We start from the raw sequence: 143,071 nt of genomic DNA on the forward strand, positions 1-143,071 counted from the left end.
GTGGCCTTTGAAGACGTTTTTTGTTCTTTAAGCCCTTCTCTCGCGGATGCTGTCTTATGGTTATTGGGCTGCAGTCAGCATCAGTAACGGCCTCAATTTGGGTCGAGGATCGGCCTGTGTCTTCATGGACAGCCCCGTCAGATCCCCCGGCTTAGCGCAGGTGAAATTTTTTTGGGTCTACCACTTGACTTTTTTGTCCCATAACCCTCAGGATCCTTTAAGAAATGTAAAATGAAATGAATGAAAATGACATGAAAGCCAGATTTTTGTGCAGATTTTGACATTTTAAGGCTATGGTCTTAAACTTTTGATCAGCTGAAAACAGCCTGTTTGAGTTTAAATGCAGTTTTCAATAAATTGCCTACTCTCTATTTTATGTCTCTTGCTCCTGTTTCTTCTTTTTGTATTTTGAAGCTCTTCTTGCAACCTGCTTACGATCCAGCAATGCAAAATGCGAATTCCTGTAATTTTTCCCCCGGTCTTAAGATTTTGATCAGGAGTGTATATGATAAATAATAAATCCAAACATTTGAGGGAAATGTTAAGAGTTTAATGCTCTCAAAACCCCTTTTAGTTGAATTTTACTTGCTAAAGGAATTAATGTTCCTCTAATATATCCCACAGAACTCTGAGCTCACAGACAAGGTAACAAATGGCACATCACCAAGAGGTACCATGCAGATCATCTACTTGGATGCATGTGAGTGATTTTCTATTAATTGAGCTCAGCTGCAAATGCTACAGATACTGCGAGGAGTATGCTATCCGGCAAGAACAATGCCAGAGGCTAGTGGCATACACTGCTATCTTATGGATTCTCTGAGGACTTGGCTTTTATCCCTGTTATTTTAAATTGTGTCCACATGCTGGTGCAGTTGTTGAAACTGTTGGCTCCAAAACAAAGTGAATATTACTTTCCCACACTCTCTCAAGTATCTAATAAGGATAGTCTGACTTTCCTTTAGCTCCTAAGTCATAAAAGTACAGCATTATCTTTTGTAATACTTTATTAGTATCTCTGCGTGTTATCAGTTTAAAGATCAGACCAGATCTCAACAGTGCTCATGTCCTTTCTTTGGCTCTCACAAATCACAGTTTTCATAGATCCATAGAAACAAGTGGTGCAAAGAGACATTATTCAAGATTACTGTAACAGAGATCCTGTATGAGATTAAACTTCTTTAGTACACATTAAATCCATTCTGCAGAATAAAAGAATCGTTTTCTGACAACACTGAAAATCTGAAAAGATTATTGGCTTTTTCACACCAGACATTTCAACATTTCATAGCAGGAAAAAGGCATATACATATTGAACATAATTTGCAATGATCTGTGGCAACACGATATCTGGAGGCCATTTTAAATTGTTAACTACCCAAATTATGTTATTGATTACTGTATGTTCAATAAATTGTGATGATGAGAGAAAGCAGGGGGGTCTTTTTATCTTTCAGAGGTATTCTAAATATTAAAAAAAACACATGCACTAGAGAGAAAAAGTTAACCTTAAGCGTGTCATACACATAACCGGCACATTGATGTGAAAAAAGATCGTATTTTAGAGACAGTGTTTGCTTTGGTTGGCAGTGTTCACAAAACCTTGTGTTAGTCACGCTAACATGATTTAGTTCTGCATGTGATTCCTGACCCTTCCACCACCACACACATGCTTCAGGTTAGGAACAAGAGAGTGACTGCTGGTTTATACCTGTGTGAGTGCACAGGAACCACAGGGCAGCTGTACCAACACACGGATTTGTTATCCTTGTATTGCAGTGACCCTCATGTGCTCAGGCATTCCCACAGCAGGATGCCTCCACACTTACATCACCAAGTCAAACGACTGTCACAACACGCCAACTTCATTTTAAAATATACTGATGAACTGATGATGCATAGAAACGCCAAGTTTGCTTGAATCAGTGTCAGACAGAGTTTATGTGTGGTCAGGATTGTAACACCGGATCCATTCTCCATCTACGAACATGCCAGTTTCCATACTGGAGACCCCTCATTCTGACACTCATCTGTTTTATGTCAAGTTATTTGTGTGAAACTAAATATTTTGACCATATATTTGCCTGCTCTATATCATACTGTATTGGTCCTGGTGTGCTATGTGTGAATGTAATTCACTTGTGCTGTTATCAGTGGAGTTACAGTAAAATTACCAGAATGTATGGCAAAGTGACAAAAGCATATCCTACATACATTGTAAGTGCTACAGTATGAGGTGAATGTGGTGTTTGGTCGTATATGTTATTGAAACCAGATAACAGGGTATATATAGACAGACAAAGATTAGGTTGTATATACACAACTTTTGTAATGCAGCTCTGGCAGTTCCTTATAAACACAATAAAGAATGTGTACGTTTTTAGTATGAGAAGCTGCCAAGGCCAAAAATGAAACCTCCCCCCGGAGGCTGGCTGCAGCAGACTAAAGATCATAAAGCCCGCCCCCGCACGTTAGCCGATAGCAGATCATGCTGAGCTATGTTCAAGTGTTCATTTTTCTGATCAGTCTGGTTTTAGTTACATCGTGATTGACAGCCCGCTCTAACCCGTGATTGGGTCAGGAGGTTGGATTTGGAGCCAGAGTCTGCATACATTGCAGACATCCAATCTTAGTCTGGGACGGTCAGAATGTATATGAGTGTTCTTAGTATGTATGTCAACTCGTGAAGGTGCAGAACATCTCACCTCTGCTTCCCCCCTCTGAACAGAAATGAAGCCAAAATATGGCCGCTGCCGTCTTGTGCTTGTGACTTTATTGCAAAATAGTAAAGCAGAGCAGAGCACAAGACGGCAGCTTGTGACTTGTGACTTTATTGCAAAATAGTAAAGCAAAGCAGAGCACAAGACGGCAGCGGCCATATTTGGGCTTCATTTTTGTTCAGAGGGGGGAAGCAGAGGTGAGATGTTCTGCACCTTCACGAGTTGACATCATCACTGTAGCGCTATGGTGCCTTCTAGATACATGTATGCTCAACCACACACACACACACACACACACACACACACACACACACACATATGTACATATTCAAGCACAAACGTATACATTCTGACACACACACACACACACCCATACATTCTCACACTCACATATCCTTAAACTGATACACACATATTCCCCCTGTATGCATTAATGTGTTTCATATAAACATACATATGGGATATATGTACATATATATGATTGTTCATCATTCATGATGGTATCCATTTATGTGCAAGTGATCAGTATCAGTATGTCTGTGCAAGTGAAATATTCAATTTTGGCACATTTTAGGTATTTTGCTGTTGAAACAGCACCCACTATTGTTAACCATTGTGTCATGCAGGGGTCACATGAGATAACATGTTAGTAGATTTCTGGCTAGGGTTTTGACAAAGCAGGTTTGGTTATTTCCAAATAATCAGTGAGTCAAAGTGTATGATGAGAGTTTAGCAGAGCATTATCCTGGCAAGCTAACAGCCAGTAATGGAAGTAATAAAACAAAAAAACGTGCAAAAGTGGATATCCCCAGAAATCCCATGAGTCTCTTCAAGATGTCTTTTTTGTGGGAATATTATGACCTCTGTATGACATGTGAACATGTCTGCTTTTTGGTTCTGTTCTGGCTTGATCTTGATCCTCAAATGGGAAAGAAGTTCTGAGCCACATTCATCCGGTCAATAGTTCTGAAAAAGTTTAAGTTTAAGCTTAATATTAACTTCACAGATACGTTAAAAGGCAGAGTTTATCATTATCAAAATCTAGTGTAATGTCTAAATACACTAAATGTTTGTACATTACAGCACACCAAGGTGTACTTACTTGCATGAGTGTCTGCACTTTCACCTGACCTGATCTTTCCACATAACAAGTGCGCTTAAAACACATTTGAAATATTATAATTTACATTGCAAATCTGTTTGTAACATTCTTCACATTTTTGCAGAGTACATTTAAGTATGTTGATACAGTTTGAAGTCAGTTTTAGGAATATTAATTTACACTTATCGTGTACTGGGAATACTGAAGCAGTACTTAAATATAATAATGTAAATATACTTGTACTCCATTAGTGATGCATCTCACGTGTAAGTGATTTGTAGTGTACACTTTAAAGTCTCCCTATAAAACTTTCAAGTACACTCACAGTATATTGGAAATGCTCAAGCAGTATGTGGAAATACTGCAGATATATATAGCAGATTAATGTACTGTATATGTATTTTTTTTCTATTAATGTAAGATTTTATGTACATTCAAAGCACAATTTACATTATATAATTATAAATGTATTTCAGCTGTACTGTAATTTGAAGAGTGAACACAAAATATTTAGTACGTTTGCTCAATATACTTAAAGTTGTTTCATTTTTGCACAATCATGTTAAATACAATTTAAGTTGGTCTTTTGTGCAACTTTAACACTATGAAAGTGTAATGAGTTCAAAATTGGTTGTTCCCTTTTAGCACACTTAAAGTGCCCTGCACTATTTAATCATCTGAACACAAGCACACTTAAGTGCACTGTTGCAAACATTTAATATACTTAATTGTATTTTTTTCTACGCTGGGGGTGGCAAGGTGTACAAGTTGGATATATTGAAGTATAATTTTAAGAGTACATTTGTAAAGCGTTTTGTGTAAAACACACGTCAGTATGAAATTTGTCCAGTAAATGAATTTTGTATGAGTGCAATTTAACAACACTATCAGGCCGATATCTAGAAAAAACATTGAAAGCAATTATCTTAAAAGTGCACTTTAAACATTGAACTCGTGTTTTACTAAAAATATACATTTGCAGTAGTGTATGTATTGATGTATGTTTCACTTTTTACGGTAGTGTGGTAAAGATATGCTATTGAGTATTTGATGGCAGCATAATATTTATATACTTTCATTCTATTTACAATAACTTCACTTAGTTAGTAAGTAAGTAAAACAAATCACAGGGCGTACAAAAGATTAATTGATACTCAAATTTATGAAGTTTTTGTCATAAAGAACTTGACTTTCAACCTAAATATATCTGCAAAGGTCTATTGTGATTTATTAGATTTTAAGGGCAATTTGATTGTCATGATATATTTGTCTGCAAACTCCTTTAGATGTCAGACAAGCATGGTAGGTTTTATAAATGCACTATGACACTGAAAAATTATGTAAAAAAGCATGTGAAAATTGTTTCAGTCCAATTAGAATTAGCCATTAGTCATTTCACATGAGAATATTAAGGAATACCTCGTCCTTAAATAACCATGTCTGGCAGATCCTTATTATTAGTATTCACCTGTCTCTGTTAACGTTTTAAGATGGATTACCTCCTTTATGAAAATGATTAATTCTCATACACAGATAATAACTGACCAGAGCATTTTGAGGCAGGTTAATTTTCAAGACGTGGCTTCTGATGAATACTAAACCCTAATGTGAGAGGAGCCAGGCCCTGAAACAGAGATGGTACACTGTTGCCCATAAAGTTGGAATAAACTGTTTTTTACCTCTTCTCATGAAATAATTGTGACAATGTGATTTATTCTTGATAAATAAAGTGTATATCTTCTCAACTTTATTGATCACAAAAACTTAAACCACAATTAACCTTTGCAAACTGTGTATTCAGGCTTTAACAAAATTGGGGGTATTGAACAATTATTCCAACTTTATGGGCAACAGTGTATTATTGAGAGTATTCCCCAGATTTTAAGCTGCACTTGATGAAATGTCTCATTAAATTTGATTTTACGAGAATATCCCTTATTGTTTTATAGCCCAAAATATTTTTCAGAAGGTTTTGTTGTGGTTTCATGACCTTCTTTGGAATGAGTTAGTGCAACATGTCGTAACTTGTTTATGACCATACTGTTGAAGGATCTTGTAAATTAGCTGTTGCTTTGTAAATATCACACAGCAGGACAGCAGGAGTGCCAGTGCTTGGGGGTTTGCCCAGCTGCTGACATTTAGTATAGTACCAGAGGTCAATACAACTTTATATGACACAGTATGTGTTGTACATGAAAGCCCCCAGAATGCCCCCATAGTGCATGGTACCATTCATTACCTAATGTCTGACACCTAATATTGTATTGTGCTTAAGCGGATAGTCACGACAAAATCACTGATGTCTTCAGATGCTTTTGAATGAACGATAAACACTGTGTCCAGCGTGTTGGCCGATACATTCAGAGTCAGCCTGAAGCATAAACAAACTAAGTGGCTGCTTTGGGCCTTGCAGTCATTATAGTTTAATATAACCAACCACATTGACTTCATGGAGGATTCAGAAACTGCTTTTGATAGCTCGTAAATGTTCCATGTATGTCGGTGCTTCATGCATTGTGTGAGTGTGTGTGAGAATGTGTGTGAGTGTGTGTGTGAGAATGTGTGTGTGTTATCTGAACTCAGTTAGGAAAAAGTTGATGGCACATATCCATTTATGCGTCAGTCAAGATGTAACACCATTTGAATCAAAATGTGTCACTGTCTGTCAATCAAATCTGATCAAACCACACCTTCACAGTACTGATGAATAAATTAGCCACGTTTTGGGTGGGAACTCATATGCAATACTTAAGATTTAAAAACATGTTTACAGCTGCAGCTCCTTCGTTTACACATTTTCCATGCAACCTCCTCAACTTGTTTTAAGGAAGTGTGGATGATGTCTTGACCATAAATGTCTATTTTATTTACCAGAACTTGAATATGACAGATCTATCAGTTCACACCGTCTTATATTGATTTAGGAATATAATTTATATCAACCATATGACATACGTCCTGGAATGTGTCCCAACATGTCAGAAATTCTCCTTTCGCTCTTTCATTTACTGTAAAAGGGCCGTTTGGGTCACTGCACAGTCAGAACAATGAATTATGAGATGCCATGAGACTATTACATACCCTTCATTCTGCTTTTTGTGCATTTCCCTTGAGCCATTCCTTTCATAAAGATCTCTGGACCTGTGACAGACCTTATCACCTCATCTGCAGCACCCCCTTTTTTCTGTTTTTGGTCTCTTGTTGAATCTCTTGGCCCACAGTGTCCAACCCTGGGACCTTCAAGGCTTCCTCTTTGGTGAACAAGCAATCTCACCTCCTTCTCCCCGGAGAAGAGGTCTGCAATCTTGAATCCAGCAGGTAACCTTGGAAACAACAAGTCACCTTGGAAACCTCCAGTCCTCCACATTTAGGAAATATATTCAGAGCAGCTTCATTATCTACTCAATTAAGACACATTGTAATTCTCCAGACTGCCGTACAGAACACTTTTCAGTGATTACTTTTGTGTAGCCCATCAAAACTGGTTCAATCAGGTGTTTAACATCTTTTACCTGGGGATGAGTGTTACATTAGCGACGTAAAAGTGTTTGAATCGTTTCCAGTTATCGATCATACAGTAAGAAGTTTCATTAAAACCAGAACTGCACATTCAGCCTGTTACATACTTTTACGATCATGTGGTATGAATTACAAAGAGTTGCTGCAGACAGATATATCATCTAACTCAGAGACAGAGATGGCTGATGCCAGCAACCCCAGTAGCAGGTCAGTTATTCACTGTGGATATCAATATGTTTAAAATTCACTTTCATTAATTCAGTCATTTTTTACATGGTCATTTTCCAGTTCACTGCAAACTATGATGAAAAAAGTTAATGATTATTCAAGCAGAACAAAACCTTGACAAATTAAAATGCAAAACTGATTGTATTCAATTGAATTGTCTCTTCTTGGTTTGGTAGTTTGCAGCATTTTATTTTCTAGTAGCACTGTGTTTGAGTGCTTCACATCAGAGTGAGGGTGCACAAAAACATAAACTTGTACAGTATGTTATGGAAAAAAGAGACCCATTTATCTGTCAACATGTCTGGTCAGATTGTACCTAGCACACATACATCTCTTATGGGGGCTATTCATGTGAACAAATGGCTGATAAGACAGCACCTGCAAATGTTCAACTGAGTGTGTCAAATGAATCGACAGGAACCAACGTTTTCCACACTGTACATGTGATGTTCACATGCTGTATTATAACTCAGAACAATACATCTTTTTGTGGCTGAACCAAATAAGAAACACCCACTTTCACCAAAATGACTGATAACAGACTGATAGATCTTTAAAACAGATGATTTAGAATTATTTGTTAATGTAATATATGTATGTCAATTTCAGAAACAGATGCAGGCTAGATAATGTTTTGTTTTCCTGTTCAGAAGACAACTATGATCAGGTTATTTCCAAATGTAATGAAGAAAAACAATCAAATGATTAGATGTGAGTGAATAAATAGAAAGTTTCAGTCAAAAACAAGATATCTGGCATTTAAGCACATTGAAACATGATGGTTGTTTATGGTATTTAAATTAACTTCTGCCTCAGTGTACTGTATAGGCCTGAAAAAAGGGAGATTATTTTGAGTTGGTATTCAGTTTAGTGTAGGACTCCTGTCTTTACGACTTCCCGTGAGCAATTCTGGGAAGCCCTGGGGAGTTATTGGTTATTTTGACAGCAGTTTGATATGATTCTGTTTGGACACAAACAAATACTGCAATCACTCACATTAATCCTCCTTTCACATGTTTGATAACCAGTCAGATTTAGTGACTCACTTTATGCTTTTTGACTTCACCTGTAATCATCCCTGATTGAGCCTGTGCATAAAGTGCCAGTTGACAGCAGCATCACAGTCTTAGATGTCCTTAGATGTCCAAACAAAGCATACTGCTCCAGCTCCAGATAGCATCTTTCTCCATATTTTATGGCTTTCTTTGGAAAACAAGTGACTCTCTTAGACTTTGTGAGGTCAGATTGGACTTTTCCTACTTTTGAGTCTAAAAAGTGTTCACCTCAAATAATGTAGATTGCTAAAATCACTGTACAATACGAGATAGCATCACCGAAATGTTGGTAAGGGGCATTTGATCTTTACAAAGCACAAAGCACAACCCCACAATCTCAAATCTAAAGTCGATGCACAGGGGCAAGGAGAGAGTGAGGAAGAGAGAGAAAGAGTTACAACGTGGAGTCTGCTCAGACTCAACCCAAATAGTTTCCCTCCGAGGACATAAAATGAGGGGAGGGGGTAACTGACATTGGTTGGATTCAGAGCCTCTGCAAAGCAGACATCAAACTTGACTCAGCGCGTGATGAGGACGACGGGGCTCAGAGGTCTCAAGATAACTGTGCGAAGTATCGCAGTAAAGGTAAGCCAAATCTAAACAAAATCACTTGGTATGATTATGTGGTTTTATATGAAGTTTTAATAGTTCAAAGGCTTGAGATGGATGTGTTATGAACAAAAGTACCACGTTTTGTTTCTCTGCAGATTAAAAGAGTTCCAACTTTTGGATTACAGCGATTTAACCAGAGAGCAACTCACAAAACCAGCTGTAACGGGGTGAGCTGGCAGTAAACTGCGCAGGGCAGCTACGCTACCATACAAAAGAATCTGAATCTGTACCTGTTTTGTGATGTGACCGCCGGCTGCGCCAAAGTGGCGCTTTTACGCACGATGGATGCCCTTTTACGCGAGCAGACTAGTTGGGCGCAGAATGTTTCCTGGAGCAACTCAAGTCGTGGGAATGACAGTCATTTAGGAAACACCACGGTGAATCCTTTGAAGAGAAATGAAGAAGTGGCCAAAGTGGAAGTCACCGTCCTGGTCTTGGTGCTGCTGCTCGCTCTGACCGGCAACCTGTGCGTCCTGTTGGCTATCCACGCCACCAAGCACAGCCAGTCTCGGATGTATTACTTCATGAAGCATCTGAGCATCGCAGACCTTGTCGTTGCAATCTTTCAGGTGTTACCACAACTCATTTGGGATATCACATTTCGCTTCTATGGGCCGGATTTTCTGTGCAGGCTGGTCAAATACCTCCAGGTCGTGGGTATGTTTGCATCTACCTACATGCTTGTCCTGATGTCTATTGACAGGTGCTTAGCAATCTGCCAGCCACTTCGCTCCGTGCACAAGAGAAAGGATCGCTTCTGTGTGATCGCCTCCTGGATGCTCAGCCTGATATTCAGCACTCCTCAAGCTTACATATTTTCCTTGCGGGAGGTCGGGAACGGCGTGTATGACTGCTGGGGGGACTTTGTACAGCCATGGGGTGCCAAGGCATACATCACATGGATGAGTCTCAGCATTTACATTTTCCCCGTTGCAATTTTAAGCGTTTGCTATGGCTTGATATGCTTTAAAATATGGCAGAATTTCAATTTAAAAACCCGGAGGGAGCACTTCTTGGCTCTCACTCCAAAGCCCTCCAAAGGCGCTTATCCCCTCTCTCGTGTGAGCAGCGTGAGGCTCATTTCAAAAGCAAAGATCCGTACAGTGAAAATGACTTTTGTTGTGGTCGTTGCCTACATTGTGTGCTGGACTCCCTTCTTCTTTGTCCAGATGTGGTCTGCATGGGATCCTGCTGCACCAAGGGAAGGTAAAGGCACACTCAGTTTGTATTAATTTCTTTATTTATGATGCTGTTTGAATTATAATCCCAACATGAATCTATTTTGCATCATATATTTAATGGTTTGTGAAAATGTTATAGATTGCTCAGTTCATATCATCCTTGAATAATATAGAATATCATTTATATTGGCGAATTTATTGCACATAAACCTGTTGATGTAAAAACAATATTTCAGCACCAATGTCTTATACATACAAAAGTTAGTCCTCCACCTCACAGATATCTCTGGGAACACATAAGCAATCCGCTTCACGTCCAAGGCAACACAATAGTGTTTAACTTCAGACTTCCCTCCAGTGTACACAGATGAATGGGAGTGTCATTTACAGTAGTTATCAGCTCAGAGAAAGTCAGAGGGAGAGTAAATGTACCAGGACATCAAAGAGTTTCTATCTCTGTTCCCAGTGGTAGTTTATGTAATTTCCATTTAACTACACAGTGCGTTCAGATTTACCCCTCCTATCATTTGAGTTTGCCATTAAAGGGGGCAAGAGCAGGGGAGCAGATGTGCTCCATAACCTTTCAAGTGGGGATCTGAGCAAAACAGGAGAAGTGCTCATTTAGATATTTAGATATTTCTTAAATGGGCCCAACTCAGCCAGACTAAGCTAATCTCTCTGTTTTAATCTTCTTCCACAGAGTTTTGTGCAAAATTAGGAAAACAAACACATTAAAGCCAAGAATGCATGCACTGTGCACTACACTACTAAAAGTGTTTGTTGTAATAGGGGCCTCCTTATTGTTTGGTTGGATGGATTCAACCACTTGACTATTTCTTATTACTGTTTAGCATTGTAAACATTATTGGTCACTGGTTATCGTATAACATTAAGCGATTAAAACCCAAATCATTGTTTGATGTACTCTTTAGTACTTTTCAGCCACAAATGCACATTAAACATATAATAAGTCAATTATGAGAACAAAAAAAGAGGAAACAAGTATACAATTAACATATGTGCATGGGAGAGAGAAGAAGAGAGGGAAAGGTCAAAGAAAGCTTTTCAAAAAATAGCTTCTGTCCAAAGCCAAGATGTGAAAGTAAAGATAATTCAAATATTCTCTGACTTATTGCATTCACTTTGAAGTAACGCCATTCAGGTTAAGACTTCATGTAGGTGAGTTTCTTGTTGCCGAGGGCAGAAAACGAACGCACTCCCTCAGGGCCTGAGCATCAGTCATATCACCACGTTTTACAACCTGCAGTAGATCCACTGATAGTGATGGAGAAGCTGACTTCATGCACCCATGTAATGTTTGTTTAACATTTTTATTCTCAGAATTATCTTTGATTGACTTCATATCTTAATCAAATAAGTGATGGCAGTATCATCACAGACCTGCTTTTGATTTCAACATCACGCTCATTTTTCCATCTTCGCTCTCAGAAGAGCTGTACATCACGGTATTGCACAAGACCAGCCAAGATGAATGTTTTTCTTTCATTTCTGGCAGCACAAGAAAGCGGTGAATGTACTAAACTCAAATTGAACAGTATCAGGGTAAAAAGAAAAACATTTGAATGCTGTCATTTTGTGGTATTTACCCTGTGGAGAACTGTACTCCCCGTGGCACTAAATGAGACTGGGTGTTTGACTTATCTGTTGAACACATCTCATAATTCTTTCTAGCCATTTGGTTGACACTGCGTACAGCACACCTCTCACAATAAAGCATAGGACTATAGGGAGTCACTGCACCATGAACAGAGCAGGTCAGCATTTTCACTTTAGGAGAGAAGAAGACAACGCGCACTAAATCTCTCTCACCCCATTAAAGATTAAGAAAAAAAACCTGGAAGTCTTCCACTTTCCACTGTTCAAATGGCGTGCCTCTTCAATGTGCTCTGTGCCTCTAACGATTGGAAATTTAATCACTTGAATGAATGAAAGAATAAGGTATATTTTTCCACCCAGGACAGCCTCTTCTAATTGAAGCCATGCATCACGTTTGTGTCAAACATTTTAAAATCCTATCTGTGTGGCATCAATCAACGTTCCATATTTTTTTTAGCTGTGATCCCAAATGTTTTGGGGGTTCTCTGAAATATTTCAACATGACAGTTCATATATTTCTCTATAAATTATGTGTTATGTAAGTGCAGCTGCCTTGAGCAGGGATGGAGCGTTATAAAGTAGAAATGAAACCTGTCCAGAGGTGATTTGATCGTGACACAATCTGCCACCTGATTGTACGTGTACGCGTGGCTTGTGACCTCTTATCCTGAATTTAACACACTTGAACAAAGGGGCTCTAGTCGCTTCTCAACATCTCTTATAGCCTATTAGCATATTAACCTGTGCTGATTACAAGACAGTGCATCCAAGGCTGATAGGAACGGCATTAGTTGTGCAAGTATTTTGGCCATGAACTGAACTGAACTCAAATGAATTGTTGATGATGATGGTACAAGATGAAAGGTCATGGGATCAAAGTTATTACAATTCAAGCTAGGGACCATAAATGTCTGTTCCATATTTCATGGCAATCAATCCAACAACAACAATAATAATAATAATAATAATAAGAAGAAGAAGAAGAAGAAGAAGAAGAAGAAGAAGAAACTTTATTTACATAGCACATTTCAAAACACAGTAAAAACAAACAGTTGTTACAATTGTAAAGAAAATACACACTGTAAAACACAAAGGGAGTAAAAGGCAGGGTTAAAAGATTCCAAAAATAAGCAAGAAATTGAAACAAATAAATTCAAGTAAAAAGGCAGGCAGTTCAAGTAAAATCAGGAAATGCTTTCTGAGTAATGTTTGTTTTGAACGTGGACACTGACTTTGACAGATGGCAGGTCATTGCAGAGCCTCTGGGCCCTGCTGGCAAACGGTCTGACCCCCTCAGTTTTCAGCCTGGACTCTGGAAGAGACAGGAGACCTCTGCCTGAGGATCTCAAACCACACAAAGGCTCCTAGGGCACTAAAAGGAACTGTAGCCAGGCCACGAATAGCCTTAAAAGTAATCAATAATATCTAAAGATCAATCCGAAATAGTTGCTATACATCGCTGTTCCAACAAAACTTTGGAAACAACTTGATAGTGGTGCTAGAGGGAAAGCTAAAGAGATCTTCAAAGTCAATGGATTAAATCAACTGGGAACCATGAAAATTTCATGGTAACCCATCCCATATTTGTTTAGATATTTAAGTCTTGCCCAATGTGGCAGACAAACAAACAGACCAAAATCGACATTTTCACCCCCTCAGCCATGACGCTTGATGTTAGACAGACTTCAAAGTGCAGCCTGAAAGACCAAACAAAGCACACACACTGAGTTTGGTTTTAGTCTGGTTTCATCTTACTGGAATGGAAAGAAAATTTGCTACTTGAGTGGCTTTTTACGTGTCCATTCCTTTTCAGAACCTCTTATCCTATTCAGGGTAGCTGGAGGCTGGAGTCTATCCCAGCATGCACTAGGTGAGAGGCAAGGTACACAGTGGACAGGTCATAGACAGGGCTGCTTGTTAATCTACATTTTTGTTCTTGCCAACAAATCCCATGAAAAGTCCAAAAGCAACACTTTAGTTCCCATGTTAATACTTTCTGACTTTCGTACGCTGTCTGTGGCACACAGCTCCAAACTCACTGGTTCCTCCTGGGAGTGAAATTAAAGCTGGCTCATGCAAACATATAGTTAGTAGTATAGTAGAAGAACATGTTACTCAAACAGGAGGTAATTGTGTATTTCTTGGGACAATTTTCAGGTACTTTTCTCAGGTAATCTTTAAAAAATACAAATATCCACCAAAAGATAAAGCTCATGTTCTTTTCTGTCTCTCTTCCTAGACATGGCCTTCATCATCGCCATGCTGCTGGCCAGTCTCAACAGCTGCTGTAACCCCTGGATCTACATGTTCTTTGCTGGTCACCTGTTCCGTGACCTGATGCAGTGCTTCTTCTGCTGCTGTGGACGGTACCTGACGGCCTCCTCCTGCAGCTGTGACCGACAGTGCAGGCACAAAAGGAGCTCCTCCACTTACATTTCCAAAAACACCAGCAGCCAGAGGAGCCTATCGCACACATCCAGCACAGGGGGACCGGGACACTGACCAGCCAGCTGAATGCAATTTAGGCTTCCTGTGGCCCAGTAATCATCATCAGTCATCAACTCCCCCATTTCAGGCATTTAATTATCTGCGGCGGCACAGTGATTGCCACTGCAACGTGTTTTAAATTGAGCGGAATAGAGACTGTAAAAATCCAGACAATACCCTGCAGCCTTCAGTAACAAAAAGTGCAGAGCACAATGTCTTGGAGTTAAAAATGTGATGTAAGGTGAAGCTTCTGCACCTGTGAAATCTCTATGAATGTTTGTCCTCGGCTTTCCACCGCTTTCCTTTCGGACTCCCTCTGCACTGCAATCACTCAAATCTTATCTTTCTCTTCTATTGTAGGCTTTAGTATTTTAAGGTCTATCCTCTGTCTCTCTTTATAAACAACCATGAGCATTTACAAAGTTGTCTGTATGCTTCTTCCCCTCAGTCTTCTTGTTCCAATAGATGTTTTCCTGATTTGATCTTAGTTGATGAGCAGTTGTCACTGTTATACTGATGTTGTACAAGGAGATTCTTTCTACAAAGCAAAGCAAAGTTCTTGACTGCATTTTAAGAAAGAATGCCAGAAATGAAAAAGGTCTTTGCCCTGCACAAATGGACACTAATGCAGTTATTGCTGTGATTGTTTGCCCTTTAAAACAGCATTAAAAAGCAATTTGTAGTTCTATTATTATATTTTACGGGTGGTGAAACAAAATGTTGATATGCATGAATGATAATAAGGTTATTAGGATAATATTCACGCTTGAGGTTAGACTTAATCCAAATATCACCATAGTAACAACACAACAAAAATTCATCAACCAGGCAAAATCCATAAGGAATGCATTTTATATCAAGGAAGCTGGTTTAAGTGCTTTCAGTGTTTTTTCCTGCGCTACACATCAAACAATGTTTGTCCTTTGTGATGTAAAATGAAATTCACTTTATAAATAGTCTCCTCTAGCTCCTCTAGTGTATTTACGTGCCATCATTTTTAGCAGCTCCATCTCTTCTTCTTTAAGAAATTGTTGGTGTTTTTGGGTGGTCAGTGCATAACAGTCTTGGCAAATGAAGCACACTGAATCTATCTGGGCTCAAATGAGAATAATGGCTCCCCCTAGTGGCCAGACTGATAAACCAGACCCAAGCCTTACTTTTCTGCTCTGTTTCTGTTTCTGCTCTGTTTACACTCAACACAGGCTACTGTGGTGGGCAATAAACATTAAAATTTCCCAAGGGGAGTTCTTCAAGGGGTCACAAAAGATGTGATAACTATCATCATCATAGTAGTAAAAAGAAAAGCACTTTGTAAGGTTTTTGCCGTTCATTCACCCATTCTGCCACACACCCTCACACACCAGTGCAGTTTGGGGTGGATGGGAAGTTGACCCACTTTATCTCCTGAGCCACAGCCGCTCCTAAACATCATAAAAGTCATCTCAGCTTCACAACAAGACATTTAAACTTAAAACTTAAAAATGCATTGTTTTGCCTCTATACTCCGCACACGCTTTTCAGTGTATATTATTGTGTTATTTAAAATGATATATTAAAGTTTCTCTCACTCATGGCTCTCAACTCTCACTTTCACCACCACATCCAGACTGTGTATGCCAGCAGGCTCTGCGATCACATCTTCAAAACTGACCTTAAGTTCACAGAGAGGGTTCATTTATTAACTGTGTTTGGTTATACTGGCTTAATGGCTCAGTTCACACAAATAAATATGTTTTCCATCTTTCTCCAGGCAGTGTCTAGCCGTGTGTTACAGCGCACATACACAGACCTCTCCGTGAGAACTCAAGGACATAATATCATAATATTATAATAGTTCATGTAATGATGAAAACTGTTTATAGTGTGGACTGTGGAAGATCCTGAGTGAGAGACATTATTTATGGAAACAGATTTTATAAAAGTATCTTTTTTGTTTCAATGCTTTGAGAGTCACTAAAAAAAATCCTATTTATGTCTATTGAATCAGCAGCAGAGATTTTTAACCCTCTGCAAATAAACAATGTCACATAGTGCTCATAGTCAAAGCTTATATACTGTAGGGGGAAATATGTTGCTTTGGCATCTGGGTAAACTGAGCCTGTAAGGATTTACTTAAAGCTTCAGACTTAACCAAAATCAACCCTTTAAAACCTCCAAGTTAACAATCAGGAAGCCGATAATCACTTCTAAAATTTTCCATAAATTTACAGTAAAACTCAACCATGAAATGCATTGCAGATCTTTAAACCAAGGAACGTGCTATAAGTGATAAAGAAACACACCAGGATCTTCAACTTTTCTCGAAGCAAAACATTTAATGTGTTTGACATGAAGTTAAATCTAATTTCAATCATTGCATCACAAATGCATTCCTCAATTCATGCATCTCTGTGACAATACAGTAATTATTTGCATCTTGGCCACTTCCTCTATGATTTGCTTGACGTCCCAGTTGTAGACGTCGATCTCGGTGTGGCTGTTCCTGCTGATCATTGGCTCCTGGTTCTGGTCAGTTTCAGCCATGGTCCTGATCTCTGACTGAAGGAGCAAGCTGAGGCTGAAGCTGAGATAATGAAGCAAGAGAAGCCCAGATGAGAGAGCGGGTGTGTGGCCAGTCAGACACACAGCGGGCCGCGGTGGGGAGTGCCAGTTTATAAACTGAATACCAGCAGGCAACTGCCAGCAATAACTATCTCAAACTGTCACAGACACAGAAGGCACTGCTGACGTACCATATGAAGTGTAGACACACACACACATACACACACACACACACACACACACAATACATTCATTCATTTTTACATACATTTCTCAGAGAGGTAAACAGGATCATGTTGAATATCACAGCGCTCGAAGAAGGTGTCATACTGCACCATGAATTCAGTACATAAGTGATGATCTGAGGTGAGATCATGTAGGATGTTTTATTAACTTCCATCCACGTGTACACAGTGATACTCGAATGTTGCACATATAAACCTATATAAAACCCAAGTTATCAAATACACAACTTAGCAAGAATGTTTGCTCTCAAGCTTAAAACAACTTCATGAATAAAATTATGACTGTTATTATGCTGTAAAACTTACAAATCAGTACATGGTCCTGCTGACCTTCAAACCCATTGCCTCTCACTGGCCCTTCACTTCATTTAATAAAATATTAATTAATTTAATAGAAATCGTGTTAAGAGCTAAAATTATTCCAAACAAAAAAAAAAAACAATTTAATGCATATCTTTTAATGCCATTTCCCCTCTTAAGAATATATCTTTCTTAAGTGGCTCTTCTTCTCTACAGAACTAAATATTCTTATGTTTGAAATCAGTAACTTCAGACTAGATTAGAAGTAGTCTTACATTTCTGTTCCTTGACCTTAAACTCTAAACTGCAGTTTAAAATCTATCATAGTTAAAAGCCAAACCCCTGGATTATAACATAAAGAGGATACATCTTAAAAATTATGCTGAAATTACTAAAAAATTCTAAAAAAAAAAAAAAATTCCAGTTTTAACCCCACTATGATGCTGGTGTGAGAAAAATGCTTAACAAAAGTTTTCATCATTCTTGTTTTCTTCAAATCAATCACTGTAACTGAGGATGACATTAAGAATCACATCACCTTCTTTTTATCACTGTGTCAGCTTCAAATTATTGTTTGAAAATGTGACCAGCCTTGTATATTCATTAAAAAAAAAAGCCAGCTGATACTGTGGGACATTACAGTATCTTAACTGTGGAAAACATGTTTGTTTTTTTAATTTTGAATTAATTATTAAAGAATCAAATATCAATGCCCACAAGAACACTATTGCACATGTGCACGTAACGAATAATCCCGGTCTGGATGTGTGAGTCTCATTCTTTGGCCAGGTGAATACTGAAGCCACAGCATCTCCCGGCACTCGAGAGGAGGGGACGAACAATGATGTCCAGCACGATGCTCCATATGCTCTGCAGCCAGTGTGTGCCGATAAACATACACTGCATACATGGACCAACCATCCTGTCACAGAGAGAAACACAAAAATTACAAGTCACACAAATCACAAAAAGAAAAACATCACAGTGGTACCACATCCTTCTGAAATTAATGCATCTTTAACCTTCTGTCGTACTGATGTGTCCACCTGCTGCTATTGTCTTTCCCTGCACATCTTGGATCCCCCTGTATTAGTTAGATACTCAAGACCAATTAAAGGTGCACTCCAACAAAATTAGTATTGCACTTCCATAAAGTTGGGGGACTAACGAGACACATGGTCAAATAAGAATGATAAAAAAATGAGCACAGCAGGGGCTGAGATATCCTGACTTTTAGTCCCTAGTATTAGTCGAGCTCCTACATTTCCCATGATGTCTTTCATTAGATCCCCCCTGCCTAGTAAGCACCAACATAGCACTGACATCCATCCTCATTCACTGGTACTACCAAAGTAGGTTGCTATTTTTTGCTTTCAGTGACATGTCTAGATAATTATTGGATAGATGCCTGGTTCCCAGAAGATAAATCCTAATTACTTGCTCTCCTGAATTTTCCATTTACCATTTGTGTTTCTCAGTGAAATATTTCTACAGCTTTTGAAGGGAAAACATTAAGTAGTGCAGTGACATTAAAATTCCCCACAGGATGAATTGTAATAACTTTGGCAATCCCTTCATCATTTGGTCAAAATTTTAATTTGTCCAATATTTTGGTTCATAAATAAATACCCACATTCCCATCAGAAATAATATGATGGCAAATATTAGCAAGCTAACATGTTAAACTACAATGTTGAACACGTTGAACATTATTCCTGCTACACATCAGCATGTTGGCCTTCTCAACATGTTAGTATACCGGCGGAGGCAGGCATTCCAGAGATGGATATCTCAAAATGTAGTCAAATCAAATCTAAATCATCTGTGTAGTAGTAAATGAGAAAACATTTTTACATGTTTTCCCTTGATATGTATGTAAGGCCTGATCTAAACCTACCAGATGTGGAAGCAGCTGAGGATGGCGAAGAGGAGACCAGAGATGATTGACATGGGAATGGCGAAAAGCACTGTGACTACCCTGTAGATCCAAACCCTTGACACCTCAAACAGGGCATTACTCCAGATCCACACTCTGTCTCCACTGCGCACTGACACCGGCTCAGCTATGACATCCTCAAACGTCACCTGGAGACACAAAGAGAAAGTGATGCTGAGGCTATAGAGGTGCACTGTTAAGTCATGTTCCTGATGGACTTGATTCACTTTCAAAAAATAGATTATATCCACTGGAGGGCACTGCAGCCAGCTAAGCTGTTTCATAGTTCTACATGCCAATGATTTTGGGTAGTCTTTTTTTAATCAGCTGATTCATGACAAATGCTCAAATGGTCCATAAAAAAGGACAATAGAACCACTGCATAGGAATGCAATACCTTGAGGCAGTCATTGATACCTCGGGGGTCTCTGACATTAATCAGAGGCTTGGTATCACTGATTTCCACTAGTGTAGAAGTATGAATGTTTTCCTCTTCGTCCACAATAGGAGGGGCCCTCCACAGCATCTGAGGTTCGTCCCCATTATCAAATTCTTCAGAGTCACTCGAGTCCCCCAAGTCAATCTCTACTTCCTCTGAATCTTCCCCTTTCATCATGGTGTCCATCCAAACATGTGAAGAAAACACAATCCAGAGAGCAGAGTGGGTGCCTGTCACTTCCCTTTCAGCTCAGACTGAGGCCGCTGACCAAACCCCTCAGCTGGCTGCACAGTCAGGTTATATTGGGAACGTTACGGTGCCCTGGATGGTATTTGCAGATGGTCTTTCAAGTGAAGATCATTTTCCGGTGCTGTGGGAGGATAGGACGGATAGGGGAGGGATATAAATACTCTAAGCATGGAGACGGCTCTGTATACACTGATACACCCAACTGGGAATGTAACCACACAGACACACAGACAGCTTGAGACAGATCTGCAAGTATGCGAGCAAAAGTAAAACAGAGCTTGGAGTGCAAATCATGCAACTTGCAAGAGGGAAATTTAATGATACTGGAATGCTTGCCTCACTGATAGCGGGATTTCATTCAGTACTAAATCTCATTGTAACTCAAGAGAAGAGGCTTTGTGTCAGAAAAGGGGTTGTCTTGAAAAATAATGCTGCCTCCCTCTGGCCTGTAATGGAAAATTAAGTCTCTTTCTCAGAGCAATCAGGTGTGTCTGCGCCCCATTCTTGAGTGAAACACTGACCTAATAGTTAGTGTGTAATTATATATTATTATGAAGCTTTTGAATATTTACATCTGACTTATAACTACAAGTGCACACCCTGTTTATATAATGTCCAAGCTATCCTTCATGTAAAAGCTTTGCTTTTCTGTTAAGATGTATAATGAGCTACCATAGACTAGTTCAAAAAAATGTCTATATTTATATTTTTTTACTTTCAATTACTGACAACAAAAATCCAAGTTTATTTCTCAAAACTGACACTGATCCTATTCTTGTCGTATTCAACTTAATGATCTTGATATGAACACGTTGTCTACAGTATCTAACTGTGGGATAAGAAAATAAATAACTAAATGAATAAATAAATAAATAATGCTTAACCATCCCCATTTTATAATTTTATACCATCCATTACAGAAACATGCTGTGTAGTAGTTCCGCTGTGAAGATGCATTACTGCCTCTTTTTGCTCTTTCTACTTCCCCAGCAGCATCAGTCACAATGTGGAAGCAACAGGAGATGGAGTGCATGTTATCACATTATCCTCCTCGAGGCCCAGTTAGTATGAAGAGCGTTCTCAGGTCACTGCACTCTGTCTGGTGTAAAACATGTTTCACAACATGTTCTTAAGGAAAAATCCTTTCACCTCTGTCCACCTTTGGACCCATTAACCAGTCATCCTCACTTCTATTAATAGGTCAGCTATGAATCCACAGAGTTAGACCTTATCAGACTCTTCTCAGCTACCCACGAGACCTTCATCGCACGCCCTTCTCACACTGCTCTCATCATCATCTTCACCAGATAATGGCCCAGTACAGCAGCTGGCAATGTGATAACTTATTGAAATACATACATATAGAAAACAACTCCTGCAGAAATGTCCTCATATTACCCATCATATCTATCTGTGAAACATGTCCCACAAAATAAGATTTAGATGACTGATTGTATGCTACATTCATTTTAAGAACTATACATCCAAGAGTTTAACTTATGCACTTTTGCAAATCACTGACAAGAGAAGAATATGATGCATATGATGTGCAACAAACTTCTACATTGCACATAACAAACTGTAAATCTGTTCAGAGTTTAACGTCAGTGAGGGACTCTACGATGACCACTGCACAGTCGCCATGGTAATGACAATTTCTGCGTCCTGGATGATGACAGAGAGAACGCAGTGTGTCGATGACAGAGAGTTTCCTGTGTCTTTGCTAGAGACAACGGTATGCTAATGGACTGCATACCTCGCCAGATGGGGTTTGTTTGTGTCCATGGGTGCACAGGTGAGGTCATCGGAGAGTGTGAGTGTGTGAGAGTGCAAGAGATAGAAGGAGGAAAAATAGAGGAAAAGATTTCCGGGGGGTTGCAAGATAAGTTACTGGACAGAGAGCAAAATAGTCTTCACCTGAACTGTGCATTTGAACAAACAACTACTAAAAACACATTTGTTAAAAGAACTTTTTTTGTATATTTTGTATGTGATGTAAAGCAATGAAAACCTTAAATCAAATAGTCAATACAAAATAAGCAACAATTTAGTTCAAGTTAAACAAAAAAAATGTTTAGGCGTTAAAACTGGGCATGATTTGATGAGATTTGATTGACGGTGATCTGCCAAAATGAGTCCCACCAGCTTTAAATGAGCTAGAAATTCAAAAAAACAAAAACAGCTGACGAAAAATCTTTCATGTGACATAACCAAAAGCAAAACAACCAAAACCCCATTGCAAGAGCTGATTTAAAAAGTAGGAAGACAAAATATACATTAAATGTTCATATGAAAAATGCACATTTTATAGCAGATATAATTATAGACAGATTTTTTTTATCTTCTTTTTATATTTAACAGGTGTTGTAACAGGTTTGCAGGCCCAAAGAGAAAAGGTAAGACCTGCTGTCTCAGACGACAGACACACAGACACATATTATTCTTAATCATAATGGAGAAAATATACGTATACTTTTTTATCTTGTGCTTTGATTGAACTCCAACCACGGTTCGTACCCTCTGTTCCCAACAGCAGCAGTTTATTTGGGGCATGAGGGATGATGGACAGTGTTCCTGCTCAACACCTGTCAGTCCAGCTGTTTTCAGCACAATAGGTCAGACTGATTATCAGTCATGTCTAGTTAATAATACAAATCACCAATTCAGTGCCTCCCATCAAACACGACAACCCGAAAAAAGGGGGAAATATATTTATAGCACTGGATTCTCTGTACAAAATCCCCCTCAAATGCCAAACAGCATTATCACAAAATGAGTTGCAGTTTGCTTTCAGTATCACATTATTCATGTGGAGATGAAATTAAGCTTTGAATGAATGATATAAATATAAACAACTTAACTAGTACTCCCATGTGCATGAGATCTACTTGTTTTAAACACCTGTGATAAAAAAAAAAGATATATCATCTAATGTGGATCTTATCTGAGAAGAAGGAATGATTCCTGATATCTAAATAAGAACGCTTTCAAATATATGTAGCTGATTGGTTGAAAGTCATTGGCAAGTTGTTGTGACAGCGTTTATTCCACAGACAATTATTATGTGGCTGTGCCTTTGTGTGTCATGTCAAGTTGAGGACCCGCAGTAGGTGAAGCAGATGATGGGGTGAGGCTTCAAAATATAGAAATATTGTTGCTGCTTCATGGCAGGAATATCTGTGTGAATTTATGTAACTTGCTCTCCTAATTTTGGCCTTTACTTTGACACTAAGGAAGTTGAGCTACCATTATTTCACACGATCCCTTACTTATCTAAAAGTTGTCAATGGTTCAATTCAACAGGAGAGTGATGTTGATTTTCTTATCTAAGTCTCAGCAAGAAAGCAAAGTGTGTTTCCCAAAATGTCAAACTAGTTTTTCAGAGAGCCTGTCATGTGCAAAGTTGTGTCTCATCCTGGCTTTGGGCCCTTTAGTAGTTTGTAGGACCTGAGGGCACCAGACATGAAGTTGTTGTGTGTGAGCTCTGTGTTACACGTGTACATGCAGTTGTCATGCTGTTACAGTTTGGAATAAATTATGAGATAATGTGGTTCACTCTGTCAGACAGCACCATCAATCACCCCATCTCCCTTTGATTCTTCAGGGGTGGCTCTCTTATTATCGCTGTCTGTTCAACAGAGAGTGTCATCAAGTTTAAAGCAAACAGACAGCACACGGTTCAGCACAATGAAGAACATAAGGTCTTCTCAGGTTTACCATTAAGTACGGCGGAATAACAAACTGCACTTGGCTGAGCTCAGGCCACGAATCCTCATTTTCTACAGAGAGTGGGCTTGTGTTTGATCTGCAACGAATATCCTCTGCAAAAGACATGCACAGTTGATGTTATTGTCTTGAAAATAAAAGCCGCGACTGAGGTAGGAGGTCCTTCACTTTAATTAGCAACTTATAAAGACTGCTCAGGCTCAAATATTCATTACACTGAATTACACACTTTGGAGGCCAAATGATGCAACAAGCAGTCATCTCTTTGAACTGTACTGTTATCAGTGATATCGACCCTTTTTCATATCATAGTTTTACATACACTATTTCATGTTGGAAAGAAATGATGAATAGTGTTTGAATATTCAGGTTCATTGTTTTGTTCAGTTGTTATAGAAAAGGTGCCAAAAGCTTGATTAATGTGACTCTGCATGTCTCGGTTTTCTTTTTGGCTTATGGGTCTCTTACGGATCACAAAATGCCCATCATACTTTTTTTTTTATTATCCCTTCACATTCAGTTTCCATAATGTCTCCTTTGAGCAGCTTTAAAGCTGGGAAAATAATCCTACACGTTGTCTCATTGAGGCTACATGACGTTTGCACTGAGTGAAATATTCAAATTCAAGACTTCACGACAAGATTGCTGCACCCCTTCATTAAAAGGACATATTCTAGATGTCTTATGCATTGGCATTGAAATTCAGCAAGACATACAGTATTTGGTACCTTTGGCGACTTTTTGGTCTTGCATACAATTTGAAATAAAACTCTGCTAGTTTGAAATTTTTTTTGACTCAGAGTTTTTAATGACTAACATTGACAGCATTTAAGAGTTTACTAAAGTAGATATGAGTATATTAGTTGAACTAGTATAGAGTTCAACCTGTATGAGAAGATCAGCATAAACATTTTTATATCTGTTTAAAAAAAAATTCCAGTAATAAATATTCTTTCTATGATTGTGTGCGTGTGTGTGTGGATGAGGGAGAGAGAGTGTAAGTTCATTATCTGTTTGTGTACAATAGACCTCCATGTAAGTGTGCCAGGTCATATTTGTCACACTGTGTACACTACTGCTTGCTCTTGGCTGTATTTTATTGTGTTGGCTTTGATAACAATACTTGGCTGTAGTCTTATCAAAGTTGCACTGGTACTCTGCAGCACTTACATGAATGTGTTAACAGCCGGGGACCATAAAATGGCACATTGTTCTCTTGCTTTTAACATATCCAGATGTCTATAAATTGCTTTTCATGTCGGTTTCTATGTGTGTGTGTTGTATATCGTCGTCTCTGCTGCCTGTCAGTACAGTTGTCACTCCTCCTATTGTTATTTCTCGCTTCACTGGTATTACAGTGACAAGCCGTTGTCACTGGAATGCTACCAGACAGCAAAGCAGGGGTTATTTTTACACATTTCTCCATTTAATCTGTCTATTTGTTTACTGATTTATGATTACATCTCTAGATGGTGTTTAGAGGGTTAGTGAAAGCAATGCTGCTCTCTTCATTTGTCACCATTTATCAGCTTATCTATCCGATGGTATCCCATAAGTCTAATCTGTTTGTGTATTCCCTCAGAGATACATTTTACCTTCTAACTGTCTTTACTGATTGATCTGTAAAGGATATTGACGATTAACCTAGCTTAACAAGAACAAACTGTATCTGGCATTATGTACACAGTGTACATTATTTGATAAGTAGGTCATAGCCAGACAGACGTATGGAGGAATAAATTATTTGCTGTTAATCTGCCAGTGTACACATATTAAGAGGGTATTACAGACGACCACCTCAGCTGTTATGAAATGGTATTTTCTCCTTATATAATCATGTGTTAACTGGGCTCAGTCTTAGTCCCGTGCTTTTTCATAAATGGACAGGAGGTCAGGTCCCAGAGAGCCGAAGGCTGCTCATCTGCAGAAACTGTCAAACATCCACAGAAAACGTACACATACAGGTACCGTGATACTGATGTAGAGTTCTCCTTTTTAGTATAGTTTTTCAAGATAGACATAGGAAGTTAACTTCTACATTTGCAAGCATTTAGCTGGCACACGCATTCAAAGCGACTTAAAGAGAGAGGTCAAGGATACTTTGACAGGACACGTGATGGACTTTTAATGGGAGGCTGGCTGTTGATCTCATGGTAACAGGACAGTCTCATCAGCCGGCTGCCCTCTTGTTACAGGCTATCCCCGTAAGAGCAATGATTATAAATGAACAGAGAGTAGTTAATCATTCCCTGCTCTGAAAAAATACAAAATTATTGATGAAGGAAAACATTTACATGATTGACTGTTCAATCGTATGTCACCTTCTTGCCCAGAGACAGCTGTGTACATATGAACTACGTAAATAATCAAAATAACCAGTGTTTATTTGCACATTCAAAGCAATGAGAAGCAATACATTTTTGAACAAAAACCGATGTGTCTCTTGAGTAAAATAAATAAAATGTACATAAAGTCCTGCAACATAAATACACTATGACAACACTGAATTATTTTTACAAAGAATATTGCTGCTATTTTCATATCTCATGTAAAAACAAGTAGTCTTAGCAACTCATCAGAAACATATGACTGTTGACACTCTCATCCTTGTTATAAATCCCTCATTTCTGAGATGGTATTTACCTGGAGATCTGTATACTGATTATATTTTGATGACTTATTGTTCAAGTATAATGTAATATTTGTGTTGAATACTTTTTTTTTAGAAAATAGATAGAATAGACGTTTACTTCAGTAGCCAGTAAAAATACTACAAATACAGTCACAGCAATTTAAGAAACGATGTCCATTAGCTTTTCCAGTGTCTTTAGACAAGAGGAAAAAGATGTGACAAGTTTTATGAACAAAAACTGAGCAATTATTCCTTCATGGTGTATTTTAGCTTTTACTGTAAAATTCAGTTTACAGACATTAAGTACTATAGATCTCTTTTTATCTTGTAAACTATTATAATCCTGCAGGTTACAAATGCTGCCACACAATAGTGAGGTATATCTAACTGAACTCTTCTGGGATCTGTCCTGGTATCCTGAAACCAGTCTGCCCAGTTTGATCCAGAGTGCTTCTAGGACTGGATGTGGCAAAGCTGGCACGTGTCTCTATGGTGCAGCTGGTCCTCTGGAGGAACTGCAGGAAGTTCTCGTGGCCTGAACCCTCATGGCTGGAAACGGCCAGCTCTACAGGCCGGGCTGAGTAACAGCGCCGCAGCTTCCAGAGTTCCTCCCTGATCTGTCGGTTAAGTAGCCCATAAAAAAATGGATTAATAGCAAAGGAGGAATATGCCAGCCAGGTGACTGCTTCCTCCAGGTCATCGGGAATCCTGGGTGTCGCTTCTAGTGTCAGATGAAGGTGAAATGCAAAGTAAGGCAACCAGCAGATCAGAAACTGGCCAACAATAACCACCAGAGTAAGAGCGGCTTTGCCTCCACCAAAAGGCCGGTCACGTATAATCCTACGTGGGATGCTGCGGGTTGTGATGATAGTAGTCTGGCTGTTTATTGAGTCAGAGCGATTTTTCATTTGACTGTTCGTCCACAGGGGCAGAGGTCCGTGCTGGCGGGCAGCCACTCTGGCCACCTTGTACACATTACAGTAGACAGCAAAAATCACAACAGCCGGCAGGCAGAAACAGGTGACACTAAAGAGCACAGAGAAGACCCGTCTGTGGTCACTGTGGCTCCAGTGCAGTGAGCAGTGTGCAGCACTGATGGAGCTCAGGCTGCCGTAGGACGGCCACCCAAACACGGTCGACAACCCCAGCACAGCAGAGGCCACCCACACTATCACTATCACAGCTGCAGTTAGCTTCAGCGTCATCTTGACCTCATAGCGCATGGGGTGGACGATGTAGTAGTAACGCTCAACACTGATGGCTGTGATCGTGAAGATAGAAGCAGCTATGAGGAATACGTTGAGGAAGACATAGACCTGGCACTCCAGTACAGTGAACACAACACCAGCAAAGTACGGAGAGCCAGACACAATCCCAAGGGGCATGAGCAAGATGGCACACAGCAGGTCGACTGTACACAGGTGGCACACAAAGGCAAATTTCCTGAGATGAGGGGCCTTTATGACAACCACCAGAACAGCGGTGTTGGCTAGAAGTGCCAGTACATTCAGGGTCACCATGAAAAATATCCCTGTCAGGTCCTTGAAGCGTGTCTGCGGGTTGGGAAGGATGCCCAGCTGTCTGCTGGGAGCTAAGGGCATCGGTGCCCAAACTGTGGTGCTGTCATTGTACTCGGGGATCACAAATGAACTGTTTTCCTCCATGATTCATAGTGAAGGTTTCAAAGTAAAAGTGCACATGTGTATTCCAGACTCATTGTTCAGAAATGAGGCCGGAGGATCCTTTAAATGAGACGCTCTTCATTCCTGTGTTGGAGAAAATAAAGTCCATTAAAGCAAGATACTTGTTTTTTATGTCAAATCATGTTGAATACAAAGTACGTGAACTCTTTCAACTTTCAATAACTAATTCTTTAGCCGCTTAAGTGAAGGGAAACAAGCTGTGAACACAACACTAACATATTATCACCTCGTAAGTTGATAAAGAGACCAAGTGAGCAAACAGGTTCCTATTTACACATCCAGCGGATACTGAGAAACATCAGAATTTATCTGGAGTCATGCTTGTGTCCAAGTCCAAGGGTTCACTCTCTTTTAGTTCTTTTAAGCAGATAAACGCATTCAGTAATGTTGAAGGATACAAAGGGTTACTTCTTTTAGTCCCCGAACTTCTAGAAAGTGGGGGTACTCATGAGACACAGATTTTAAAAGAAGGGTGAAAAATTGAGGGAGCAATTCTTCAATTTTAATGTCTTGACTTTTAGTCCCTAAATCCCTAAAATGGGCCAAGCTCCAAAAAAGTTAGTTCCTACATTCCCCATAATGTTACTCCTATCATCTTTTTGTAGACCCTCACTGCCTGGTAAATGACTACATATTACAAACTCTGTACCTCCAGTTTGTAATGGAGGCTCTCTCAGGGCTGAGATAACCCTGATGACATCATTATGACATCATCAGGGTTGACAAAGCTCCTCCAGACAACATTATACAACTGTTTTATTTATTCATTTCATCGAGTGTTGTTACCCGTGACAAGTAGGCCTAAACTGTTCTTTCAGTGTGTGATACTTACTATGTAATCAAAACAGGAATTTGAATTGATTACATTAATACTGAATTACATGCAGTACTAAAGGCTGATTTTATGCATTATTATTCACTAGTGACAGATATCAAATGTGTAAATGTAAACACCCAGACACCCTCACTGCAACCTCATAACCTCCATGGGAACAAACACACACACATACCTTAAAGGTATTGGCAAGTTAATCAATATCTTCTTGCATTTGGGGAGAATATTTAAAGAGGGGTGTGCGCTCTCTCTCTCTCTTAGCGAGGGAGAGACGTGATCAATAGGAATAATTCATGGAGGACACCCTCTCCTCCATCCATCCCCAGCCTTTTGAAATGAAAGATAATGAGTGTGCTTGTTTTAGCCCAGCTGCAGGGAACTGGCTGCATTGATTAATATGTGTTCAGTGTCACCCTGCATCGCACCATCAAAGAGGAAACATCCAACCACGTCAGATTTGACCCCCGATCCTGGAGTAATTCCTTATGAAAAATAACCAGACAGCACTGACTAAATATATACCATGTTTTTACTGTACATTTGGGATCAAAATGCCAGCGGTGACATGCAATAATCTTCTTTACGTTTCACAGCCTTTCTTCTCTTTCTTTAATGTGCCTCCCCATGCACACATCTGCCATCTTGTGCTGATAATCATAATCAGGTTTCAAAAGTGGAGGATGCTGTGCCCTAAATACATGTGCTTGCTCTCTGCCAGTGATCCACTGATGCTCTCCCCTGCTGTAATCTTCTCTGGTGGCCAGCTATTGGCATGCCACGTTTGCAGTGAGATTTATCCCCAGGAAAGGACTGGTACATGTACATTCTCATGCACATTATGTAAGGATGTCCTCGTTTTTCATCACGTTCCACTTGCAGTGCGGCATATGCTACATCCTTTAAGTCCACGTTTTACTCCTGAACAAGATGATCAGTCATTGCCAGTTTATTTCGTTCTCTAAAACCTTTTGTAAGTATTCAACAGCTAAACGTGTTGTGGGAAATCTCTCTGCTGCTGTGGTTCTTCTCTGTTAATACTTTTGTAGCAGGAAGAAATCGTCATTTACTTATCATTTTTTTCCTACATTATAATGAGGATGAGGGAATTAAGCAGCTCCTCTAATCTCCATAAAGCTGTGTTACAGAGCATTTTACTCTTTACAGGGAAACCCTGTAATCCCACTCTTTGTGAGGACCTTCTCAATTATGTTAATAACCAATTCAGTTAATATATTCCACATGGTTACCATTCATTTTATATCAAAAGAAATAGTCATATTTAGCATTAAATATCTTACAAATTTCAGAGACAAAATGGGGTGTTGTACTGAAAAAATAAACAGAATTTATGGAGTTTAGTTAAACATAGGATATTGAAAATGACAATGTGAATTGCATTACTTTAGATTATAATTAGCCTCGGTTACACTGAGGGATAAAAGTCATATTGATAAATTGCAGTACATTTTCATTATTGAATATAGTAACACCTAAGACATCAAAGTGAAATGGCAGTTAGCAGTAGGCCCCATCCTAACCTAATGGACTTTAGTCATTTATTTATTCATTATAATTTGTTATCATAGATTCCTTTGTGGTCCAACTTTCTCCAGATTGCAATTTGCCAAGACCATACAGAGGTCTGTAATGCATGATGAAAGCCATCAGTAACTTTTATGTGTCCTTTTCACAATATCTGTGTTGTGTGTGTCTTTCACACATAAACCTTTTATGGTGTTTTATGCAGAACTACTTAACATGTTCTTAGACTCAACTCCCTCTGTCTCTCTGATCGTGTATACCAAAGTATGACTTGTAACTCTGACTATTTGTTGTCTTAAGCATCCTGTCATCCAACATCCTCAAACACATGTACCTCAGTACTGAGCTCGAACCATTTAGCTGGTAATTCTCAGGCCTTCTGTTTATTTCAATGATGATTAATACCTTGATACCTTGATAAGGAAAAACATTTAATCATTAAATGCACCAAATATATTGCCAGCATTTATAATCCTTAATCTCTACTTCACTGATCATCAAAGCAAGGTTAATCTAACTTTCATAACTACTAAAACAAAAATGTACCAAGAAAATCTTACATTTTGAAAATTGTCTGAAGCTCCTCCAAAGAATTTTCTCTGCGTCTTGTAAAGTTGAGTACTTCCGAATCATGGCGGTGACTCCTTTGAAAGCATCAAACTCAGTGCTCAGGTGTTGTTTTCAGGTATATAAGAGTGATGGTCCAGTTTACAGAGATCTATCAAGAACAAAACAAAAACTTGCAATAAACCGTGAAAACAGTAGATTTCCCAAAGAAGCAGATATACAGGTCTTGGAAAAGCACCCCAGGGAGAGCTGATACAAACAGAGGGAGAGGTGATGTGTTGTGCGTCCACTGAGGCAGCACAGCTGGCTTGGGTGAAAGGGAGGAGGAGGAGCCAGCAATTGGTGATTGTTCAAATCACATCTTTTAAGAGAGGATGACTCTATCAAACAGCCACCCACTAACATTAACCATGTCCCACACACACGCTCTTTCATCAGTCAGTATGCGGCCGTGACTGTCACACGCTGTCCACTGTGCTTCTGTCTATACACACACACACACACACACACACACACATTCTCTATTCTCCTCTCAGGAGCTTCAGAGAGAATAAAACAGACCCTGAAGTACTGGTTTGATTTTTTTTTTTTTTAATCAGTCCATTCAGAAATGTACACATAGTATTTCATCCTTTAGATGGAGTATTTCTTTATTCCGGAAACAGAAACCTTAATTTCTCAGTTGTTGCACTGTTTTTAAAGAGTTCATACTTGCAGACAGAGTAGCATGAAACGGGGCTCAGCACTGACATCTGTTGGTTTCTGTGGAAACAAAACTGTATTCCTGTGAGATCACACTGTATTTACTGTGGTGATGTAAGGAAGGGTTTGAGTTACGATAATGGGGGGACATCGGTCCCAAAACTTCATTGGCTCTTATGTAGTTAAGCACAAGAAACAGAGAGGTGATGAAGGGGATGTTGTAGAAGCAGGAAGACTAATCATCACTTACAGCATATTTCGCAACTGTAAAATAACTATTATAGAAACACTGTGTCACTTGGTGTAATGCACACTTTGTTATGAGCAACAAGGATACGAATGACCTGCCACTTACTTTAAACATTCCCGACTCTCAAACACATGAAGGCCTCCTGACTGAAAAACCAGTATAAACAAAGGCCAACTTCAAAGGCCGACTTCGAATTCAATAAGAACACTCGTTTGTTTTTACCACTGATGATTACACATGCAACATTTTCTGGTGCTGCTCAGCGTCTTAGTTTGGTCACCAGGTTAAACATTACGTTTTTTTGAACGCACACTAGACAACGACAGCTGTCACAGTAGAAAAGGAAGAGTTCTAAAAAGTGTTTAAAAAAAATTACTAAGTTCAAGCACTAGATTTCAATACTGAACAAACAAAACGTAGATTAAAAAAGGCAATCTGTCACACATTTCTATCAGACGTGAAATACTGGTGACCAACAGATGAAGGCAGATTTAAAAGGCTATAGCTGAGAATCATTTGTCATTTCTGCTTCATTTTCAGGCAGGAGTGAAGCATCTTGGGAAAAGCTTTGATCAAGGATGCCTTTGTTTTCAGTTTTAATCAAACCCAGTCTCTTCTTTAATAGTTTGTCCTCGTTGTTCAACTTTGTGCGGATTGCAGTTTTTATTTGGCTGCTATCCACGCCAAACTTGAGTGCCACATGATCTGGAAGAAGAAACATGAAAAAAAAAAATCTCCATTTTGCATTCTTCACTAATGAGAATCCACAAAAGAAGGTCTGTGTGCTTAAAATTCAATAATACAAAATGCTCTTTCACGTACCGATTATACCCCTTAAGATCTCAGGTGGGAGTTGAGGTTTGTGGCATTCCTCTCCAGTGAAGGCGTTCCTCCGGCCCTGCAGGGAGTGTGTGGCCAACGTTTCTCTGTCAAAAAGTATCATCAGCAGTGCTGACGTGTACTTCTTGTAGTCCGCGATCTCTGCGATGCGCTCGTAAAGATTTTTTGGTACTTGAAGATTCTCAGAGAGGTACAAGAAGTTGTGATCGTCCTGAGGGCAAAACAGGAGCACTGACATGATCTTCGCTGTCCAATCATACCAAAATGCAACTGAGCTGAACAATCTTTCCAAAACTGTGCCATTATAAAAAGACATGCAGTATATGAGCTCTGACCTCTGGGATATTATGAACCGCTCTCATGTCCGCCTCAGGCTCATTCAGGAAGGAGATACTTTCATCTTGAGAGTTCTGTGGCACCGCTGTATCGCCTCCTTGGAGAACGTGATCCAGAGTGACTCGTAGTTCATGTGCGGTGTGCCTCATCTGCATCATGAGAGTGTTCATCTCTGTAAAAAGTGTCAAATCACTTTAGAAACCCGAAGCGGAGCTCGTTTATTTACCGAATAATTCAAATTATTTGATAATTAGATGATGATTAGACATTTACAGCAGGGCCTTAGCCAGGACTTTATCCGAACCCCTCCCACCTAAAACCCTTTTAGCAAACCAAGAACCAAATGAAAATCACAAAAACATTTTACACTTCATTTATCTCCCTACATTGTGGTCTAAATGTTATATCAAAGCCTTTTTTAGACTTATTTACACATCTGTAAATGCAATTTTCTAATAATTTCCTACAAAATGTCTTGAAAAAAATTATATGCACAACTGAATCTAAAGGAAAATAGGTAAGTCCTTGGAGAAAAAACTCAATTTAAAACACAGATAAATATTATTTCATTTGTTTATGAATTACTGGACACTTGATTCTCAAAAATATTTTATCTGTAGGATGTTAATTTTTTAAATGATCAGCTGACATGCTGTGCACTAACTAAAAGACTCTCTAAGTTACATCAGCGATTAATTATAACTGAATAACTGGACGTGGATCACTTAAATAAACAATTGTTTTTCCTTTATTTAGTACCATTTTTTTTGGGAAACCTCTTGTAAATTATTCAGAAATTATGGACATGCTGTCTAAGTTGTTTTGGTCTAAAAAAAAAAAAACAAATGTATCAGAATCAACATTGACAAGCCCAACATCTGCAATGTGTGTATAATCATAGATTGTAAAATTGGGTAATAAACCCCCCCCCAAGTTTACATAAATAAGACCAATGGCATAACCTGTTCTGACTGTGGTTACAGTGAGTCACATACAGCAATTAGACTGTGTGATTTTAACTTTTTTTTTTTTTTTTTAGCATATTAATTAATAAATTAGTCATCTTTTTCCACCTACCTTTCAGCTCCCTCAGCTCCCTCTCCGCCAGGATTCGACATCTGCGTTCATATTTGAGTTGTGCCTGCAGTTGCTCTATCTTCATGAGCAGAGTGATGGTGTCTGTTCTGATGCCTGGACTTGTAATATTTTCTTCATCAAATTCAGCATTTTCTTGCTGCCAAAATGAGAAGTAAGTGCATGAGCAATTTTCATATCTAGTGAGGTAAAAAAAAAAAAAAAAAAACTACAACAATAAAACAGATGTTTTTTTCCTGCACAGTTCAGCTGCATAAGCCCTCACCTCATTGTTGGGAAAGGGTGAGTAGCTGGACTCCTCAGACTTGTACTTGTCCTCCATTGGATCACAGCCAAACTCTTGTGCCTCAGTGCCGATTTTAATCATCTTGACTGGTGTTTGTGTTGGAGTCTCTCCTGCGCCTCTCTTAGGTGGCATGGGGCTACACTTAAATCTGGGGAGAGTGCGAGAAAGCTGCTCAGTTGACACACCAGACATTGCTTTTCTACACAGGATGGAGTGAAACTTTAAGTCAAACTTTTCAGTCGGTCGACCGTGTTGGTCTTTTCATTTCAAACTCATTCATGCGAGACAATAATGGAAAGTTACTTCACATCGCACCTCTCCACCCCTCCCTCCCTACCTACCTACCTCCCTACCTCCCTTCCTCCCTACCTCTCTCTCTCTCTCTCCCTGCCTCCGGACCCCTCCTACTAGCCTCCAGCTGGACCCACTGACAGATATCAAACTGTCTGCCAATTCATCACTAAAATCATGTGGTGTGTGATGGTTCAGAGGAGGCTCACCTGGGCGTTCAGCTCGACTTCAGGGATGTACTGTAGGCACACTCACTGAGGACAGAGACAGCGCAGTAAATGGAAATACTGCGTAGTAGAGGAAGTAGTAGTACTACTGCAGTAGTGCAGTACATAGATCCTGATACAATTACGGCTGATTTTTAACAGCCGCGCATAACATTTCCGGTTAAATATGTGCGAAATACTGCTCCTATATTTATCTCTCACGGTGTGTGGTCCACGTGTGTATAAGATTACTGTGTTGTGAAATTTATATTTTTACAGTTATGCGCGGAACAAAGCTGCGAAAACTTATTCCCCGAGGGAAGTATTTTGCCCCAGTACAGTTTCCTGCTCATCTAAATCCTCACTTTGGCCAATGGGAAATCAGAATTTTCACAAAAGGCGGGACATTGAGGAGAAACTGTGACTATCAGCCAATCAGCGTCTGCGCTCAAACCTGATTCAGCGTGCAGGTTTGGTTGCAGTGTACCCATGTGGGTTCAATGTTGACTTGCTCAGAAACTTGTGGACTAAACTTACTTACAATTATCGTTTACTTTGAGACGCTGTCTGTCGCGCTTCAACATGTCTTCGTCTTTCTTTATAAAGACAAAAGGAAACCCCAAATTAGCTAAAAAGGGGAAAAATACGGCGGTGCAAAGAAAGGTAAGTGAGACGGACTGTTAGCAAGTATGGCTAAATCTTAGCTAACTGACTCAGACTGCTTACCTGAGCTAACCTGCTCTTTTAACGCGTTTTACACAGTTTCAGGCACTAATGTAACCTTACTGTGTATCACTACAACACCCATGTTTTTGTTTTATTGCAGGGTGATGGGGACTCGGGTGGAAAGAGCAAAGTACGAGAGAAGAAACCCAACTCCAAATACAACGAGGAGATCTCCAGCGACTCCGAGACGGAGAGGTACATTTCTGATGGGCTCACTTGTGCTTGTTTGTTTGAGGATTTGATGCTTTGATGCGCAGAAATAACAGTGTCTTGTTGTACAGTCCTGTAGTGGCCAAGAAAAGGCAGTCCAATGAAGAAAACGAATATGAGGAAACGCCACAGGAGAAGAAGCTGAGATTAGCCAAACGTTACCTCGACCAGCTAAGGCAAGAAGGTAAGCATGCATTATCCATACCTGACAGAGATCCATCATACGGTCTGCGCATGTGTGTGTTTATTGTGTGATCAAATCTCATCAGAGGATAATAAAGCAGAAGAGGACTCCTTTGAGACTGATCTCATTGCTGGAAGACTTCAGGAAGAAGTGGTAAGAGCGTTTTCTGTATTAAGATAAGATAAAATCAACTTTATTCATCCCGAAGGAAATTATTTTGCCAGAATACAAATACAAAAGTTGAAGCGGTATACACAATTACAGAAAGGAATTAATAAAAATCAAAATAAGTATACAAAATGTAAAGTATTAAAGGGTGTAATTACCTCTGGGGACATTGGATGTGACCTCCCTCACTTTTCATAATCCTGTTTCGTCCACCACCACTGCTTTGTGTTGTAATAGTTTAGTGACAGTGTAGATTCAGTTTGATAATTACAACACCCTTTACAATGTTCTCTTACTCAACAGCAAGCACTAGACAAAAAGCAGATGAAAAAAAAAAGTTCATATGCTCATAAATAAGATAAGATATTCAATTATTAGTCCTATGATGGGGAAGTTAACAATGTTACAGCAGACAGGATATAAAAGAATATGTGCAGTTTGGACGGAGGAAGTATAAAGAGAGAAACAATATATACATAGAGGGAATGTATTTTTATTTTTTTTAAAGCACGGGAGATATTAAAAAAGTACTGCACATTGCAAAGTGAAAATTAATAAATGAACAGATAAATAAATGCGACCCATTTAAAAATGCATGAATGTTTTATGTGGACTTCTCAGGCAGCATGTAGGCTGCCTTTCTCTCTGTTTGGAGGACGTTTTTGGAGTTGACAGTACTGCCACTAATGATGGGGGAAAATAAAGCTTTCTGAAGCAACACGTTTAAGGCAGTTGTGTTGGAAATGATTTGCTGTTTTGGAGTATTTGATACAGTCAAATTGCAAAATCTGCCGGCCAGAATGTTACATTTTCAAAACCAGCATGAAATCGGCCTGGTGTGAGTGTGACAAGTGTGACAAGGCATCGTTTGGGATTGTCGTGTGGCATCGAAATGTCTTGCTGCCTTACTCATGGTTTGAAAGGTCGATACTGTGTCAGGTAGTCTGTTTTCTTGTCTGCACATAGTGTTTAATCTTTTTTTTTTTTTTAGGGGGGGTGTTGACTTCTTCTTCTTTACTGTACTCTCTCTCAAACCAGTCCTGCATCCTTGATCTTAAACTCAGTCATTCATTTTGAATTTAATATGTTGGATCAGTTGTGTGTATTATTGATCTTGAAGTGTATTTGATTTTCCCCACAGCTTGAACAAAAAGGAAAGCTTCAGCGACTTATTGCCAAAGATGTAAGTATAGGAATTTTCAGATCTTGAGTCTCCACTGCCACTGGAAAAAGCTGTTTATGAACGGTCTGACTTTTATTAAATTTTTGCCCTGTTTTTCAGCTCATTGCACCAGATCCTTCAGAGATCAGGGTGTTAAGGGGACACAAACTTCCAATTACCTGTCTGGTGATCACATCTGATGACAAGTACATCTTTTCTGCTGCCAAAGACTGCTCCATCATTAAATGTTAGTATGCATTTGAAATTCAGGATATTCTTTTGATATATAAGAGAAGTGTGTGTGTGAAATATGGACATACATGAAAAACTATCTTGTCTTTCTGCAGAAGCTAATGGTCTGATATGAGACAGTCAGTTCAGTGTTGTTCTTATATGTTCAGGGGATGCTGAGAGTGGGAAGAAACTGCACACAATACCAGGTGGAAGGAAAGGCACAGAGGATCGGCACGTTGGACATACCACTCACATCCTGTGTATGGCCATATCGTCAGATGGAAAATACTTGGTGAGCAGTTCTCTCTCAGCATGTCCCTCTTTCGCCATTTTGCAAAACCAGCAGATTCATATTAATGTAACAGACACTTAAGGGTTTGTACAAAGTCCTGAAGGTTTGGAAAAAGCTTAATTTTAACTGTTAGGCTAGGAGTATGCTTAAACTTGAATATACCCAGTGAAAAATTGTCAATATAATTTGGTGTGTCATCTACCCACTCACTCACGTAGAACAAAAATCTTTTTAATGTTTGAAATGAAACAATCCCATCATCATATTTGTTTGTCTCCTTGCGTCTCACACCAGAACTAGAACAGTGAAGTCAATAGTGTGCAGATCTCCATCAGGCAATCTCTGCTTTAGAATGATTTAGATGTGTGTGGAGAAAATTACCTTAATTCTACTTTACAAGCTTCTTTCTCAACTTTCCCTTTTAGGCCACTGGAGACATGAACAAACTGATCATGATCTGGGAGGCGGAAACGTGTAAACATCTGTATAAATTCACAGGACACAAAGGCCCTGTGTCGGTATGTTCTCCCTCTCTCAGTTGCTTGGCTTAACCTAAACCGTTATGTAGAATTTACTGTGGTTCTGATGTCCCCCTGTGATTTATATCAAATGTCTCTTCCTTCTCAGGGCCTATCATTCAGGAAGGGGACTCATGATCTGTACAGCGCCTCTCATGATCGCTCAGTAAAGGTGTGGAATGTGGACGAGAACGCGTATGTGGAAACTCTGTGAGTAAACGGATCAGAAAATAACATGTCTCACTTCCAAACGTTCACATTCAGCTTAAATATGTGATTTTTAACTGTAATTGGGACTTGCTGTAGCTTTGGGCACCAGGACGCCATCACTGGACTGGACAGCCTGAGCCGCGAGTGCTGTGTGACTGCAGGAGGAAGGGACCGCTCGGTGAGGGTGTGGAAGATAGCCGAGGAATCACAGCTGGTGTTCCACGGCCACGAGTGAGTCTCTCTCCGTCTTCCCTCTGGTGTTTCTGTGACTTCAGATGTGCTGGTCTACTGGCAGATCCATGTGAAAACACAGTGGTGCACACCAGCTAATTAATGGAAACATTTTGAACTGGTGAAATAAGAAAGTATTACTTTTCTTTAGAGTTATCAATGAAGGTTAAAACAATGGTGACAATATAAAAGAAAATCTAATGTTGGTGTAGGTTTATTGACTGTAATGTTAGTAGATAATTATGTTCAATAGTTTTCACACACTGCTTTAGTGTATATGTTCCACATAGAGGTTTTTGTTGCCTATATGCTATACAGTATAGTGATTATGCATGCAATTATTGATTAATGCAGACTGCTTAAGTCTTAAGAACTCATTTCTGAATATATTAAACAAATGAGAGAGAGAGAAAATAGTTTTGTCTAAGTTTATTCCTTTTAAAGAGAAAAAGCCTTCAAACACTGATGTAAACAGAAGAAATATTGACACAACAAACAGTAGATGAAAAGTGTCCTTTTGTTGAATTCCTTTGGCTGATTTGTATATTGAACAGCTTTGCAGTGAGTTAAGCACACAGGAGTCGGCCTTTGAAGATCCACTGGGAGCAAATCTGAAAACAGTATTGAACAACAAAGTCAAGCCTCATGATTTCAAATCGGAAAAATATGGCACAAACTTGGTACAAAATTGTTACCATAACAAGAACACTGGATTCACAAAAACATACATCAGTTATCAACAGCTACTTAGAAAGCTGTATTAGCAGTGCATTAGCTCCAGACAGCTATTATAGTGGCTAGCACAGTCAGCAGAGAATTAGCTGCAGAAAAAAACTAATCAACAGACACAAAGCAGATATAATTAAAAAAAAAAGTACCAACAGATAAACTATTGTAGAGTCTATTATATAGAGAGTATTGAATGAGAGGAGAGAGTGAGTTCAAACAAAGCAAATTTTAGTTAAACTGTAACTGCTACAGAGCTGTGACACTGAACTGGTATGGTACAGGAAAGACTTCCAGAATGTTTTAATACCTCATTTGACTTCAATAGTTTCATTTGATTCTCCCAAATTCATAGCAGAATTGACTTCAATAGAGAGCAATTGATTTTTGATCATCCATTAATCTGTGTTTTTCCTGGTTTCTGTACTCTTCTATTACAGTAAACTAAATATCTTTGGGTTGTGGACAAAACAAAACTTCTGAGGAGACCATCTTGGGTCTCTGGAAACCCTGATTGCACTTTGCACCGTTTTCTGGCATAGACCAAACCACTAATTGACTAATCAAGAAAATAATCGCCAGATTGATCGACAGTGAAAATAATTATTAGTTTTGGCCATAGTCAGCGTACAAAAAGACTAACGTCATCGGTTTTATATTTATTTTGTCTTCCAACAGGGGTTCAATCGATTGTGTCCAGCTGATTAATGAGGAGCACATGATAACAGGAGCTGATGATGGGTAAGACGGTTCCAGCTTTTCCAGCCACACTGTCTGAACAGCAGTTTTGTTCCAGGATGTAATCGCGTCAGCAGATACGTTCACTTTTCTCTTCCGTGCCCTCTCTCAATTTTCTGAACGACCCCAGCTCAGTGTCTCTTTGGAGTGTCAACAAGAAGAAGCCTCTCAGCACGGTGAAGCAGGCTCACGGTTGCCATGGTGACGCAGGGCTGGAGCAGCCTCATTGGGTCGTTTCAGTAGCGGCACTTCAGAACTCGGATACCGTCGCCTCAGGTGCCTCTGGCTGTGAGAGTCATCCTTACCAGCTTTCCAGCAACACAAATACACACACTTAATTATGCGCAGGACGCATTTAATTACACCTTTTCACCGTGATTCCAGATTTAATCAATATAATCAAAAGTGATGCTGATCAAGTGTCCTACACACTCGAAAGTAGAAAAGCTGATGACACCGTGTTTAGTAAAGCTGTACTTAAAGATGTTCTGCTGTCTGTAGTGATATGAAGTAACAGTGGTTCTTCTGTGCAGGTTCACACAACTCACAGGTGCAGCTGTGGAAGTGCAGCCAGAATTTCCGCGGACTGGAGCGTCTATTCAGTGTGCCAGTGGTAAGCTCTTACTCCCCCTTCTCTTTTCACAAGGGCCACATTTACATAAGATGTGTCTCTTAGCTAATTATAGATGTGATTTGGAGCTGCCAAAGTGGCCGTCTCAAAACATCTGTTTTTGTCTCTTCGTCTGCTTCCTCTCCCAGTCTGGTTTCATCAACAGTCTGAAGTTTTCAAGCTCCGGGCAGTTCTTGGTGGTAGGAGTTGGACAGGAGCACAGGTAACTAAACTAATGGTCATGTTTCCATAGAAACTGTCTCTAGGCTTCCTATCAATTACTTAGATGTCAGGTGCATGTTTAGTGAATGAAATGTCCACTAGATGGCAGTGTTAATCCATCTCAGTCGCAGGTAAAAACACATTCACTGGTTACCAGTGCCGCCTCACTGGTTTCAAGTTGTCTTGAAATCTTAAAGTGACCACTGGGGAAACATGACATCAGTTGGTTCAAAGAATCTCTGAATAGTCATTGGGGAATATATTGTTTATTATCTATCGTATCAGACATTTCATTTAGGTGAATACCAGAAAAATGATATGTAATGATGAAGTTTGTCATTTAGGGTGTACACTGGACAATTTAAAAACCCTGTCACATACTTGGAAAAAGAATTTAGATTGCAGAGGTTGTTGTTGCTTCTGACAGCCCATCTTAAAGATAGACTTGTGATCTTGAGGCCTCTTGAGTTTGTGTGGCAATTTGTAAAATTATAGATATTTCTCTTATGTGAATTCTGCATAAACAAACCTTATTCTCTAATAATGAAGAGACCGTACAGAGTCAGAGCAGTAAGCTGCAGACCAGATGAAGAGCACAAATCGTCTGTATGTTCATGCCATAGAGTTGTGGTGCAAAGCTCAGCAAATGGGTTGATACACTGTATGAAGCCATATTTAATGCTACATATGTGGCCTAAATGTAACATTAGTGTTATTTTCACATTGTTAGGGACCTTAAGAACAGTTTAGCATTTGATTTTGTGCCCACACTAACACGTCTATAAAAATGTTACCTTTTTAATTTGATTTAAAAAAAACGTATAAATGTGGTTTAAATCTCCAGCTTTCAGTTGTTTGATTTTTTTATTTGATTTTAAAAAAACGTATAAATGTGGTTTAAATCTCCAGCTTTCAGTTGTTATCAGTTTTTTTTTCTGCTGTCTAAAGTTAATAAAAGCACTCTGATAACAATCAGAGCTGACAGTCTGACCATGACCTGGAGGCTGAAGTGACTCATCAGACCAGACTGGCGGCCACATGCAAACTTGACAGTTCAATACGATTTCTGTAATTAGATCAGTTTTACATTTTATGATCCCACGCAAGCGTTTTAAATATCAGCAGGTATTTGCTCTGATTTCAATGTCTGGTTGACATTGATTGACTTTTTCCACAAGACTGGGAGACAAAAAGGTTTGAGGCGCTGCTAGAAAAGGTTCATACGAACAGCCTTACAAATATTGTTTGTTAGTGGATCAGAGTAAAACATAATTGTAATAGCACAATAGTCAAAATCCTGCAAAGGAGAGTGGAATATAAAAGAAGGTTTTATGTTTTTTGGGGTTTTTTTTTTCCTCTTCCATTTTTTTGTGAAGTTATATCAAGATGATGTCTGTTTTTATCGATTACCCTCTTATGCTGGGTTTGTATGTTTTTCTGCAGGTTGGGCCGATGGTGGAGAATAAAAGAGGCCAAGAATGGGATCTATATTATTCCTCTGAAAAGGAAAAACCCTAATCCAGAGGAAGCAAAGATGACTGAATAGTGGACTGTTAAATGTCTTTTTATTTTGTAAATTAAAGGTTTAAAAGCTGCTGTTTTTGTTCGTCCTCCTTTTAAGACAGAAATGAGCATATATCTACATTTTAAAAACCACCCAGAGTGACTTGTTTATACAGGTTTTAACTGTGAGTCTCCTCTGTTTTTGAAGAAGCTTTAGCTTTGGTGAGGGAGCCGGCTGCGTCTGGATTAAGCCACAAATAAGAAGAGGCTGTATTGTAGGAGTCTGCAGTCTGACCAAGACTTGTCTCTTACCATCTTATGAGCCAAACTTTTCTTCTTCTTTTTTTTTTTTTTTAAGAGTCCTGGGAAAAGTTAACATTTTTTAAGATCACTGGGGGCTTCTTAACAAACGGAGTAAAGTTTGGGCTTTACCCTGACCTACATCGTCATGGTAACTGCCTTTGTGTGGGTTATTATCAGCCTGTCGGAGCCAAACATAAAACTCCAATTAGCTCTTCAGGAGAATCAATTATCTCTGCTGGTAGAATACCTGCAGAGTTGTTTAAATCCTGCAAAATGCCACTGACAGAATATTAAGATTTGCATTTAAGGGAATGTGACAAGCAATGAAAGACGGTGTACAGCAGCCCACACCACATATCAGATAGCGTTATTGGACTGTAGCTACCAATAAATGACATTTACAGTAGCATAAGGGTGCTGAAATCCTTTTTTATTACATTCATCAGGGTAACCCTGGGAAACATAAACCATTATGACGGCAATATATGAGACGCAGTGTGATAAGCCTGTTTAGTGTTGTATTTGCACTTTATTCATTTTTCCTGCAGGTGTCCTCTTTGGCTTTGGCAGAAGTATTATGTTCTTTTCACTGAGACATAATCATGTGTTGTTACTTGTCATGATTGTTAGCAGGGAATACCATTTGTGCCATATTCTCCACTTTTATAATCAAACATGTTGACACCGACATTTTATTTTGAAAATAAACTTGCTTCTGGATGGGCTGCAGGTTTATTTAATGTTCATTTAGCCTACAAAAACAGACCAGGCAGACAGTGGGGGGGCGTTGTTTATAGATGGTTGTTAGAATTAAAAATCAGGAAACTCCGAGCAGTACAAAAGATGAAAAAGTCCAACTTGGGTGAATATATTTATAGGCACTGTACATGTATAACTGCACATACTCATCTAGTAGTTACAGTAATAATTATAGCTTAGAGATCAGAGCACCAAATACAAGTATTGGTATTAGAGCAGAATTTAAAAAAATCATGCTGCACCAAATGAAAGAAGTTCACTTGAACCTAACATCCTCAGCTTTTTTTTTTTCATACTGGTGAAATTAGTGGACGCAAGCCAATAAATTGATTCAACTAAGATAACAGACATTTTAAGTAAGTTAATTTGATTTGAGGAGGAATAAAAAAAACAAAACAAATCCAGCATGCAACAAGCCCGTTGTTATTGTCTCTGAATAGCTGCATTTAGTTTAAATAGTGTCAAGAATTGCAAGTGTGAATCCAAACACAGCTGCATTTAATCTTTTAATAATAAAAAAAACATTTTATTTACATAAATTACAAGAAAGCACACACTGTTATACCAATCGACATTAACACACGTCCTTTATATTGTCTAGTTGCCTATTTTTCATCACGTTCACTATGGTTAGTCACACATTTTGTTAAACAGAAGGGCTAAATTCATTTCATAGCATTTTTTTTTGTCAGTGTCTACAACATTTGGATATATTCACAGCACTGTAAGGACAAGATAAGAACAGCCTTTTGTTTTGTATAACACTATTGCTTCACAACCACCCATTTGACAACAAGACTCTTTAGGACAAGGCACGGTGCATTTAATCACATCTATCTGTAAACCAAGGAGATCACAGCATATTAAATCTATACAAAAAGGCTTTACAATTGATACATACTGCTCGCTGTAGGATCATCATTTAGCTTTCACAGTTAAGGGTTAACTTTGCCACGGTCAGTCACTCTGCCCAGACAGAGTTATCTCTCTGCAGCATGTCGGATGGCATGGGGGCTCCGTCACACACAGCCTTGTTTAATGGAGGGATGACTGATGATGGGATGGTCTCTTGTGCTTAGAGAGGAGCGTTTTTCACAAAGAGGACGTGGTAGAGTCCACCACCTCACGGCCGTTACAAACCGCTGGCACGTAGTTGGAGGCTGATCCTGAGAGAATAAATACAGCGATGTTAGCCAGGCGAGAGATTGTTCACTGTTAGGAAAACTGCAAACCAGAGATAAAAGCTGTGAGCAAAATTATGGAAATGAACAGTCATGGGCTCTAAAAGTCTGCAGGTTACAGTCGGTTTCTTCCACAGTTCCAAAATGTCAGATTATATGTTCATGAGTGGCTTTCAGCAGCGGGGGAAATAACTTTTAACTAAAGTCTTCCATTTTATGTTATTTTGTACTTCTAATCCACTTATTACTACACTATAGTATATTTGACGGCTACTACAAGATTTTACAAACAAAATAATCAACTCATAAAATATGACCCATTGTTAAATATTAAACTACTTATCAGTATATAATACAGCTACAATAACAGATGTATTTCGACTTTTACTTAAGTATAAGCCCTGAATACTTCCCCCGCCTCTAGCTCTGAATAGTTACATCAAACATTCATATTAAAAGACTAAAATATCTTAAGTTCAGGTGAGGCAATAATGGTTAAACCGGTGTTAAGCTCTCCTAGCTCTCAGAATATGTATGTGTGTTTATTTATTAAGCCTGGGCTGTGAATTAGTCAGTTTATTAATAAGCCGTAGATAAGACGTGCTCTTATCCAACATGAAAAGAAACATAATGACTGGATTTCAATTGCTAAGCCATTCTGATGCAAAACCGCAGGGAAAAGCTGAAAAAACATACAATATTTTCTGATTGTCATCCTCAGGTTTATGCGCTTATAGTCATGTTTCATTAAATGATATGCAAAAGCCTCGGAAACAAGTGCAACATGTAGCAATACTGTACAACGTTTCACAAAGCGCAAAATTCTCTCTAAGTCAGGATGCAATTGTCTTGTTGATTGCGTTGTTATTACTCACAACCTATATTGGAAACCTAATATGTTGCCAGGTATCAGGTTGCAGATGAAACTGCGAACAGATGTCTTTGTGCAGGTGTTAATAATTTCTTGAGTGTGCACAGTGCTAGAGAGAGCAGTAAGCAGCTGATATAGATGTACCTTTAGAGTAGCTGGAGCTGGGAGCGGAGGCAGAGGCAGACACTGTGGCACTGAAGCGGTTGGCAGTGACTCTGAGAGAGGCCACATTTTTCTGGGGCTGAAACAGGATGATGTGGACTTTGGGGGCGAAGAGGCAGCCGAGAACCACCGAACCACTCAGGCTGACGGAGATGCACATGGTGGTGGTCTGCACCTGTGAGGGGAGAGGGAGAGAGGGGGGGGGGGGGCAGAGAGTGGGCGATGATGAATATATCAGCTGCACTTGGATTTTCTCTATTTTTTTTTTTTTGTCTTCAAAAGGACTAATGAAGTTTGTTCAAAGGCTACCTGCCCCCAGACCCCCTCTCACACACACACCTGTTACTTCACTACAGCCTTTGATCCAATCAGTTCACTCACTTTTTTATTCATTTCCCTCTCTGGTTACCCACAGATCTTGAATCCAATCAGTGGCCTTACCTGTCGCTCCTTTTGTGGTTACACTGTAATCATTTAACCAGTAATTTCCTTCTTTGCTAAAACTCACTCCCAACTTAACCCCCCTGTCACACATACACTGTGCACCCTCTTCATCACATAAGTCCTCCTCCTCCTCCTTCTCTCACCTTGTTGGACTTAACACGGGGTTCAAAAACGATCTATATGTCCTTCACCTCACCTACCTCATCCTAATGACACCATTATAAGACATAATTATCCTGCATTACAAATAAATACATTAACAACCGATATTAGCTTGTTGGTCTCCCCTGCCTTGGTATTAAATGCAACTTTTATTGGTCTTTTTTTGTTTTTATGTGAATTAAATTTGGTCAAAACATATGGCTCACCAAACAAATATTTTTTTGGTTAAACAATTGCTAAATTTAGAGAATTTGTCCTAAATTTAATGTAAAGTCGCTGTATCTCGAAGGGAAAAAAAACGGAAACGAAAACGTCCAATGTCCTTTGTGTTTCCTACAGTTATTATGCTTGAATTATTAGCCACATTTCCATTTTCAATTATGCGTGCGTGTGTGTGTGAAGTTTTCAGTAATGAATTTTAGCAATTCTAATTGTGTATCTGTGCGTGTGTGAATATGAGGGCAAGAAGAAGAATGTGGAATAAGCACAGCTGGCTGTCCTGGAAAGTCAGGGCCTTGTTAGTCATATTTCAGCTGCTAATGTGAGCTGACTGCTGGGGTCATCTTCCTGAGCACCATCTCTCTCCACCCCACTGGTTACCCCTGCAGTCCAGGAACTTCTATTTGAAGAACCACAGCATGAACTGAAATCCCTCCTAAACAAATCGCACAACAACAACACTGCTGAAATATGAGAAGTTCTCACATATTTAAGCCTAAGACCACAAACATAACTGGTGAAAACACCACCAAGACTGTGGGTAATAATAATTCACTTGTCTTTTGTCTGCAGATCATTATCTCTTCCAGCCATAAAGATGTCTTTCCAGCAGCTACTTCCATTTAACACTTATCACTGATTAAGCACCAATAGGACATGCTGCCGCACTGTGTGAACCCTATTATGTTGTTACATTAAAAATGACGGCAAAGAGAATGAGGTTACACTTTTTACTTTATTTAATGCTGAATTCCTTTGATTATATTTATAAAATTGGTTAAAATTGTTTAATAGATATCTTTATAGTTTCTCAAAAGATATTTGCCTCTTAATATCAGTATAAGTGCATATTTTCATTTATTTTTACACTTTCCTTGTTTTTTTCTATTATGCATTATATCAATTTGTTGAAAAATGTATGAAAATGAATTTAAAAATGAAGACTGTATTAATGAATCTATAATCAACCTCTTTCACATACTTCAGGCATTGGCTATTTCTGTGGTGATAATGTTGACTTTTGATGAAGTGAAATGCACGGGGGAAGGAGCCTTGAAATAAAAATGTAAAAGTTTCTGGGCACAAGAGAATATCTGTATCCATCTGTGAAACCTTGAGTTCATCATGATTCACTGGGCAACAAGGCTAGTCTCTCATTAGAATATTTCTGTGCTATCCAACCCTAATTTGAAATGTGGCAACTGAACTCACAGCCATTATTATTGGTGTCACACAGAACCAAAGCATCAAGGTCTCTGTTACACTGCCAAACCAATCATTCTTTCAATTACTCTGTGTGCTGCCTGTCCAGTATGAAGCCTTATATTCTACAATGTTCAGCCGGTCTCATATATCCCACTGAGGATCAGGAAAGGTAAAGGTTTTCGGTTCATATTTTGGGTGCCAGGATGGCTGATCACAACAGACATGAAAAGCCTGGGGTACCTCATGATGATACAAAGCTTGTGTGATCCTAGACTTCCACCCATCTGTTTGCACAACAAAGGCCTTGTTGCACAGCCTGACCAAATGCTGTGGCAGTACCCTTGAGTCTGCCTACGGCACAAGCACTCATAGCTTACATGGTCTGTCAGCTTTATGCCTGTTGTTTTGTCTGTTTGTCTTACTTTACGCTGCATGGAGAAATACATAAGTCCAATTCATAATTCATCCTTGCAGCTTGACATTTTCTACTTCGGATAAATAAATGTATATTTAAATTTTTGGCCCGAAACAGTCCAGTGATAGTTATGCATATTGAGCCTATTTATTCCTCGTCATTTGTGTGATCCAGGGTAAATGCAGCCTTTAGCCTTAATGGCTAAAGGCTGCATTCACTTTATTTACTTTGTACCCTTGTGACAACTCTGCAAGCAGATATGTCATGTTTACTCTGACAATTAGGCAGACAGGGCCTCTAAGTAAGCCAGCATTTCCCTGCTTACAATTATTTTTAATCATCAGTCATAACGCTACATATATAGGGCCAGTTGTGATGCAGTCTGTAGTCTTCGCATCTGAAAACAAAAAAACTGTAAAAACAATTTCCAGAATTCATCTTCACCTTAAATGTGCCATTAAGCATTTAGTAATGTAGTGATACAATGAATCAGTTTGACTGTCATTAATTATTTCTATTCGTATATTCCAGCCTGATCTGTCTCCAGAGTCTTTGTTCTTGTCTTGAAAGATTCTTCAACTCCCATGAAATGAAAGCTCGCTCTTCCATGGGTCTGGGTGACTGTGATCAAATGGAATGTGAAAGTGACACCTTCTTCTTTAGGAATGATAAACACACTAGGGATAGTCATTTATAGACTTTGTTTACATTATTCCACAAGAGTGGGTTTGAGAAGTTTCTAGAAATATGAATAATAAATAATGATTAACCATTTTCATAGATAGTTACCCTGTAGTCGCTGGCAGTGACATAGAAGATGGGCTGGAAAGCCAGCCAAATGATGCAGGTGGTGTACATGGTGAACCCAATGAACTTGGCCTCATTAAAGTTTTCAGGGCACTTTCGCGTCTTGAAGGCGTAGACAGTGCAGAGGATGATGAGGATGCAGTTGTAGGTAAGTGACATAAGCATGCTGGTGTCCCTGCTGTTGCACTTGAGGGTGACCACATCTCTCCTCTCTGGGCCCACCTCCTTCCGAACCCCTGGCACCTCCACCAGCAGCCAGATAAGAGCCACTAGCAGCTGGCAGGAGATAAGAGCGCCGCAGATCGCTACCTGGGAGGCAGGGCTGATGAAGCGCGGCCGCTGGGCGCCGTCCTTCACCCCGCTGAAGATACGAGCTATACGGTTGGTCTTGGTTAGAAGAGCTGAGTAACACACTGCGAACGAGGTGCCCAGGCCTAGTCGGCGTAGTGTGCAAACAGCGGTGGAGGGTTTGGTGATGTAGATGAAGGTCATCAGATAGCACATCAGCACTCCCAACAAGAGGATGTAAGAGAGTTCACGTCCACTTGCTTTAACCACAGGCGTCTCATTGTGCTTGAAGAAGAGGCCCACTACTGACAGAGTACACAGTATACCAAGGCAGGAGATGGTGACAGGCCCAATGGCCCAGGCATCCTCCCACCGGATGTATTCCTCAGGCAGATCATAGCAGCCAGTCAAGTTAGCCAGGGGCCACTGACCAAAGCTGCAGTCAGCACAGGTGAACTCATCCTGGAGGTACTGGTATGGCTGACAGGGGATACAGATCCAGCAGCACACATCTCCAGGCTGCATACTCTTCACCTCGTTCTTCCTGCAGGGGTCGCTGCACTGGGAGGTGGGTGGTACGAGGCCTCGCCAGGGAACCATGGAGGTGTTCAGGGTCAGGGTCTGGTCCCAGTAGCCAACCTTCCTGTAGATGAACTTCCCATCTTCTTTGTGGTAATGGAAGATGTTGTAGCGGCTGATGCTGTCGCCGAAAGAGTCAAAGCGCACCATGTTCTCTGTGTCTGCAGGTCTGAACGGAGCTGGTAGGAGGCAAAAATACAGTAATGTTGACTTAAAGCGACAAGATATAAAACAGACAGACAATAAAGAAGATAAAGATAATAGAAAATAAACAACCTCTATGCGTACAATGTGTTTTGTAACTTAATTGTTCTGTGGATAAAGTCTTATCAGTATATAAATGAGGTGTGTGAATTCATATACTACTATAAACTATATGTACTATATACCATCTTCCACCCTGCTGAAGGATGATATATTGTAGTAGTAACACTAATTGCACAGTACACTCTACTAGTATTTTTACTAATGCTTAAAAACATTAAAATGACAACATCAAAAATGTCAACCACATATAATTACAAAATTGCTGTAAATACCCGAAACCCTGGTTTCCTGCCATTTAGGCTCATCCAAATGCGAGTGTTCATTCACCCAACAACTACCCAATGTTCTCAGAATAGTGTGTTCTAGATAGTTTCCCCTCCCACTGATTCCTTCATGCTAATTTGTGAATTATTTTTGCTAATTGAATAATTACAGAGCCCTTTTCAGTGCTGCAGAGGAAACCATTTGAAGTCTTAATCCAGTGCCACGCTTATTTGTGACCTTCATTTGCTTTACATTAAGACGTTCACAATGAATTTAATCTCATTCTCAGCTATTTACGGAGCAATTTCAAATGAAAAAGGTGCATATAACACAGGCATTCTTGCTGTGTGTCTGCTTTCATTGCTGTGCGTACCTTCAAACTTGGTCTTCAAGATGAACTCCTTGTAGAATCTCTTTCCATTACCTGGTTTCATAGCATCACAGACCTTGGATGTGTTGGAGCATACAGCTTGCCTCATGTTGTGCAGGGCATAGGCCATTGCATAGACTGCATTTACCACAAACATGATCTTGGATTCCTGCTCAAAACTTCCATCTCGTAGGCTGTTTTCGCTGCAGTCAGGTTCCTGGAGGCTGCAGCCAAAGCGATTCTCCCAGTATTCTTTGAACCACGGGTTTCTTGTGTTGGTGTATGGGTTCAGCTTAGTGAAGTAGTCTTCAAATTCTCTAATTGGGTAGGAGGCCAGCTCGATGGTGAACGCCCCATCAGCTGCAGTCTCGCTGCTCCTCACCACACTCTCCTGCGCTCCCCATCCATCACTGGCCACCCAGGTGAACGAGATGTTCATGCGAGCAGCGGCCACCAGCAGCTCGCGGGCGTCTTCACTACGAGTGAAAAGGATGACCACCTTGGCATTGGACTTCTGCTGCAGAGAGCGGATCACATTGTCGTAGCCCTGGCGGTTCATGGAGCGGCTTACTTTGGCTGAAGTGGCGATGCAGATTTGACGAGTGCGGGCCTCCTGCTGGAAGGCATCAATGCCTGTTTCACCATAGTCGCCCTCTGACGCCACTGTTGACACATAGGTCCAGTTGAAGTAACGCAGGATCTCAGCCATAGCCTTGGCTTGGTAAAAGTCAGGGGGCACAGTGCGGGCAAAGTAGTCATAGCGGGTCTTATCGCTGAGCTTTGAACTGGTGGAGGCATAGCTGATCTGAGGGATCTGGAACAATCGCAGGAGGTTAGCCACCTGGAGAAACAGAAGGAAAATATTTCATTGGGTTTATCATATTGTTTTAAAGCGTCATTTCTTACTTAGAAGGCTTTTATTGATATATATTTTCAAAATACTGGGTTTTATATTGGCTTTTACAACAGCCTTTATACACCCAGCAGACATGGACATCATTAGCATTCATTCAGCAGTTGTATTTCTGGCCAAATGTTTGTGACTTGCCAGAACAATGAGTGTGAGCCAAAACAGTAAAGATGCAGGGTGAAAAACAAAAATATTGAGATGAAATACTTTAAAAAGCTCTGTAAAGCTGAGGGGGAGAGTTGGTGGATAATTATCTGTGGGTTTGTCACACTACAAGCAGCCCCTATCACATGGCCACTTGGCCCCTTTTTTCGATTATTATTCTAGAAATATTGATGATAGCCACGTTAGCAGATCTAGAGCGATACAGTTGCAGATGTCTGCTGTATAAAAATTGCTCAATGTTACAACATTCCACTGGTTTAAATGTCACATATGTTAGCTGTCAACAAAATGTTGAAATGCTGCTTTCTTCTCAAGTCTTTTTGATTTTTAACTTGCAGATATCCATCTGGGCTGGTCTGTAGGTGAAGTGGCGCCATTAAAGGGCAGAGCAGCTGTCTGATGTGCTTCAGGTCTGTGGCGGACGCTGGCAGTGGAAACAGCTACAATCCAACGTTCCTCTATCTCAAACTGTTTACTCTGTCAGGGATCCACATCACCAGCAGTTACCGCCACACATCCCTTTACAGATAGTGCCAGATAACAACAGCAACAATGGCACAGAGATAAAAAGTCTATCAGTGCTCTTTGCTGTTTTCTGGAATTAGAGCCATTCAGTCAAGTCATTAAAGTCTCATGACAGATTGTGCCAGGCGTTATGATAGCAACGTAACCCAGATAAATACATTGATTTCCTAGTGGAGATGATAGTTGGTGGTGCTGAGTTTAACAGGGTGGGATGATAATCTCTGACTGAAAACTCAGTCAGGCATCCATGCTGCACACAAGCCTGCTGAAATGATTGTGTCAGAGTCATAACATAAAGTCACAGCAATTATTTTCCCACACGGCGTTACGAAGCTCAACAGAGAGCTGGTGAAACCTGTCATTTTGCAGTATTCCTCAGGGGACGCAGTGGTGATTAGTGAATAGCTTCAATATGACTACCTCCTCCCTAAGGCACCATTGTATGCCCAGAGGCTTCCCAAACAATGGTATCCCCATGGATGTAATTGGAACCTTCCACACTCACACTATGTCCTATTAAAAGTATTGTTAAATATTCAACTCATTCCATCCAACCCACGAGAACTTAAACAGATCTATCAGTCCTTTCTGTGATATTATAAATCTGACATGTTAGATACTGTATGTGCACTAAGATCACAATTCTCTGCATGTGGTGCATACCCTGAACATGTTGCTCAACAATTTCTTTGAGTGGCGCTAGTGGCATGGCTCTAGGGGTGACCGTGTTGGTCTGTCAGTCGGTTGTTCCATCGCTTTGGTCCAAACTGAAATATCTCAAAAACCATTGGGTGGGTTAATGAAATTTGGCACATACATACATTCATGTCCCCCTAATGTTAACTTGTGCAATTATAACTTTGATGATCCCCTGACCTTTCATCTAGCGCCACTATCAAGACAGTTGTTTTATTCGTCTAATATCTTGGATTATGACGGAACTAATGATTCATATTAGCCTTAGCTTGACTGCGTGTTAAGTGCTAAACATTCAGCATAGAATTGCTAGGTTTTTTGTTAGAGCATTATCTAACAAGGTATATATGACAAAGTGATTCAAATAATATAATATTAAAATTTGCATCCAAGAACAGATAATGAAATCATTATAAATAAAAGAAAACAAAATTTCCTTTATCACAATATCTTATCATTGCTAAAATGCTAAATAAGGTAAATACTCTACTTGCTGAATATTACCATGTTAGCACTGTCATTGCGAGCATCTTAGCATACTGATGTTAGCATTGAGCCTGCAGTATGAATACAAAGCCTTATTTGCTTTTACCTCCCTCAAGAGCTTTCTTGCATGACCCTTTTGGATCTCACAGTTCTTTCCTCCAGACACATTCATCTTTTCATTGCTAAGGCCAGCGTTAACATAAAGTGAAACATTTGTAAACATAGATTAGTGGACAAAGAGAGAAGACAACTTGGCATTGTATATGTAATGCAAACACAGCCTATTTTGCCTCAGAAATTACTGACATTAACCCTGATCTGCGAGCCAGTGTGCTTAACCTCCTTTAGCTAAAACACCCCAAAGACAAGAGCCAGCAGAGAGCACAGGCATAAGCTCTTGAGGGGATGAATGGAGTAAATATGATGTATTTAGACAAGCGCGCTGCACCCGGCAGTGGTCCTCTCTACTGTTTGTAGTAGAATATAGGACAGGGGTCTCATCAAATCACCCACTGAGAGAAGTGATTTCTGTTCTTCATGTATGGAGAAGCCTGATTAGATCCCTGCATGTACTGATTCATTTATGTTGCCTGGTATGTATACAGTGTTTTGTGTGCAGCAGGATAACGTATGAGTCTGTCAGTCAGTCACACTTGCATACTAACAAGATACCTTCCTCATGCAGGATTTTCAGACAGGCGGTTGGCCTTCATCAATAGATTCTTGGAGAAGCTTGACAGCGCACCTTTCAGGACAGCACTGGAGTGTGTGACAGTAACCGTCTGTTCGTCCTCATGCGGTATTTCCCTCTCACTCTCTCCATCGACAAGTCAGAAAAGCGGCTCAGGGGCACCATACTGTAAATTTGCTCTCATTGCATGACACTCAACAAACTCCAAACTTGCATTTGATTTCTTAAAGAAGTCTCACCACTGTAGTAGATGGTTTAGTTTGTAAGCAGCTTTGCTGACTATTTGAGCGACACTAATTTGATTAACACTTTTACATTCATCTTAATCATAACCAAACCCTACCTATAATGCTATACTTTACCATAACCTGAACTCATCCCCTACAAAGACACAGAGCACTTTAGCTTGTTTGGATCACAGCTGCAGTAATTTGAGGCACCAATTAGGTGCTCTTCATGGTCCACTGGTTTGAAGTCCAAAACTAGTCCCCAAATGTGACACATATAGCTTGGACCACTGTATCTAATAAATAATGACAGGGGCATCACACCACAGCCTCTATGTAAGAGGTGGTCTGATTATATTTTAAAGCACCCTCTTGTATATATGTTCATACTAACTATATATTATTATTACTATATGATATATATAACTATATTCTCTTTTTAGAATGACTGCTGTTGTCTGATTAGCAAGGATAGTGCCCATTTGTTGAGTGTAGGTGAAGTGTACATACAAAAAAATTGCAGTATTTGCAAATCATTGCATTAATTAGATTAATGACTTCATTAGCGTTACAGGTCATATCTAATACATCTTGGTGATTACAGTAGTACATTAAGTTGTTAAAGTCTTGTTTTGGTTCCTATAGTTAGTAGGCTCATTAGTGAAACAGTGACTGTTTCCTATAATGTTTTCTTTTTGAACAGAAGATGTATACTATGTATAACATCTGACGCTCGCTCATGTGGGAATTCTTGAATCCTTAATTTTGAATTCCTGAATCGTTGGGTCTCTCTCTAAATAAAAAGTTTGGTCTAGACCTGCTCTTTATGTAAAGCGTCTTGAGATAACGCTGTTGTGAATTGGCGCTATATAAATAAAGATTGATTGATTGATGGTATACCTCTTTCTCTTCAGTGTTCCTTTAGACCCACCCTGTCCAGTTAGTCTCTTTGCAGTTTAGCAGGCAGCAACTGAGAACACGCTCCATTATATACATAATAATGTTTTATACAGAGATTAATACAAGAGTACAAATTCAGCATGTCACCATATATCAAGAAAAATGGTTTTGCTGATCACCATTGCTTTCAGTGGCTTGTTTGGCAGACAGGGGCACCAAATTTGGTGCTAGACTAAAACGTAAAAAGTAAGTGGATGCACCCATGGAATTATGACCAAATTGTAGACAAGGACTTTTATTATTATGAGCATTGTCTCAGATTGTTATGTCCCAAATATTCAATTAAGTTTTCAATTAGTATTAAAAATCTGTTTTTGAGAATGTGATTGAACTGCCTTTCATACAACTGAATTAAAGACACTTCATATCTTGCACTGAAACGGCTCTGTTATTCTTAGTCTCTATACTACTATATATCATCCCATTTTCATCCTCAACGGTAATCTTTTATTCTTTGAAATCCTATTTATGTGTCTTTTATGTTCTCTTGCGGTTCTAACTCATGACTCATATGTCATGTGTATATCACTTTGAATTGCCCCGTTGTTGAAAGGTGTTATACAGATAAACGTCCCTTGCCTACAGCTTTAGTTTAACACCCTCTCATTCAAAAAAAGTGTTGTGCTGATTGTTGCTTCATTTGGATATTTGACCTTCACTACCCAGATTTATGTGTTCAGTGTGTAGTATGATTTATGTGTAGAGTTTGATACGAGGCTGCTGACAGTTCTCTGTGCTCAATGAAATCTCAGTTAAAGACATATATGAATAAGCAGGACTTGTGACATACACCGAGCCTAGACTTGTCAGTAACATAGAGGACATCTTGTTTCCAGCAGCTAAACTTTTTAAATTGAGAAATTTGCATATTCATAGATTCTGTATATTTTTAAGAGGGAAAAGAGTAGATGTAGTTGTAAGAATTTTCACCAAGTTTTTTGGGGGAGAAAACATCAGAAACAGATTATGATTCAAAGCAGAGTACTTTTCAGTGTCTTAAAACACTGGCTGGCATGGATTATTCAGCAGAGAAATGCATTTATTTGTGCCAGTAAGAAAACATTTACAGGTCCCTAAGCTTTCTCCTTCATTTTTAGCACCAGTTTTACTGGCTTCCAACAAATGTATTACATGACAAACAGGCCAAGAACAATATATAACGTGCTTAATGTTTACAGCGTGCAGTGTTCACAGCTACATGGGTTTACAATCCGCTCACACTATGTCGTAGCACTCTCCTGTGAATCTTTACAGCAATAATCAGTAACACTACAGCTACTGAAGCAATTAAACATGTCAAAGTAGGCTGATATTTCAAGGACAAATGGAATAGGTCCATTGGAAATGTAATAGTTGTTTATTATTTGTTATTGTAGTACTGATGTCTAGTTTTAGGACAAACCAATAAATATGGTAGATTTGTGTTGATATCTAACCAGTCATAATATAATCAATAGAAAAAGAATGCAGGCAAATAACATGTTCAAGCTCTGCAGACTTTAGTCTTTAGACTTATAAAACCCTGAGCTCTACTGAGATTTGAGTTAATGCTTGATATCACGTGTACAAGATGCATCGTGAGGAGCAGTTTTGTGGGATTCCAGGTCAGTATTCCTTCAAAAGAGCAGAAGCTTTGAGGAAAGAAATGAGACAGCTGGAGCCTGAGCAGTCTCTTACTCATGAGTCTGTCATGCTTTTTTTCAACATGGAAAGTCCATCTGTATGTCCCCGAGGTCCCTGTCAAGCTGAGCCCTACAGTAGATACAGTAGATGGCATGCAGAGTGCAACTTCAGGATGCACAGAGCACCAGCTCAGACACTTACCAAAGGTCCAGAAATACATGTTATGCATAATGGATATAATGCACATCGTTTCTTAGTTTGGTATGTGGTAATGTATTTGAATTGTGTTACTAAAATGTGACAGTTGCAACTAATAGCAAAACCTTGGTTAAAAAATAAACGTCCAGTGTGAATCATAGAGATGTTTGCATAAGTACACACAGCGCAGTGCACATGTGATGGCATACAAACAGGGCTGTTAGGTAACGTGGGTTTATTGATGATATTAATTCATCTGGTTGCTGAGGAAAAATTTATTCGGCACAGTAGTTGAATTTGAGTACAGAGAAACTGCAAGGATTTGTTTGTTACCTAATCATAATGTCTCTTGTCAGTGTAGTACTTTGAAAATGCCATCTAATTCCAAAAAGAAACACAGGTAAACCGTAGCTCAAATTATCCGTGCCAAGCAGTTTCAGGTCCTATTTGGGAATAATCTAGTTTTTTTCTGAAGATGAGAAATTTTTCATGTAGAAAGAAAATTACATAAACATACAGCGAGGAGGGAAATATGAAGAAGGCAAAGGTTAAACTTTCCTGAATGCCAAAATACACCCAAGATGAATAAAAAATCCTTGCCTTTCGTTGTGAGGTGTCCTCAGTTCATATTAGAAAATGACAGTCAAAGATTCACTGAGCATCAAGGCTAAATCACTGTACAGTAAACTGCAGAGAGAGGTGGATAAAACTAGTGTGACTTCTTGGACATGCAACAAAGACAAAAATATGCTTCTAAACTAAAGATGGATTTCCTGTCTTTTCTTCCATTTGGATCTACTTTGTCCTCTGATTTGAGGCACCCTGTATGAGCGTCTTCAGTATGATTGCAGTGCCTCTCTCCATCCAAGGCTGATTCTTCCAAATTGGAAAGTGGATCTTTGCAGTGCTGCATACCTCTGTTGCATTTGCTCATTTGCATTTGTTTTTGCCAAATTATCGCTCAACTCCAAGTTCATCTTGGCATTTCCTTGTTTATATCCACTCACGGTAAAGGAAGATTATAGCAGCAGCAGCAGTGCAGACCCTTTAAAAGCCTGTGTTATTTCATCATTTATCTGCTGGATCAGCAACCCATCTGTCCTACAGCTGATGAGGATCATTTTTAATTGAAGCAGCTTCTTCCATACTAAGTTTTAAACTGGGTGTAAATATGTGTAATTTATGGGAGGAGAAGAAAACAAATGCTCACCTGTTCATTTTATAAAAATAATTTGTCTCATCTAACTCCATTATGTGTCCTCTAGAGCACAGGACCGAGAGCTCTTTGATGTGCTAACTACACTTTGCATGTTAGCATGTAAATATACAAACACACTTAGGCATCATTAGAACATACACATTAATGACCAATGGATGTTTAAAGGAATAGTTCTACATTTTGGAAAAATTCCCTTGTTTGCAGCAGATGCATATGTAAACAGGTATATTTCATTCACAAGGAAGGAGATGGGCAAAAATACTGCAACCATTAAATGTGTAAAAACAAACTACAGTATTTTTGGATTTTAAATATACAAAAATACATTTCCAAGGGAGGCTGAGATCATTTCACAAACTTCCAATCTATACGTCGATTATGAAACATGCATTTCCAACACAATGAGCTACAGTGTTGTTCAAATAAAGTGGTTTGGTATCAATAAAACATATGACAGCACTAATTAAATAGACAACATGAGGCTACCTGTGCAGGTGTTGGACTGGTAGCTTATGGTTGACATAATGTCTGACCTTTAATTTGAACAAATATGTTAAAGTGGTAAATGGGACTAATGCCAACCAAAAAACACTTGAATATGCGTTCACATAACATGAGATACTACTGTGAGTGGAGATTAGCCAAGGATTTTGTGATTCAAATCACTCATTCACTAAGTTTTGAGGGACAAAAGATGTATGACTATTCACTGTCAGTGTGGTAAATAGCAAAATGATGTAGATGACATTTCTGCTGATGGATGGTTAAGCTGAGTAGGAGGCTGCTAGAGTACATTTATAGAGTAGAGCAGCATCAGTAAACATGACGAAAATCCCTGCCTGGCCTAGATCAAACAGTTGGCTATTAACAGGTTGGTTATTTAAGATAACTCCTATACTAACACTTCCTGCTGATTCATATTCATATATGTATCAACATCTGGCCACTGTGTTAGTTCGTTGATCTTCGAGGACGAGGGAAGACTGAATGGGCACAATGCCTCCACTCAATCTTATTTTATCAAGGTATCACGAATGCTCAGGTTCAGATAAGACAGCAAAACAATTGTTAGACACATCTATAAAACAATGGTTTAATCAATATGAAAAGAATGCTTCCAAACTTTTCAAAATTATATTCCGAACACACATCAGATGGCATTGACATCTACAGAATCCCCAGTTTTCTATCCTGTAAAAAGAACTTCGGCAGCGTTTTTTTGTGAAATCATCTTACACATAGTATGAAGGACATATGTGCTGGTCTGGTCTACTGCCAATGAGTCAGTTTGCATATATGTGACGTCATAATGCAGACTGTTTCAGGGAATATATTCAGTATTTTTAAAATTGAAAAGTACAGAACACTGAAATATTCTGAGAATATAAAGCCACTCCATCAAGTCCATCAAATACAATTCACAAATTACTATTTTGTATTTCAACTGTGTATTTTGAATCCCTGCATAAGGCCATACTGCATATATTCATGTCTGTGGGTCAGAGCGGTGAATTAATATTAGCGCTTCTATAGCTGGGAGTGCAGCAGCAGAAAGAAATGTGTGTTGATCTGCTTGCATGTGCTATTTCAGGAGGCATTAAACTTACATCTATTATATCCTCCCACCAGCAAAACAATGCTCACCACAAGAGCGACCTTTGGAGCCACTCTGAAGTACAAGGATGCATCTGTGAGAAACGCTGCTCTCTGTCATCTGCTTGGCTTAAAGATTTGAAATATCACTTCTAGCCTCTAGCACTTACGAAACAAACTTGATAAGTCCAGTAATTTTTTCTCGTTATTGAGACTGGAGTGCGGTGCTACAGTCACACCATCTTAAGCAGCATTCTACATAACAGCCACAGGTTCTGAGCAAAGACTTGTAATTTATTCCTGTGATACCGTGTGAAAAAAAGAACGGTTTTAAGACAGGCAAGATGAAGGGATGTGCGTCGTTAAATCGATAGGCTAGAAATATTATTGACCATGTGGGTCTTGACTCCAGCCGACCTTCCAGTCATTACAATGTTTCCCTTCACTCTCAATGACATTCTGATGTGCTAATTAGGGCGCTGAGCTGTTTTCTCCGAATGTGCTGAAACTTCTATTTCAAAAATAACAATCGGTAAGAGAGAAAGAGGAGGTGCGAGAGTTGTGTGTGTGTGTGTGTGTGTCAGCCACAATATCACATGATAAACAAGACCCTTTTGAAGGTAACACCAAAGCAGGGTTTTTTTTCACCCTACGCAATCTGTGAAGACGGAAACACAATAAAGATAGAGCCCTCTCCAGATTCTCTGCACGACACATCAACAGATTTAATAAACCAAACCAAACCAAAAATATTAAACATCAATATACGGAAGGAGAGGACTTTCCCAGCAGCTTCAGCAGTGGCAAGACACAGTTTGTCTTATGATCTTAAAAGATTTAGTGTTTTTGGAAACTAGTTTCTCAATAACTATCGTCTGATGGGAGAAGGGCTCATACAGGAACGCCATACTATGTGTTTGATTTACAGGAAAAAGGCAACTGAGCGTGCCTGCAAGGACAAGGATTACCACAAAAATACTCCTTTGTGTGCTTGTGTGTTCCATTATGGATGTGCAAGAGTTTCAGTGTGGATTTGTGCTAAAAGTTGATTGCATTAAGTCCACGTTGAAGACAAAAGCTGCGATAATGCCTCTAAGCAGATTTCAGCTTTTTTATTGTGCAACTGTGGGCGTGTAGCGGCTTGTGAATTTGAGGATACAAATCTTTTTTTAATGTTATTTTTGCAGAGAAAGTGTGGGAATAGATCGGAATGATTTCATTGTTCTTTTTTCCCATTATGTTTCTATGTGGGTACTGCTTGGTTAAATTCATAAACTGTAAAAATGTGTTGGCTGATAGCACTGAGTCATCATTCACGGTTGATTCTATACAGCTAACATCCCAGATGGCAATAAAGACTATTTTCAAAAAATGAAACAGTGAGAAGACAGAACAAGGACGATAATATAACAGGATGAATAAGAAGATGGTGAAAGCCTCCTAAATATTCCCGGGCTAATTATGAAAGAGAAGGCTGAGGAGAAGCTGGCTTGTTTCCCATCATCTTTCCCACAACTCATCCTTGGCCCCTGCCACAGACAGCGTCAGTCTCCTCTCCACACGCAGGTGGACATATCGCTGCCAGCCAATGGAGATGCACCCCACAGATGGGAAAAGCAGCTTCTCTCAAACTTCCCTGGGACCGTCTCTGGCACATGTCCTCCTCAGTTTTATAACGCTCTTCATCGCCACAAAGTAGTTCTCTGGGATAAATGGGGACTGTGTAAATCAGTGACCTCTCAAAAAAATCCCACCATGGGTTTCTCGCCGCTCTCACGGCTCAATTCATTATCGTTTCCAGGAACTGTGGGCGCTGACAAAGAGGCTGTTGAGCATAGTGACGGTAGAGGTATGTATTCAAATTCATACAAAAACACTCAAAAGCAGTGGGTTTCTTTTTGAATGTTTGCGACTGTGTGGTCGCTGAACACTCACTCATTCAAAGGGACACACACACACACACACACACACACACACACACACACAGCCCTTTTCAAGCTTCTTAAAAACATGCTGTTCTTTTGTCAAGGCGTCATCTACATTACGGAAGAGGGAAGTCTATATTATCCACTTCTTTCTAATCGAAGAAGCCCTGTGTTTATAGGGGGACTGCTCCAACATGATTAGGTGGACACCCTCAGTCCTGTCTGTCTGACCGTTGTCTATCAATGAGTGTGCTCTCCATTCAGCTTTAACATGCTGACATGGAGCATTCATCACTGCAGACTCCTGGCAGGCGTCTATAGGTTGGCTCGTATTCTGACACTGTTTTAGCAGACATCAACGAGGGAATCACAGTCAAAGAAAAACACTACACGAAAGGGTACCAAGTTGTTAGAAGGGGTTGTTTGACTTTTTGAGGTATGCACTTATTAGTCACACATCTGTCTGTTAATATCTTTGGCTAGTTACAGCCAGGATATAGTTAGCTTAACTAGTCCAGTATTGAACACCACAACTTGTTGTTTTTAACCTTCAGTTTTTGAATGGATTAAACAAAGGGGATGAAACATGCTAATTAGTGACCTTCAGATGAGCATTTTTTTTAAGTTTTGGGGCAGAACCAGACAAGCTGTTTCCATATTTTTAAAGTCTCTATACTAAGCTTAGCTAACCGTCTCCTGGCTGTAGCTTAATTTTTAAAGGACAGACATTTAAGTGGTATCCGTCTTCTCAACTAACTTTTGTCAAGAAGCAAATCAGGATTTCCCACAATGTTGAACTATTCCTTTAAAATCAGAGCAAGTAATAAGATTGTTTAATGAAAACAGGACACGTGTTAAAACAAAAATTAGCGGTTGGTTGTATGTTTCCGCTAACCAGTCAAGTTGTAGTTTACACCCACGTCTGTCCATAAAATATATGAAGGGATGATTTTGAGGGAGTTGTTCCTCATCCCAGTCAAGGGTCTGAGGATAGAAGATGTCTTTTGCTGTACAGATTGTGAAGCCCCAAGAGGCATTTTTCTATTTGTGATATACGGATATATTAACAAAATGTATTTGACTTAACTTTGTCAAGATTTGCTGTTCTTGTTCTGCTGTGTGTCTAGGGTTGGGGTTAGGGTTAGGGTTATTAGTGTCTATTAGTTTGTAAGTTTGTTAAGAGAAACAAAATACAGTCAGGTTATTTGTATGTGTTCATATACTTGGCCAATAATATACAATCAGCACACTTTCAAGGTGGGTACCAAAGTATCTGTCAAAACGTTCTTCCCTTTTGCTGTTTTTTCTTTTGAGTTATGGCGTTGAATAACAGCCAGAAAAAACATTATGATGTCAGAGTGAAGTTGACCAATAACCTTATGGTTGTAAAATGTCATCAATTTATCATTTTATCCCGTTTGACATTTGTCTGAAATTTTGTCATAAATGAATTGCATGTGAATTCTTGAGCTATTGGGGAAAAAAACAGTGACCTTGAACTTTAACCACCAAATTCTAATTAATTCATCCTTGAGTTTCAAGTGGCCGTTTGAGCAAAATTTGAAGAAACCCCCTAAAGGCGTTCCTGAAATGTCATGTTTAGGAGAATGGGATGGATGGACAACCCGAAAACATGTCTCTGGCCACGGGAGTCGTTGACGTACAGACATAAAAAAGTGTATTTAGATTACAGTAAATGAGTGAATTGTTACAGTGATAGTTTTAATCTCTGAGAGGTCAGGCATTGTTAGAAGTGTATAGTTATGATGTGGTTTCAGCCTATGCATATGTGGTGTTTGAATTTAGGTTGTGCAGTTGTTGTTATTTGGTTTATCAGGATCAACTTATCTTTACCTACGAGTATACCTAAATTAGTTGTATATTTGTTTTGTTTGGTCACTTATGGCCTCTTGGTGGACTTAATTAATTCCCAAACTCTTCTCTCTTTTGTCAATCACTGAAATCACCAGCATCATTTACATATTTACAATCTACTACCAATGACATGGTCTTCACCCAACATCTAAAACTGAGTAATCTGAAATGCGCTTATTAATCGGACATTTTCAACAACTATGCTTATGGCGTACAACGTCGTTTTTATACAGAAGCATTTACACTGATCAGACTGCATAAACACTGCTGCATATTCATTAGTGGTGGTTCAGTCATCAGCAGTTTCAGATGTGATATAAAATATTCATGCGTGTATGTCACGTGTGACCATTTTCAACATTAGTCATGCTGTATGTGTAACTGTTGCATGTAGTACATGTTTTTATTAGATTTGACTTTTTTCGATTAACTACAAAACAGGGATGATGTGTCCCATCTCAACATTTATCCAAAATAAACAACTTGATATCCTTACATTTTTTCGTAACGGGGGTTATAGTGGGAGAGAGGAATTGTCTAATTGTGGCATGGATTTTGCTCTTACTGTTAAAGCACAAAGCTGGTGATGCATGTTGTTTCGCCACCTTTTTAATTTGGTTGAATATGAATGTGGAGACAAACCACTCTGAGGTGTCCCTCAGTGTGATGTCAAAACTAGAGAAAATAAGTTAGGGAGCAGGGTCGGTGACATGACCAGCCAATTGCAATAGCAGTTTAATAAGGGCTACTTTAGACATAATAATACTGGTATAATACATAATATACCAAATCATAATATATAATTACACTAAATCACGATAATTGAAAATAAAAAGGTTGAATGATACTTTGCTTTAGCTATAAGAAAAATTAGGAAAAACAATCTACAAAATGTAGTAAATCATCCTCATCGACATCTTTTCTATTAAGCTGTAATAATATGTTTTGTAGATAGTGAATGTCCATTAGCTATAATACTACACTAGCCAACCAATCTCTACAGGTACAAGCATGATTGACATTAGCTAACTAATTGTGTGTGTGTTTGTATGTGTATAATAAATGTGTTGTGAACTGAAGTTAATGGAAAATTATACCAACACACTTTGTCTCTCTAACACCCAGTGCATCATGGTAATTATTGCATGTGAGGGCAATCAGAATTAATTAATTATGCTCAGATGCATTGCCTCTGGCAACCTTTCATACGTGTGTGAAAGGTCAGTTTTCTTCGCAAGACAGCAATGAAGTCGCTGCCAAAGTGATGGATGTCTCTGTGAATGTGGATACATCAAACAGAATCATCCCAGGTGGATTTTTATTCCAGCCGAGGCAGAGTCTCCTCTGCTGAAGGCTCAGTCCTCTGGCCCAGTAAAAGTGGAGATGTAAGGCATTTTCAGTAATCATCTGGATTCGTGGAAGTGAGTGTGAGGTGTGAGTATGTCTGTCTGCACATTCAAGTTCATCCATTCACAGATTTCAGACACATCCTGACACTCTTTAACAGATGGAGTAAATATGCAGTTGAAACATTAGGACCTTGGTTTGGCGAACTGGTTATAAATGAAACAGAAATACAAGAAACTGAAATCAAATCAAAGAAATCACAACCCTACTGCTAGACAAGAATGTGACTATTGATTGAGTACTTGACGATTCTGCAAAACCCTGAATTATGTTGTCTTTTTTTTTTTTAAATGTTTAGATTCAAAGCAATTTTTTTTAAAGTCTCACTTTCTAAATTGTGGTTAAGTTCAAGGCATCCAGGACAACTGGTTAACTAAACAACTCAGGTCAATGTTTAGGAAATATCATGACTAAAATTCTACACACACATCCATCACCACAATTTAAACTGAATAGCACACTTTTTCTTGTGATGGTACTGAATGGTGGCACTGGATGTAAATTGTGAGTTGAAGAATCATCCAATATGGAATGGGCTGGGAAATCCATATGTCATGAGCGTGATTTTCACTTCATTAATCTGTGCTGCTTGCAAAACTGGATCGCTGATATCAGCATTTTCCTTTATTCGCACTTTCCTACCACCGGGATACGTGGAATTTTGCATTATGTGACTGTGGTAGTATTGCAGTGCTGCATGTGTTGCTGTTTTCTGTAAATGCATACAAATGCAACCAAAACACTGAACTTGTGAGAGAAAATAATTTGCTGTTTTACCTGAATGGAAACATCACTGTAGGATCCCCCGATGACCCCAGAGATGGCCAGTGGAACCTCGTTCTGGATGGGCCTGGAGCCATCTGGGCAGATGAAGCCTGGATCATGCACCTTGGTGAGGGAGGCTCTGACGAAATCAAGAGACTGCTCCAGCGCATATGTGTCCTTCGAGCAGGTGTCCAGGATGTGGGCCCCCAGCTGGAGCCCGGGAAGGATGCGATCGCTGGAGTTAATCTCATCAAGTGCCAGCAGCATGGCTTCCAATCTCTGGATGCCCCGCGCCTCATTGATTTTACCACAGTCCTCAGTCCCATCGCCTTTTTGGTGCACCGGGAACAGGCCCCCAATCACCAAGTCGCCGTCCAGGATGATCTCACGTTTGGCTGCGGGTGGTAGTCTGGAGATGTTGGGCAGGACTCCTAGTACCAGCAGCTCCAGCAGGAGCATGTGAAGAAGCCAATAATGGGCAGAAATGGCCAACGACCTCGGGCAGGGGACTACACTCAGCATGGCAGGATCAGGTGGCGGGGTTCAGCTGGTTGAAGTAGAGAGAAGCAGAGGTTCACAGGGTCTGGAGGCAGATCGCTTTCAAGTCTTCTCTCAGTGGGTGCAGCATGGCTGATAAATCCTAAGTGAATGAAAGGAAAACCAAACTACCCAGTTAATCAAGGAAGAAGCCTATTTCACTCTGATCTATCTATCTATCTATCTATCTATCTATCTATCTATCTATCTATCTATTTTTAACAGCATATGTGAGCAGAAAGTACAATCTAACTGCTGAGGAATGAAACACAGCGGAGTAATTACATGGCAGTATGTCTCAAAATGTGCATTACTGACGGCCCCCAGCAGCTTTTATTTGTGCTTTTTCGTCACAAATTTTCATTACTACCGCCATCCTCTTCCAACTTTGTGCCCACAGTGTTATTGAAGATATGAAACAGTCGCAAACAGTAATAAATTCTGCTTTTACGCCTTGGTGGGACTGTTGTTTCATATTCAGTACAAGCCAGTTTATATCTACACTATCTTGCGGTTGTTCATAGTTTTCCTATTGATTTTTGCACAGACTTGTTTTTTTCTTAGTTTAATGCAATCTATAGAAACGTTACAGACAAATAATGCTATTACTGGACCGTTGAACCTAAGATTGTTTTGTCAGGAGGCTGAAATCATCCAACGAATCTTATGAGTTACTTTTTGAAACGAAACATAAGTAGAGATCATTTCAGCCAGACTCTCTGGATTTCCAGTGTGAAATAATATCACTGCAGTTTTATCTGAGAGACAAGCTCAGACTTACCTCTGCCGAGTGGCCACATCAAACATTTATACATATTTAAGGAACCTCTCAAGTAAAGCATAATTTCCAAGCTTACAACAGAGCTATCACATAGATGGTGGTTCTCCTCGATGGCTGGGGTTGCCATGGAAACATGGTGGGTAAAAAATAAGGGTTGGACTGCAGGGAAGTGGGCAGCGAGACACATATGCTAATATAGATTCCTATCATGTCGAGGTTACAGGTTTTGGTCTCACCAGGAGTTGTTATGATGTTTGATTAGGGAGGTGGGGCTGGTTCAATCACAGTGGGCTTAGAGCCCCCCCTCTACCACCAATCCTGTTTCTTTCAAACACAGTAGGCATTCATTACATCCATCAAACAAACAGATTGATTTAAGCAGTAGGTACTCGCATAGAGGCTGTGGACTTTTAATGACTCATAACTCAATAGTCCTCTTTTCAAGACTATTATCAACATATCTTTATCACAGAAAACATCAGCAGTATTAGTCATTATTATTTCAAAATCAAGGGGAGTGCACAAATGAATCAACAGAAATTGCCTGTGTGTCTGTTTTTGATTTTTTTTTTTTTAATCCAAGTTCAGAAGAGTCACGCTGGTAAACCCACAGTGCTTGGCTATAGTTTGGGCTATCCAATGTCCTGCTGCTCCCTCTCCATTAACAAGCAGCGGGGAGCTTATTAGTGACTTTTCCTACTATATCTCACAGTGTTGTTACTGATATAATAACATTACCTAAAAATGTGTCACCTGTAGACCCAAATGCATTATCAGCTCTATTATTAGTAGACCTCTTAACAGTCACATTGTTCGATCTGAGTGCGTCCTGTTTCCTGTGCTCACAGAGGCAGAAACCCTCCCCAGTGCGGTATGCTGGGGCAGGTTACAAAATCACCAGCTCCTGCAGCTACACTGAGATAAGTTCATCTGGTGTGTGTGTGTGTGTGTGTAAGCATATTTTTACAGGGACATTTAAAGAATATCCTGTGACATCCCAGGAGCAGTGCAACCAACAAACAACAGAGAAGCCGAGGGGGGAAAGTGTAATGAATGCTGAAATTCCCCCCAGATAAATATTACATCAGGCTGTGGGTGGAAAACCTTATGGTACATTGATGGATCTACTGCACCCCTCAGCAGGAAAGATTACATGTCGTAACGTGTTAAGTTTTAATGTAAAATCTGTCTCAGACCTGCTGTGTGTCCTGGAAAGTAGGTGCAGGTGTTTAGTAGCGCTACGTCACATTTACCCTATTATTAGAACCAAGGTGAGAAAGTATGCTTGAAGAGTTCAACATTACCAGTCTAATTGCCCCTCTGTGCCGCCTGTCGGGGCAGATGGGGGATTTCTGGTTGCAAAGACTAGGTCACAGTGTGAATTAATGGCGCAATAAGGAACAGCCAATTAGGCAGGCCTATGCAAACTAGGCCAAAGTGAGGCTGGAGGTCCAGAAGAGCCTCTAAAAACCTTCAAGAGGTGCAAAAAAAGTGTGAGGGGTCTGAAGTGGACATGAAATACGGCTATCAAACCCATATTTCCTACCAATATTTGAAACGCTTATTAAACGGGAGCAGCTTGCATGAGCGTTCAATCTAAGCCTCTGATTAGTTGTAAAGTAGCTCCTATCAGGCCTCAATCACATCATTAAAACTATCTTGATGTAGAAACGGCTGTCACACTCACGCCCAGCAGCTAAGAGAGAGTCGCTCGCTCCCCAGATGTCTGAGCACAATATTCCCTCTGAAAGCCAAGTTCAAAAAGAAAAGGCAGTGTGCTTTTCTCAGCTTTGAACCATCAGCTAATGCATTACTGCAACCGCCCAGGACAGAGAGGATTTCGCCAAACATTAGCATAAAGAAGCTTTGAGAACACCATTCCTATTTGTCTTGTCCAAATATAACTAATGTGTATCGTGTGACTCACCGCAGAGTCGCTTTCAGCAATGATGGTGATTGGCACGTATAATCGCTGTATGTGCATGTATCTGTGGAGAAATACAATGCTATTCATATCTGGAAAATGATCTAAAGGATAGTTTGGAGGGTGAGGGACCAACCACCTGTTTGTTATTGTTGACTAAATCCTTTATGATCATGCAAAACACATCTATTTAATGTGTCATTTGATGCTATGATGTGAAATTATGTTATTAACGATCATTTTAACCCCTCGAGCATTTAGACTTTGCTATCAGGCTTGTTTGGCACATAGCCTTTTACAGAGCACTTAAACGTACATGACATGACATTTAATTTAGTGCTTTATCCACTACACATGAATCATTAAGCCCGTTGAGTAATAACAGCCTAAGAACAGCACTTGCCCTATGAGATTTATTTAAAATATTGCTCTCCAGTGTTTATGTGCCCAACACTGATAGGGGTGATAATTTCATTAAAATTTATGGAGTACTTTTTTTGTGCTCATTATAATGACAAAATCCACAAGATGGATTGTGGACAAAATGTCATCCTTTTCTCAAATAAAAACAATTTTTTTCTTCAGGTGATATGACACAAGAGAGCAGTAAAATGAAAGTATCCTGGAAAACTGAGCTATTTAGTCAGAGGACAGAAAACAAATCACCCTTGACATTTAACATTATGACCTCTGATGAAGGGCTGGAACGAGACATTCAAAGCAAAATAAATATATTTAAAAGAAGAAAACAAGAAAGAAAGAAAAAAAGCAGCGCTGCCATAACTCCAGTAATGATTTCCATCATTATACCACCTCCAGTAGGGACACAGTTTATCCCTCCACCTGGACTTGTCAGCTGAAGGAATTAGGATGCCTCTACGGTGGCCAGCAGCCAGCTGAGTGTGAATTTGAACGTAGATCAAGTGCATTATTTTGTCAAAAATTGTGCAGGGAAATCTGTTTTCTCGGCCTGTTTTGCTCTCAAAAACAACAGGTGATTGTTTTGTGTTAATAAGTCACCTGGGTGTTTATTCACAAGGTGACTGAATGTGTCTGAATCCCACACTGAGGCTGAGAGACAGAGTGAAGATATGAGACTGGCAGGCTGTCTTTGTTTACGGGCTATTAACACTGGCATAACATTCACAGAGGCATGCATGGTTGTGTTACAGTAACTCATCTCTCCCTATCTTTCTCTTGCATTTGAGAGAAATCCCTCAGCTACCTCACATCCTGCCTGATCCACAGACGACAATTTAATGCATGTGATCATGCATTTGTCCGATGCCAAATCAAGTTCTTTCTTTTAATGTTTTGCTCCCAGCAAATTCTTGCATGGATCTTGCAAACTGAAAGCAGGCGAATTAGCTGCACAGCAGGGTGTTGTTACATTGTTTAGGGCGCAGCCTGAAAACAAAAGCTCTGATTGGTTTGAGAAGAGCAAGTGAGATATGATTATGCAATTTCTAGTCGAAACAATTGTGACTGAGTCTCTCAGGTCAAGTGTGAAAGAACTTCACATGTTCATCCCAAGGTTTTTCCAGAGTGCAGCCGCTCTCAGGTGTTTTGTGGTTAATGTGATAAAGCAGTATAGACTATAAGGTGCTGTTTCAGTTTACTCTGAGGCATATTCACAGGTGACCATGATCTGCCGGCTGAGATTTCAGTGTGATAAGGAGAAAATGTTAATCAGCTGATCGTGATAATGGATTCGGTGGCTCTTAAGTTGAGGTTGTGGGATACACGATCAAATCTTGTAAGGAGGACAACTAAATATGCAAAGGCACGTCGGACAGGGAAATACAGTCATTTCTATAGCAAAAATATGTTTACATCAAACTTATTAAGTGGTCATTTCTTACCCGGTGGTTGCGCTGGATGTATCTTGTCCGATATATCTGCAAGTGTCCTTTCCACAAGCCGTGCGAGGGTAACGCGAGGAGCTTCATGTGACGATCAGGGTCCAGATGTTGTTCACTTTGAGCATGTTTGCCAGGCAGCGGTTTGGATCTGTCCTTGGTTCTGAAGTGCTGCTCGCATTGGCAAGTGTGGCAAACTCCTCCCGGTGCTCTCCACAACTTGTGCCTGCCGGCCGCCGTGCGCTCGAGCCTGCACAGTAAACCTACCGCCCAGCAGTGTTCACATGTCCACATGCATCGACAGTAGGGGATGCTCGGAGGATCCTCCTGTGTGTGTGTGTGTGTGTGTGTGTGTGTGTGTGCGTGCGCGTGTATGTGTGTGTGTGTCACCGGCAGCCGCACTGACAGACAATCTGGATGAAACTATGATCACACGTTTAGTTTGCTTTACATTTCACTGTGTAGGTTCGTGCCTCGTCGGAAAGTTTCCATAAAATCAACTTCCAAAGCAGAGCTGTGGAGAAATCCCGCTGCGGTGCCGTCGGATCTGAGGCTGGCGGCCGCTCTCTGCTGCTCCACAGCCACAATGAGCGCAACCAGCCGACGCTGCGCTCTCGCCTTTCACAAACCCCACTGCGCTTCGTATGGCGTTTGTTTGCAAGGCAGCGGAGCGAGTTAGAGGATCGACTCAAGAGCGACGCTAAAAAACGACCTTACAATGAGTGGTATGTGCTGTTAAGTGTGCGGGAGAAAAGGCACGATAACAATGGTGAAAGTGCGTAAGTTTAAATCCTGTTCCCAACTTGTCACGGGTCCTTTGCGCTCCTTGTGAAAACTCAGCACGAACGGTGTCGATATCCAACTTTTGATGATCAGCACTCCTCCCCCTCCAAAAAATGTGAAAATATCTGAAAACAGACTACAAGGTGCTGCAGCTTTCCAGCTAAAATTAGAAAGGTGAGCATCAACTTTTTAGTCTTTTGTTTCCCTCCATGAAGGCTGGCTAGCTCCTCAATCACCTCCATCTCATTAAACCTGAATCACACTCCAGATGAGTGGCACAGCACTTTACAAGCTAAAGAGAGACACTGCAGTTTGTTTTTCACTGAAAAGGCTACAACGTCCCCTCCTCACACACACACACACACACACACACACACACACACACACACACACAAATACTTGTGCTTCTATCTTTGTGAGGACACTCACAGACATAACGCACTCCCCAGCCCCTTGTCCTAATCTTAACTATCACTAACTAAATGCCTTACCCCAACCCTTACCCTGCACTTCACCTGAACCTTAACCTTAAAACCAAGTCTTAACCCTCAAATGGCCCTTTGAAGTTGTGAGGACCGACTAAAATGTCCTCACTTTCCAAACATGTCCTCACTCTGCCTGTAAAACACTTTGTAGTCCTCACTATGTAGCAAGTACAAGAACCGACACACACACTAAAGTAAAACAGTTCATATCATTTAAGGCTGAAGGAAGTTGAGCTGAAGGTTGAATCTAGCACAGGAAAATACAGCATTCGTCCTCCTATGTTGTATTGTTAGAAATAACCCTATATTAATACACATATAAAACACATTAATATTGTTTGACATTCTCCAGCCAAAACAAATGACCTTTACTGCACTACTTCAGCCTATTAACTATTTAAAAGCTGTGCAGCCAGCGGTGGAAAAAGTCTCACAGGTAATTAAGGTTAACTCTACTACATGCTGTTTAGTTGTGAAGCACACCACAGAGACACCATTACATGCAACAAAGTGTGCACTTTTTTCTGATTCAAAACAGTATAACATCAGTGACATTCCTGTTGCATAATTAGTGAGGACTGCTGCACCAGTCTGGGTTTTGCATCCTGCTCTGTCCCCTGCCGCACAACCAGTAACAATTAAATCTGCAAATATTCAAGAGGCAATATAAAGTTCAGTCAGTATGAATTCAGGTTCATTACTCAACCACTTCTGTCACCTTCACACTTTTAAGCACCACCATCTCTCTCCACCTCCACCCTTCCTCTCAGCACCACACACACACGCAAAACACATCTCATCATTTTCAAATGCTTCATTTCCGGACTAACAATAGCTACTCTGCAGTTTGGGTTTGGGAAAAGAAGGACTTTTTCTGTGTACAGTGGCAATTAAAATGACGAGCAGGTCCTGCTAGTTGCATAATTCCCTCAGCTAACACAAAGGGACCAATTTTCTCCTGAAATAGAATTGCAGTTTACATTACAATAGTTGAGGGCTTGTGGGTGGAATGCAGAGTTTAGATAGGAACATGCCAATTAATGTCAAGTGAAATTATAGGACAGAAGCAAAGTGTCCCTAGCCAGTGGTCAGTGTGCATCAGTCTGATTGTTGCTGCCTTTGTGGTTTTCTGATAATTCAATGATAATGGATGATGACAAAACAATCAGCCCCAAAATCCACCATTTAGCTTCTCTCAGTGGTGTTTATGTTTTTGTTGCTATTCGCAAGTATGGAAACATGTTGTATTGTTAGAAAAAAAAAAAACTTCACCTAGTGTTCACAGAACAGAGAAAAAGTGGACAAACTCTTCAAACCAGGATACTTTCGCCTCTGAGCTGAGATAGATCGCTTTATATTTCCTCCATAGCATTTACTGTACGTGTGGTGTTCAAAACACTAAAATGTTCTAGACAATTGTTAGTCTGGAAACCTTTTTCACTGTGAAGAGCTGTTATTGGAGCTATGACTGATTTCTACTGAAGAAATAGTCCCTGTTTTTCTTTTCTTTTTTTTTCAAAATGTTCAAATCAACGTCTGTTGTTTTTAGTAATTTGAACACTGATATTTGGAAGACATTTGGTGCGTTTTTTCCAATTTAGTTGTCCACAAACAGTGACACGTTTTGTTGTTTGAATCTAGGTGAAGTCTAGGTCTAGGTCCCTTTAAGCAACACGACTACTAAATGGTTCCAGAGACTATCCTGTAGCTGGAAGGTCACAACTTCAGATAACTCTCATCGCACTTCGGTCCTTATTTTGATACTTCTGGCAAGCATCCAGTGTCCAGTGTATCATGAAACTCAAGCAGTCAGACAATCAAGACACACACGCCAAGCCTGTGAACAAGCCAAGAGTTTAGTCTGTCACTAAAATTACTTTATTTGGGGGTAAAACAAAAAGTGTTTCCAGCAGGGGTGGCTGTGGCTCAGAGGTAGAGCGGGTGGTCCATCAATCGGTAGATGGGTGGTTTGATCCCCACGTGTCAAAGTGTCCCGAAGCATAGATTCAATGTGTGAATGTGTTTGAAAGAATAGAAAAAAATAAAGACACTACAAGTACAGACCACTTACTTGTTAAAGCAACAATATTCACAGTAGGTTAGTTAAACCAGGAGTTTCAGGAACATTTTAACATTTGGCCATGTGTTTTTTTGTTTTGTTTTGTTTTGTTTTTTTCCTCTAAATAACCTGAGGCTTTTGATCATCCAACTGTTATGTTTCTTTTTAGCAATGCCACTGCATCCCCAGATCACAGCAATTATGTTTGGGAGCACAGAGGTATTATTGTGGACAGGAACAGCACTCCTAAACTATGCAAATAAGATACAAGTTGTAATAAACTGGAATTACCCTTTAAATTCCCACAGTATCCCCAGAGTGTTTACCTCTGAGCCTTTGAGATCATTACTTTGTCACACCCGTGATGAGTTTAGATTCCCCATGCCCAGCCTGTGTGCACAATAAGCATCCAAGCCTACAAATAATTTGCATATCAGCATGGACTCAGCGAGTTACTATCACATGTGTATACGTGAGAAAGAGAGGAGCACACCCACTGCTCCCAGAGACGTGTTATAATTATACACACAGAAAGCATCTCGGGGCTTCACTCTTGGTCTTAAAGCTCATCCATCTTATTTAAATTTATCCTTTGGGAATTTAACCCCATCTTTAGCGTAATCAGCATTTAGATTAAAAATATAAACACCCACTATAGATCATCTTATTTGTAGAACATTTGTCAGGTAAAAGCTCAGCACTCAAACAATTAAGTCTCCAATTTAGAGTAAATTAATGAATCAGTGATTCTGTAATGGGCTCGGTTTGTTTGTTTGTTGTTCATGTTCCCATGTTCCCGTGGAGTAAAAACATACAGGAGCTTAACAAGCAGTTGTCAAGCAAAATTACTCTGGTAAACAGTTAAAGCTAAAGATCTCCATGAGGGAAACGTCTTTCTCTTCTGAGACCACGCTGACAGATTATGTACAAAAATGCAGTTCAGACAAAAAACAATTGTGGCTGGCAGCCTCTAACAATATGCTACTGAGGCATTGCCCAAGAAATAGGTTTACAGGATTATCAGGATGATTTAAAGAAAACCCCAAATCAGTCAATGTCCAAGATTTGTTCTAGGTTTCACTCAGTTATCCAGATAACTCTGCAAATCCTCTCCGTGATTGAATGAACGCCCCAGTCAGGGAAAGCAGTATTGTGAAGCTGATTGAATGCATCTACTTGAATGCCTTAATTCTGTATAGTCTATTCATGTACCATGATTATGTATTTATAATGGCTGTAAAGATAGGTCCACATTTTTTTTCAATCCAGGCTAGATTAAAACGTTAATTGCTATTTAAGACTGTGGATGGCACAACTTCACAACAGCTTTGGTTGAGATAAAATACCCTCTCTTCCGCAGGGTCAATTGTGGAGCCTTTGCAGGATAGCTTATACTTTCAAAAAGTGTCAGTTTATCTGAGTAGCTCAGTGTATGCAAATGTTATTGACTTGAAACCGGCATACATGACTTTTCTCTCACTTGATTACACACATGCACATCCCTTTGAGCTGCCTGCACCCTCCAAGTGAGCTGTGAAAATTTCGGTGTGATCTCCCAGTTGTTGGAGGATAAAGGATATGGATATGACTGGACATACATTATAGGCTGTGGGTCATCAGGTGGTCTTTTAGGCTGCAGCTGCCATGTTTATTTCAGAAGGAAAGTAACTAAAGGAGAGAAAAACAAAGCAGAAATCAGCCTGTACAAAGAGACAGCAGATGGGAAAGGGCTTGAAAAAGTAAAATAACAGAATATGATGGCTAAGCAGAAAATGAAGGAGCCAGGCAATGAGTGTGTGAAAATAATTTGAGGATGCAAGAAGCCACATGTAGAGTGACTGTAAATACAAGGTAGAGTCACAGAGCTTTGCTTTCAGTAATAGTGAAATGAATATTAATGCTCAGCTCACTTGTCTTGTCATCTTTCTCCTTGACTGATCATGGCAGCAGGCTGCACACTCGCCATAATCATGTCCTCGATCTTAGAGGTGGTCAGGACGACTACAGGAAGAAGGTAATTATGCACTCATTCACACCTTTCCCTTTGGAAATGGAGTCAATTTTATATTAAAACATGCGCATCATGAGCAGAGCTGTGACAACACAGCCTAAAAATACACAGTCGCTCTACACAAGGCACACAAATATTCAAATGCAAGAAGAAGAAAAAAACAGTACAGATCATGTTGTGAGGTCTTTGTACTTACAGCAGTTTCAATGACTTATGTCTGTCATTTCTAACTGAAATGAACGACTGTGAACAGGTCAATAAGAATTGCATGTATGTTTGAGAATCAATCAACTCAACAAACAAAAATCGGTTCAATCTTAAAAATGAAGGAAACTCAATCATTCTGAAAACGACAGAATGATTATTTGAACTGGAGATGTAAAATATTGATAGACATTCAAGTAAAATGCTTTCAGTCATCTCGTATCATTTTGACAAATAACATCACTTCTGTAAAAAACATTTCAAGAAACTCAGGTTACCTGAATAAGTTATGCAGATTTCAACTGGATGGTTTTCTGTCCGCAAAATCTAGCAGATTTGTATAGTTTCACTTTAAAACTGTGCTTTTAAAAGAGTAAAAAGTCTTCTTATAATCAACAAATCCACTGAAAAGGCCAAAATTGACAATGAATTGATCCTACCAACAGTTATTGGCTGTGCAGCACAAGTCTGATAGAGCATATTCCTTTTCACCATAGTCATCCTTTATTGTCCAATAACTATTAAAGACACGTCAGTGAGACGCGCTGTTGCTCTGGGCGACACGTTCCTTTATTCCGATGAACATGTTGACTGTTTACTCTGATTTGATCGTGCATACATCGTCCTTCTGCCATAAACACTCACTTGAGCATCAAATGTGGGTTAAGAAAGAAAAACTACAGTGCCCAGCTGTTTTGAGAAATTAGTTTTTAAATGGCATTATATATTAATGACCTGCTACGGTTAATGTCTGCTGTAGGGAAGAACAGGCAAATGCATTGTTGTTGGTGGTCTTTTCAATGGATTTGTTTACAATAACAAAAATATTGAATATCGCCTTCTTTATCCTTTGATATTCCCTATTTGGACATGAACACATTGTGAGGCATGCTTTTCACTTCACAACCTCTTGAATTTCAGTCCTTTATTCTCTCATCTTCAACTAATATGTCTCACTGAACTTTTACTCTTCTCCTCCGATGACACCCCACCACTCCTGAGTGGGAGCCTCCAGGCTCTTCTGGTTGGAGTCTCCGTGAAGCCGCTCCTCTCTCGCTGCCTGCTGTCCACCAGTCTGCTCCCAGTCGAGCTCTTTCAACGTGGTTTCCCCAGAGCTTTTCCCTCTGTCGTCCCTGTCACCTTGATCCTGCATGGGCATGGAGTGGACTGAGGACATCGCCGGGGACGTCTCTCTGCTGTCTGACAGGAGAACCCCACTCCCTGAGCTGTATTCACTGTTCGAGTCTGCACCGAGAGCAGTGATAAAACAAAAGGAGGGAAAGGACAGATGGTGAGAGGACATCTATAAACAAACACCACATGAGAAAAAGCTAGGCTGCCCAAAAATCCAGTGCTGGGATTCAACCAAATTCTGCATGATGGTATTTGAGCAGCACTGTGACTTCAGTCCAGAATAACTGTTATTCCTCCCATGAATATTGTGCTTCATTTCACACCAAACACTCATCTGTTATTTTATATATGCGTATTGATATGAAATGTTGTCAGTATGTCGTGGTTCATGCGATCTAAACAAATATGCTTTAGAAAGATTGTTAAAATACTAACATGCTCACAAATTTACCTGGTATGTTTATCATGTCTGTGTTCAGTTTAACATGCTGGCTTACAAACATTTGCTAATTAGCTCTAAACATAAAGTACAGCCGAGGCTGCCTAGAGATTCCATTAGTTATACAGGTATTAGAATATTGATTGGGTTGAATTTCTACCTGGGTTTACCGGTTCACCAATTCATCCTGAGGCTGACATGAACAACCAATAGTGGTCAAATATTTCACTCAAAACCACAAATGTCAATCTCAAGGTGGAGTTAATCGTTCTCTATCGCTATTCTTGTGATGCTGGTGATCTTTTTTACCTTTCATAAATGTATCTCAGACAAAAAAAAACCCTACAAATTGTGTAGAAATGAAGTGCTTGTAGTATATTTTGCTTGTCACACATTTTCCTTGTTAATGAACTATGGGGAGAGCAGCAACACCCTGTGCTGTGATCTGAAGTTGGATCTCAAAATAGGCGCTGAAATGTTGTTAATTAGAAACTCCTGTAAAGGTCTGCTGCTCTTTAATTGGACTGGTTCATATAAGCAGTCCAACCACTTGACTCCTCAGTGCTTTTTACTTTGTTTCTTGCAGGTTCATAGGATCAATTTCATACCTGTGTGTGTCAGTCTGTTGACCTTTTGTCTTTGTGTTGCTGTGAGTGTTTCCACACTCTTCTCAAATCAATATCTCCTTACACTAAACCAGTCCGTCAGTGACTGCAGACCTGATTTATTGATACACACATATGACAAGAACTAACCTTCGCTAATTAACGCTAATCGTCATGCTACAGTTAAACAGATTATACCATGAGCCAAATCATCTGAGGTCACTGGGGTTTCTGCAGTTAACATCATGACAGGTTAACAGACTGTGTCCTCTCACCACAATGCATTTAAATGGTGTTCAAAATCACCAATCATCCATCACTAAATGTATTTTCCCATAAAATCTATACAACATTTCATTCCAGACATTCAGATGAATGCTGTCTGTAACCTACACAAAGTCAAGAAGAAGACAACAAACATAACGGGAGTAGCTGCCGACTTTGTCAGTAACTCTGTAACAGGCTCTTGAGACAACAAACAGTAAAGCAAATCTTTTTTTCTATTCCTCATTAAACTTCAAAGACAGAAAACAGAACTATACACTTCAAGGGCATGTGGAAAGTCACACTTTTGAGCTCATGTTTGGAAACTTCCAACACTACAAGCAAACCATGAGAAGGGAAAAAGGAGTTACATAGCAAGATGCACACAATATAGACCATCAATTAGCCAGAAAATACTTAAGAATATTGAAAATTGAATGAGGAGCAACTCTGACGATGTTGCACTACGTCAAAACATGTTGTTGTGACCCCAGAATATGATATTAGAAAAGATGAGAGAGGCAGAGAGACATATTGCAGTTGAAATCAGCCCATGTTGACAGAGAATATGAGACTGGGGCCGCAATCGAGCACACACAGGTGTTTAAACAAGAGGTGAACTATGACGGTGTAAACTAATTGCATGTAAACTGCATAACCGGTTGAATGATAAATTATTTATTCAACATTGCATTCAGGTGACTATGACGATTTTCAGCTGTGGGAAAAGTAGTTGTATATATGAGAATAAATGGAAGATAGACAAATCAGCACTAAACACAATGTGCAGTATTGCATGAACTCATATTTATCTTTACAAAGAAGCATTCAAAATTCAAATAAAAAACAACCAATTTTGAATCTAGCCACAAGCTCTCCCTGATTAATTTACACCCACCTCATGTGCATGTGATTGATGGAGCCAAGCGGAAAACGAAATAAAACATTAAAAATATGCATACAGAGCTCTGAAAGAGGAACGAGTTCTGTCTCATGTTGGTTTTTCCACTGCTGGTTGAACGCCTAAAGCAAGTTGCAAAATGTAATCAGTCAATGGGGAAGAAAAATCCCATTTGGATTGGAAGATACACATTAGGCATGATATCTTCTTTTTTCTATGTGAAAATTGTCTCAGCATTTGATTGGAGGGGTTTAGCGCTGCCCTCAGGCACAAGTCTCTACACGCATCTGAGTGACAGTTGATCGTTTACTGGAGTGGCATGGAGAAAGATGCTGCGCCATGCTAACAGTTAATGTGCTATTTCAGTCCTAGTTTGTAGAAGGGTAAGTATTATATTTAGGCTTAAATCCTGTTGAGTAATAATGAGTGCAGACCAGCATATCGACTATTGGGTGATAATCAGAGCTGAAGACTTGAGAGTCGACTTGGAGTTTAGTTAGCCCCGAGTCACAAAAATGAGGACTCAAAGGTCCCGAGTTCATACACATATTCAGAGCTAGACAGACTTAGCTGCTGCAGCCGTTTTCCAGATACAACTAAAAAGCCAAAAAATTTCACCTGACAATAAAAATTGAATAAGATATTGACAGGCAGGTCTTTTGTTGTGGCAAGCTGTAAATGTCTATTTTTAGGCCTATGCATTAAAAAGACTTGTAATCAGCTATGTGAAATTTTGGTTTATATGCTTTCTTGCCAAGAAATCGATGACAAGATCGATGCTACTCTGGTATTTGTCTACAGCTCACATGTTATGTCCATGTGAGCTGTAGAGGTGCTGGTAGGCAGAGTTTTAGAAACTTTTTTTCTAACAGTCATTCGAGCTGTTTCTCCCTGCACAAGTCTTCATGCTAAGCTAAACTGATCCCCACTGGCTCTAGCATTGTACATACTGGACAGACATGAGATTGGTGTTGATATTCTCATCTAAGAGGCTTGAGACTTGCTTTGACAAGACTTGAATTTTGACGTTGAATTGCCCCAAAAGACTTTAAAATACCTCTGGTGGCAAAGCCACATGCGTAGTTCCACAGACTGAACTATGTCAGAGAATGACAGGGTGATTTCTAGACTGCTGTCTGACAGAGTGAGGAGCCATGTGTGAGGAGGCTGGGGTTTGATCCGGTCACTGAGACGGGGTCGGTATGGGTGAAAAGGGGGGAGCAGATGGGTGGGTTGGGGTTCAATGGACCAAAGAAGCCTTCAGTGTCCCGAATGCTTCACTGACCTGGCTGGGCTGATCCCAGTGTGACAGGAGCATGGCTACCTGTCACATTATCATTCACAGTCATGGGCCCAAATGTCATTCCCACTCTGCGCTGCACCCACGTCACATGAAAAGCTCTGGATTTGTCAACGCTACTCAGTTTCAATTTTGTAACAAGGAGTGGAAATCCAGATGGACGCAGGAGATGTGGTTTTTTTGTGGTGTAGTAAAATTTGACCTTGTGGTTTGAAGGGATGGACAAAAAAAACAAACCAGTTATTCTTATAACACCTGTTGAATATTTCAGTGCAAAATCAGTGATTTTATTTTCAATTTAAAGGGAGATCACCGATCACGACTTACTGATGAAGAATCACATTCAACTACCATAAGTGATTGATTACTTATTACTATTGCATTAGACATCTAAGACTGTTGTATTTTCTGACAGCACCTTCGACAGTTCAGTTACTTTAGAGATATGAAATCAGCATTAGAAGTAATTAAAAAAAAAACTTAATTAGTATCAAAATAAGTATATGCAAATATTCTATGTGCAAAATAGCACAGACTGGTTATATCAGATCTAGGATTCCACAGATTAGTTAAATAAATAATCGCTTATTCAAATTGTTGCTGATTAATTCTCTTTCAGTCACCTAATCTAGTAACTGCTTTAGCTCCAATAATATCCCATACTATCCCTACTTAATATTCAAAATGAAATGTATACTGTAACATGCAAGCCCTTGTGTATTCTGTTTTGTTTTTTGTGGTTATTTTTATGTTTTTTGTATCCGTTTCAACCGGGCTATATTTGGATTATTTATCAGGTTTGCTTGCATTGAATTGAACTGAACTGAACACTGTGGCCTCTGCCTCAAAGCTGTAGCAATTAGGCGCCATAAAGCTGTTATCATCAAAAAGGCTTATTCTTACACTCCACGTGAACTCACGAGTAGACTTACTTCATCTTGCTTCATCCATTGCTGACTCTTGAAAACACTCATTCATCAGCTTTTATGTCTCATGAGAAACATTTGCATCAAGTGGAATTGTGTGCATTTATTTTTTTTTACCTCGAAAGCAAGTTAGAGTCAGTATATTAGTGGACAGCCCCTTGGTGAGAGGCAGCACACTTCCACCAGGGGCTGTTGCGTCTGGGCTTTTCATTAACACCTAAGAAGGTGTCAATCACAGTTTGCTTGCTGCTCATAAACAAAACAGCAGTAGAGACAAGGTCCAAATCCCCTGGGTCCCACCAAAGTGGCAACTACGGCTTGAGCCAAAACAGAGGTGCCTTAAGATACGTTTTTGTAATGGCCATCAAAAAGTAGCGGACTGCATTGAACTGACTCTCTAGGTGGTTGTGCACTGTTCAATATGTTCATATAAACAATGGGTCAAACAAGATGCTTGTATTTATAATTCAGTTGTGCGATTTCCCTCAGCTTTACTGAGTGTTTTTGTCTCTTTCAGCACATTGTTTTGGTTTCACAGCCAGCAGGTGCTTTTCTTTTGTGCTTCAGTCTCACTGGTCTCATCAAACATGTTTCTGGACCAGTAGAAAATTTATTTATTTATTTAACAGGGACAGTACACATTAATGAACATTTCTGTAAATGTGCCAGTATTAGACTGACTCTAAAAACATTTTATACTACCTGCTTTGCACCAGACAAAGTTAATGACGAGCTGGAGAAGGTCGTGGTGGCTTTAGCAGCTAAAGAGCCATATATTTCACTCAGGAGTTGGTAGAGACCAAAAACAAAGCTAAAAAGAGAGTGAATATTGAACTTGAATTTGTCAGGTGGCCAAACACGTGACGCAAAATCAATGCTAATGTTGCTCTGAATGTGCTGCATGCGTAAATACTGTTTGCTAACACACTCACCATATCAACTTTATAAGGCGTTAATATGTTAATGTTTTGTTCACAGGTGCTTTTGGTGACTCAAAGTTCCAAAAAGATCATTTGCAGGTGTGGCAGGCATTGGGGTATAAGTTTCAAAACAGACAAAAAAGAATAACAACACAATTATGTATAATCCCAGCACATACAGTAGCTAAATATTATATATACATAATAATTCTGAAACCTGCTGTAAGACAGTTTCTGCAAATATATCAATTCAACTTTTTACTTTTATGCTTCTGAATATTACTCTGCAGTTTCTGGCCATTATCAATTTTTAGATAATTTGTTAAAGAAATGAAAATCATGAACATGGATGAAGAAATCTGTAAATATCTTTCAAAAGGATATCTACAGTGCAACATTAATGGTTACTGAATTCTGGGCAAATTTCTTAGTAAAACTGCCCATGCACTATATTTGAATGAAGGGTTCCATTTCAGTTACATGTTGACGAGCGCTTCAATTGCGATACTCATCAAATTACAATAATGGTTATATGGAGATATTATAGGACTTCAATTTTCCAGCAGTCCGAATGGCAAGCTTGTGATACAGTGGGCTTTGAATCCCACTAGGTTTACCTGTACCATGTAGTGCAGCATGAAGCACACATACCTGAGACTTCTGTGTCACTGTGCAATTCTTCTTGTTCCGACAGCCTCCTTTCTACCCTCCGGACTTCAGGCACATAGAAATCTCCCTGCCGAGCCAGTGGGGCCATGAACTGGATCTGACCCCCTGTGTAGATCTCAAGGAACGGGTGAGCACACAGCCTCCTTTCCTGTGAGAGATGTGTAAGTCATGAGACGTTCATCCTTTACAACAAATGTAATGCATACATTAGGATATGTGTTTCCTTTAAAGATTGTGTGTTTAGTAGTAATTAGTAGTAATGTTAAGTGCACAATTCGGTCAAATTTAAAAAATCTATGTGTATATGAGCACGTCTTGGAATTGTCAGTGCTAATTTAACTCTGAAGGTGCAAAGCCCATTAACACTTAGCATCACTGGAAAATTTGCTGTGTTTGAATGCACGCATGCATTTACATGGAGGGTAGTAGGATACAAGCACGGACATGCTAATAACCCCACAAGTCTGATTCAAATAAATGATGAGTGAAAACGATTTGTGGGAACCTCACTGCTCCACCCCTGACCTAACATAAACGTCTCACCTGTCCTCACAACCCACAATGCGACACATCTTAGATCCCTATAGTCAGTCTTTATGAATGTTCAGCCTCCACACTTCACACTGCCTCTGCTAAATCTGCCATTGTTCTTCTGTAACTTGCCTCACTCCTATAGAAGTGGGAAGTCTCACATGACAGAGACCACTCCACTTCTCCGGGCTCATTAACCTTTCATACACCATGTTTTGTTATTCTGCTCATGCACAGCCAATGTCTGTTACTTTCACCTTTCTTTTGGCACATGCTAAATGCCGAGCAATACTAGAGACACATTGCAGCTACAGTGCAGTATCTCAATATGACAAATTATCTTTGGATAAAATTCATCTTCATTATTATTTGACTATTTCACTGGTTTGTTACTGTTTGTTGCAATTTAATGCAACCAATATTAACTTGTTATGGTAAAAAGGGTTGAAGATTCAGAGCGAGTCGTGACAACAGCATTTAGTATAGTTTAAGATTAGTTTAAATTTAATTAAAAGAGGGTGTGGCACGGATTAAATAGAGAAGGATTCACATCTTGCACTCTTCCTCCAGCTCCATACCCTGTGTTTCATCACTGACTTGAACTATATTACCCTAAGTACTTTAGACCATAAATCATTTCTTACACTATGGTAAATTCATGATATCTCTCCTGGAGTTCAAACTGTTCATATTATTATCATTTCTTGACAGATCCTGGGAGTACGGAGTCCCTGTGCATCTTTGTGATGTCCCAGTTTCATGCAAAGTGGAAGTGGTGACAGGCAGGTTACTGTTTAGTGGAACATTACAGGAACGCTGCACATATAGGATCAGGCTTGTAGACTGAACAGACGCACATAAGACAGATTCTTTATGGGAGACAGCTAACTTGAGCTTGACTCGAGCCTATCATCTCTCTCACCATCTGTCTCTCAGCCCAATTATGACAGCAGAGACGTTCCTCTCACTGCTGTCTGCAGGAACCATGTTGTCAGTTTCCGTGATTTCAGCGACATCAATTATTGGTGCATTGGTGCAAACATCTGAGCAGCCTCATTGGCTCATCAGCTGGAGTGTACGCGCATGCATGCAGACATACACGCACGTTTTATTTTGCAGTTTGCAGTAAATAAATGATCAAATGTGAAACTGAAATAAAGCACAGTCACACTGTTCAGCGTTAATATTTCACTGGTATATTTAGAATGATCAGAATGAGCTTCCCTTTAATTTACAGAGTACAATGGATGGCAAAGCAATTTGGTTTGGTTAGTTGGTGCTCAGTGTTACTGCAGACAAGATGTACCAAATAAGAGTAGACTCAACAGTCTAATGGCACACTTAAAAGGTCCAACCACAAAAGCATAATATACCAAGGATGAGTTTTAAAAGCACTGCATTTACCCCAAGAGGAGCCACTCTTTCTCTTTCTGAACAGCCTCTGCACTTTTTTCACTTCTTTTATAGAAATTCTGGACTCTTTGCAGAGACACACGACCTGCAGTTCATAAAGATATGAAGAAAGTAGACATCTGTTGCTTAAAAACACCCTGTAAAGAATTAGTAGCATACAGGTCTAGTAATTCAGGGGGCCGCATAAGATGTCAAATAACAACATTTTTGGATTCACTTTGCAGTCCTTATGGCCTGGTCTAGGTCAAATGCCAGTGGAACGTTATTATTTGAAATGGAAACATCATGAAGAAATTGTGTTAACAATAGAAATTTCACCGCAACCAATCGAGCAGCTCTCTCTCACTGAGAGGACCTAGAATTGGTGAAAGTCTCCCTTGACTGGCTAGATTTTCTAAAGCCTGAAAACACAGCCATGAGGAGGTGCACAAGTCTAATATTCTCAAAGGCTACTTGAATTACAATATGCTGAAATCTTATTATGGATTATTTGCCAAATTACACCAAAAATGCACTAGCTACCTCAGCTTTAAATTGTTTTTGAGTTTATGACTTATCTGTAACCTGTCTTGACAACCTGATGGACCTTAGTTTACTAATTTACTTTTAAATGTATATATTCTTGTATCAGGTTTCTGCCTCAAGCAGAATGAATCATCACTGAATCTTTTGTAACCGATTATTTCAAGGTTTTTCACGTGTCCATTCCATTATTTTTTTTTTTTTTTTGCGTAACCTCTGAGCACCTACTAAAAATGACTCTCATCTCAAATGCATTCCTTGTAAAAACAGACGGCAGAAGCTGCATTAGTGCATTAAAGTTTCAAATGGTCTTTTCATTAATAAAAAGCGAAACAGCTCTTCAACACATGGTAGAGGGGTGAGTGCTTCTAGGTTTTTCAGAACCAACGATGATCGCCAGACAAGTGAGTGAAGACTAAAGGAATGCTAAATGCTAATTCACTCTGAATGGATTCATATTCAGGGAGAGGGTCCACTCTCCTTGTGTGTGCTCTAAACAGAACTTGCTGTTTTTATTACTTCATGAATTGGATCCCCTCCTGGCAATTAATAACCTGGAAAGTCTTTTAAAATAAGAGACTTTCATTTAGCTTACACTGTGAATAAAAATTAATAACCACAACTTGACAGCTACAGTTGTTTAATGCCTAAAACTGTTGTTATTTTATAAATTTGCTTATTTTTATTTGCATGCACAGTAGACAATACATTAACTAAGAATATAACCAGAATATGGCCTCAGTATCATACGTCAGCTTTACAGAAGGGCAGAGGAAATAATATGTGCATGCAAATATGTCAGAGGCAGGGCAGGACTTGGCCTGTCTTTTGTGATTCAAAGGGCCCAATGTGCGCTTGCACATAATGTGCATGAACAGTGTTTAGAGCTGAAACAATTGCTTGATAAGAAAACTGACAGAATGTTAATTAGCAACTATTTTGATAACTGACTATTAAAGATATCTCTTGGTTTTAGGCGGCCAAAACAAGCAATTTAGATCACGTAGTCATGTAAGACTTCAGGAAAGTGTGATTCCTAGTGACTCACTATTTTCTGACATTTTACACCAAATAAGTTATTTATTAATAAAGCAAATAATCAGCAGATTGAAAGATAATCAGTGAGAAAATAATCAGTTGGTGCTGCCCTTTAATGTTTTAACTGCTTACACTGGTTAATAGAGCTTATGAATGGATCAGTTTATGTTGTTGTACAAACATTTTAAGAACATGTTAAGATATTCTGTACTGTATTTAAGACCTTTCAAAGACCTTGATTTTATTTTTTACTGCAACCTGAGGACACACATGTGTGGGTGCACCCACCGCCTATACCCATTTCTTACAATGACTGCTAGGTGAGTAAAACAACAACCTACCCCAGTGAACCTAGCTATGCGGTGAGGTCAGTTTCTCTGTGTCTTATAAACAGAGGACCTGGGACAGAGGGCAGGCAAATAACGAGACCAGCAGCTGAATCACTGAGACAAACTGTGCACAGTAGGCTTTTGTAATTGGGTAGGGGGTTATGGCTAGTGTACTTATTGATTTTCGTTTGATTTTCTCCATACTCTTCTCTGCAGTATCAGGACCTCAGGAGCCCAGGAGAGCACTTGAGGTGGGCCAGAGTGAGAGGGTCATAGTAAGGTCATTTTTTTCTTTTTATCCTGCACAGCACAAAAATGGCAATATTTCTGGACAAAAATATGTTGGTTATTTGTTTCTCTGGCATGAAAACATTATTACCTTGTAGCATTATTAGGGCAATAGACATGGGAAATTATAAGGGCCAACAGAACCTGACCTCACTTTACTTTGATTTCATTGTTTCAAAATTTGAAAACAGCACTGAAGCAGAACTGGATAAAACCATCTTTGCTGCATGTTATGCTGTTTTCAAATGTTGATGATTCTGACGATCACCACTAATATGTTTCAAAATTGAAATTTGAGACTTTTTATACTTCCATACTTTGATTCCATGCTAATAAGCCTAATTTTTTTCTCAGAAGTATCTTCAGTAGATGCTGCTCTTCAACAGCACCCACCACACCCACCAAAGCTCAGTTAATGGGTTATAAAAAGCTTAATTATTGAGCTAATTCACATGTCACAATTAAATAAACTTTGTTGTGATGGTGCTTTGTTATACTGAAACATTGTGAAGGAAAACCTGCATTAACAAAGGATTAAAAATGAATGAAATTAGTTTTGAGAGTAGGGGATTGCATACATAAAATGTACATAGGTCCGTACACACAGCTGTTTGATCACCTCGCAAGCACTTTCTCATGCTAGCTGTGTATTTGTAGCCACTCTGCAGTGGGTCCTGAGGGAACTGGTGAAGGATAGTCCACATGAAGAAGAGGATGTGCTAGTGCCCTCTCTTTCCAGGTTCCTATTCCAGAGAACAACATCTGCAAGGGACCCCTGTGCAAATACATCACATGTGTCCTTGGATAAATAAATGAAACTGTACCGGGTATTTTTAGAGCTCTAAAACAAGATTTCCGGTCCCCCGGTACAACACAGCTATCCACTTATGCTTGATAAGTTACCTTCTCCTAGAAAGCTATGGAGGCTCTACACCAGTTCATCATATAGTGCAACACCACACATAAATGTATAATCCAACAAAAACACATTCATTTTATTTGCTGTTGCAGCTGGAAAATGCACTGGTCACATTGTGGGCCAGCTATTTCCATGAACACTGTACCCCGATTCCTGATAAAACCAGACAACGACAGTATTGTAGTTCAATAAGACTTTACATGACTTGAAGTTTAGCTAACATGAGTTTTTTGACAGCATAAGATGTGCGGTACCATTGGAAACAATTTGTCAGTGCAAGAAAAAAGTAAAAAACAAGTGCAAGGACTACATTGTTGTGTAGTGCCATTTGCATCTATGGTTCTAGTCAAATTAATCAAATAAAATTTTAAATCAGACTAAGTTGTGTGAAGTGGTTTCAAAGACTGACAAGTAATCTTGGTCTGTTATTCGTGATGTGCTTACTGTGGTTTTGACTGTAATGAGAGTAAAATAAACAGTTAAGGTGTTAGAAGATTTATAAGTGGAACTCCCAACACACAAAGGAATAAGACATGCTTTTCCCAGGTGGCTCTTGATGAATCACATCCACTTTGAATATTCATGAATTCCTTCCTTTACACAGGGATTTGGTTTAGGAACGCCCATAAATGGACGCAGTATCAGCTTTAAGACCAAATAACTGGGAGATCCTGATGAACCTTAAGCACAATTCTCCCTAAATTCCCCTTAGATGAGAACAGAAATCGTCAACAATGGGACAAATAGACTAGAATAATAATCTGGTCTAAAACCCAAATAAATGCAATTTACAAAGGTATGAAAAAGAGAAAAGCAAAACTGCAAGTTTCCCGGTAAGAATTGCTTTTCCATAGCAGCAGACAGGCAGCATGTCAAACAGAAAACAAGCTCTTTTACAGTAATAGTGGTAGCACCTTAACTGCCATGCTGACCACGCTACTGACATGGTGTGCAGCAACAACAGGGACAGAAATTAATGAATCAGGCTGAGTTGGTGAAGAAAATGCTGCCTATGTTGAACCACAAAATAAATGCAATGAAGAAGAAGTCGTAACATAATCTCACTGGAATTTCAGTTGGACTATTATCAAACTTTCATCATTTTTTAAATATCTTTTAGGTTTAAGAGCCAAATCTGTAGCAAGACTGTACTCACAATGCATTTTTTTTTTTTTTTTTTACTAATAATCAATTCTCCAGTGGGCTTCAGTTGTACTGACCAATACAGATTTCATGCATGTGGTGAGAATGAAAAATAGAGATTTCTAAGGGAGTAAAATAAAAACTATTTAATATTTTTCAGCATTTTACTGTCTAAAAGAAGCAAAGTTCAGAGTGGCAGTTGATAACCCAGGGGGCATTGCACCACCTACCTTAGAGTGAAAGAGTCAGCCTCGATGAATCAAAGACAGTGAAAAATAGATGGAGAAAAGTGAAGATCTGTTGCCCACAGGGAGAGAGAGGGGGAAAACAGATTTTCTTTTCAGAAGAAAACAGCCGACAAATGATCAGTCAGAGTACTGAGACAACAAAACAACAACCTCTGCCTCAGCAATGGCCCCCTTGTCTCCTGAGGAGAAATGCAAAAGGAACTAAACACCACTGTCAGCAGTGAAGAGGACAGCTGATGGAACAAAGTGGCACATAAGTGCTCCCAACCATTTTACTGGTTCAAGTGATCTGCAAACAGGGTTTCTTTTTAGATATACTAAGTATAAATTAGCATTTTCTGTGAGCAAGAATTAGCAGCCCTAAACCCACCACTCCAGCCATTTCTAGTCAACTATCAGCTGTTGATGTGAGTATTAAGACACATTAATCCAGGGTGTTAACGCAAAATACAAAATGAGCTAAATTAATTCCATGAAAACCACAGCCAATGCAAGTTTGTATATTATTCCTCTAATCATTACAAAGCAGATTATAGTAAATATATAATGACTTTTGCATTTGGAAAATGGTAGAATTCTTTGGGAGTTTTTCTTTAGTTACAAAACTCATGTAATGAGTAATTCCACCAGCCTAGTCGTGTAGTAAAAGAAACTTGAACTTTATCGGAATTGCCGCTGGAGGTTAAGCAATGTAGTTCTACTTAAAAGGCAGGAAAAACTTAGCCAGAAGTAGCCAGAGACAAGTATACTATATATAAGATGACCTTAGCAGGCTACCAGTATTAAAATGCATAATAGTTTTTCCTTCAAGGTAACTGCTGTGTGAACTCTCAAAAGTGATCAGAACTCAATTCAAGGATTTTCCCCTCACTCCAGTGTTGGTGTGGTCTCAAGAGATGAGTGGTTTCACAGATGAGCAACATCTTTGAAATATACATCTACAATCTATTAACTTTAAAAGGCTTGAGGCTTTAAAATAGCAATTGCAACATTGTATACAAAACAAGTTTTACTGTCCTTGCCTGTGTAGCTACATATTTGTCTAGTATATACAATACAGGGTATTCAGTAATGGTATTGATTAGCGCCAATAAAAATACAAGAGTATTTCAGTTCAGATTGCACTTCACAAGGGTCAATGAATGTGAAGGACAATTGTGTAGCAGATTTCTCTCCCATAATACTTGCAGCAAACAAAGAAGTGTGGCAAATAGAACGGAAAAATAACATCCATCGAATCAAACCCAGACATATTGTGGTGCTAAACGCTGCAGGGACACTACCACTTAGACTGCAGTAAGTAAAAATGACTTCAAAGGCATCACCTGATGGTTGATAGTGACAGCAGTCTTTCAGTGGCTGTAGGACACAGAGGCAGCTTCTCTTACAGATAACAAAACCATAAGGCCAAGCCGTCTATCTTATCCCAAAGGACATTGAAGTTTTTCTGGTTTTTCTGAGGAAAAACAGAAACTGCAAAATGAAATTGAAATATCACCAAAACTTCCACACTGGACTAAAACTGCTCTCTGGTAATATCAGACTTGTTGAACAGTTAAAAGAATAATTAAAATCAGCGGAACAAGAGATATCGTCTTTTTAATTCCACAAAGTCTTGTCTAAACAAGGCACCTATATCCCCACAATACAACTCAACCACTGACCACTCGGTTGGAGATGTTGGTGTGTTATGCTGGTAGTAATGCTAATAATAACCTCTCACCTCAAGCAGAAATAAGGGGCAGGCTACAGAAGTCTGGGAAGCGCACTTTGTTACTAACTTTGTAACTTGACGCCCCCACAATTTTTTTAAAGTGTTGAACTCCAACTGCAACTAACAAACTCACAGTAATTTGTCAGATTCAGTGCACTTCTTCAGGAGCCACATGCTTTGTACAACTTTTTTCATATATGTCTATGTATAAGACCTGTAAACAGACAGATATGTAAAAGTAGTGGAATTTTCACTTCAGGTATTCTAGAAGTCATAAAAACTGAAGCAGTGATCTTTGAATCAAAATTGCCATTTGCTGATGCTTTTCTTCTGTTAAAGCACTTAAATATGTGACTCAAGGGGCACTACAAAGCCAATAGTAGCACTCAGTTGCAAAACAGAACGTGTAATTCAGGGGATAACGACATTTGACCGCTTCCTGTAGCCCGTGCGTTAATGACAGTGATCTGTAAGATCATGGAGCATACCACTCCATCAGAGACATACGATCCTCCTCTGCCTAGCAATTTACATTCACTCCATTACTTTTCCTCCACTGGAGTTGAACAGGAAACTGAGAGAGGCCAGGAACAAGTACAGGGAGAAGATTGAGGCCAAAATGAGACAGAACAGTTCGAAGGAGGTGTGGAATGGATTAACGGATGACAGGCTGCAGCAAGCCTGCTCCTATCCTTCAAGGGGACTCAGAATTTTCTACTGAGCTGAAACACAGACTGTATATAAGGATGGATGACGCTTCCTTCCAAGGTACAAAAATGAAGCCAAAATTCCCCAGATACAGCCGTTGCCATCTTAGTGCTGGTGACTTTATTTAGAACCAGAGTCTGCAAAGTAGTGATCGCAGCTCCAGAGCGCATGACCCAACCATGAGTTGGCTGTCAATCACAACGTTTCACCAACTTTTTATGGCATCACATTACTTATTGAAAACAAACTGATAAGAAAAATAAAGACGTAAACCTACATCAGAGTAGTAAGAACTATCTCAAATCAAAGACGCCACCTTTGGGAACAAATTATTTGACATGTACTTTGACTTTTTAAGTTTAGACACTTCAGAACCCTTCATTGCTTAGGTTCAGGTAAGGGGGCCTTTGATTGGTTAGGTTTAGGCATGGGGAAGTGGCACCCTCAGTGCCACTCTTATCCCCTGTTGGGAGTGGTCATGATTTTCCAATATTCTAATAGTCATTAAATTATAAAAATTGAAAACTTTATGTGACTATTGTCTAATGTTAAAAATACATTTTCCTTAGTTTTTACTGGTGTCTGGTACTACGCCTATTGGCAACAGTAGCTTGATACTAGGCTTTAAAATGAGAGGGTGGATTCATACACGTTCCTTGAGGTCAAAATCAACAAAAAACTGGACCGATCACACAAGGCTGACACCCTCTTCAGGAAGGGACAGAGCACACTGTTACACCTGAGGAGATTAATATTCTTCACTGTGTGCAACAGGCTCCTTCTAACAGTATGTGGGAGCCCGCACACCGTTCATTGCTGTGGTGTGCTGAGGTGGTAGGATCAAGGCTGCTGAGGCCAGCAGAGCAAATAAGCTGGTTAAGAAAGCCAGCTTTGTGGTCTAACTGGAGCTGGACAATCTGAAGTCTGTGGCAGAGAAATGGATGAAGGACAAGATCAAAGCCATCCCAGAAAACCACTCTGACCCCCTTTAAGACGAGCTGTGGGAGATGGGCAGCTCATTCAGCCACCAGATCATCCCACCCTGGTGCAAAACGGAGCACTTCAGGCACTCATCTGTACCTGCTGCTATGAAAGTGTATAACTGCAGTGGAGATCACAGACTATAACATCATACAACACACACAGACCCATTTCTCCACAGTGTTTGATACACTTGAGACACTCATGCCACTCTCCCCTCTGCTGATATTTGTTATACTATACAACACTTGACTTTGTAGTCTATTCTGTTATATTTCTGTGGTATACTACATATTGTGTTATTCTATAGTATTAAAATTTGGCTTATAATGTCTTATATCCCATATTATATTATTATAATGTATTATGTTAATGTTTCTTTGACTTTGCACTCTATTCTATTATTATTGCACAATAAACCTATATTACATGTCCAAAGCAATGCAGACAAACCAGGTTCTGGTGTTCACTGTTCACATCGACTTGTTGACTCCACTCTCACATAAACTGCACCACTGTGTCTTTACCTGCACTTCTGTACTTTTGTCTCTTCTTTTACTTTCTACGTATCTGTACTAATTCCTGATCTTGAGCTGTTGCAACAAACAAATGTCTTCTCTGGGGATCAATCCAGGCTTGTCTTATCTTATATTACTGCTCTAACCACATTCAATAAAGCCTCCATAATAATGCGGCAATTCTTCTTTCTTCTGTTTTGCTTTGTCACATGGTTATTTTGAATGTCAGAATGGTAGAACTACAATAGTGTTTCCTAAATAGTACAACAGTCTTTTCAGACATTTTTCTAAAAGTCCTATTGCTTCACTTAGAGGGGCGGATGATGGAACATAGTATCTCAACTGCTCTTTTATAGTCTACATTTCATTTCAAAGGCTCGAGGGGAAAAAACAGTTCAAAGGGGCTGAGGGCATAATGACTGACAGTAGTCACTGCCAGTACGAACAATCCAGGTGTCACTCAAGCAACAACACTCTTTACACAGATTTATTCAGGCCTGACAAATGAACAAGGACTGTTTGAAAGTCACTGGGCTGAATAAAGCAGTTAAGTCCTAAGCCTCTTTTTTTATCTTTCCCATTTTCTTTAGTTTGCTAACTGAGGTCCCAAACCTCTGCACCTTGGTTAGGTGCCCCCACCCTGTTGTCAGACTCATACTTGAATGGTTCAAAATTGCCTCTTGGATTGCTTTTCAGAAAATCCCTCAAGAGGACACTGGAGCAAATTCATTTAATTTGCATGTCTATCTCAACAAAAGACACGACTAAATTGTTGGAATATGGTAGCCGACGTATGAGAATGAATGTGCGTGTTCTTTTCTTCTGTATAGCAGAAACACAACACAGCTACACAAACCAAGCAGTTGTTGGAAAGAGTTATATGAACGCAATATAAAGCCCTAATAGAGCTAAAACCTCTACGATTTGTGAAAGACCTTTGGATTTTGCTTTGGTAAATCATCCAATCACAAATATGTCAGCAGCAGGTTTAACACTGCAGAGTGGTTTCAAAGTATTTCCAGGTTGCTTTTGAATGAAAGAAATACCTTTCTATTTTTCATCCCAACCAGTTTTCCACATATTTCTAAAGATCTGAAGGTTTTACTGGTGTGATTTTTGAGAGATTTGGGCTAGACTTACTTCAGTCTGCAGCTAATAAGAAACGTGAGCTTCAAGTATTCTGTATCTCACTTTAAGGGAGTTGAGTCCTAAGACAGAAGGCACAATGGCTGTTATTTACAGGGCTACTGGAGTTGTAAAACATATTGTCACTGTATCAGCATTACAAAAAACAACACAAACAACGGAGTAAACTAAAAAAACACACAATCACAGATTAGTAAAGTAGACATCATACATCTTCCCATCTTAAGTGATTGATAAGATGGCCACTGGCATAAAACAATTTGTCCCATATCTAAAAATAACTATATTGTAATCACACTCTACTTCCTGATCTTGATTCAGAGCGACAGTGCAACAGAAGATAAAGTTTAAATCAGATCAATCATATGTAGATGTGACATTTAACACCAGCAGTAGATTCCCAGCTGCGGGAGGATGAAAGTCATGTTTGAACATTTGACGGGCAAACTCCACAGAGCGTCCTGTGGGAAGAGTGAGCTCGCAGGATCATGATGCAACACACTTGACACAAATGACTTATGAATGCCCAATGACTTCGTAACAACACAATATATTGTACAATACAGTTAACTGGTCTAAAATAAAATAAAAAACTAGAGATATTGAGTTCATTACATTTAATTAAAACTAAATTTTTCTCATTATGAGAAGAAATAACACCATGCTTGGCAAATCAATTTAAATGTTAAGGGCCCATTTTTATTGCATAAATAGTAATTAAGCTCATTTTTATTTTTAACTCCTCAATTTGTTCACATAATTTTAACTTTAATAAAATGGTGCCTGTTGTTGGTGACAGGTATCGGGAGGCACCACAACAAAGGATTCGGATTAGGTTAATTAGCAGTGAGATACACATGATTATACACAAATTATAAATATAATGAGGAAATAAAACCAGCACACATATATTTGAGGTTGTTGGAGATGGAGCTTTCAGCAATAACACAGACACAGGCATGGTGCCTGACCAGGTAGCAGCTTACTAGTGACTACAGCAATTACTCTTGAGAGATTAATCTTATATGTTTTTATGACATTTTGGATATGTCAAAGATGACGGACAATGAACTAAAAATTCTGCTGCTACATGTGGAGTCTTAAATATATTGAAAATATATCATAATAAGTATGTTTTTCATTAATATGAATTGTTACTTACTGACATGAATTCAGTGTTTGATGCATTTTGAATTGTGCATGCAACTGTATCTTTTATGCCATAGTTCATGTGCCATTATTGCAATTAGGATTTGGAAAAGTTGGACTTGAACTGAAGAAACTTTTGTCAGTCACAGAAAGCTGCCACAGCAGGTGGTCTCTGACTAAATGTAACTGAGACAAACATGTACAGGTTGGACAATTTTAAGTTCCTCTCTGACAGAAACTTGTGGAAGTAATTTTGTAGGTGGAAATGTAACATTTCATAAAAGCTGACAGTTTGCTAATGACTCATCGTGGCTTGATCCTTGCATGTAATTAGTGTCATAAATTACAACTGAAACAGACAAAAGAAATATGTCCGACTTCTGAAAACTTGAATACAAGTCAAACAGTTCTGCATGAAAAGCACCCTGAGGAGCTTTGAATTTAACTTCACTACTTACTTTCTACAGTGTACTAATTTCAGCGTAAACCTCCAGAATTATACTTACAATTAAAGTTTCCCCTCTCAATCTTTCAGCATATGACACTGCCTCCATTACTTTGTCCAGCATATAAACCCCATAACCTTTTCTGACCTTTCTCAGTGTACGTCACCATTAGCTAAAAGCCTGCATGTTTAACAGGCCCTGCGGACTAGCATCTGTGCACTGCTTTGCATCACTCTCATGTAGGCGACACTAATAAGAATTGTGAGAGGCAGCACCTTATTACCACCCCAAAAATGAAGCTTCCTTCTCTACCATGCTAAGGAAGACTTTATGATCACTTTACCGAGTGTGTCAGTAGCTAAAAAAGGCCATTTCTAAGGAACAAAGGGAAACTCGCTTTATATTCAGCTCAGAACCTCTGTGCTGGCAAGAAATTTCAGTGCCCTCAAGCGAACAAATGTTCCATCGTCTGCCTTTCGCAAACCTTTAGATCTCTGTGAATGTCAGCAATATTATCCTCCCACCCCAGTCCCCAATCCAGTCTGAAGGCCTAGCCACCGTGCTCGAGTCTCAAGATGCCAAGGCATCTGCGATGTAGCCCACCACTAAAAAGCCAAGGCACTGAAGAAAAACACTGGGGCCGATCGATGGTCTGACTAGGCAAATATCATGGCCGACCATGGGGCAGCAACTCAAAAGTGTCTCAGAGACAGAAATCATTCTGCCATGACAAGCCAGGCATGCTAAATGCTGATGGGCTTGTTTGAAAAGGTCTCACCACTTGGGACATGCTGCAAAGTGTCAGCCATCAACAGCATGCTTTATTCACTGAAAGGAACCTATTGAGAGCTATTTCTGCTATTATGCTGCCTCTGTTAAATGTGAGCCATATTTTAGTTTACATACTGCTGTTGAATTGTCTACACTAATAAACTATTTATAGTGAACTCAAATGTTGTAGTGTTTCATAATTTGTTCATAAAGTACACAGGGCATTTGAATTAGAAATAGATTTCAGTGGTTGGTTAAAATCATTTAAGGCCATTCACTTCAACTGATGCTTGATGATTAAATCATTCATGCTGAACTGATATTGAAGATAACACAGCTGTATTTAAATAACTGTAGAATGAGAACAACAACAACAAAACAACGGTCTAACCCTCTGGCAAATTCGTCCTCCATGAAGGTTGGAAAGTTTTGGCTTGTTGAAACTGTTTCAGAGAGAACTTTGTGTGACGCTGAATCAACACCTCTCTAAAACAGTTGCAACAAAACATGATCATTATGATCTTCATGAAAGGCTGAGTTAATTCAGGGCTGTTGTATTATGCTGAGTATATTTGGAGGAATCCCATATATTGTAAAATTCCAATCTATGTATCAAAAGTAGAGAAAGTCACCAGTGTGTCAAAGATCATCAAACTTTAGTGGATATTATCATTTATTAATGAGTAAATTATATGTGGACAACAAGTGGAGAAACAAAGATCAGAAGAAGATTTTATATTGCTGGTGAAGGAGACTGATGTCCAGTTTGATGACTGTGTAAGCTGACCTTTCAGACAGGCTAAGTGCCACTGGAGCAGAGCCAGATTTAAACAGTGTCCAAGCAGATGGTCGAGCGAGCCAGACAGGACACACAAACACATTCCTCCAGCAGAAGCAGAGTGATTGAGACAACCTGTGGTGTTGCCACCTGTTTTTAGCACGCCGCATAATTAAACCGTATCCACAAAACTCTCTGCTCATCACAATGACTCACTTTCCCAGCATCCCTCGAGCAGCACTGCAATATCATTCATCATAACGTGTAAAAAGGAGCTCAAATTGTTCTCTTTCTTTTTCCTCCTTTGTCTTCCAAGTTCACATCTCCTTTCGAACCATAAATCTCTTCCTGCTGCACCACCTAACACACACCTCCCAACGCTCCAGGGGTTGCTGCAAAGAAGGCTTCCAGGAAGTGTAAAGAAAAGATTTGACTTGCTCAGCTTTTAACAAAAAACATTTTAACTTTGTGCTGCCTGAAAACACACAGCATGACTCAGGTGTGCATGTGACCATCATGAGGTTAGATATTGATCATTTAATTGCTTGATGTAAACACACTTTAGAGTTAGTGATGATTCATTGTATCATCCATATATTTCACATCGAACATTTCCTTTTCTGTTTTCCTATCACTAAAATAAGCACACAGGCGGTGGCTCATACTGGTTATTTAGATATTTTGTGGATGGAAACGCTGAAATCGTCCTATCTTTTATCTGTAAGCTGTGTTCTATGAGCGTTTTAATGGTGCTATGTGTGTTGTGTAGCAAAGACACTTGTGAGAAAGGGAGGCCCATGGGATAATGTGATGGGCTTGAGGCTGATGCTGATGAAGCTGGTTGTGTGAAGATACCGTACGCTTAACTGTGATGCACAAAGATGACGTCTGTTTTTCTTTAGCCATACATTTAGATCACAAAAGACACCTTTCATATACAAACCAGGCTTTGTACACACAAATACATAGAAAATATTTGGATTATTATAATTATCTTGTGCTTGAAATCTTGCAGGTAAAAGATAAATTCAAAAACTTCAAATGATTGGTTTTAGAAAAAAAGTCCAAATAGTACCTTGATGTAGTGCTCCAGCCGTGGATAAACTCTTCTTACTCCCAGAAGGACAGAGAAAAACGTCCTGTGGGGAAACGAGGTAGTCACCACATGTGTGACTTCGGGAAAGGAAAAGACATTAAAGCCTGATGTCTCATAGCTCTTCACAAGCTCCTCATCTGCCTTGTTTTCTCCCTCGCTCAGAATACTGCCAACAGCATAGCGGCATTGTGGTCCCGGCACCTAGAAACGAGGATCAAATAAAGAAATCGATTAAAATTGGTAAGAGAGAACGTATAAACTAGATAGACTGATGAGTAGTTTAAAGGAGATAGATAGATAGATAGATAGATAGATAGATAGATAGATAGATAGATAGATAGATAGATAGATAGATAGATAGATAGATAGATTTCCTCATTATACTGATTCCAAATGTCATAATTATACAGAGCCACTAATATGACAGCAGCAGCACTGACAGACAGATAAATGCTCTCAACCAAAAAACTCCTATCTGGCTATTTCAGAATAATTCCTAATGTTTGCTGGGAGCTGATTGCACAAAAACACTCCATTGTACGTCACCTTTCCTCGTGCCAGTCAATCTCAATGAAATCTCAAAGAAAAGCCTGAAATGCCACCTACCATCAACATTTCCAAAGTACCTGTATCTGCGGGCTGAGTCATAAACACTAGGGTGCAATATAAGGCAGAAAATAATGCACAAAACAGTGGGACGTTAGCCAAAGAATGATATCTTCTCTGATGTCAGCCAGGAGCCAAATTTATGGAATAAATATACTCATCAATTGGAGTTCTGATTGGAGCGTTTGGCAGTGCAGCAATTACTGCTCCTTCCCCCATTCTGAGCACCCTGGTGCCCATTAAAAAAGAAGAAAAGGAAGACACTCTTTACAAATGAATACTCTTGGGACATCCAAGACTCTCTCCCCACTGTGCTGAGCTGAGCACCACTGAAAACTCATGTAATAAATAAGAAGGAATGGTCCTAAACCTATCAATGCTACGCTTCAAGCACAGCCCGTGTGTCTGAGAATGTCTATTTTCTCCTCTGTTCCTCAACATGCAAGGCCAGTCATGGGTAGAAGTGTGGTGCAGACTAAGCTTTTCACACAACTGCACATTCAAAGTTTCAAACACACACTGACACGGAGAAAGTGAGTGATCTGCATCTATTTCTGACCCAAGATCTATTTCACACCAGCAGATGAACAACAGATGATCCTATTTTGAGTTTTACTGTGAATCATGTACTAGTCAACTTAAATCTCAGCTCGAGGACTGATTATAACTGGCTGTAATTTTGTGCAACTTTGCGATTAATTCTGAAGTTTTTATTCTGATTCTATAGTGAAACCAACAGCTTCACCGTGCCCTGTGACCATGTTACAGATTAATCTGTAGACCAGCAAAAATTAATCAATTGATCAATTAGTCGATTAACTGCATATTTTTTGGTTGTTAACTGTTTGGTCATTCTTTACGCAACTAATGCCAAATACTCTCTGGTTGCAGCTTCTCCAATCATTGTAAACTAAATATCTGACTGTTGGTCGGACAAAACAAGACACCTGATGACTTCAACAATGATTCTTGCCATTTTATTCAAATGATTTATTAATTAATTGAGAAAATGGTCTGCAGATTAATTAATAATAATTATTATTATTATAAAAATTATTATTATTATGAAGTTACCCGCAGCCTGAGGGTTGTGTCTTTGTAACTAGGGAAACAATAGTCCACAGGCTATAATTAGCAAATTTGGTCAATCAGTTTCCAAGTAGAGAATCTTAGTTTCAATCACATTATGGAGGAGTTAATACTGCATTCAGTCTGACATCAGAACAGTTTCCAAACCTATATTACGTGCACTGAAATAATCCAATCACTTTGTCACGTACAACAGATACAGATTTTGTCCAGTTAATTGCTTGGCCGGCCTTACTGTAAGATCCACATCTACTGTACATTTGAGAAACTTTACACATGAGGATGTTTTTGACACTTTGGATGTTTTGGGGGCTCACAGTGGGAAGTCCGAGCCAAGCGGATTTATTAATCATCACAGGGATCCATGTAGGGAGTCCAGAACAAAGAACCACCGCCCAAAAGCACAAGCCTCTGTCCACAATCTTTGTTTTGCCCCTCCACACTCATCAAGACACGAGTATGCTGTATTTTCATGTTTCTTCAACACACGGACTGTTCATCTAGTGCAGAAAGTTCAAGTGAAGGAACCACATCACTGTGTCGCAACTGCACACTGGCTGAATTGACTTTGGTAAGGCAAACCGTCTTCACCGGCATACAAAGTGTTTTCCACTCACACAGTAAGGCTTGCATTTTAAAGGTTTTACTATGACTTTCTCAAAGGGCAAGTGTTAGAAAGATTTTCTACTATTTCATCATTCACCACAAAGACTAACAATCACACTGATATACACATTTCCTGACCGCCCCCTCCTGCAGCTGCCATGCAGCTTTCATCACGTTGTGACCCAAACATGGATCCCTGGGGATGGGCCGACACTTGTGTCATCTCACCACCAATCCACTTGTCACTGAGCTTTTTATTTAGACAATCTGTGTCTCAGGGACCGCAGACCCTGACCCCGATTTCTTACATGGAATTTTAAGTGTGACAGAGAAATATATGATCCATCCCCCCGTTACCGCCCTCTAATGTTTGTCAGAGTTGGATGCAGGGGGAGAACGGGGCGAGAAGAGAGCTGCGGGGTAGAGGTGAAGTGGGCACAGAGGGTCAGAAACCCCCCGGCTTTAAAACTGTGAAGAGGTTGGTAGAGGAGAAGGGTTTAGTGAGCGGGGGCCCAGAAAATGTGTTAGCCGCTTAAAGGAACAGACAGAGCTGCTCCAGCACTGTATCCATGGCAACCATCTCAGGACCAACTGAAGTCCTTGTTGAAGTCTTTTGTTTCTCCAGAGGAAGTGATTAAAGGAGGTAAAAGTGAGAAAACCGAGAACAGAGGATGAGACTAGGCACGCTGACACTTCTCCTCTTTCAGCTGCACTTTTGAAAATCTTTCTCACTGCAAACATCAATGGACAGTGTCTCACTATTTAGACACCGAATACCAGTGCTCCCATCTGAGAGCGCACTCTGGGGCTCCTGACACTGGGGCTGAATGGCATCCTGGGGCTCGGACGCTAATGAGCTGAGATCATTACACCAATTATTTTAGCTTAGATCAGGACTTGGCTGTGTCTGCGCAGAGGAACTAGGACCCACTGCTAGCCTAATTGCCGGCTTGGGAAAAAGAGGATGCGCATAACAAAAGGGTTTTGAAGCGGGGCTGGGACGGGTCCATCACTGAACTCTGGTTACATTCCATCAGGTTATTGTGCATCAGGCTAGGGCAGCGTTAAGAAGTGCCACTTAAGTCAATACTGTTGAAAGCCGATTCGAATCATTGCAGATATCAGCACATCTCAGAGACAGAGAATTATCGCTAAATACAAGAGTCGAGTGATACTGACTTGAGGTAATATCACAGTATACTTGCCCGGATACTTCAGTATTAATGGTTTGACAATGTTTGTGCTTCAATATACAATATTTCTTCTAAAATACGGGTATGTAGCATGGAAGAAAAAAAAATCACTACTAAGCAAGACACTGACTGTTTATTTCACTTGGCTAGACCCACTAATTTGCACGTTTTCTTTCTACATATATGTATAATAGTGTTCAGCATTTGTTGAAACTGTTTTAGAGTGGTGTTGATTCAACTTTATGATTATTTTAGAGTCTGCAGTTTGTGGTGTTGTTGAGTTTGTGTTGCATTACACTGTCTGATGTTTCAGTTATTTTGCTGACCCCATTTAATATCAATGAGGTCAGGTTAAAAAGCAGAAACGCCTCTTTGTATAGTCATAGTTTTATATCCAGCCAACAGCTCAACACTCACAGCCTACTATGAGATAAAACCGATTTTCAGTCAATCACATGCTTAAATGTTTCTGAACAGTCCTTTGTCACCATGATATTACAATACTCATCATATCTAGATGATATCTAATCTCATGTATGTCCCAGCTTTACACTGCATTCAATCATTGTGTATCAAAGTGTTTATTTGCCATGTAGCTAGAGGTCAGCACCTGTGGGTGTGACAGCCAGCTACATACAGAGTTCTGCATTCATTGTTAACTTATACTGTAGAAGATACTAAAGATCAAATGTGTCAGGTCTCTGCTTTCCACCATTGTAACTGAACCTCCAGACCCTCCACAGTGCATCAAACTGTACTGCTTAACCATTTCAAGGTGCTACTTCTTGTTTAATTCTCCCTTGTTCTGTTTGGGCAGAGCCCATTCAAAAACAACTCATGCTGGATTCACTTTAAAGTGTGGGAATCAGTGCCACGTGATTGTGGGGACCCCAGAGAGTGTGCAGGATTAGGTGTCAGGAAAACAGATCCAGCAGATATTATTTCCTGCAGCTTATAGACACTGAGACTTTGGGATGGATGAGTTCACACAGGGAACAGTTGAGAATGTGGGAAAACATCTCACAGGGAGATCCAACTTACTAATTGTGTTTTTGTGTTTTAAAGGAGATCACAAGGGCTTCGGAAACATTTGCATAACATAAAAATGCACATTTCATTCATTAAGGGTGTTACTAAAACAGTGCTACTAGAATTTATATTCCATAACTTATATTTTGTATTTAAGTGCCCTATTTGATTTCATTACAGCATTTTCCTATTGCTATATTCAGCCCTTCTTCGCTAGAACAATGTCACTGTAATTCTCACACAATTAGATGCTGCTGTAAAATAAAAACATGAACTAATGAGAGAACTTGATCATCTGATTGTCAGAGGGTGATTCATTGACTGATAGAATATGTCTCATGATTAAAAATACACTATAACTCTGCACAGCTGTAATTACACCCACTAATGGCTAATTTGAATTGTGACCCTCAAACACGCAACACATTATAAATCTAAGACACTAAACACACATTCGAATCACATCAGCGGCTGAGGAATCTGACCAAGATTGTCTAGAAAAGGCGACTGCTGATTAGCATACAAGGATGGTATTGTAAACCCTTGACAGAACCAGACAGTTTGATTCAACAGATCTCACTGAAAGTGTGAATTTTGCTAAAACAGACTCTAAAAGAAATACATTAAATTCTTTATTTCGTCATGTTAAATATTGATCATTTCCGGAGACCCATAGGTTTTAAGCAACGCTCTGCTTTGAAAATACATCTCAGGACCTTAAATGAGCAACCCCAAAATGCACTTATACTTACACTTACACAATATTTCATGACATCATCATCTCTTAGCCCACCCTGCCCAGATGTGCTATGATAATGCTCAAGGGAAAACATAAAGAATTAGTCAGTGCAAAAAGTCCTCTGCAAAATACTGAGACTGATGACAGATTGCGAAGACTGCATGAAATGTCAGTAAACTGAATGCTTATCACATGAGGAGGTCTTAACTGGATAAATGGAAATATTTAAACCATCAAGTGGTGACTGTGTTGAGAATAAAGAATTCATCTGAGACCCCCTTCACTCGTTTTTACGAGAATGACATTATCGCCATCTAGCGTTCAACTAAATAACCTACTTTACACAGTGAACTCAGACTGATTTTTAAAGCGAAAACATTGAGTAAAGTGCGGCAAAACACGGGTAAAATACACTGCTATTCTACTAAGAGTGTTGTGTGATGTACTGTGGATGGTTGTGTGATGATTTACCTTTTTGGGGTCATCGTAAAATACCCCGATACATGAAAGCTTTGGTCCAATGCTGAGAGACTCCTTAAAAAGTTGTCCGCAGTTTTTGTACGGTCCTTCTTTGAATTTGTAGGCGAATGTTAACTTCTTTACGGGAGGAGAGCCAGTTAGTATGGTAATGTCTGACAGCAGTCCCGAGTGCAAAATGAACCCTGCCGCTGCTATAAGACTTAACAACAGGCTAATGACCACACACACACAGAGCCAGTCCGGCATGGTAGCTTACTAACAGGCGGGGTAGGTACCGTTATTTAGTCAGCCTCTTCTCAGCATTAAACACAGCAGTATTCCCTGTAACAGCCTAATATTTTAAACATAATGTTTTGTTGTTTTGAGTTGGTAGCTGTCCTTGACTGCCGTTAATACATCCATGAGTTGAACTACCAGAGTTCGCACATTACAGGAACTTCCTGGAAAGTACCATTCGTGCCGACCGAAGGGGTGAATGTATTTACAAGAAATCTTAAAAACTCTTATTAATAAAACATGTCTACGTCAAACACTTTTTTATAATTCAGATGTACTCTTACCGGACGTGTGTGCAGTCAATATTCGCATGGCGATTTGATAAATGATCGATAGGTGCCATCTTTTATATCCGGTCGCCTACATTATTGTATTGCCCATTATTACCACTTCTTCACGTTTGTAACGTGGTTTGTTGCTTATTCTGGATGAAAGTTAACGTCAGTAAAATGGGCCAACAACCAAGACTTGGATATGTACAGTGACCAGAAACAAGGCCAGTAGGCCATTCAGAACCAATGGTTTACTTTATATACCACATCTAGTTTATGATTAACATACAACTGAGAGGTGATGGTTGCAATCTACTTCCTTTATTGCAAAATGTCAGACTTCAAGAATTGCAACATAGTGATTGAATGTTAATTCAAGAAAGGAGAACGTGATTATTTAATTTGAAATTGTAAAGTCTTGAGGGGTGTCTCATATCTATGGCCCGCCCCGTGAATAAAGTGAGGGCTGGACTTGAAGTAAACCAGCTGACACTGGACCTGGACAAAGATAAGGCAATTTCTTCCCCCTTGAGTCTACTACATGTTCGTGTAGTTCCTGCGCAGGTCGTGAGAATGTCTGGAAACGTGAAAAGGTTTTATGACCTGACAGCTAAACTGCTGTCTGGAGAAATCTTCAGTTTCTCTGCACTGAAGGGGAAAGTTGTCCTCTTTGAGAATGTGGCGTCTCTCTGAGGGACAACAACCAGGGACTACACTCAGATGAACGAGCTTCACTGTCGTTATGCCGCCAAAGGACTCGTTATTCTGGGTGTACCCTGCAATCAGTTTGGACATCAGGTAGGCCATGTGTGCTCCTATGCAATATGCCTTGTGTAGATCTGCTGTGTTTCTTGATCATCAGACTATACAAAATCCAATATGAAAAATAATTATTATAAATTATAAGAACTGTTATCAAGACCTTTTTAAATTTGAAGGATGCCTGTGTTAAATTACATGTGCCTTTTAAGTGTGCCCTTTGAGACTTTAGACGGTGAATCAAAAAATTGCAATATGTTATTTAAATGCTCCCTTACAAGTAACGGTCCTGGGTTTTAAATGTTACTTATGTAGAGTAAGTAATATCAGCAAAATTACCTCTTTCAAGGTCTTGAAAGGGACCTCTACCAACAACTTTTGTAATTGGTAGAGGCAGAGTTAACTTTAACTACTCTTAGGTAGTTGTGTATGTCATAATTTGACCAGAGGTTTTGTACAAAAAAATCTAAATCTGTAAATAACCAGTATCTTCATCTGTCGGATAAATAAGGTAAAAACAAAAGACACACACGAGAAGTATCATACAGTAAGAAATGGTCTTATTTTGTGAGTTTGAATGAAAACCCCAGGTGACTTTTAACTTGATCAACTTAATGGTTCACTGTTAGTTTGTAATGTGTTTAAAGTTTCTGTCTTTTTCATAACAGGAAAACTGCAAGAATGATGAAATCCTAAAGTCTCTGAAGTACGTCCGTCCAGGAAATGGCTTTGAACCAAAGTTCCAGCTCCTCGAGAAGGTGGATGTGAATGGAAAGGATGCCCACCCCTTGTTTGTTTATCTGAAGGAGCAGCTTCCATTCCCCTCTGATAACGCCATGGCTCTCATGACTGACCCGAAGCTCATCATTTGGAGTCCCGTCAGCAGGAACGACATCTCCTGGAACTTCGAGAAGTTCCTGGTTGGCCCCGATGGAGAGCCCTACAAACGCTACAGCAGAAATTTCCTCACCTCTGACATTGAGGCAGACATTAAAGAGCTTCTTAAGGAGATCAAGTAAAATTTGCTACGACACGCTCTGATTGGCTGTTAAAGGATATCAGTTATGACCAGCCTGGCCAAAACAGATTAATCAGTACACATCAGTTTGGGGTATTTTATCATGTTTTCCCACCTTTTTACACTTAACGTCAATAGCAACATGCCTCATCTGTGATATGTCCAGTGCCACTATGGTAGCTCAGCCTGTTTAATTAATGAAGACACTCCTTGAAACCTTTTTGTGAGGGGAGAGTCTGATGAAGGTGTAAAAGACTGACTCTGCCACTGTGTATAACTCATATCACAAACATCTACACCGGGTAGACTTAAAGAAAGGAAATAAACAATTAATGTCACATAAAGTTCTTCTGTCATTTCTGTGCAACACATACAAACACATAGAATTCCTTCAAAATATTCTCATCTGGAAAAAGTATAGGCCCACACCTTGAGGTATTACAGTACCAGGCTATATTATATGTAAAAGTACCTCTTGGCATATAAATAGTGCTTGTTAATTTTTCAGCCAATAAATTTAGACTACACATGGTGGGTGTTTAATTATCACGTCCTTTAGGTGCAAAATGATCATTTAATCTGCCACCTTTTAAGTTTACGGGTCTGGCTACTTACCAACTCACATTAAGGAAGTCCTACAAGTTTTATCTGTCGAGAAAATAAACTTTGGTGGAAGCTATAAATTACATCCGCACAAAATGCATTCAAGTGATACCTCGATAGTAATCTAATGCTAGCTGACTTGTGAATGTGAGGCAGTCTTATTGTGCATAGCAGTGACGTATTTATTAAATGTTTGTGTCTTTTCTATTATCATAAACCACATAAAACACAACAGCAGTGCTCTGTCCGCGCTTCCTGGATGAACACAGGGGGGCTATCCTTCTCTGAGCGCTACGCCAGGCTGCAACCGATCCAACATGGCTGGCCAGGAAGACCCAGTGCAAAGAGAGATTCACCAAGACTGGGCGAATCGAGAGTACATAGAAGTAATTACGAGCAGCATCAAAAAAATCGCCGACTTTCTTAACTCATTTGGTAAGCATTTAACGATCAAATACACGGATGAGATGTGTATGTTCGGTAGGTAGCTGGCTAGATCAAGTTAGCTAGTTCAGCTAGCCTGCTGTCGCTAGCATGGATGTTGATGTTTTCAATGGCCACTCCCAGTTAGCAGTTAGCTTTCCCGTTAGCTGTGAGCTACTACTGTTTCCTCGTATAACGCCACGACATCTTCATAAGGACTTATTTTGCTTTTGGTTTCGCTTGTTAACTAATTTTAGCCGGTTTATGGTAAAATATTGAGTTAAAAGACAACTGGATTCAAGCGCTAATGAGAAAGCTAATGGCTATCAGGTCACAGTGAACGCTAGCCTGCTCGGCTGTCGTGATGTTGTACAATCAGCAGCAGCATAACCATTTAAATCAGATGATGTTTTTGTAGTTTTAGTGATGACTAGTGATGTTGTTCGTCTTTATGGAGCGAGGGTGATTGTGATTGTAATTGATAGCATAGATGAGCGACGCCCCACAGGGTGAGATGTCATGACTGCTTATGGTGACATGCTAAATACATTTCCTCCTCAGATATGTCATGTCGGTCCCGCTTGGCCACCCTCAACGAGAAGCTGACAGCGTTGGAGAGGAGGATTGAATATATTGAGGCGAGGGTAAGTATACGGCATTGCACTAAAAACGATGCAACTGCTTTTTATATTTTAATATTTCAAATGATGATGTGAGTGTTCATTCATATGCATCTCATCACAGGTGACAAAAGGAGAGACCTTGACCTAAAGCTCATCATGGAAGGTCGCATCATCCTAGAGAAACCCTCCCACCCCCCACCCTGAATTTTTTGGATAAAGTGTGATGGATTCCACCCTCCATTTTTGGGACCCCGTGGACCATTTTTATATTATATGGCTGAGTTTTGTGTTGTTTTATCTCATGACACATTTGTATAGAAAATATGGGTCTGTCTTGGGTGTCAGTGACTCAAGCAATCATCAATGTTACTAAACAAGAATAAACCTCCATAAAGCACTGCTTTCAAAGCAAATTGTGGAGCTCAATTATGGATCTGGTGTCAGCACAACTTGATGACCATCTGTGTTGTATACAGTGTCATTACCACTTCAGAGATTTATGAAAGGGGAACATCCTTGTGTGCCAAGTTGAACAAGTAATTGTGTAGTCATCTTTATTAAGGGCCTGCTTGTACAGTGAACTGTTTGGTGATGTTTTGGGATTTAAATACTGTAATAAACGATAAACATTGAATTTGTCTTGTTGTAGCCTATCTTGGTCAGATTCAACTTTATAGATGAGGTACATTGACATACTAGGGAGCTGATTCTGGTTCTCAGTAGCTCTGAATATATGCAAGGACTGCACTGGCTGTTATGTAGCAGGAGCTGGACATCAAACGGTATATTGTACCGGTTAAATTGGCAATGTATATGCAGGGTTGTGGTACATGTACGTTGTTAATAAATATAATGAACAATAAGTTATGTGACATGTAAAAGTGGATTTATGTGCAAACTGCATTGAAGACCATGTGTTTGTCTGCTTAGACTTGTATAACAATGGAAGAATATTGTGTACAAGTTATTGCACAATATGCATGTTGCACTAGTACAGTATTTTGTATGGTAAGAATATAGGCTACCAGATTATTGGAGAAAGTAGTGTTTCTCATAGAATTCACAATCACTCAAAGTGACTATGCTCCTCATTCTGCTCTGACAGGATAAGAGTAAACATTGTATGTTCCAAACATACAACAGACTAAAATCTCTACATTTCTTATTACAGGGGTTATTTAAAACGGGGCCACAGCTTCAGATCAGTCACTAACTTCACACATTCAATCACAGGAATTTGAGTGACCGTCTACTACACGAGACAGGCTAATCTGCTTTTATCCTATTTATTTATTCATACTTTGAATATTGATAATTTTGTCTAGTACTTAGCAGAATGAATCAGAGGAAAAGTCAGACAGCAGTGGGCTTTAGTTTGGTTTTGGCACCACCTCGAAGACCACAAAATTGAAATTGCCCTGAAATGAACTGCACAACCACATTGATTCCCAATGTAATAAATGAGATTTAGCAGTCATGTAGGTTCGGTAGCTTATTGCAGTTTGATGTGTACTGTATCCTACATAAGATCTAATGTCAAATTAACAAAGTATTGCTAATTTTATAGCGCTAAATTACTACAAAACACCTACAAATGGAAATGAAAAAAAAGCTGTTCACTCGGTAAAATGGCGGAAAAGGTTTGTTGTGTGTTATTTGCCCTTCGTGTAGTCTTTCAGGCAGCACTTCCATATCTCCACATCGATTTAAGCCCTTTGCTCGGGTAGGATGCCTCCTTGTTTTGCATGAATAAACAGATAGCTGTAAAACCTAGCTAACCACAGCCATGGTCGTGACTCAATTCTTGATCTTCTATGATGTCAACCTACGACCTAAGACCATACTATATTCATGCCAAAGAAACAAAGCGCCGTGGACGGAGTGATACCTGCGAGACAAAAATCGGGGCAGAACAATTATTTACCCATAATGCACCAGGCTCTACACCAATGCATTTTGGGACAAAGAAGGCGTCGTTGTAGTGTTGTGAGAAGTCCTTGGACGTGAGATGAATTTTTCCCCAACATTTTTTCAGATTTCATTTTGAAAAAGTGCTAGTGGTTAATAACAGTTAACTAACTATCCTGGTGAGTTACTCCACATTCAAACTGAAAACTGAAACAATCGTATAACGTGGCTTTGCGACATGAGTTAGCTGCCGTTGACGCTACGTCTGTTTGCTAACGTTAGACCGTGTCCATCTTACGGTTTACAAGCATTTTGTGGTGCTCGTTGTAATTAAGCTAATCGGAGTGTATGGTATCCGGTCTGTGTTTCAGCATGCCAATAAACTAACAAAACAACAGTGTTTGTATAAATGTGATTGTGTTTTTGCTTTTTAGGGGACGTGTGTGCAGTTGGGCGAAATGGGAGCTGATAAAAGGTGAGTAATGTTAGTAACGATTGCGCGCTAGCTCTGATCGCCATGGTAGGTGTGGTTAACTATAATGGCAGTGTTATTTAATCCAAGTTCACACACCAGTTCCGTCCTGAGAGGGAGAGAGGCCTTTACTCGAACTTTGAATTGTATTTAGAGCGCCTGCCTGTAACTTTAATCTGCCACAATGTTAGCCTTTAGTAAATCATTAAAGTTCAGGTGACTTGTGTATTTACCAAGCAGGCTCATTTTACACATCAACATTTGTTGATGTATAACCAAATCCTGTAACCATTCTTCCCTCCTAAAGCCGATTCTCTAGAACAAACTCTTGAATTCATGATTTTTTTTCCCCCGACATTTTCCTTAGGGTCTTAAAATATGGGATATTATAGATCAATAATGTTACCGACATCCGACTTTGTCCTCATAAGGACAACACTACCCACGGTTGTTCTATCTTAGAAAACATTAGTAGCAAGTTGGAAAGCTTCAGCAAAGTTAAAAGTGGCCTTACTGAAAGAAATCAAGAAAGACTAGACAAAATCTTCTAATGTGTATGGTGTTATCTTTCTGTTGATATCTTTTTAAGTAGTGGAGTGTTTGAAGCACTGTTTGAGAGTTAATAAAACTTACATTTTTACTTGAGATAGTCCCCCTACAACAGGAGGAAGTTATAATAAACATATTCTGGTATAATGTTATCCCCAAAATGATGTTGATAAACTACCAGATACAATAGTACTTAACTGAATCAAATTATAAGGAGTATCATGGATTTGCAGACTAGTTGTGCTAATGTACTACTTTCCTTCTGAATAGGATTAGTCGCACCGAGCGCAGTGGTAGATATGGCTCTGACCAGTCCCGTGATGAATCCGAATGGCGCGACAGACGAGAAAGGGACCAAGAGCGTGATCACAACATGCGCCGCTGGTGCGAAGACAGACGCGGTGAACGTTTTGAAGGTGATCGTCGAGGATCGAGAGACAGTCCAGAGGTAATTATTCTAAAATTCAGCGACTTTGAATTGTGTCATAGTGTTTTAGGAACAGTTTGCTGTTGTAAGATGACATCCACACCAGACTGATTCATTGATCTGTTTGTTATACAGGACAGAGAAAGGAAACGGCGAAACAGTGATAGATCAGAAGATGGTTATCACTCTGACGGCGACTACCCAGAGCAGGATTACAGAAGGGAGCCTGGAGAGGAGAAGAAGAGCAAGACCATCATGCTCTGGGGCCTGTCTCCTCACGTCACTGAGGATGATGTAAGTCTTAAGTTTTCCTCTGCAGCTATGCAATCTCTTCTGATTAGTTTGGTTTTGTGTGTGCAGCACTCATTCGGTATGATGAAATGCCTCAAAATGTCAAGATTTTGAATCATCATGTTTAATCACCATCTGTGTGTTGTTATTCAGATTCGTTTTGCCATAGACCAGCTGGAGGGACCGCAGCCAGTGGATGTCAGGCTGATGAAAAAGAAAACGGGTGAGAACCAGATATGTGACGGACCTCTACCTCCCCCCTGTCTTTGACCATAGGGCCAATCTGCTTCCATTCAGACCCATTTTCCCATAGCAGCTAGCAGAGAAATGTATCAAACTACTTGGAAAAAGGATTTAAAATGTTGATTTGAGACTTATCGTTTCAGTTCATTGTGGATCATTGTAAGGTAAGTAAGAGCAGCAGTAGCATTTTTGGAAAGTCAATTAGCGGACACACTTTGTTAAGTGTGGTTCATACAGGTATTCAGCAGGATTTCTTGCTATGGTAAAACTCCTAAGGAGTGGCCTATTGTGTACCAAACAGGGCCTGGGTCGTGAAGCAGTTTGTGGAAGAGTTTGAATAATATGCCCATGGACTCTTAACTAACACGCCTCCCGTCTATATTTGAATGCTGTCTCTAGGTATAAGCCGTGGTTTCGCCTTCGTGGACTTTTATCACTTGCAAGATGCTACCCGATGGATGGAGACCAATCAGGTTGCTTCACAATCGCCAAGTCTAGTTTTAATCTTGGGGATCTCGAAAAAATTACTCAAAAGGCAACCAAAGTGCATTGAATAAGTAGTGTGGAAACTGTATAGATCGTTATGGAAAGAAATCATGGATTGTATGCAACAGAGAGAAAATATTTGATTTGTACATTAATAGAGACTATTATATTCATGAGTTATATTTTAATGTTGTAAAAAATGTTTAGTTAATTGTTATGGCAGTAGCATCAAAGCTGCAGATTTGAGGTCTACTTCTGTAGGAATCAGCATTTAAGATAATGACAACACCATTTTTACCTTGCTGATAGAGGCAGAGTTGAATCAGAGTAGTATTTTTTATTTATTTTTATTTTTTAGCCTGCCCCTCACTAGATGGGGATTTTTCTTAATCCTCTTTTCCTTTTTTTTTAAGCAGCCAAAAATGTCTGTTAGGGTACACACTATACACTTTGCTCCAGCTCAGCCTGGGCACTCGGGTCCCAAACACCTAAAGAACCCTCCAAACACCACGCTCACAAATACATCATGATGTGCCTGTCTTGTCTAACACAAAGGCTATCTGTTTGGGGGTCCCTCTCCCCCATCTCTCCCTTCCAACACTGCTTGCTCTATTGATGAGATTGATGCTTGCCAGGAACGCTTGAGTGATTTTTGCCGTCCTCTTTCAGAAACGTCTGACCATCCAAGGCAAAAGCGTGGACATGCACTACAGTCACCCCAGAAACAAGTATGAAGACTGGCTCTGCAACACTGTAAGTTAATGATCTGTCTTGGCTCCATGGCCACATTATCTAAACAATGCTACTACAGAACACCTCTTTCACACACACTCTCACACACACACACACACAGGGGTTACAACTGTTCAGGCTCACAAATATTTCTTGCTGTAATCCCTGCGCGCACACACAGGACTTTAAGTGTGTATGTTAGGCTTGTAAGTTACAATTGTTGCAGTCCTGTCAGCTTATTTTGTGGTACGCCTACATTTGGATTAGCGGTAAAGGTTAGGTTGTGTCTCAGGTAAGTATGGTATGCTGCACCAATACACAGTAGATGTTTTCTGAGGCAGCACTGTTCAGGGCTTTAGTAGGTGTATAATAAAAATGATGTGAACGGTTACTTGCAGTGTGGCCTGTACAATTTCCGGAGGAGGCTGAAGTGCTTCAGGTGTGGAGCAGCCAAAGCTGGTAAGTAGTTAAATCAACAAGAGGCCACTGACGGCAGACATCCGGGCAGCTTTGGTCAGCAGTGCTGGGATGCAACGCAAAGTTTGTGTTGTGTTGTTGTCACAGTGTCAGTTCAGGCAAAGTGCATAGATGGGAAGCAGCATGCATTTTTTTCATTGCTACCTGACAATACAAAATGGGGACAAATCACAGTACATGATGGAGGTTGTCTAATAGGTTTTGAAATAAGCCATCTGATATTGTAACCACTGACACATTTTACCACAGGTCTTTACACTTTAACACTTCATACCTCATTTCCAGTTATTTAATTACAGCGTTGTGAAAGTTATGTTAATGCACCTCTTACTTCTCTGTCATTCTCTCAACAGAAAGTGAAACCAGCAGTAATACCGGAGTCTCTGAAACTCAACCCAGTGGAGATTTCTATGGCGACAGTAAGCAATTCTCTTTTGCAGATGCAGTGTCCCACTTAATTTGAACAAAAATAGCCCCACCCATAATAGGTTGTTCTTAAATTTAGACTTTTGTCTTGTACAGCAATCATCCTGAGAAATATTGCTCCTATGACGACCGTAGAAGCCATCATGACGGCCCTGGCACCGTATGCCAATCTTTCATCTAACAACATTCGCCTCATCAAGGACAAGCAAACAGGCCAGAACAGAGGCTTTGCCTTTGTACAGCTCTCCTCTCCTCTGGTAAAGCACTCTTCAACATGTACAGATGTCCCAATTTACTGTTATTCAGTGTCATATACAGTACGTTCTGCTGTAGCCTTTCACCTTTCAGTGGCTTGCATTTGGTTTTTATACTAATATTACTCTTTAATTTTCTGAAATGTTTCTCCTTGAACTCAACACCTCATCAATGCCTGCATATAAGCTGCAATATCACTTCTTTTCACAGGAGGCCTCTCAGCTACTAACCATCTTACAGGGACTGCAGCCTCCTCTAAAACTGGATGGAAAAACAATTGGGGTGGATTATGCTAAAAGTGCAAGAAAGTGAGTATAATAGCGTTTTATGTGCCTTGGTTTTGTAATAGAGGTAATGATCTACCCACATCTGTATTTTAAATTTTTGGATTTCCTTGGCAAATCTCATGTATTTTTCCTTGATCTACAATAAAGAGTAGAGCAAGACAGTCACACAAATTCAAGGTGGGATTAAACTTGTTTGTATTTTTTTTGCCCTTTGTTCATTTAGAGACCTTTTACTACCGGATGGGAATCGTGTCAGTGCCTTCTCTGTGGCCAGCACAGCAATTGCTGCAGCCCAGTGGTCCTCAAGTCAGGTTGGCCTGTTATCTGTTAGCATGATGCCATTCGTCATCTCCCACGATCAATGTAGTAAGCTCACAACTCATTCTTTGCCTTTTCAGCCACAGCAGAGCTCAGAGGGAATGTCTGAGTACAGCTACCTGCAAGAAGGCTATACTCCCATGTCACAGGTATGTGGAGGAAATGAAACATTTTAACACTTAACTTGAGAGGACATAGTTTCTGATCTCTTTCTATTTGTTTGCCTCAAGGACACCTTCAGCCAAACATGGCTCTGTAGTAACATCTAGTGGCAGCTGTAGGAGATTGCAACATGAACAACACAAATCCGTAGAGAAATAATCGTCCTGCAAATTATATATTGATTGAATTCACCAATGTTAAGCTCACTGAGCTTTATAACACTGACATCATTTCAGAGATGAGCGGCTGTACCTGTGTATCAAAACAATGTTTTTAATAGAGTTAATGTTACAGTTTTTACACTGTCACGTGTTTGCATCTCCTTTGGGTGACAGCTGACTTAAGCGAGGTACTTCCACACTACTAAAAAATAAACAAAATTTAAATTTTTTTTTTTCTTTTTCAATAGGACTACCAGACGTACTACCAGCAGGGAATAGCAGCCAGCACCTCTCAGGGAAATGGGATTCTAGGAGGTATGAGATGCTTTCACACCTCACATAGATGTTTGCTCAGGCACTGACCATTTATTGTGAAACATTACTACTAGAAAAATGAGGTAACGTGACTGATAGTATTCAGTACAGTGTATTTTTTGCTTTTCATATGATGGCATGCAGCTGCTAGTACACTCTTAACGCTTGTTCATATTAAAGTTGTAGGAACAACAAACACAGCGATAGTAAAGTAGATAAAACATTATCAGAAGAAACGAGCACAAACAAAGATGTCTGCTAGATTATAAACATCACAATAATACCATGACGTTTGGATGACTGTGATGTTTTGTGTCAGAAAAATTGTCACAGCTCTTTGCTTTTCTAATTTTAGCTGCCCCAGGTGTCAAGATTGTTCCAACTGCAGCTGGAGTTGTAATCTCACAGAACGCACAAGTCTACCAACCGCATATAATTTCGCAGCCTGCTGTTCAGGTTAGCATACACCCTACTGCTGCGGCAGTAATTATATCATAAGTACCACCAATCAAATGCATGGTGTAAGAATCTCTAAGTAACTATTACATTGATTACAGGCACTGGCACTTGCACAGCAATTGGAGGCAAAACCCCAGACCCCAGGACATCTTCCAGGCATTGAAGTTGCGTCTTTGCCTGTTGCACCTCTAGCCGCTGCCGCCACCGTCACCGCTGCCAGTACAGCAACATCGTCGGAACAGACAGCCAACCCCAGCAGTGGTATGAGCACACAGTGTCCCTGTGAAACAGATGTAGAATAATGTGCATGAAGACAGTCATGAGATCAAAAGATGTCTGCCTTTAGAGTGACGTCTGTAGGGAAGGCTAGTAAAGATCACAGGGAGGTGCACTTGTTGAATTATCATTTATGCAGAAACATCGGGAATTTATTAAAATTAGCATTACAGATCTTCTCCAGGCACACTTGTTTTGTTCTGGTCTTCTGGATTTTTGTTCAAGACATATGTGACTCGTATCAAATACCCAATATACAGAACAACTGTTTTATAACTTGTAACTTGAATTATCTACAGTCGTCGTTAATGATGTTTTATGATTGACAGGTGTTCCTGATACATCCACCTATCAGTATGATGAGACCTCTGGCTACTATTATGATCCTCAGACTGGCCTCTACTATGACCCAAATACTCATGTAAGTAGTGCACATCAATCATGCGTGAGATATTGTTTTGTTTATGTACTCGGCTAAATGAGGAGCCAGGATGGCGGTGGTGCTCCACACATAGTGTTTGTTTTATTGCAAAGGGGTGTATTGTAGTTTGTAAGATCTCTGCCACACTGATCGCTTTTGTCTTTTGGTTGTAATGTTACTTTTTCTGTTAAGTCTTTTTCCACCCTGAAGTCCTCAGCTCCATCTATTTTTGAAGCACATTGTAACACCTCAGTTGTAAGATCTCAGTAATGGTTCACCCTTAGACAAGACATAATAATTGGTATTTGTCTTTTCAGTATTACTACAACTCTCAGACCCAGCAGTACCTGTACTGGGACAGTGAGAAGCAGACATATGTACCTGCCGATACAAATGGTGGACAAAATGATAACGCAGCAGGCGGCAAAGAACCTAAAGAAAACAAGGAGAAGAAAGAAAAGCCCAAAAGCAAGACTGCTCAGCAGGTATCACAGTCTGAGTTCAACATCAGCACATATTTTCTGTTGGACATGTAGCTTCTTTAACTTCTTTGTAGCCCTTTCAGAATATTTGTAGTTTTTGAGTTGATTCTAAATTGCATATACAAATCTTTTTAATTCAGATTGCTAAAGACATGGAACGCTGGGCTAAAACGCTCAACAAGCAGAAAGAGAACTTCAAGAGTAGCTTTCAGCCTATTAGTCAAGAAGAGAGGAAGGAAGCAGCAGCTGCTGATGCTGGCTTCACACTGTTTGAAAAGAAGGTAACTCAGTAGGATTCAGTATCTAATAATGACTGCATGTATAAGTTTTAGGGTTGTCCTAAATGGATCGGTTGATTTTTATCTCTACATTTAGCAGGCAGGAAGTCTAGACAGACTCATGCCTGAGGTGTCCAGAGGCCCAGAGGAGGAGCCACCAACCAGCTCAGTCAACACGTCCAAGGTGGGGTTTTTATTCTACATCCCTGTTCTCGAAGGAAGAATCTTTTAATTGCCTTCTAAATATATGTAATCAATTGTATTCCGATGTTATTTGTGTTGACAATATTTACACCTGCCTGTTGTTTACCTGTGGTGTGGTTAGTGTGGCCTTGTGGCAGCCTACAGTGGAGACAGTGACCCTGAGGAGGGAGGAGCAGAGCCTGATGGTGTTGATGGTATCCAGGATAAGCTGACAGACTGGAAAAAGTTGGCCTGTTTGCTGTGTAGGAGGCAGTTCCCCAACAAAGAGAGTCTGATTCGACATCAGCAACTCTCTGACCTCCACAAGGTAACGTCTCACACATACATCCTTCAGTGGTCTGTCTAGAAAATCACAAGTCTATGAATTCATTGAGTTAATGATTTTGTCACTGATCTTTTCCAGAAAAACCTGGAGGTTCTCCGCCGAACCAAAATGACCGAAGCAGAGCTGGAAGAGTTGGAGAGAAAAGAGACTGAGGTGTGGCTCAACACAGAATCACCGTTATCACCAAGTAATGTTGTTCACCTAGTTAATGTGACTGCATTTTAGAATTCAACATGGTTTCGTTCTTCCGGTGAATAGATGAAATACAGAGACAGGGCAGCCGAAAGAAGAGAAAAATATGGCATCCCTGAACCCCCAGCACCCAAAAAGAAGAAATTTAGCCAACCCACGCCTGCCATGTAAGCAGCTGTGTTTTGTTAATCACTGATTTGTGTAAAATGGTGTTTTTGTGCTGTAATTATCATTTTCAGTAATGTTTACTGTAATGATTACATGTTATTTTATTTTCTTGTACAGTAACTATGAACAGCCCACTAAAGACGGCCTTAACAGTGACAATATTGGGAACAAAATGCTGCAGGCCATGGGGTGGAAGGAGGGTAAAGGTCTTGGTCGCAACCAGCAGGGCATCACTACACCAATTGAGGTATGCACAACAATCACCATCACTAACTGTATGTATACCTCTAAAAAAAGTACTTACGTTTGTGGTTTTCCTCCTCAGGCACAGCTGAGAACAAAAGGAGCCGGACTTGGCACCAAAGGCACCAACTACACCCTCTCTGCTTCAGACACGTACAAAGACGCAGTACGCAAAGCCATGTTTGCTCGCTTCACTGAATTGGAATGAGTCGTTTGTCCGAAGCTCAAATGATTTATTGTCATGGCCTGCAGATGATTTTTCTTCCTTTTGAGGTGGCACTCCATCACACTTGCATCAACAATGACAAACAAATTGGCATGGAAGCAAATTTTTACTGATTTAACTCCATGTGTTATACATGATGGTTAAACCACACAATAGGAAAAAAAAAACTCTGCAATGGAGGCGTACTAAGATAGTGAATAATATAATTTATAAATTGTACATAGGAACAGTAAATTTACTTCTTGTTTACATTTCTCTTCTGTGTTAATGCCATTTTTTGTCTCCGCATGTTGAAAAGACTGTACAGTTTATACAAAAATCTTTTCTGTTTGTACAGAAAATAAATGACGTGTGATTTATGATTGTCTATCATATTTTATCGCCCTTAGCAGAAATATTTTTGAACAAATTATTAAAGTATTACTAATGAGGCTGCGTAATCTTCATCACATGATTAGAGCAGTAGATGTAGAATCTCTATAGTTACAGCGCAATTAATGATTAACTAAAAAACAAAAGTGGGTAAATTAAAGTCACTGTCACTCTATGCAGAATGCTGTGGACGACTCCGGTCAATCAAAGTTCCTTATGCAGAAACAAAACCCATTTTGATATTTATATTTTAATAATACTTGATACTACTATTTAATAATACTTTGCTGTCTTAAAGTGATGTTATACTGCTGTATAACATGCCACTGTCAGTGGGGGGAAAAAAAACATCCTTATTTTCTGAATTAAACTACTGATGTTGAAATGAAAATTACCGATGTTGAATTGATGGACTGGAGAACGGTGTGGCAGTACCACCAGGTTCTGAATCTATTCCACAAAACCAGTCAGAAATAAGTAATATTGTTTTCCGGTGAACTTTACCCTGATAATCAGGACAAAATGCCCTGAGAAACATGAAGTGGATCAATTAGAGGGCTAATGGTAGAAACCAGATGCATTATGGCCTCTTCTCCTAGTGATCTCCACCAAAGATGGTTTTGACCTGAAGGATTTTTAGTTGGTGCACATTTCCTGCTGAGCAAATCATGTAATGATTTTTTGAATTTTTCACTTAGGCATTCACAAGAGAGTCAAATGATCATCATCCAGGTTGACAATGGAAAAATATACAATACTGCGATCTGGGACTTTAATAGTGGCTGAACAGGATTTTTTCTTCCTGGGAGTACTCTGTTAAGGGTGCTGTGCCTGCTGTATGTTTTCTCTTGTTAACTTTACAGCTAGCTGGGTCGTCTACCGGATCGAAGCTTACAGCTTTTAGACGTCACTGTATACTAAATGGTGAGACTCTGTCTTAATGTGCTAAACAGCGCAGTTTTCATGATTCTTAATCATTTTAAACTTTGCTGCTGTTGTGTCTTAGCTTGAAGGTGTTGTAGTGAGGCTGTGCTTCCACTAGAGGACACAGGTTTAAAGCCACGTGTTGACTGGCATCCACCCTGCTGTGGCGTCCTTCAGCAAGACCCCAAATGTTTTCCAGCTCGAGCGGTTCAGTTGTTGACCTTGCCTCCCTAATCTTCTTGTGAAGGCAACACAAAAAATATTTTTCCCAAAGAGGTAAAGAACCAGCTTCCATGATCACTGTCCGTTGTGATAGATCAATGAAGTGAGACTGTATTCTGGTTTTCGTGTGCATTGTTTATATCCAGCTCTTAGTGGCCTATCCCATGTTAGGCCAGGCCTGATCTGTCCCTCCATCCACCCCGAAGAACGAAAAAATACCAATGACTACATGGCTTAAGGTCGACAGACCCATCGCCCTGACCTCTGTGGTGGTGGTGATGTTGGCGCTTTGTGCTGTCCCACCTCTAATTCATCACTGACCCACTCTTTGACCCCCTGCAGCTCTCCTACAGAGCCAACAAACGTGTAGACGATTGGTCGTCATGGCCCCGCACTTCATCCCCCAGCAGCTGGACTCCTCAGGAGCCCACACCAGGATCCTGTGTGTGGATTTTAGGTCCACCTTTAATACCATCATCCAGGCTCTGCTACAGGACCAGCTCTCCCAGCAGAGAGAGTGTCTGACTCCACCTGCAGCTGGATCACAGACTTCCTGTCTGGCAGGAGGCATCGTGTGAAGCTGGGAAAACACACCGCTACGGTTCCCCTCAAGGCTGCGTTCTTTCCCCTCTGTTCTTTCCTACGCCAACAGCTACTACTACAGTCGTAAGTCTGTCGAGCTCCTGAAGTTTGCGGACAACACCTCCCTCAATGGGCTCATCTCAGGTGGAGATGAGCCCATTGAGGGTGGTGTGTCAGTCAGTCAGAGTCATGAGTCAGAGCGACTTTAAGCTTGATGCTCTAAACAGCGTAGATTTCAGGAAGAGCTCAGCCCCACCCGCCCCCATCACCCTCTGTGACTCCCCAGTCGACCCTGTGGAGTAATTCTGCTTCCTGTGAACCAGCATCAAGCAGGATGTCTAGTGGAAGCTTAACGACAGCTCCCTCACCAAAAAAAAACCAGGTATATTTCACGTATTCTTTATACATTTTACTTTTTTCTAATTGTAAATGTTTCTGTCCTCTGTTCATGGTTCTTGTCTTGCAGAATCATATCGAGATCCAGATACAGACTCTTCATTTACTACCTGACCGACTTCTTTCATCTTGCTTCCCTACGACGTCAGGATAACATATAATACACCTGGAGTCCCGGAACATGCAAAGCTGAGAGTCATGCTGGCGCGCTCTCTTGTGTCCGATCCTTTGAGGTACTACTCTGCAATAACATAAGCAATCCACTGGAGTCTTTTGGTGTTTATTTATACAGGTGATCAGTGCCAGACAAAGTACCGTAATAAATAAGAATTTCTTGTGTTCTTGCATTAGAAAGTTTCTCATGCTTTGGTAAAACATTTTCATCTGATTTTACTTCTATGTGTCTAGTTTATCTTTAATGTGGTTTGTCTTAGCTTTATCCCCCCCACCTTTTCATTACTAGTCAGAGTCACTGATTTCATCTGAGTGATGCTGCACGTGCCGCTTCATCCCGTGATGTTACCATGTCCATCAGATTACATAATGTGGTTCTAGAGATTTGAACGCAGATGTTTAGGAGCCCATTTTTGAGCGCACGGTGGGCTGTGACACATGAGCCTCAGGGACCCTGATCATGCTTCATGATTCCATAGTAAGTTGAAGACTTAACTATGTTTGTGTTGTTTCAATGTATGTTTTGTTGAAAGAGATCATTGTCTGCTGAGTTCAAGGTCTTAGTTTGTGAGAATGTCAGGCAGACACATCAGCAAAGGGTGCGTTCATCTGGGCCTGCAAATTACATTGCGAATGATAATTGTTCATTTACACAAGGAGGTGGTCGGTTTGCTGGTCTCTGCGCTGGCAGTCCTTATATAAACAAAGCGTGTTACACAATGGAACATAATACAGTATATCTCTTGGGTTGTTTCATGGACCACAAGGACCTCATGGTGCCTCATCCTTTTTCACCTCTCGGGGAGAAATGTTCTGAACTTCACGTCCACCTCTGTTACATAAACATAGTGTAGCAATGCAGCCTAACTCCCGCGGTCTGAGGTGGAAACTGCTGTTACATTCCCATCCTGCTTTCTCAGAAACATCACAAAAAAAAAAATCAAACATCCATCAGAAAGATGAGCCATATGTGTCTCTCTAGGAATGGACTTACATAATTCTTTAAAATAAACTACAAAAAAAATTCTGCACATTGTTAAAGCAGATGTAGCTGATGTGCGTATAATGCTACAGCGTGTGAGCGAGCAGGCGGCAGGAGTTCATGCTCAACATGAAGGTAGATATGAACAAGTGATTCCACTAAGTGTAGTTTATAATATACAGCACATTATTTAAGTAATGGAATTGTAAAAACCACCTGGGATCCCATCAGACGGCACCAGTCTAGTATCATCTCACGTGCTCCTTTTGTTTTGTGAACACCGTGTACCTCTTCTCTTGTGGACTGTCTACACGCTGCCAAACACCACACCTAAAAACCTTGCTGAGAAATAGTAGAAGAATCAGTATGTAGTATATTCTAAAGTGAGTATATTGTGCTTTTCTGTCTCTAACCCCAGTTTGTATATAATAAATCATCGTTATATTCGATTCACAGAGCTGAGCATCTGTTTTTCTGAAAATACCCAGAGTGTTTAACAACACTTCAGCTGCTCTGAAATGTATTTCCAGCACACTCAAAGGCTCCTCTTACCATCTGGATAAAAAAAAAAAATTCCAGACATCTCTCCAAACATACATTGACTAATTATTTACCACAATATCACATTGTTTATATATCACTCCTCTTCACACTGTGTGCAATGAATGAGTGACTGTTAGGTATGAATATGTGGAATTTATTAGTCATATCTTTGTCCTGCTCGTCCTCCAACACAACACTTGTCCATCCAGTTGTCCGTCCCCTAGCTCTGTTCATCTAGTTGCACTAGTCTTACAGACAGCCACTGATTACCAACCCCGCTATCTGCGTGTTAGTTAATATTGCTGTTCTTACAAAGTAAGAACTTCCAGCATCAAGTCAAGTTAGTTTTGTCTCCGTCCGTCCATTAGATGAGTCCATCACCCTGAAAGGTTAGAAGCCTAGCGTCACTGTCTATAAATATCAAGGTCTGTTTTGTCATGGGTTGCCTTTACTGTCCACATTAAGCCCCTCCTGGGCTATTTTGCGCAGATGATCCAGTTGATGGGCGCGTGAATGAGCATTAAAATAATGTAAGCTGTTGAACATTGATATCCTCTAACCTCACTGAGCCAACGTGGCCTCTAGAGGTCGCAAGAAGGGACACTTTTCCACTCTTATGAATTTGAAATATCTTGTTCTTCCTGGCTTTTTGGTGACCCTGAAGTGGACACTTTAAGCTACAGTGATAACACTGTAAAACACATTGTATGGATGTGTCCATGTGTGTGTGTGTTATGGGTTTAAATGCCATACTTGTTTCTAATTCTTTGTAACTATAAGTCTTACTGTGCTGCTTATGTTTTGGAGAGCTAAAGACAATTTTCCACAATTCTGGCCACAGTTCCTTACTGGTGACATTTCCGTTGGAGACATCCCCAACCTGGTGAGCTCACATGTGCACCACCCAAATAAAGTCACAGCCTACATGTTATCACAATGTACTCAGCTTGCTGTGCCACCACACCAAGTCAATTACTAAATTAGGTAGTTACACGGTGTTTGTCTGCCCGGTGGCATGGATGACCTCCTCACCTCTGTGCTGAGTATCCAGGTATTGTTTCTCTCATGAGTGAGCAGGGAGAAGCTCTCCACATTCCTGCCTCTTCACAGGTGCCAAATCTCAGGGTGCGCCGTGCTGGGAGCCGCTGGATCAGATACAACAAGGGGAGAAAGGGAAATATAGGATGAAAGAAAGGGAAATATGCTTATGTGTGCTATAGTGCGCCAGTCAGTTGGACAGAGAAAGAGAGCGCATTTGTGTATTCAAACATTTTATTGAGAATGGAGTCCAGAACGCACCAATCATCGGCGTCTAAATAAAATTAAGAGTTACTGATGGATATTCACATACAATATAAGAATATTTCAAGGAAATACTTATCTAATACAGAAAGCACGCTCACAATGCTCATAACCAGTTAATAACCAACAGAGAGTGACTCACACCCATGCCATAATGATTGCTCTCTGATTTACGCATTGCGCGTAACGCATCGCAATATTGTCTGTGGTGCCATTTAAGCGCATTTTCTCCAAGCCAAAGACTAGACTAGAGTCACCACTGTGCCTGGTGAGGTTTCTGATGTCTTTTCCTTGCATAACTCTCACCTACTACCAGGGCAGTAGTGAACAGCACAGCGAACAGCGTAGATGGGGGGGGTTGCAAAGGAGGCGGACCTAAAGCGACCCCCACAGTCGAGCCTCAGATGGTTTTACAATGCCGACCGACTCTCGAAGCGCATTCTGTAGCTGCTGGTTCAGAGAGCGACGGACTGAATGCGCGCAAATACCCACGAGCACAGATACCAAAATCCTCACTGAGAAAAGAAAGAGAAAACACACACACACACACACACACACACAAGGAGAAAGAGATTTTGATCGTCGCATTTATTCCAACCCCTCTGAGGAATTAACTCGAGAGCTTCGTGGCAAGAACCTTTTGGTAAGACTGAACAAAGCGGATATATTTCTTTTAAACAGATCAATGTTTTTGCTTGCAGAGGTTGTGCAGTTGCGTTTGGCGTGATCTTCGTGTTTCACTGCGTTTTGCTGGGAGGTTGAAGCTTGTGAAGTAGTGTTTTAAAACCTTGGGTATAACGTTTGCAGGACAACCACATAGGGATGTTGTAGCTGTTGTAGCTGTAGAGGGAAAGAATGAAAACAGCTATTAATAATATTTGTAGCTTATATGATCACATGGCACACATTACAGGGACATATGGCTTTGTTTCCCATTGGAGGGGCTGATCAATAAAGGAAGAATGGCATGTTTAGTCCTCCTGCAGTGAGCGCCAAGTCCAGATGTCATCACCATGTGCCTCAAGGAGCCAGTGACAGATTGTTGCCCATCTATTGTCTGTCTTTTCCACGTCGAGTCTTTCTAAAAAAGAAAAAAGCGCATTGGATCAGCCTCAAAGTTTAAGTCGCCTTGCAACAGGTAAAAACAACAGCTGGGTGGATGGCACCAGCTTACGTGTCAAAGTTGCGTGTGGGATCTTAAGGAGCTGAATCCAACTTAAATGGTCGATATTCATGACGCTCGTTTCTCGGTATCCTGCGTCTTTTTCCAAATAATTTCTTAGTCTGCGAAACATTTCCCCGCAGTTTACTCGACCCACACCTTTACGCGTCGGTGCTGTCTGAGCCACATGGCACCGAGTCAACGCAATGACAATTTCCTTTTCCTCCAACCACCAGTTTGTTCTGAATTACAATCCAACCACACAGCATTGACACATTCAGTAAGCCGTCAACAGATGAGTAAAATAAGCATCAGTAGCTTTAACAGCCAGTAGCAGCCTTTTAAAGCGCTTTGCCTTTTGTTATTGGAGGCTAAATATACCCATGTGGAGGAAGAGCGCCCTGTGTGGGAAGTTAATGCTGCACATTATCACTCTTTGCTGACTGAGCCTGTTAAATGTGATACTGTGTTGTTATTATCGTGTACAAGCCAATAAATGGTAAGTTTCCCCTCTAGATTTTCCTTCCTGGATATGTGAGAGAGTTCTTTTGTCTCTCTTTTGTGTTCTTGCAGTTTTCCTTGAGCAGTGCCCCTGTAATGAACGCGTGCAGTGATTTGTATGGCCTGCTGTTTCTTGTCTTGTTTCTCATGCTGGATGCCATCTGCAGTTTCAAACAACAATATGGCATTAACTATTAACTTTTAACTTAAATGTTTATTTAATTAATGGAGAACTTGACAGAAAATTGAGGGACTGTTCTAATAATCGATTAATCATTGCCTGTTTCAAGCAGAAATTCCAAACAGACTACAGCTTCAACTTTTCAGCTATGATGATTTGCTGCTTTTATATGTCTTATGTGATAGTAAGATTGTTGGTCAGATGAGAAAACAGCAACTTTGTATTATTGTCTATTTTCACAATTTAATAGACATATTTTCACCAAAAGATGAATCCGTTAATCAATCAAAATAACCACGAGATTAGTGGATAATGAAAATAACAGTTAGTTTGAGCATTTTTACATTATTTATCAATACAGTTTATATTCTTGCTATATTATCATTATTAAAGGAGTTTACAGGGAACTAGCCCTTTAAAGTATATGGTAGGCTGTTATTCTGCTGCAAAATATTCAGCAGACACTCCAGGTTTCCACATTTATCATAGTAATAATAATAAGATCTAAAGCATTTAAAGTTTAGGTGTTTTCAATTTTGTCTATCAGACTACGAAGCAGTTTTTTTGGATTAGCATCATATGTCCTGTTAATATGCTGGAGATTGAATTGCTCTTGTGCAACAACTGTGAAGATTGTGGGAAATGATGCAACATTGCCTGGTTGAAGATATTGAATGGTCGTCATGAAAAACTGGTAGTACTGGTGAAAATGTGTTCCTTTCAAAATGTGAGGCATGGTACAAAGGTCAGAGGTACATTAGGGAAAAAAAGGAAAACGTTTTACAGATTTGGGGATACAGATAGACCGCCGACAGAGCCTCTGACTGTGTATTCAACGTGGTGTGGGCAAGAGGGGATGTTTTTGACTTTGGCCCCTATCTAAACACCAACACCCTACATGGGTTTTCAAGCTGGGTTCATCACGGTGGACAATGAGCAGATAAGCCAGGCTGCGGTCACTGACCCCAGCGTGCGCGGTGATCAAAGTGGCTGAGAGTTTGAGGAGGAGATGGACAGGTGTGCGGCGTTTTGAGGCCGATGTTTTATCCGTGTGGGAAGCAGCCAGCTGTACCATTCTGTCACACTTAACAGGCCTGTGAATATATCTGTGTTTGCGTCAGACCAAGTGTTAAGTGTCAGACACTCTAGAGGTTATTATTATCTTTGTCATGGGGCTCATAATCTGTGGGGTTGAACCTGACCAAAACATGTGCTGTTGTCTATTTATATTTAAGTCATTGAAAAGTCATCGTCCTTTGTTGATATTGTTTATTCAAATGTTCATATATCTAAATACAGAATAGGGCAACGGCAATTTTATTCATATATCACATTTCATCACACGTAAACACAAAAAGCCTCACATTGGAAGACAAAAATCTAAAAATATTAGCATAAACATGAGGAATTAAGGATTCGTTGGGTCTCTCTCTTAATTAAAGAGTTTGGTCTAGACCTGCTCATTATGGAAAGCGTCTTGAGATATCATTTGTTATGAATTGGTGCTATATAAATAAAGATTGATTGATTGATTAACATCAACACACTCAAAAGTGCAACCATATGAGCACAGACAACACATACACACACATACATACATACAGTTATTACCCATAAGCCTGTGAGAATAGGAAACCTTTGAGTTTGAAACGTGGAAACAGTTGTGATTGACCATCAGATCACCAGGCATCTTATTCTAGAGAGCAGGACCTCAGTACCTGAAGGCACCATGACCAGATCTGGATCTAGTTAAAGCTAGGGTACAGCTAGAAGACCTCTATCTGATGACTGATAAGGTTATAATCTGTGAGCAAGTCAGAAATGTACTAAGTGCTTTGTGGACTATAGGCAGGATTTTGAAGGTGATTCTGTATTGAACCAGAAGCCAGTGAAATGATTTCAGTACCAGAGGCATATGTTCAAATTTTTGTGTGTATGTTTAATGACTCTGGCCTTCTGAATGAGCTGGACCCATCCTACTGATTGTTAAAATAATCTTGCAAATAGAGCATGAGAGTCGTCTAATCTCCTTGAGATGAATGCATGAATCAGTCCCTGAGAGTCGGTTTGAGATGTGATTTTCCAAAATAATTCTAAGTTCTCTGACTTGCTCAGTGTATTTCAGTGTAGTTGTTGTGGGCTAATCCACTGAAAGTGCTTTTTAATAAATTAGATGTTCCCTGCAGGGCCTTTAATTTTAAAGACTGGCTTTTTGGAAATTGTCTCAGCTACTTATGCCTTTTTCATCATCTTATGAGAAAGTTCAAACTGAAATCTGTTCATGGTGTGCCCCTGGTGTCTGTTCAAAGAGCATCTTTTATGCTTTGTGGTTTTTTCGTTGTAGTTTAATGGACAGGAAAATGGCACTAATGTTTCCATGAGTCTGCTCCCTCTGGAGCAATTAGTGCCAAAATATATGCTCTTAATTTAATATATACTACCTAAAGAGAGGCATATGTTATTGAATTTTGAAGACTCACAGGAAATTAATCACCATATACTTGGCAAGATACAAACTCTCACATATACTGAATGTCAGCTATTTAGTGAATATAAGCTTGCTTATATAGTCTAATATACAGAAATATTGTATATATATATATATATTATCAGAAATATTACATTATTACCTGAAAATATTCATACTATAGTTAATAATGGATATATATTTTATAGCGTCTTTCACAGACTGGACTATTTCTAGCAGAAAATCATATTACAATCATTTTGCTTTTAGCTCACATTATTACAATTACAATATATGTTGTTGTGCAATTATTAACTAATACATTGAGACTGGGGCATTTCTTAAAAATTTGACATATCAATCTATAAATGTAGTGTGTTGGATTGAAATGACAGCCGAGCTGAAACACAGATGTGTGAACACAGACTGCTTGTAAAAGAGTGTATTGAATGATATCTTGGCTTCCTCTTTGCACTCTAGTAGTGCTGCTTCCTTTAATGATCCACTTAATGATTCAGACAGTCTGTGTGTGAGAAGGAGACAGCCTGAATGTAAATCCACATTGCAATCATTCCATGAAGAATTTAGTGGGCTGAGATTATATTTTATGAAACATTCTGTTGACCCTTATTATGCTGGATATCATGAAATATCTTGCCTCTAGAACATTTAACTTTTATTCACAGCTGTAGTGAGCAAATGCTTCTGAATGTCCACTACACTAAAAGCAGTTCAGCTGTTTTATTGCATTTAAAGCTGGCTCAAGCACACAGAGAAATGTCAAAGCCACTGTATACTGCACTAAATCAGTGGAGTTATAGCCATTGCTCTTCCAAAAGACACTAAACACATTTGGTGATTTTTGAAATTTTATATTTGTTTCCCACACAGCCTTGACTGAGGTTATTTAAATATAAAATGCATGAAATGTAGTCAAAACAAAACACAACACAAATATACTGTATACTATATAGCACTCCCTGTTTTTGTTTCTGTTGCTACCAGAATATCTTGTGACACACCAATGAAAGGTATGTAAAATATGATGGAGGACACAATAGACTTTCATTTCTGATTGTGTTCAAAAGTCAGAGGAAACTTTCAGGTCGTCTTAAAATTACATCTACTGAGAGCTGTGCAAAAAGTCTATGAGTGCATGTAAATGTTCAGGTATGTCACCTTTCAAAACATAATTAATCAATTATCACCTTTCAAAACATAATTAAAATGTGCTTCACAACATGCAAAACGCATTATAAAAAGAACATAAAAGTAAAAATAAAATAAAATGAAGTGTGTAATATTCAAATAATTAAACAACTGAAATGATTATTAGACACACACAGCAATGAATCAATTCAATTTAAGTGCATTTAAAAAAACAGAGTCAAAAAAGACATTTCAAAGAGGACAAAGATGTGGCCTGCCTGACCTCTGGCAAATCATCCTAGAGCAACAGGGACCTGATAGCAAAGGCCCGATCACCCCTCGTTTTCAATCTAGATCTTGGGATCACTAAAACCCAATGGAGAATCTTAGGGGACACTTAGGCTCATATGGGATCAAACGTACACTGATCTACTCAGCTCCTAGTCCCATTTTGGTCTAAAAAGTGATAAATAAAATCTTAGAACTGATTTTAAATGCACAGGTAGCCTGTGTAATGAAGCTAAAATTGGGGCTATACGTACTGTTTTGTTAGAATTAGTGAGGAGTCTGGCAGCAGCATTTTGAAATAATTAAAGTCTGAAAAGCATGAATTACAGTAATGGAGAGATTTTATGCAACTGGACAGAAAAAGACTGGAATTGATTTAGCTGTTGATAGAAATTAAGATAATCATCAAAAGTGACACCAAGATTTCTGCAGGTAGTGGTGCTGATGGAGAGTGTACCAAGTTGATGAGATGTGATGACTTGTGGTGTCTGGGCCACTGATAATGACTTCAGATTTGTCTTTATTCAGCTGAAGGAAATTATTCAGCATTTGGGCATGCCCTGAGAGTATTGGATGTTACTGGTGGAGTTGAAAGACAAATAAATCTCATCTGTATAAAAAATTAAACTAATGTTGTGTCCTAGTAGTAACATATAAATGGAAAAATCAGGGAGCCAAGGAATGACTCCTGAGGTAGACTACAAAACAAAGATTCATTGGAAGATCTGCTATCACTAATAGCAACACTAAAAGTCCTATTTCAGAGATACAAATAAAACCAGTCAAGTCAGTGTCAAAGATGCCAATTAATTCTTCAAGACACTAATTTACAAAATTGAATGATCTAAATAAATGATTCACTATAGTCAGCTATTAAAATGGTCCTCTCTATGGCCCACTCTAAAACCTGACCACCTCAACCAGTTAGAAAATTACCTATTTCTTTGATGACAAGCAGTGCCAGTATCACTCCCCACAGAAACTGGACATTTTTGCTGTATTCTTGCTGAATTGCAGCAAAAACATGCACATTAAAATTCATGAATCAGAATATTGTCAAATTTAGGGGTGACAACTGATAATTGTTCAGGGAATTCAGTAATAAAACCTCTTGTGGATTTGGATGGTCTATAAATCCGAATGCACAGGGTCCATGAGTTGCCTGAAAAAATAAAGCTGAGGGCTTCAAATGTAATACTGAAACAAGGGGCTTAAGGGGCTCGTTCAATCATATCAGCAACCTCAAAACTGGAGAAACAATAAGTAATTGTTTCAGGAAATTCAATAAATCCGCCTGTTAAGAATTCATGTTGAGCGTCTGGGGATTGAACACTGTGACTTTAGACAGCGAGTTTGGGTTGAGCAGCCTGGTAAGCTCCATATGTTAGCAATGATACCATGCCTCCAGTTGTCAGGATGAATAGGGTGCCACCTCTGTGTTGACTGTAAAGACGTGAGCTGAGGAGCAGCAGAACCAGGCACAGCAGCAAGGTGAGACATCCGCAGATGCTTGGATACTTTGGAGAGGTCTGGACAGTGGCTTGAGAAGTTGGACATGTGCTTCCAGATTTGGGGTGCACTCCTATGGTCAGCAGCAAGTGGAGAAGACAAAGGCGTGATGCTTTCTTGGTTTCCTCCAGGTTGGCTAGGGGTACTAAAAGGTTTGACTGAGGACGTCATATAGCGGGAGTGATATATATATATGTTTTTTACTCTTTTTGAATACTGAAGCCCAGGTAATTGGGTCGCAGCTTGCAAAGTTTGAGACAGCTCCATTTCCTGGGTCCAGCTTGGCTAACTGGAACTCTAACTGAATTTGTTGCTGGAGAACAAATCAAGTCTTCATTGATCAATTTGTTGGAAATCTTTTCTGATACTGGAAAGCTCAGAGATGCCCATTGTTGTCTGTTACCCAGTAACTAAAGTGGAGAACCACAACCGGGAACAAAAGGGGCAGCGGTAGAGGTGAGTTGGTAAGCCAGTGTTTTTAGCCTAGACTGTATAAAAGAAGTGGACCTAGCTTCTGGGTCAGAAAAATGAAGCCATTGAAACCACATGACTATGTTCTGATGAACCAATTAGAGGCGGTCTCTGTGGAATGAATATCACCTCTGGCTCCAAAAAACCAGGATGGTGACAGCCATGAAACCAAGATGGCGCAGCCCACTAAGACAAAGTTGAGGCTTCAAAACGGTGGTCCACAAACCAATAGCTAACGTCAAGATGGCTACAGCCAATACTTATATACACTCTATGGTTTTTAGCCAACTGCTAGCTTGGAGATTGACTGCCGTGCAATAGACTTGCTGCTGGCCGAGCTAGGTGGTTGTGGAGGCAATAACTCAGGAAAATGTCCACAATCAGGTCGTTAACCTAGAAACAGGGAGGTAAAGTCCAAATAAGGGGGCAATAAAACTCAATAGCATTGGTTAAAATTGGCTAAAATTAGTCAAATTCCTAAATAGCAGCAGCATTGAATAGGAAGTGAGATAACCACACAAAGTTTATATGCCAGGCATTTCCTACATTTTCCATTTTGGTTCTTATTATTAGCCTTGTAGATTGATGCACTGTGTATCCCAATTTCCCAACATTTACAACATAAAAGTAATGTTCATTAATGTTGGTAACGAGACCTATAGGTTAAACTGAATTGTACTGCCTTCATGAAACCAATTCATCTGGTGCAAATGTTATTTTTTCCTGTGGTTCAAGAGAATACCGGTGTAGTTTAATCATTACAGGACACTGCTTGGATACCTCAGTAGGAGGTGATGCAGAAAGCTAATGTCCCCGTTTGAGTGAATGTCACCTAGATGTTATGTTGTGTAGCCTGTATTATGTGAACATTTGCATTAGAGGGTGAAGGTAACATTGTGGCCATCGTTGTGGCCCAAGGGTATAGGAAGTTGATTTGTTGTATTTTTTTTAAAGGCTCAGTCAGTTAAACTTTTAGTGCACTCTACTAAAATTCTAATATATCTTGATGTGCTTTGTTGATATATGTATCCAGGATGTGAAGATTTTGCATATTTTCAATGTATCAATTTTGATTAACTAGTCAGAAAGGCTGGAGCTATTAGTTGACCACTATACCTATGTGATAATACTGACATATATGAGATTCAAGATTCAAGATGTTTATTTGTCATGTGCACAGTAAGAACACGATGGTGACACTGAGCAATGAAATTCTTACTTTGTTCGTTTCCCTCCACATAGACACAAGAATATAAAAATAGAAAAACAATTATAAATATAAAAAAAGAGGGCAATGTACAGAAGAATAATTTAAAAGATAGTGCAAATACAGTGTGCAAAGTTGGTGTCGGGAAGACGTAGCAAACACGTTCGCCACGCAGGGCGCCATGTTGGAGAAATATGACCTGCAGTAGCCTAGTTTTCTGTTAAAATATTTTATTGACATTATCGTTGCTGTTGATTTTTTTTTTTTTGTATAGTATAGTTTGTATACTGAGTTTTGAGCATTGAATAGGGTTGTTGTTCAAGAGATATTCGCCATAATAAAAGCAGTCACTTCCACCCGGTTTACCACACAGCAGAATGTGCAATTCAGGTGCTGGCCGATATTGCAGGACATGAGCATGTGTTCCTCTGTCCCCAGCAGGCACGTGGCTGAGATGAGCTGGTGCTGCCAGGCGCTGTTGACTGAACCTCGTGCCTGTTCCTGATGCACCACATGGGCATCTCCTCATCTACATGTGCTCAGCCACTGCCCCCCACTTGTTCTGTGCCTGCCCTGTTTTATGTCCAACTGACACAAGAAGAGATAGGGAGTAATTGCGGATAATACTGCTATGGGTTTTGTTTTTAGAGTAAACTGCTTTATAAATAATCTGGAATTAACATTGAACAGATGGAAAAATCTCAAAGCTAATCATTATTCACCGTCCCACCTGTTCAAACATTTCAAATGTCATGTAATTCCAATGACTCAGAATAGGACTTTTCACTCTCATTCCCTTTCAGGGCCAATATGTTACATAACAGAACTAGACTATGGGCAGTAGGAGATTCTAAGAGTGTAAGCTGACCCTTCTGGTGCTCAGTAGAGGAGGATATGCTAATAGGGTGTTTTCCCAGATGGGCAGTGATTGGAAGTCAGTGTCGATAAGTAGTTGAGCAGTTTTGTTAGTTCTTAGAGATATATTTAATGCGATTTATAGATATAGAAACAGCATGTTACCAAAACATGATGCAGATGTTTTCATGACATGGCAACTTTTACCCTGTTGATCATTTGAAGTTAGCAGGAGCCAAGAGGCACATATCAAGGATTTTATTTTATTTTTATCTCTAACCTGCAGCTCTTGCCACTCCATTAAACAATGATTAATGTTCCTTTCTATGACACACTGTTTGTACTATGTATCTGGGTTTTTATTATTTATCAGGTGCATTAGAGCAAATGTGCATATATTTGGTAATACAATGATACAAATAAGAGATCCTCAAGACGATCAAACAGCAAGCACCAAAGATCTGAAAACACAATTCTTTGGAAGACAACAGTACCTTCACATAAGGAGCTCTATACTAGTAGCACAACAATCCCGTCATAAACCACATCTGTCGAGTCTCTGACAAGCTGTCTTCTTCATCTTGAGGGGCACGTTTATAGACGCACATATGGCTAAGCTGTCCAGCCTTGCATTCGCCCATCACTAGATAAGATTACACAGCAGAAATAGTACCCTCAATGTGTCTGTTTAAGGAACTCATTTTGCACACAGCTACCTGATCTCAGACATGGTCTGTACATGTCAGAAGTCTAGCAGAATTTCACTTCTGTCAGCTTTATTAATGCTGCTGATTCACTGTGTCTCCCTGAATTAACGAAACTGGAAAGATTACAATCACCATCTCACAGTGCTGAGTTACATTTTTGGCAAGACGCATGTGGCACTGTAGTTGACCTGGATTTAATACATTTACTGAGAGCTGCAATAGACTTTATGACTCTTAAAAACCCAGAGATCACCTGATAATGTTTTATATTATTAGCCTGCTGTTTTTTTTAATACTTTACTTAACTATGTTATTTGGTATTAATAATAATAATGACTGGAAACTTTATTCTCCATATTCACAAATTTCAAATTTTTTCGTGTTTAATGTGTTACTATGACTACTATGACAAAATTACCAAACTGTATATTTCACAATTACATATTAAGCATCTTGAAAATTATTTGATTACTTATGATACTTTATGTGGTGGTTTCGTGGATACTCAGAAGGTTGGGGTGGTAAAATTCAGTGTATTGAAAATGTAAAATACACCCGAAAACATTAACCTCAGTCTCTCACATGACACATATGTATCAGGACGTATTTTCAGGTTACAGATGTACAACACTACAACAGACCAGTGATCACATGATTGGAAAAACACCATCATCATGAGACCACTGTAAGGAGCCTCCTACTGTATTTACTGTAAATGGAGAGGCTCATCTGGTGTTTTCTGGTTGTTCTTGAACAGAAAACAGCAATTTGATTCGCCTCAGCAGACACATTCTTAAGGTCACTGTTGTTCTTTGTACTTTTATAGGGGGGAGAAGCTGTTTTTCACTGATGATACAAGTCGTAAAATTGTATGATAAGCTTCCTTATATAATGACATACGCATCACATTACGCATCACATTACGCATCATACTCAAGTATTGACATTAGAAGCTTTGACTTTTATGGCTACATTAACTTTGGGCAAATAAAATGACTCTTTGGATAAGGCAAAGGAAGGTCTTACTGAGGTTAGATGACTTTTTTTAGGTTTAAGTTACATAACATGGTCTCCAGATTTCAACCTTGATTTTGGTTTTGCTCTTATTGTGTTTAGTGTTTTGTTTCGTGCCTCTCATGATTCTTTTGAAACTGCAGTGGCACGGTATCAATGGCCTTCTTTAACTGTACAGTATGAATAGCAGTAACACTGACTGAGGACACACAATTGAACACAATTGAGCTGCTGTATATTGGACACGGCGGAAGTTCCTAACAACACACCATTGTCTCTCTGAGTTCACACTGTGAGATAGAGGATTCATTTGTGTCACTGGGGTCATGGAAGGCAATGGCAGGTTATTAAGAGCTCGTAATTAGTAATAATGTGAAATTGATCTGGAGTAATGAGAACTGTCCCCAAGAGATCTAACAAACATAGTTTGTCAGTGATATACCTCCTTTTTCCTCAAACAGAAAACCCCACATTCATTTAGAATAATACTGTTGAAATGTATAATTATAGTACTAGCGTAATAACTGTTTTACAAACTACTTTCTCAGTAATTTGAGGCCTGTTGTTGTGAGTAATTTAGCATTTTGTTTGATGACATTGTGCTTATATTCTGGATAAAAGACCAGTGTGCCGTTGTGTGGGATTTGAGCAGCAGTCTTGTGACGCTAAAGACAAGTGCAAACAAAAGTCAAAAAAACTCAAATAGACCTTGACCTTTGACCATGTGGTCTAGAGTTGTTTGCCTTGCTGAGTGCTGAAGTTCGGAAAAGCAAAACTGCCATACTTTCCAGCATTTTATCTCAGCCTGTGATCATTTGCAGCAATGTACCATTCAAGTCAGTGTATGCATTGCAGAAGTTTCGGGGTGACGAATAGAATGAGTGAGGGAATGACGTCAGGTCTCGGTGCTGGAAGTTACTGTGTCAACAGTAGAACTGAGTCATGGCTACACAGCTGCTGTACAGACAGAATAGAAGAAGTCATAACGCCTATCTTTGATCGCAGGATTTACAGAACCCTGCAGTGTTACTACATCAACACAAAAACTATCTCTGCTTGGGCTAATTGAATACAAAACCACTCTTTGAAATTGAAAATCAATAGTAAATAATAAGAATTAGGCAAAAAAAAAGCCAGTCAACATCAAATGCACTGTATAAAGTAATACACCTTTAAGGTTTTAGAAATACGAAATAAGATTTCTGTAGTGTCAAACGCGATGAACTAAAGTTATTATATCCTCACTAATGTGAAAATAAATTATTCATTAGATTGTTTTAAAACATCTGGAAACATGTTTTCAAAAAGGGATTTCTCTATAACTTTACATATTCACCACTAAACGCTTTAAGACTTTAAGGTTAAGGTTTTGAAATGAAAATATTATTAGGTATTTATTATAAGAGTTTAACAGTTCGGATTCAATCGACTAAGGTGTGGAAACATGAGAAAACAACCCCACAGGATATCAAATCAGTCCAACTCACTTCAAACAAGTAATCAGAGCAGAGACAGAACAAAGAAAATACAAAAATCCTTCATCTGATTAAAAAAAAAAAAGGTTTGAACTTTGGCAGAAAACTGTATGTTATTCATGTCCTTCCTCTGCCCTAGATATTCAAGATTACACATACAACACATACAAGCTCAAAAGAATCAACAACAGAACAACTTGGACGATGGAGCCTGCTCAGTCAGAGATGAACATCTTATCCAACGGAAAAAGTCGTGACCTTGGAGATGATGTTGGTGTGCCGATGAAAACGTTGCTAGAAGAGGATCAGTGAGTATTCTTTAGTAGTAGCAGCAACTTTATTTTGAACATGGATGACTGGCTGCCCTCTAACGCTTATACTGGTAATGGCATTTTAATGCGGCATGTGTCAAGCACTTTTTTGATACTCCTTTGGGTCCTTTTGTCCTTATTTATTTGTTATAATGGCGTGAAAACCACATCCTCAATTGTTTAAAGTTAATCAACTGACTTTCAAATTAACAAAAAAATCTAAAAACAAACTTTTGGACTGTGTGGTTCACGTACATCTACCTTTCATGTGATAAGAGTTTTCCTTTCATAATGGTGGGAATAACAGATATGGTGAGGATCATAAAGTATGACTTACTTACTGCACAATCTTCCATTTTTGAAATGCATGTTTACCTTGTTTTTTGCTCGCCTCAACGGGTGGATCCTTATGCAGAAATGGCACTCAAACAGTCAGGTATGTCTGTGGAGATTTATACTGTGGATTTTTTTTAACTGCATATAATAATACATCAACTTAGGCATGTTATTTGAACTACTGTCAACAGCACATGTGTGCACAGTTTTTGGATTTAAATAGAGATACCATGAATTAACAGTCATACATTTGTCCCCTAGATTTGATGATCCTGATGGAGGACTGGAGAATGAGGAATTTCTGCCCACTGCAGATGGAAAGAAACCTATACGGTTCACAGATGTAAGTGTAAACGCCCAAGTTACAGAGATGAAATAACACAAAGAGCATTATGTCTTGTGTTTAAATAAACTGGAGATTTATTGTATGCTCTTGTTTTTTTTCACCTCAGTTTGAAGGAAAGACCTCTTTTGGTATGTCTGTCTTCAACCTGGGTAATGCTATTATGGGCAGTGGAATCTTGGGATTGGCCTATGCCATGGCCAACACTGGCATACTCCTCTTCTTGTGAGTAAATAAGCATATTCATCAATTGGTGGCAATATACAAAATATACCTTCGAATTTACACACTTAGAAAACAAAAGAATAATAAGAAGAGTCTGTTTCTGTGGACATGCAACCATACCTATACTACGCCACCAAAGGGTGGAGATAAATGGTTGAATGCACTTGAAAGAAAAACAAACTATTTGGCAAAAGGAGCCAACTATGGGGTCTGTTGACTCTCTAATGTACTTTCTTAGGGATTACAGCCGAAGAGTGTGCTGCTTTGGTGGTGCGTTTAAGGGCTAGGGTGGTGCTGGTTACGTAGAGGAGTGATTTAGTGTCTGTCATGGCATCTTCTAATATATCACGTCCCATGATAAGCCTTCCTCTAGTCATACCCTTTTTCTCAGGCTCCTGTCCCCGCCCTTTTCAGTATGTTCAGACCCCAGAAAGGCCATAGCCAGGAATAGCTGGTCTACCTCCAGACCCTGTAGGAGGCATCTGGATTGCTCATTTACTTCCTTCTGCTCTTTGCAGAATGCTGCTGTCAGACCATGACCCTGATTGTCAAAGTTTTGATTGTGTGGCTGCAGAGAGCAAGTAGTAGGACGAGAATAAAGTCTGGCTTTGGTGTTCTCCTCACGAAAATAGGAAGTCACTTTAGGGCTTTTAAACAGTAGCTCCTCTAATGAAGGAGACTGCAGGCCATTTCCCATGAAATTCCTCATAGTAATTAGGTCAGTGGCATTATAACTATATATAGTCGGTATTATAATTATATATAGTTGGTATTTTAACTATATATAGTTGGTCACTAGTTCAATGTAACTGGATCATGTGCCAAAGATATTTCAGTTCACATTTACATGAAACCTGAGGCAACTTGCAGTTACCTGCATGTTACAAGTCTTCAGTATCTTGACAACTAAAGTCAAACATGTCGTACAATACTCAGCACCTGCATATAAGATTTAATAAAAATAAAAAAAATGCTAATAAACTGCTTATATCTCAGGCCAGCAATGCACTTCTGGAAAAACTGTAGGTTTGTGAAAGTGAAAGGATATTATCCTTCAGCATGACTAACACATGACATATGTTGTAATTAATGAAAAAAATACCATAGATACCATCAACCATTTTATCATAACTCTTAGACATTTGACATATAATAAATAGTCTGACTAAAGCATGCAAAAGCATATTCAGACTTGGGAAATAAACATGATTACTACTGAGACAGACAACATGACATTTGTATTAAAACATTATAGTTATAGTTTACTGTTAGGTGTTTTTTCATCCTAATAACCTAATTTCATTACAATGTATCTCACTGTAATACTTTTTTTGCATTTAGTCTGTGTTTCATTGCATTAAACAGCACCTTTTGTGCATAAAATCTGTTTAATCCTTAATTTCTTTGGGTTTAAGAGGCAACTGAACAGACTAGATGTCATTAAAAAGCTGAATTCCTAGAAAACAACTTATTTATATATTACTTCAAGTGAAAAGTCTTCTTGTTGGCTTCATACTTCTATACCAGCACTTCATTAAAAGTGGCACAAGTGAGATAGGGCCATGCGTTTATGGAAATATATATCAGGTATTGATCCAAGCTTCCTAGGAAAATTTAAGTATGCCTTCCTTCTTCTAGTACACTGCATTGTTATTTTGACTCATGTACAAAATTTTACCCTATAGTCTCTAATGTGTTTTTACATACAGCATGTTCAAACGACTTCGTGTCTGATGTTTGGCTCTTTTTACTGCAGTGGCACCTCTTGGTACAACCAACTTAATTTCCCTCATCATGGCCCTGGAGGAGATTATAGCCCGTAGTGTCAGGAGAACCCTTGATCCACCAGTTGAGATACAAATAGACCTTCCCATTCCTCGTCAGCATATTTCCAGTGAGGTACAGAAATAGTGCAGACAGGAAAAGCCTGGTACCATTGCTGAATATTTTACCAGGGTGTCAGGATCCAGACGAGGATATTTCATCATTCAGACAAGACATCACACTACATGTGTTATTTCCAAGAGATACAAAGCAGACCTGCAAAATAAATGCTTGTTTGCAAGTCGAGGAAGGCTGGACAGTTTGCACGGCCACTGCAACAACTGTTGAGTGGAATCTGAGGGCTCTGCCTCCATCCCTCTGTTTATAGACATCAGCCAAAGGAAAGGATTCTCACCTAAGTTGTGGCTACAATACAGAGTGTACACAAAGGCTGGGAAAAAGGTTTGAGAAAGGTGATGGGTTTAGGTTCAACATCTGACCCATTAGGAATGCTGACTTGTAGCAGCACCACTGCAACTCTTTGAGACACAAGGGAGTGCGAAATATCATTTTCATGCATGTGTAGGACTATTGACTTTTATCAATGGAGTACATTTATATTCTACCCTAAAACGACTTTATTTGAAGAATGCCTTGTATTGTTTCATGCTGAATATTTGTTTCAACTGAGGGGATTTTGTTGCAATAATAGAATTAGTATTGTGAACCAATGAACAGCATTAGCTTTAGTACATCATGTGGGAACTCAGCCGCTAGAGACACACCTGCAGTTCAACTTCCCAGGCTTTCATGTGAAGGTTTTGTGCAGCATTAATACATAATGTCACATCAAACAGGGAATTGTGCGGATAAATCGTGCAGTAACCTCAAAGAACATGCACAGGACATCACGCCTTAATGCAGAGGTTAGGTTGACTGTAACGTATATGGAAATGGACAGAAGAGGAATGCAAGGATTATAATCTCAGAGGGAATGTGGGTGTGGTGTAAAGTTAGAGGAACATGTGGAAGT

General features: G+C 39.6%; 11 protein-coding genes across 18 annotated transcripts in view; 6 read left to right on the top strand and 5 right to left on the bottom strand.

The window, feature by feature from the left end:
* Window positions 1-9,143: 9,143 nt before the first annotated feature.
* oxtrb (oxytocin receptor b) lies at window positions 9,144-15,480 on the top strand. Its single transcript, XM_070838276.1, has 3 exons — window positions 9,144-9,209; window positions 9,332-10,442; window positions 14,274-15,480. The coding sequence occupies exons 2-3, from the start codon at window positions 9,518-9,520 to the stop codon at window positions 14,534-14,536; spliced, it is 1,188 nt and encodes a 395-aa protein (XP_070694377.1). The 5' UTR covers window positions 9,144-9,209; window positions 9,332-9,517; the 3' UTR covers window positions 14,537-15,480.
* A 1,366-nt stretch (window positions 15,481-16,846) lies between these two features.
* Window positions 16,847-20,261, bottom strand: cav4a (caveolin 4a). Of its 2 annotated transcripts, XM_070847179.1 has the most exons (4): window positions 19,941-20,261; window positions 19,505-19,692; window positions 18,354-18,529; window positions 16,847-17,084 (listed from the first exon to the last, which is right to left on the bottom strand). In XM_070847179.1, exons 1-3 carry the CDS (start codon window positions 20,166-20,168, stop codon window positions 18,382-18,384), a joined length of 564 nt encoding a protein of 187 aa, XP_070703280.1. In that variant the 5' UTR covers window positions 20,169-20,261; the 3' UTR covers window positions 16,847-17,084; window positions 18,354-18,381. The 2 variants fall into 2 exon arrangements, with proteins under 2 accessions (XP_070703280.1, XP_070703271.1); XM_070847170.1 differs by lacking the exon at window positions 16,847-17,084 and having other exon boundaries at window positions 17,948-18,529.
* Window positions 20,262-26,323: 6,062 nt separating this feature from the next.
* LOC139213900 (probable G-protein coupled receptor) lies at window positions 26,324-31,503 on the bottom strand. The gene is made up of 2 exons (XM_070844601.1): window positions 31,230-31,503; window positions 26,324-28,355 (listed from the first exon to the last, which is right to left on the bottom strand). The coding sequence occupies exon 2, from the start codon at window positions 28,251-28,253 to the stop codon at window positions 26,973-26,975; it is 1,281 nt and encodes a 426-aa protein (XP_070700702.1). The 5' UTR covers window positions 28,254-28,355; window positions 31,230-31,503; the 3' UTR covers window positions 26,324-26,972.
* A 337-nt stretch (window positions 31,504-31,840) lies between these two features.
* On the bottom strand, window positions 31,841-35,480 carry LOC139213910 (uncharacterized). 2 transcript variants are annotated; one of them, XM_070844622.1, is made up of 6 exons: window positions 35,246-35,480; window positions 34,725-34,893; window positions 34,442-34,598; window positions 33,364-33,536; window positions 33,011-33,239; window positions 31,841-32,893 (listed from the first exon to the last, which is right to left on the bottom strand). In XM_070844622.1, exons 2-6 carry the CDS (start codon window positions 34,875-34,877, stop codon window positions 32,688-32,690), a joined length of 918 nt encoding a protein of 305 aa, XP_070700723.1. In that variant the 5' UTR covers window positions 34,878-34,893; window positions 35,246-35,480; the 3' UTR covers window positions 31,841-32,687. The 2 variants fall into 2 exon arrangements, with proteins under 2 accessions (XP_070700723.1, XP_070700714.1); XM_070844613.1 differs by lacking the exon at window positions 35,246-35,480 and having other exon boundaries at window positions 34,725-35,014.
* Window positions 35,481-35,729: 249 nt separating this feature from the next.
* Window positions 35,730-43,069, top strand: rrp9 (ribosomal RNA processing 9, U3 small nucleolar RNA binding protein). Of its 2 annotated transcripts, none has more exons than XM_070844580.1 (15): window positions 35,730-35,905; window positions 36,069-36,163; window positions 36,250-36,362; window positions 36,448-36,515; window positions 37,672-37,713; window positions 37,813-37,939; window positions 38,094-38,218; window positions 38,644-38,736; window positions 38,846-38,946; window positions 39,043-39,177; window positions 40,582-40,644; window positions 40,772-40,929; window positions 41,175-41,254; window positions 41,401-41,474; window positions 42,917-43,069. In XM_070844580.1, the coding sequence occupies exons 1-15, from the start codon at window positions 35,825-35,827 to the stop codon at window positions 43,017-43,019; spliced, it is 1,458 nt and encodes a 485-aa protein (XP_070700681.1). In that variant the 5' UTR covers window positions 35,730-35,824; the 3' UTR covers window positions 43,020-43,069. The 2 variants fall into 2 exon arrangements, with proteins under 2 accessions (XP_070700681.1, XP_070700690.1); XM_070844589.1 differs by having other exon boundaries at window positions 40,772-40,917.
* A 2,061-nt stretch (window positions 43,070-45,130) lies between these two features.
* Window positions 45,131-67,060, bottom strand: grm2b (glutamate receptor, metabotropic 2b). The gene is made up of 5 exons (XM_070838489.1): window positions 66,551-67,060; window positions 51,277-52,114; window positions 49,488-50,551; window positions 46,235-46,427; window positions 45,131-45,204 (listed from the first exon to the last, which is right to left on the bottom strand). The coding sequence occupies exons 1-5, from the start codon at window positions 67,058-67,060 to the stop codon at window positions 45,131-45,133; spliced, it is 2,679 nt and encodes an 892-aa protein (XP_070694590.1).
* Window positions 67,061-77,838: 10,778 nt separating this feature from the next.
* On the bottom strand, window positions 77,839-106,253 carry LOC139216656 (testis-expressed protein 264 homolog). Its single transcript, XM_070847849.1, has 4 exons — window positions 105,811-106,253; window positions 100,057-100,278; window positions 84,322-84,487; window positions 77,839-78,426 (listed from the first exon to the last, which is right to left on the bottom strand). The coding sequence occupies exons 1-4, from the start codon at window positions 106,063-106,065 to the stop codon at window positions 78,146-78,148; spliced, it is 924 nt and encodes a 307-aa protein (XP_070703950.1). The 5' UTR covers window positions 106,066-106,253; the 3' UTR covers window positions 77,839-78,145.
* Window positions 106,254-106,844: 591 nt separating this feature from the next.
* Window positions 106,845-108,488, top strand: gpx1a (glutathione peroxidase 1a). Its single transcript, XM_070842257.1, has 2 exons — window positions 106,845-107,165; window positions 107,795-108,488. The coding sequence occupies exons 1-2, from the start codon at window positions 106,941-106,943 to the stop codon at window positions 108,143-108,145; spliced, it is 576 nt and encodes a 191-aa protein (XP_070698358.1). The 5' UTR covers window positions 106,845-106,940; the 3' UTR covers window positions 108,146-108,488.
* A 521-nt stretch (window positions 108,489-109,009) lies between these two features.
* brk1 (BRICK1 subunit of SCAR/WAVE actin nucleating complex) lies at window positions 109,010-110,660 on the top strand. Its single transcript, XM_070846540.1, has 3 exons — window positions 109,010-109,182; window positions 109,732-109,814; window positions 109,915-110,660. The coding sequence occupies exons 1-3, from the start codon at window positions 109,065-109,067 to the stop codon at window positions 109,939-109,941; spliced, it is 228 nt and encodes a 75-aa protein (XP_070702641.1). The 5' UTR covers window positions 109,010-109,064; the 3' UTR covers window positions 109,942-110,660.
* Window positions 110,661-111,755: 1,095 nt separating this feature from the next.
* On the top strand, window positions 111,756-120,935 carry rbm5 (RNA binding motif protein 5). Of its 4 annotated transcripts, none has more exons than XM_070837560.1 (25): window positions 111,756-111,880; window positions 112,136-112,176; window positions 112,993-113,170; window positions 113,285-113,443; window positions 113,594-113,663; window positions 114,083-114,156; window positions 114,839-114,922; window positions 115,300-115,367; window positions 115,736-115,797; window positions 115,901-116,061; window positions 116,270-116,367; window positions 116,570-116,657; window positions 116,745-116,813; window positions 117,236-117,302; window positions 117,658-117,758; window positions 117,860-118,022; window positions 118,367-118,458; window positions 118,776-118,943; window positions 119,081-119,221; window positions 119,316-119,402; window positions 119,544-119,729; window positions 119,826-119,900; window positions 120,006-120,106; window positions 120,225-120,354; window positions 120,433-120,935. In XM_070837560.1, exons 2-25 carry the CDS (start codon window positions 112,160-112,162, stop codon window positions 120,556-120,558), a joined length of 2,565 nt encoding a protein of 854 aa, XP_070693661.1. In that variant the 5' UTR covers window positions 111,756-111,880; window positions 112,136-112,159; the 3' UTR covers window positions 120,559-120,935. The 4 variants fall into 4 exon arrangements, with proteins under 4 accessions (XP_070693661.1, XP_070693677.1, XP_070693669.1 ...); XM_070837576.1 differs by having other exon boundaries at window positions 119,319-119,402; XM_070837568.1 differs by having other exon boundaries at window positions 115,300-115,360; window positions 115,732-115,797.
* Window positions 120,936-139,203: 18,268 nt separating this feature from the next.
* slc38a3b (solute carrier family 38 member 3b) overlaps window positions 139,204-143,071 on the top strand; it is a 15,692-nt gene continuing 11,824 nt past the window's right edge. Inside the window, exons 1-4 of one of the 2 annotated variants that reach the window (XM_070841289.1) lie at window positions 139,204-139,367; window positions 139,786-139,806; window positions 139,968-140,049; window positions 140,159-140,274. In XM_070841289.1, the coding sequence (XP_070697390.1) occupies window positions 139,264-139,367; window positions 139,786-139,806; window positions 139,968-140,049; window positions 140,159-140,274 (323 nt within the window). In that variant the 5' untranslated portion in view covers window positions 139,204-139,263. The remainder of the gene's footprint in view (window positions 139,368-139,785; window positions 139,807-139,967; window positions 140,050-140,158; window positions 140,275-143,071) is intronic. The other variant, XM_070841297.1, reaches the window with a different exon arrangement.

The sequence above is a fragment of the Pempheris klunzingeri genome, chromosome 2, assembly GCF_042242105.1.
Source record: "Pempheris klunzingeri isolate RE-2024b chromosome 2, fPemKlu1.hap1, whole genome shotgun sequence".
NCBI lineage: Eukaryota > Metazoa > Chordata > Actinopteri > Acropomatiformes > Pempheridae > Pempheris > Pempheris klunzingeri.

Bases quoted from the DNA above. Each gene is read 5' to 3' on its own strand.
- oxtrb (XM_070838276.1), top strand. From the start codon at position 9,518: ATGGATGCCCTTTTACGCGAGCAGACTAGTTGGGCGCAGAATGTTTCC. The intron at 10,443-14,273 runs GTAAAGGCACAC...CTCTCTTCCTAG, and splicing joins TCCTGCTGCACCAAGGGAAG to ACATGGCCTTCATCATCGCC.
- cav4a (XM_070847179.1), bottom strand. From the start codon at position 20,168: ATGGACACCATGATGAAAGGGGAAGATTCAGAGGAAGTAGAGATTGAC. The intron at 19,693-19,940 runs GTATTGCATTCC...TTGTGTCTCCAG, and splicing joins GTATCAATGACTGCCTCAAG to GTGACGTTTGAGGATGTCAT. The intron at 18,530-19,504 runs GTAGGTTTAGAT...TCTCTGTGACAG, and splicing joins CTCAGCTGCTTCCACATCTG to GATGGTTGGTCCATGTATGC.
- LOC139213900 (XM_070844601.1), bottom strand. From the start codon at position 28,253: ATGGAGGAAAACAGTTCATTTGTGATCCCCGAGTACAATGACAGCACC.
- LOC139213910 (XM_070844613.1), bottom strand. From the start codon at position 34,937: ATGTCTGGTGTGTCAACTGAGCAGCTTTCTCGCACTCTCCCCAGATTT. The intron at 34,599-34,724 runs GTGAGGGCTTAT...TCATTTTGGCAG, and splicing joins CACCCTTTCCCAACAATGAG to CAAGAAAATGCTGAATTTGA. The intron at 33,537-34,441 runs GTAGGTGGAAAA...CACTTTTTACAG, and splicing joins GGAGCTGAGGGAGCTGAAAG to AGATGAACACTCTCATGATG.
- rrp9 (XM_070844580.1), top strand. From the start codon at position 35,825: ATGTCTTCGTCTTTCTTTATAAAGACAAAAGGAAACCCCAAATTAGCT. The intron at 36,363-36,447 runs GTAAGCATGCAT...AAATCTCATCAG, and splicing joins CGACCAGCTAAGGCAAGAAG to AGGATAATAAAGCAGAAGAG. The intron at 36,516-37,671 runs GTAAGAGCGTTT...TTTTCCCCACAG, and splicing joins GAAGACTTCAGGAAGAAGTG to CTTGAACAAAAAGGAAAGCT.
- grm2b (XM_070838489.1), bottom strand. From the start codon at position 67,060: ATGCTGAGTGTAGTCCCCTGCCCGAGGTCGTTGGCCATTTCTGCCCAT. The intron at 46,428-49,487 runs GTAACTATCTAT...CTCCCCTCACAG, and splicing joins TCACTGCCAGCGACTACAGG to GTGCAGACCACCACCATGTG. The intron at 45,205-46,234 runs GTACATCTATAT...TTATTCTCTCAG, and splicing joins CAGCTCCAGCTACTCTAAAG to GATCAGCCTCCAACTACGTG.
- LOC139216656 (XM_070847849.1), bottom strand. From the start codon at position 106,065: ATGCCGGACTGGCTCTGTGTGTGTGTGGTCATTAGCCTGTTGTTAAGT. The intron at 100,279-105,810 runs GTAAATCATCAC...CCTCGTTTCTAG, and splicing joins TTTACGATGACCCCAAAAAG to GTGCCGGGACCACAATGCCG. The intron at 84,488-100,056 runs GTACTATTTGGA...CATCTCTCACAG, and splicing joins GGCTGGAGCACTACATCAAG to GAAAGGAGGCTGTGTGCTCA.
- brk1 (XM_070846540.1), top strand. From the start codon at position 109,065: ATGGCTGGCCAGGAAGACCCAGTGCAAAGAGAGATTCACCAAGACTGG. The intron at 109,183-109,731 runs GTAAGCATTTAA...TTTCCTCCTCAG, and splicing joins CGACTTTCTTAACTCATTTG to ATATGTCATGTCGGTCCCGC. The intron at 109,815-109,914 runs GTAAGTATACGG...ATCTCATCACAG, and splicing joins TTGAATATATTGAGGCGAGG to GTGACAAAAGGAGAGACCTT.
- rbm5 (XM_070837560.1), top strand. The intron at 116,368-116,569 runs GTGAGTATAATA...TTGTTCATTTAG, and splicing joins TATGCTAAAAGTGCAAGAAA to AGACCTTTTACTACCGGATG. The intron at 117,303-117,657 runs GTATGAGATGCT...TTCTAATTTTAG, and splicing joins GGGAAATGGGATTCTAGGAG to CTGCCCCAGGTGTCAAGATT.